A 144179-nucleotide genomic window follows, 5' to 3' on the forward strand; every position below is an offset into this window, starting at 1 on the left:
TTGGCTGCTCCCATGTTAGGGGCATCGATATTTAAGATTGTTAGGTCTTCTTGTTGGACAGACCCTTTGAGTATGATATAGTGTCTTTCTTCATCTCTTATTATAGTCTTTGGCTTAAAATCGAATTGGTCTGATATAAAGATTGCCACCCCAGCTTTCTTCTGATATCCATTAGCATGGTACATTGTTTTCTACTCCCTCACTGTAAATCTGGAGGTGTCTTCGGGTCTAAAATGAGTTTCTTGTAGGCAGCATATAGATGTTTTTTTTTTGTTTGTTTGTTTGTTTGTTTTTTTATCCATTCTGATACCTTGTGTCTTTTGATTGGGGCATTTAGCCCATTAACATTCAAGTTAACTATTGAGAGATATGAATTCAGTGCCAATTTTTGCCTGTAAGGTGACTGTTACTGTATATTGTCTCTGATTCTTTCTGATCTACTACTTTTAGGGTCTCTCTTTGCTTAGAGGACCCCTTTCAATATTTCCTTTAGAGCTGGTTTGGTGTTCGCAAGTTCTTTCAGCTTTTGTTTGTCCTGGAAGCTCTTTATCTCTCCTTCTATTTTCAATGATAGCCTAGCTGGATATAGTATTCTTAGCTGCATGTTTTCCTCGTTTAGTGCTCTGAATATATCATGCCAGTTCTTTCTGGCCTGCCAGGTCTATGTGGATAGGTCCGTTGCCAATCTAATGTTTTTACCCTTGTATGTTACAGACTTCTTTTCCCGGGCTGCTTTCAGGATTTTCTCTTTGTCGCTAAGACTTGTAAATTTTAGTATCAGGTGATGAGGTGTGGACCTATTTTTATTGATTTTGAGGGGCGTTCTTAGCATCTCCTGGATTTTGATGTTTGTTCTCTTTGCCATATTAGGAAAATTCTCTCCAATAATTGTCTCCAATATACCTTCTGCTCCACTCTCTCTTTCTTCTTCTTCCAGAATCCCAATTATTCTAATGTTGTGCTGTCTTATGTTGTCGCTTATCTCTCGAATTGTCTCCTCACGGTCCAGTATTTGTTTGTCTCTCTTTTGCTCAGCTTCTTTATTCTCTGTCATTTGGTCTTCTATGTCACTAATTCTTTCTTCTGCCTCATTTATCCTAGCAGTAAGAGCCTCCATTTTTAATTGCACCTCATTAATAGCTTTTTTAATTTCAACTTGGTTAGATTTTAGTTCTTTTATTTCTCCAGAAAGGGCTTTTATCTCTCCGGAGAGGGTTTCTCTAATATCTTCTATGCCTTTTTTGAGCCCGGCTAGAACCTTGAGAATTGTCATTCTGAACTCTAGATCTGTCATGTTGCCAATGTCCGTACTGATTAGGTCTCCAGCCTTCGGTACGGCCTCTTGTTCTTTCTTTTGAGGTGAGTTTTTTCGCCTTGTCATTTTGTCCAGATAAGATTTGCTTTCTCCTCCTCTAGAATTCTGCTGTTCTTGGTGAGTGAAGTTGGTCTTGCCTGGATTTCTTGTTGATCTTCTGGGGGAGGGGCCTGTTGTGATTCTCAAGTGTCTTTGCCGCAGGCGGAATTGCACTGCCCTTGCCAGGGGCCGGGCTAAGTAATCCGCTCGGGTTTGCTTTCGGGAGCTTTTGTTCCCTGAGCACTTTCTGTAGAGTTTTGGAGGACGGGAATGAAGATGGCGGCCTCCCAGTCTCTGGGCTAGGGGGAGCCGAGAGGTTGGGGTTCCGCTCCTCAGTGTGCCCTCAGAGAAAAGCGCCCAAGTGCCCTGCCTCCTTGGCCTGCAGTCACACCTTGAAGAAAGCAGTCAATCGCTGGAACCTGGAGAAAAGCGCCCAGTCGCTTCCGTCTCTGTGGCCTCTGGCCACGCTCCGAGCCCACCCAGCCTGCAACCGGCACAAGGTAACCCCGGGCTGAGAGCTCACTCCTCAGCTTTGTCGCTATAGCCGGCTTCCCTGCTCTAATACCTGCGAGCTCTGCGGCACTCAGACACCCCCGGTCCTTCTGTGACCCTGCGGGACCTGGGGTTATGCTGACCCTGCCTGGGTTTCCCCCCAGTTTAGCCTCTGGAGTGATGTCTCCCAGTGGAGCAGACTTTTAAAAGTCCCAATTTTGTGCTCCGTTGCTCCACCGCTAGCTGGGAGCCGGCCCCTCCCCCCGGGGTCTATCTTCCCATCACTTTGGATTCACTTCTCCCCAGGTCCTACCTTTCAGAAAGTGATCGATTTTCTGTTTCTAGAATTGTTGCTCTTCTTCTCTTCGATTTCCTGTTGGATTTGTAGGTGTTCACAATGGTTAGATAAGCTATCTAGCTGATGTCCTGCTACCTGATGTCATCTCAGCCTGTTACTTCTCTACCATCTTGACTCCTCCCTATTACTGTGTTTCTTTAAAAAATTTAAAATATCCCACAGTGGCCCTCTGAATTCACTATGGTGTGTTGGGCCACTTAAATACTTGGTTTGAGAACACGGGCATGTATCAACTACTAACCCACAAAGTCTGAGCTGAATTTCCAGTTGTGTCATATCCTAGGTGTGCACCTGAGAAATCAATCTGTGTTTGCATGTGTGTGGTTTCATTTAAAAATTTTATAAAGATAGTATTTATTTGTAGGTCTTTTTAAAAAATTTAAATTAAAATTTTAATTAACAAAATAAATGAAATTAAAGCAATTCCAAAAACAGGGTACACCTTATATAAATAGACATTAAATGTTCATTTATACACTAGCAGGGCCCTCATTTTCCAAAATTTTGACCTCTTTATCAATTATATCTTTTCCATAAGGTGTAATATATGCTACATGCTCCTATCATTCTAAAAATAACAATTTAAAAACAACACCCACACATAAAAGGAGAGAGAGAGATCATTTCCTTGGTCTTATTTATTTATTTATTTTTTTAGATTTCATTTATTTATTTGACAGACAGAGATCACAAGCAAGCAGAGAGGCAGGCAGAGAGAAGCAGGATCCCTGCTGAGCAGAGAGCCCTATGTGGGGCTTGATTCCACGACCCTGGGCTTATGACCTGAGCCAAAGGCAGAGGCTTTAACACCCTGAGCCACCCAGGCACCCTAAATGCCTTTTCTGTATCTATTGAAGTGATCATATGGGTCTAAACTTATTCAATAGTGCACAGTGGTAGAAACCATGATTGTGGCAACAGTGCAGAAGCCAAAATAATTTATTGTAGTACTTGGTACAAAAGGGAATCAAAATGAGCTCAGAGGCTGACAATTCTGGGTTTCATTCACACTATGCCACTAAGTCTCAGACCACAGGCAGATCATTGAAGGTCCCCTGGCCTCTGCTTCCTCATCTCTAGAGGACCAGTGTCTTACAGAGATCATATCTTATTATGGTGAAATAATCATAGTTACAGTCCCTCCATAGGCTTTTTGTCATCCTGTCCAATCCTGGGGCTTCTCATCCTCCTTCCAAGTCACTCCAGGAGACAGCAGGACTGTCATAATTTTGATGATTTTTTTCATTATTATTATTATTCTATGATGATCGAGAGCCATTTCCTTCTATGCTTACAGAACTAGCATCTTTTGCCATTGTGTAAAACTTGGGGCCTGTTCAGGCCTTTCTTGGCCTCCTCAAAGGTGTTATTTCATATTGTGGAGTGCCACATTAGACCCAATATCACCTTAGTGCTTCTCATTTTCCTTTCCTCAGTGAAGTTTTTCTTTCATTCACAACATTCTTACTGTGCTTGATGCACTGCATTGGATTCCTTTGTGTGTGTGACTCATTCCTCAACAATTTCCAAAGGATTCACTGGATAAATGAAGGTATGAAAATGAACAACAATAAGGCCTATAGGGCCAGAAAAAAACATGTAATAGAGAGTAAATTTTGATTTAATTCTTTTGGGGGAGCTAACAGCTTTCCTTACCCAAAACCCACCTGCCACAATTTCAAAGCAATCAGTACCATTTATTTCTTGGCTGGAAAACCCAAGATTGCTCTCAGTCAGACCTGTGTAAGAACCAGCTCTTTGGCAGTTGATTTTTGTAAAGATAACCTAAGAAGAGAGTTTAGTTGGCTTGGTATTCAATCCTTCCAGACTTAAGGAGAAATTGTATGGCCAGAATCAGACAGAGAAAGGACTTTGTCTTGTTTTGGTCTTCATCTTCATGGCCTAGAATAAAAGGAGACATAACATATCATTAATACATGAATATTGAATGAGTGAATGGATGAATTGATAGACACAAGTAGACATTTTAGATGTTAAAAGACATTACAACACTCTTTATTATCTCTGATAATGACATTTAATTCCATTTGTTTTTCTTTCTGTACATGCCAAATAGTTGTACTAAGAAAATATTGCTTTTCTTTTGGTTTGTAAGCATTTACATTGTCGACAATTTTTCAGTGGAAGAGACAAAACTCAACTTGTAATTGGCTGAAGTGGTCAGAGTTTGATTTGAATAGTAGATAGAAGGTGAATCCTCCAATGCTGAAAACACACACACACAGACACACAGACACACACACACACACACAAACCCTTTACATCTTATTAACCTGTTAGTAGCAAAGTTTACCATTAAAGATCCAGTTATTTGCCTTTAGGGTCTTTATTTTGTGACATAAATTGCTTGATAGGTTCTTAGGAAAGATAAATATCAGAGTTTTGGTTAAGGATGAGGAGGACAGAGATCTTCTGAGTAGGTGTCTTTGGAGAGGGGGCGTGTGCACAGCTCACACACACCCTAAATTCAATGGAGGAATAATATCTCCAGATACTGCACTAAACTTATATGTTGATATATTTACTCCCCCAGTAGCACTGTAAAGATGTTACTGCTATGCACACTATGTAAAGGAAAAAACAAAATAAACAAAAAACCACAAACAACAACAAACAAACAAATAAACAAAAACAGAGACCAAAAGAAGTAGATTCAATTGATCACTGCTAAGTGGTGGATCTGGTAATTGAACCCAGTAAATCAGTACTCATACTTTCCCAGAAAAAAGGCTGAGATAGGAACATTTGCCTCACCCCTGTCATCAATGAAATAGTCCAGCCCCCTGAGCCAAAGAAATGTTTCATTAGCTCAACCCATAATAAGTAAATACATAAACAAAATAATTATAAATAAATATACACGCACATGTGGATATATGCATCTTTTCCTCCAATATCCTCTCCTTCAAATATATTTTTCTCTTTTAGTTCCCTCTTCAACCCCATAGTCTATTCATCAGTTTGAAGGCTTAGATTCCTGAAATACAAATGGGGATACAAAATAATCTTATTGAATATGTTTGCAATGGAGAATAACGGGGACCCCAGAGCTATAGAACACTGGTTTTCAGAGATCTTGGATGCTTTATCTAGTCAGAAAATCATTGGGTCATCTTTTGGGAGATGTAACATCGAGCTAAAACTCTGTCACTCACTAGATATGGCTAGTCCCATGGAGGCTTTATTTTCCTTATTCATAAAATGAATTATTGAGTTCTATAATGTGTAAGTTTCTTAATTTTTCTAAAATCCTCACACATTCTTTTTGTTTTTTTTTTTTACCAGTCTTAAATTAAGATAAGATGAAATGCTGAATGACAAAATGTTATCAGCTTAATATATTTTAATAGGTATTAAATTAGATGAGTTATCAAAAGTCTCACTGGTCAAAATTTTTAGTGTTGTTTTAAATAAAGTCACATCATGAAAACTTTGCTTCTTCATCTTTCCTTAAAAGTTCTATGAATCCTTGATATGACCAACATTCTGTATTGACTTGGAAGATCCAACCAAGTCTCAGTTCTTTTTTACCATACCTCAGATGCCCCTGGCTTCCTTAGGACCCAGCCGAAATCACAAAGCTTATCTCTTTAGTCTATTGTAGACTACACAGCTCATCAAACATTAGCAGATACATGGAAGCAATTAGTCCATAAACTATATTATGTCAAATAGAGCATTGTGTTCATTGTGAGATAAGTAAAATGTCTTTCATTCTAGAAATATTAATTTATTGGTCCTAGGTGGAGTTCAAGGTATTGAAAATTGAAGTAGACACATTCTTTGTTCTCAGAGTTTATATTTCAGTGAGGGGAGCAGAAAATAAACACAAATATAAACAGGATAATTTTGGGGGGAGTAAAGAAAGCCATACAGCATTAAAGTAGGGTGATTTCTTAGATAATATGGAACATTATTTTAGATGGGGGATTTTAAAAGTTTTCGCAGTGGAGCTGAGCTGACACTTACATGATAAAAAAGAAAGGTGAGCAGATGAAGACAGGATGCAGTCAGGTCTGTAGGGATTTTGGGCCATGCAGGGCCAGGTAAGACATTTTAAATCCAAAAAGAAGTCTTCTGAGAGTTTGTAGCTGAAGTGGTATGATCTGAGTACTGTCATTAAACACAACATTTCCCCTCTCACAATATATGAAAGTCTGTTTTCACACCGCAAAACTCACCTGAATTCCAGGCTCAGTTTTGTCATGTTTTCCATACCTTAGAATTCTATTTCTTACCTGAAATCTCATTGCCCCATGAAGGTTCCTCCAGTGATTTACTCCAAATAATAAATTTGAAGAAATTACTAAATAAGAATGAGTCCACTGAAGATTTTTGAGGGAAACGAAAGAAAAAAAATTACATCACAGCAATGTAGGAAACTTCAAATTAACTCCCCACCTTAGTTCTTAAAATGTGTTTCAGCCATGCCAGCACCAGCATATTCTCTGATTCCATCTGGTCCTTCCATTCTGTGAGATTTTTGTTTTTAATCATACTTCTTTCATTTCTGAAGATTGAAAAAGCAGCTCCAAATTGCCTTCTTTGACATCATGTAACATTTCAGCATCACCTAATTTATCCCCTTTCTACAAATTAGATACTCAAATTTCTAATGATTAATCGCCTAAGGGATACTTCTAATTTTTCCCTAAGATAGGTTTATTTATTTATTTGAAAGTGAGAGAGAGACCTTGTGAATGTGTATGGGGTGTGGGGGAGTTGAGAGCAGAGGGAGAAGGGAGGAGCAGAGTGAGGGAGCAGAAAAGAGAGAGAAAGAATCTCAAGCAGACTTCACCCTGAGCTGAGGGCCCTATGCAGGACTCCATCTCAGTGCCCTGAGATGACCTGAGCCAAAACCAAGAGATCATGACTGATCTCAAGGTGAGAGCTGGACACTTAACCAACTGAGCCACCCAGATGCCTAAGAGACACTTCTTATTAACATGGCTCATCATTGATAGAAGTAAGAATTTTTTTTTTCTGCAAAGAAAGTTTATTAAGGGGTTTGCCTTTGTATTTAAAGTTTCTGGATGAAGTTATTTTGTGATCTTTTATTTAGATGAAATTAGTTGGAACCAAACTATGACTAGCTTGGTTTTTCATACTTCTTTGCTAAGACTTTCTCTTTAGGATCACCTAAAATAAAACAGCAATAGAAAATTGAGTGAATGGATCTTACAAAATCAGCTGAATGTAATGTTACATAGTCAAATCTAGGTACTTTGCTAAAATTTTCCACTTTACTCCAGAGAACAGACACCCTCTCCCCAACCTTTACTCAGGGGACATGCTGCTCTTCATTTTGTCCTAGTTTTAGTGGGTAAACAAAGGTTACACTCAAATTATGCTCTTCAAAACAATAATACATGCTCTGCCTGAATCCCAGTAGAATGTAGGGTTCACATTTCATGAATTTTAGCTTTAACAAATTACCATTTACTTTGTGCATCATTTATAATAAGTGAAGGAACAAACAAAAAAACAAACAAACAAAAAAACACCTTTGGGGGCATTTTTAAGGGACTAATTGTAATGTATTGCATTCAAATCCAACAGAGCAAAAGAAGTGATACCCATTTTGTTCTTCACTCAATTATTTAATTCCTTAACTGGACACAGAGTATTTGGAAATATATAAAGATATAAAAACTTAACCCATTTTTAATGAAGTTTTATTACCTGAAGTCTACACTTTCACAGAAATAGTGAAGAGAGTGCTATATTTTTCACATGCATGGGTCATGATTCCACACCTTAGGTGGACTTTGGGGAATTTCCCATTTCCAGCATCCTCCATTTGCTGTCCTTCCCATCTTCTACCTTCTCAGTTTACTGTCTGCAAACTTCCAGACATGGAACTCAGCTATTTTGTTCCATCTAGTTTTCTCTTCCATGGAACAGGAGGAAAATATATATATATATATATATATATATATATATATATATATATTTAACCATGATGGCATGACTTCTCCAAAGGTACAGACTTCTTCTCTAGAAAAAACAACAATTATCTTCATTTTGTAGAATACTACATAGGATTCTATAGAACACCATAAATTAATCTAGGAAGAGTTCATACTTAGGACATAGTGGGGGATAAGAGGAGAACTTGATGAAATTCTCAGAAACATCAATAAATGATGTATGGAGCCCTTGACTTCATTCCTATTGACTTTGTGTGCTTACAATGAAAACAACAACAACAAAAAAGTTTTACTGCCTTTTCTGTTGGAGGCAGAAAATTCAGGCATGATCATCCAAATTCTATTAAATCTCTCTGACTTGTATGTCCATAAAAAGAAGAGTAGACCTTTGGATCACTATTGATTTAAGTTCTTCAGTGGATTTCTTTAATCTTTCACTGGGTTAACTTTTCCTAATGCCCTCATATCATGGTATCAACTTTCTGGTCCTCAGTGTCTTGTGCACCTGGCTCCATGTGGATGTCTGTGAGTTCCTAGATTTAGAAAGTCAGTAGAATTACAAATTCCACAAGTTGGCTACCAAGATGGATTATAAACAGGCAATGTTAAAGGGCAAAGTGATCCTTGGATAGAAGGGGCATCCTCTATTTGGGCTTACAGGCAGGGATTTAGGGTCATGCCATGTAAGGCGCTATGGGTGCAGTGTTTGGCTGCCCTCTGATCTCACCATGTCCTCACCTCCTTCCTCAAGGTAATATCAGTAGTCTGAGGTGGGCCTATAGGACAGAGCATCACATTCTACAGCACAGTCTGGGCCAGAAATCAATGCCATTTCAGCTGCTTCTAATCTGACTCCCCTCTGTCTAGTTTCTAAGCCTGCTCCATTCCCTGCCCATGAAGTTCTCAGAGGCTCCTGGTTTCCCTGCTTCAGAACCAGTTATCTGCAGCAGATTTGATTGCACTCCCCGTTCTGCTTCATTTTCCTTCTAACCTTACTGGACACAAGCACCATGCTGAATTGTTCCTCAAACCTTAGTTCCTTCCTTTAGCCTGGACCTGGGACTGTTTTAGGAAAAGAAGAACCTGGAGGAAGGTGACTATAAGGATAGAGTGCTCTCAGAAAATACTGAATTGTCAGTGCTCCCAATACTAGCATCTCCATTGAATTAATCATAATATTATGATTCAGATTAGATCAATGATTATTGCAAAAATACAAGCAGATTTTCTGACCCACTTGCTTTTGTTACTCTGATACAAGGATATTAGGCAGAAAACTGAGAGTTTAAAATAACACAATTTCAAATAATGGGTATGTATGTGTATAATGCACACACATTTAATTGAAACATTACCCTGACAACCTACAGGTTTTTTAAGAAAGAGAATAGTTTTTTATTTGAAGACAAGTGTTAATGTCTTCTCCTATGCTCATATTCTAATATATTTCACAGACTTGAAGTATTACAGTAAAACAATACTTGAATATTCATTTTATATTAATATGATGTTAATACCCACCAAAATTATGAACTCTAAAAACCAAGAATAATTAATTTTGTAGCTCCAATATTTGAAACTAAAATGTGATTCATTGAAATTGTCCAGTCTACTTTTACCTAGCTGTCTAGAGTTTATTATGAATATCTTTTATTTTCTCTAGGACACTAACTTCTTTAGGGTAGAGAACATGTAAAGTAGCAATATATACTGTCCACTATATGCTATGTCTTACATAGAGTACTTTTTTTTTTTCATTGCCAGTTAATCCACTACTATGCATCTGGCACTGGTCCTGTCACTAGAGTGATAGCAACAGAAAAAGTAAACCATCCCCATCTTGAGGAACTGACGATCTGGTCAGGGAATAGACATAACAAGTAAATAACATTTGGTGAAGTGCTAAGAGTGATGAACTTCAGACTTCAAAACCACCATGTCTGTCTCTATGCTTTCTCTAAATCTAAAGACCCACATTTTAAATGCTCTTCAAGTCTTTCTCCCTGCCTTCCCCTGTCCCAGATGTTTTGTCATCATCTTAAACACAGTGTGCCGCATCTGAATTTAGTAACTTCTCCTGGCATCATCCCTACTCTCAATTTTCCTATTCCTATTGCCAGAAGTATTTTGGACCAGTGATAAAAGGTTTTCAGCTTTTGTTTTTGTTTTGTCTTTTACTCTCTATATTCTAACTGTAATAAGACCAAGTCCTTACCAGCACTATCTTCATATTTCCTGTTTTTATTTCCACTCATGGCTGTCTGGTCAATGCTCTAATCACCAGCTCTTCCTCTGTTTTCTCTACTTCTACTTGATCTGCACAAATTCACAAACTCTGTTCTAACTCTAAATTGTGGGTTGTGTTAAATACCTTTAACACATACAGTGTCAATACGGACTCCTGTAATCTGTAGCTCTCCTGTTGGAGAAGGCTGTTGAAAAAAGTCATATCTCCTCAGTCTACAAGGCCAATAAGAATGAACAACTAGGGAACACATGGGTAGCTCAACCAGTTAAGCATTACCTTAGGCTCAGGTCATGATCCTGGGGTCCTGGGATCAAGCCCTGCATCAAGATCCCTGCTCAGTGGAGAGCCTGCTTCTCTTCTCTCTCTGCCTCTCTCTCTGTCCAATAAATACGATAATTAAAAAAAAAAAAAAAAAGGAATGAACAACTAGATAGATGCTGAGTTGTTGTGGGGACCTGGGGAATGCTATGTTTACTGAGGGGTGTGGAGTTTCCAGGAAGGGAAGAGTATATTTCTGAATACCAAGATGTCAATGATATTGAAGTTAAGGATGATTTTGAGAAGAACAGGAATAATTAGCATTGGACAAAGGCAGGATGAGTTAAGGTTGGACAGGATATTTCCTATTAAAGAATGTGGCTTTATTTTCCAGGCACTAGAAAGTCAAAGATATGTCTTTAGAAAGGTAATCATGTGATTGGTTTGGGAACCTTAAAAAGAAAATCATATGGCAACTCTCTCTGAGTTCTTCAGTTCACATTGTTTATTCATTTTCTGTTAGACAAAGATCTGCTCAAGGATGAGCACTAGGTCATGTCCAATTTTTAATCTCTAGTGCAAGCCAAAGTGCCTATAGCTGACACACAGACTGTATTAATTGACAACGGATTATAACAGAAAATTTCTTCTATCTTTTGCCATTTAATGAGAGGTTTTTTGGTGTTATTTTATTTTATTTTATTTTATTTTATTTTGAGTATAGTTGACATGCAATGTTACATTTAATTATGTTTTAAGGTTATCATCAAATTTCTCAACAGTGTGGATCTTCTCTCCAGCTAAACAAAGTGCTACTTTTTTTTTAAATTTAAATATTTTATTTATTTATTTATTTGTCAGAGAGAGAGAGAGAGAGTGCACTAGCAGGCAGTGTGGCAGGCAGAGGCAGAGAGAGAAGCAAGTTGCTCACTGAGCAAGGAGCCCAGTGTGGTACTGAATCCCAGGACCCTGGGATCATGACCTAAGTCAAAGGCAGTGGCTTAACTGATTAAGTCACCCAGCTGTACCCAAAGTGCTACTTTTTAAAGCATAACTATCATACCATTTTTATTATTAAATCACAATACACTTAATGAGCCTTCTTGACACCAGAAACTACTAGAAGCTAGAGGCACAGAAGGTGAGGGACATGAGACACTTTTACTTTTGTTGGAGATTACATACAATGTCATTCATAAAGTATTAATAAGTTAGAGACATTGATAGATTCTATAATTATTTTTAAAAATAATTAAGCAGCAGCTGTCTACATACAAAATATGGATAGACTTTCTACATAAAATACCTCCACTGTTAGTGTTCAGTCCAAACCATCTTTGCCTGATGTGTTCTTCTAAATGCCAGGAATGCCTTTTTTCCCCGGCTCAAGCACATCCTCTAAATTAGTTTGTCACTGGATGTGCTAATTTTGATATATTTTGAAATAACATGATGGATCTCGAAAAGTAACACTCTGAATTGTTTACATAATTAAATTTGTGGCATCTGTTTCTTCTGCAAATATTGTGCTAACCTAAAACCCAAGCAGAAAGTGGAAATAAAGCAACTTCTGTTTGGAACTATTTTCCTTAAAAGCATCAATTAATAATTCATTTATTATATCAGAGTGAAACTTGTTCCAATAAATTATTAATGAATAACTATATTTTGTCTTGATATGCAAAACCTGTCTCCAGCAATTATAAAATGTCACAGCCTGATTATAAGTTATAGTAAAAAGCCACATGGGGCTAAGGCTCCTAGTAATATATATTTAGCTTTGCCATCTTTGGAAAACTTTTATTAAGCAGTTAATTTTGTATGACAATATAAGAAAAATACATAAGCTTGATGTCTGTGCTCTCAAGTGTTGTGTCCTAAAATAGTCCCTGGGATTTGCTGTTACTTAGTAAACACTTTTTGAGCATCATGACACACACTGTACTAGAACTTCTATAAGAAACACAGATCTGATATTATGCCTCCATCAGAAAGAATGAACACCCAACTTTTGTATCAACATAGATGGAACAGGAGGAGATTATGCTGAGTGAACTAAGTCAAGCAGAGAGAGTCAATTATCATATGGTTTCACTTACTTTTGGTGCATAAGGAATAACATGGAGGACATTAGCAGAAGGAAAAGAAAAGTGAATTGGGGGAAATTGGAAGGGGAGACAAAGCATGAAGAGACTGTGGACTCTGGGAAACAAACTGAGGGTTTTGGAAGGGAGGTGGGTGGGGTGTTGGGTGAGCCTGGTGGTGGGTATTATGGAGGGCACGTATTGTATGGAGCACTGGGTGTGGTGCATAAACAATGAATGCTGGAAAACTGAAAAGAAATACAATAAAATGAAAAAAAAAAAAAAAAGAAGGAAAGAAAGAAAAAGAAACACAGATCTGTCTTTGAGTTCCCTCAATCCACTAGAGGGAAATGAAGGATGCTTAGTATACAACAGGATCATGTGACCACAGTTGATCTCACTGCCTTCCTAGCCCTGCCTATTTGGGTATTTGTTCCTCTCCCGGGGAGCAGGAAAAGCCCAGATGAGCCCTCTGTGCTGAGACTGTGATACTTGCCACACCTCATTCATTTCATAGGCTTTCCCTCTTAGCTGTGGTTTTCCATAAGGAAACAATAGTCACTAAGTAGAACAAGTCAGGAAATAAAACCATTCCATTTATTTTCATCGGCCTGCCAACTCATTGGCAGGCACCGCAAGGGTCTTCTAACTATTCAGAACCATCTAGATCTATTGAACTAACCCCTCCAAACTCAACTCTTGACCCTCTCACCACCCCAAAGGAAGAAAACTAGCTGGAACTTCACACCACAGGCTGTTCCCTTTGTTTGCATGTGGCTTTACATTCTATACTCTCTTCCCTCTCCATCCCCCCACCCCGAGGATTAAATGTATAAATACTGTGAAGTAAAAGTGATGAAATCTAACTTTTAAGAAGTAGAGCTTAAGATTTCCATGCTTCTATCAGATGATATCTGGGAAGAAATCCAGGTAAAGTTCTGATACACAAGGGCTCAGGGTAAAGTGAAGTAGTAATTTGTGGGCCAGCAGCAGCATGGGGGGAAGGCATGGGGCCAAGTAAGCCCAGAATGTGTGCAAAAGGAAGACTGTGGCTTGTTTGACTGGGGCACAGAGCATGTGGAGGGCAGTACAAGGTGTCAAGATCAAAAGCTGATCGGAGGCCAGAGGAAAGAGAGAGACAGACTGAAAGGCAGAGAGAAGATAGATAAATATAGAACGAATTTCACTAGTGAGGGGAAGGAGTAAAGATTTGCCTAAGATTAGAAGGTGCAAGGAAGTATCTTGAATAAGACTGCAGGGGGCAGATCAGAACAGAAAGAGGCATCAGAACAGGTGAAAAAGGCTCTGGAGAGGTCCCAAGGGAAGGGAAAGTGTGTGTTATAGTGACACATGCAGGATTTTCAGGGGCAAGTTTGTTCATTGTGCCAGGAAATTGGAATAAGCAAAACATAAAAACATACTTAAAAAAAAAAAGTTTTAGTTTAGAGATTAGCATTTGTTAATGTTGGCTCCTTGACTCCTCACAGCCAAACAAAGATAATTAGACTTACATCCCTAAGAAAGAACATTACTTTCTCAGCATCTTCTCTCATGTCCAAGAGAGAAGTCAGGGGGAGATAGGCAAATCCTGTTTTAATAAGGGCTTTGCAAAACTGGGGACTGATTGGGACCAATCAGTTAGATAACAGCTTTGGATTTCTGGGCACAAGAAAAGGTGTTAAAGCAAGTATTAATAAGCAAGCTGTTAGCCTTAAAGAATTAACTAAGGTATTGATTAACACAGAAGCAGGAAAAATATTCTTTATCCCATGATTCTTGGTTCTAATTCTCACTGAACTTTAAATGGATGGTAGTCAAGTCAAGTCAATGCATGGTACCCTGAGGAGTTAGGGTTACACAGATTTAAAAAGTAAACAGGCTGAACTTCTGTATGTTGAAGGGACATTGAGATAGAAGAGTTGAGAAAGCATGTTCTCCATGGCTGATTTTATTTCTAGTCCCCATCTGTTAATTTTGGATGCTCCCTCATGTGTCTCTTTTCCTCTGGAGTGATGCAAAGATGGTTTCCAATGTATTGATGGTAGGAGTGGTTTCACTCCTAGTAAGGACCTAGTCTGCCTTCCCTATGATGGAAAAGAGCCACAGGAAGCAAATTCCATGTCTACTGCCTCATCAATATCAGCCTCAGGGCTCCCCAAAGCCCCAGCCTTTACACATTTATCTCTTCCTGTTCTGTGTCAATTTCAACAGTGGGGAATGCCCTGGGGCTGGAATAGACACAAGATCCAAATGAATCAATGTCCTATAAACCAAGTGCTATGCCTTCAAGCAAGGCAGAGCAATTATTACCCAACACGGGTGCCCCTGCTGGTTCTCAAGGACAAGCAGGAGAAGTGAATCCATCACAGCCCTGCCATTTAAGATTCATTTTAAACTGCAGTGGCTATTCTGCACAGGCATCATTCATTTGTGCTTGGTGTCATTCTTCAGCATTCGTTCCAGACTGGCAATTTGCACAAGGGAAACGAAGAAAAGACACTGGGCTAGCGAGTTTAAAATTGAAACATATAGGGATGAGATTGCTCTTCAGGGGGGAAAGAAAAGCTTTGGTGTGAGAGCATCAAATGGGCATTTTTTTTTTTTTAATTATAAATCTTCACCCCACCCTAGGATTGTTAATTACAATGTGTGTATGTGTTAATACATGTCCTTGCATGTGTGCATTTCCACAGTAGATATAAAGAATTCTAAGTTTGGTACCCTGTTAGACATTTAATTAGTCTCTGTTAAGGAATATGGAGGACAAATGTAGGTATATCCTCAAGATCCCATTCTGATGGGGGAGACAGAGAAATAAACAACAGTTATAATATTAGTGATCAAGTTAGCAGGAAAGATGGACAAAGGGAGTGCAGGAGCATAAAGAAGGATGTTTGACACATCTGGCAGGAGTGCTCAGGGAAGGTTTCCTGTCTGCTAGATATGCCTGAACTAAGTTTAAAAGAACAAGAGTGCAAAGCAGGGCCAGGGAAGAGCATTCAGAACACAAAGAATCATGAGTTTAGAGATAGTGTCGCATTTGGTGAGGTGTAATGGCTCATCTTGTGTTAAACACAAGGTCTGAGGAGGACAAGAAAGGAGAGATGAAAACAGAGATGGAGGAAGGGCCAGATGCTAGTGGACCTTTGGTCAAGCTATGACAAAGGGTTGGACCCCATGCTGGTTCCAGGAGAACCATAAAGGAGTTTTGTGGAGTAGGGTCTGCTATCATTCAACTATAGCTCCATTGAAGTGAAGTTCTAGACAGAGTTGATTCTTTTTTTTTTTTTTTAAAGATTTTGTTTATTTATTCGACAGACAGAGATCACAAGTAGGCAGAGAGGCAGGCAGAGAGAGGAGGAAGCAGGCTCCCTGCTGAGCAGAGAGCCCGATGCGGGGCTCGATCCCAGGACCCTGGGATCATGACCTGAGCCGAAGGCAGAGGCCCTAACCCACTGAGCCACCCAGGCACCCCCAGAGTTGATTCTTTTAGTACTGAAAAGCATTTTATGGAAAGGTTTCTTTAAAAAAAAAAAAATCTTCTTAACAATTTGGCACCAAAATATTTGATCTCCTTTTTATCTGAACTCTAACTATTCTAAGTTGGTGCTTTTCCTATGTTGTCTACTTACTATTTTGTGTGGTATTTTTCTTTTTCCCCACTAGAATATAAACTTTTTGAAGGTATAATTCCTTGATTTTTATTTTTGTTTCATCTCTTTCTTCATTTGTTTTTGCTTTTTTCATCACAGGTTACAGTTGAGATTTTTCACATAGGAAGTGCTGATGATCATATATTCCAGAAATGACAGCTGCAAAAATCTGAAAATATGGCCAACACACCTGGCTTGATGACTGATTTCCTTAATCTACTCCCCAACAAGTGGAGCTCTGGAAGCCAGTTTCAAGGAACCTGGGTTTTCAGTGAGGAGGAATGTTGCAAGGTCTCAGAATGTGGAGCAGGAGGGTGAGGAAGACCTGAAGAGTGCTCAGAGGTGTATTGAATTGAGCTCTAAAGAGATAGTCCTTGTGAAGCATCCATTTGAAGAGTTGGTTAAAAAGAACTAGAATGACACCCAGGATAACAAGATAGAAATAATATATAAAGGAGATCATCTGGTTGAAAATATAAAGTTAAAGTCATAGCACAAAGGTGCTAGAAGTTAACAGAATTTAATGTTTCTATTTTGGTCTGAACTGAAAGATGATTCAGACATCAAAGACTCACAGAGATTAAGAAATTAAGACCACAAAAATCTAGATGGAAGTTTAGGTGTACTTATGCGTCATGCCACAAAGGGATGGTGAAAAGACTGTGATTATGTTTTACAAGACCACCTTCAGACCATCATGGGTCACAGAGAGGGGTAAAGGCCATATTTTGCACCAAAATATCCAAGACTAAAGGTGTTGGGATGGGCAATGCCTATCACCTACCTACAAAAGGCCTAAATTCTCTCTTTTTTTTTCCCCAAAATATAACTTAGACAGTATCCTTAGATTTAGAAACTTGATTAAATAGTATATAGAGCAAAAGCAAATAAGCTTTGATTGAGATTATGAGGACAAGACACCATATATATATATATATATATATATATATATATATATATATATATTTGTATTTTTGGGATAAGCAATAGAATCACCAGTCAAAGATTCATGATATTAAGAATGATGAACAAGGCAGTGTCATAGAAATGTCTCCTGGATCATTTTCCATGATGGATAGCAGGGATGTAGAACCATGGTATTTGGACTCAGGACTCACTTAGTCATAAAAGTTGTGGCAGGGAATTTTCACCACTGTTAACTCAGTTGTGTTGGCAGAATGGCATGAGGAAATTCTTTGCTATGGGCTGAAGTTGCTCTGGTGGCTGCCAGAGGGATTTTGGCTTATTAACCAAAAGCAAGTCAGACTTCTATGCAGCCATGTTCTGTGCATATGAGGATCCTCTGTGAACCTTAATTTGTCTCCTCTTGACAGTAGTACATTTCCAAGGTAGACCAATAAAGTGTAGACACATATGAATGTTCCAAGGCTTATACTCCAGGTCCTCAAATTTTCTGAAGAAAATAAAATATTAAAAACCATGGAATCACACTTAGAAAATACAGGAAAGTATAAAGCAGGAAAAATCACAATCACCAATCAGACAATGTTCTTTGAATGTTAGGAAAATTTTCTTTCAACCTATGCACGTTTCTGTATGTGTGTGAAGATATATATATACTTAAGTATGTATGTATTAAGTTACGATTTTGCCACTGTTTTGATCAAAAATTATTTTAGTGAATGGCCTTTGTATTTATGGAGAAAAATATATATGATAGTATTTGATTGGTGTTGTAATAGAGGTAAACAGTGTGCTAGCACAGTAGGTGAGATATTATCAAATCTGTCTGGTTGAAAGGGTCAGTGGAAGAAGAGATAATGCCTACTTAGAACTCCAATGGATTATGCTGGGAGAAAGATGGTAGAGGAGTAGGAGACCTAAATTTTTTCAGGTCCCAGGAATTCAGCTAGATAGTTATCAAACCATTCTGAACAGCTACAAACTCAACAAGAGATCAAAGAAAAGAATAGCAACAATTCTATGAACAGAAAGCAACCACTTTCTGGAAGGTAGGACACGAGGAGAAGTGAGCCGAGGTGATATATGGGAAGATAAACCATGGGGGGCAGGGAGGTTCTGTCAGCCAGCTCTCAGCAAGTGATAGAGCAGTGGAGCACAAAATCAGAATTTTTAAAAGTCTACTCCATGGAGGGATGTCACTCCCTCCTAAGGGATGTCACACACCTCCTAAGCAGTGGTGGAACCCTCACTGGGACAATGTGTTCTCAGGAACCTCGGGGCCACAGAAAGACCAGGGGTCCCTGAGAGCAGCAGAGCTCCCAGGTATTGGAGCAGAGAAGCCAGGTAAAAAGACAGAGACAAGGAGTCGGCTCTCAGCTCAAGGTTTCCATAAATCCTGATCTGAGGCTCAGTTAAACCACTATTCTTTGAGCAGGGACCCCACAAGTGGCATATCCAGGGAGATTTGACCCTTCCTCCACAGGTAGGAGTGGCACAGAAGCCTGCTGCAGGAATCTGCTGGGTTTAGAGACTCAAAACAGGCCATGTGCCAGAAAGAGAAATGCTCAGTCACAGGCCAAGTGCGCTTAGAGTGTGGTCAGAGACGAGGGAGACAGGAGTGATTGACAGCTTTTCTCTGAGGACTCTCTGAAGAGGGAGCCCCCAAGTTCTTGGCTTCTCAAGGGCTGGAGAGTGGGAGGCCTCCATGTTCATTCTCATCCTCCAAAGCTGTATGGAAGGATTTCAGGGAACAAAAGCTATCAAGAGCAAATGAGAGTTAGAACCCAAACTCTTCTACCAAGAGAAAACCCAAAAGCTTTCAAGGAACAAAAGCTACCAAGAGCAAAACTGAGCCCTGGAAATGGCAGTGAAGTTCTGCCTCAGGCAAAGACCTTTAAGAATCACTGCAACAGGCCCCTTCCCCAGAATATCAGCAAGAATATACAACCAAAACCAGCTTTAGCAATCAATGTGAACTACAAAACTCTAGGGCTAGGGAAATACAACACATAGAAATCATGGCTTTTTTCCCATGATTCTTTAGTCATTCAGAGTTTTTTTTTTTTTTTTTAATCTTCTTTATTTAAAAAAATTCTTTCCTATTTTAACCATAATCTTATCAATACCATTTAAAACTTTTTTTTAATTTTTATTTTTATAGTCCTATACTATCCCTTCATTGTATTAAACCTTAATTTTGATATACATATAAGTTTTTCTTTCCTTAAAGTTTTGGTATACATATTTTTCTAACAGACCAAAGTATACTCTAAATCTAGTATATAGTTTGTTCTAATCTGCAAGACTATGCTCTCTCCTTTCTTTTTAATATTCTTTCTTTTTTCAACCAACTTCTTATCAACTTCTTTTTTAAAAATCATTTTTAATTTTCATCTTCACAGTCATATCCCATCCCTTCATTGTATCTACCCTTATTTTTGTATGTATATGTAAGTTTTTATTTCTTTAAAATTTTGGGAGGCAGTTTCTTCTAATAGACCAAAATATATCCAAAATCAGGTGTGCCTGTTCTGTTCACCAACCATATCATTCATATATATATGTATATGTATATGTGTGTGTGTGTGTGTGTGTATATATATATATATATATATATATATATGTATTTTTTCCCCCTTTCTTTCCCCTTTTGGTTTTAGGTCTCTTCTGATTTGTTTAGTGTATATTTTTCTGGGATTGTTGTTAACCTTTTAACATTTTATTCTCTCATTAATTTATTTTTCTCTGGACAAAATAACAAGATGGAAAAACTCATCCCAAAAAAAAGAACAAAAGGCAGTACCCACTGCCAGGGACCTAATCAATAGGGACATTAGTAAGATGTTGGAACTAAAGTTCAGTTCAAAATGACAATTATAAAGATACTAGCTTGGCTTGAAAAAAGCATAGAAGATTCTAGAGAATCCCTTTCTAGAAAAATAAAAGAACTTAAATCTAACCAAGTTGAAATAAAGAAAGCTATTAATGAGGTCCAATAAAAAATGGAGGCTCTTACTGCTAGGATAAATGAGGAAGAAGAGAGAATTAGTGATATAGAAGACCAAATGATAGAGAACAAAGAAGCTGAGAAAAAGAGAGATAAACAACTACTGAATAATGAGGGGAGAGTTCCAGATATAAGTGATACCATAGGTGAAACAATTAGAATAATTGGGATCACAGAAGAAGAAGAAAGAGAGAGAGAGAGGTGGAAGGTATATTGGAGCAAATTATAGTGGAGAACTTCCCAATCTGGAGAAGGAAACAGGCAACAAAATGCAAATAAGTAAAACAGAGAGAGTCAAGTACTATATGGTTTCACTTATTTGTGGAGCCTAACAAATAATATAGTGGACAAGTGTAGATGGAGAGGAGAAGGGAGTTGAGGGAAATTGGAAGGGGAGGTGAACCATGAGAGACTATGGACTCTGAAAAACAACCTGAGGGTTTTGAAGGGGCAGGGGGTGGGAGGTTGGGGGAACCAGGTGATGGGTATTAAAGAGGGCACAGATTGCATAGAGCACTGGGTGTGGTGAAAAAACAATGAATACTGTTATGCTGAAAATAAATAAAAAAATTTAAAAAAAATGCAGGAGGCACAGAGAAGCCACCTCGAAATCAATAAAAATAGGTCCACACCCGGTCATCTAATAGTAAAATTTACAAGTCTCAGAGACAAAGAGAAAATCCTGAAAGCAGCTTGGGACAAGAGGTCTGTAACTTACAACAGTAGGAATATTAGATTGGCAGTAGACCTATACACAGAGACCTGACAGGCCAGAAAGGAGTAGCATGATATATTCAGAGCACTAAATGAGAAAAATATGCAGCCAAGAAAACTATATCCAGCTAAGCTGTTCTAGGAGAAAAAGAAAGAGAGAGAGAGAAATAAAAAGTTTCCAGAACAAACAAAAACTAAAAGAATTTGCAAACACCAAACCAGCCCTACAGGAAATATTGAAAGGGGTCCTCTAAGCAAAGAGAGGGCCTAAAAGTAGTAGAAAGGAACAGAGACAATATACAGTAACAGTCACCTAATAGACAATACAATGGCACTTCATATATTTCAATAACAACCTTAAATGTAAATGAGTCAAATGTCCCAATCAAATGACACAGGGTATCAGAATGGATTAAAACCAAAACCAAAACAAAACAAACAAAAAAACAAACACCCATCGATATGCTTTCTGCAAGAGACTCATTTTAGACTGAAAGACACCTCTAGATTTAAAGTGAAGGGATAGAAAACCATTTTCCATTCTAATAAACATCAAAAGAAAGCTGGGATGGCAATTCTTATATCAGAAAATTTAGATTTTAAACCAAGGACTATAATAAGAGTTGAGGAAGGACACTATATCATACTCAAAGGATCTGTATGGCAAGAAGATCTAATAATTTTAAATATATACTCCTAACTTGGGAACAGCCAATATATAAATCAATTAATAACAAAATCAAAGAAACACATTGACAATAATACAGAATAGTAGGGAACTTGAATCCCCCTCGCTGAAATGGACAAATCATCTAAGCAAAAGATCAAGAAGGAAATAAAGGCTTTAAATGACACACTGGACCAGATGGACATCACATATATTCAGAACATTCCATCCCAAAGCAACAAAATACACATTCTTCTCTAGTGCACATGGAACATTTTCCAGAACAGATCATATCCTGGGTCACAAATCAGGTCTCATCTGGTACCAAAAGACTGGGATCATCCCCTGCATATTTTCAGACCACAATGTCCTGAAACTAGAACTCATCCACAAGAGGAAAGTTAGAAAAAACTCAAATACATGGAGGCTAAAGAGTATCCTACTAAAGAATGAATGGGTCAAGCAGGAAATTAGAGAAGAATTTAAAAATTCATGGAAACAAGTGAAAATGAAAAGACAATTGTTCAGAATCTTTGGGCAGCAAAGGTGGTCCTAAGAGGAAAGTATATAGCAATACACGCCTTTCTCAAAAAAAAAACAAGAAAGGTCTCAAATATACAACTTAACCCTACACCTAAAGGAACTGGAGAAAGAACTGCAAAGGTAGCCTAAACCCAGCAGGGGACGAGAAACAGTAAAGATCAGAGCAGAAATCAATGAAATAGAAACCAAAAGATCAGTAGAACAGATCAATGAAACTAGGCTCTGGTTCTTCGAAATAATTAATAAGATTGATAAATACCTGGCCAGACTTATTAAAAAGAGAAGAGAAAGGACCCATATTAATAAAATCATGAATGAAAGAGGAAAGATCACAACCAACAACAAAAAAATGCAACAATTATAAGAAACATATTATGAGCAAATAAGCACCAGCAAATTGACAATTTGGAAGAAATGGATGCATTCCTAGAGAGGTGTGAACTACCAAAATTGAACCAGGTAGAAATAGAAAACCTGAAGAGACCCATAACCAGTTAGGAAATTGAAGAAGTAATCAAAAATCTCCCCCCAAAAACAAAACAAACAAACAAAACAAAACAAAACAAAAAACAAACAAACAAACAAACAAAAAACACACACACACAAAATCCCAGGGTCAGATGACTTCCCAGGGGAATCCTACCAAACATTTAAAGAATTAATACCTATTGTCCTGAAACTGTCCCCAAAAATAGAAATGGAAGGAAAACTTCCAAACTCATTTTTGAGGCTGGCATTACCTTGATCCCAAAACCAGAAAAAGATCCCATCAAAAAGGAGAATTACAGATCAATAACCCTGATGAACATGGATGCAAAAACTCTCACTAAAATACTAACCAACAAGATCCAACAGTACATTAAAATGATTACTCACCACAACCAAGTGGGATTTATTCCTGGGCTGCAAGATTGGTTCAACATCCACAAATCAATCAATGTGATATAATATGTTAGTAAAAGAAAGGAAAAGAACCATATTATAATCTTAATAAATGCTGAAAAAGTATTTGACAAAGTACAGCATCCTTTCTTGATCAAGACTCTTCAAAGTGTAGGAAAAGAGGGTACATACCTCAATATAATCAAAGCCATCTATGAAAAACCCACAGTGAATATAATTCTCAGGGGGAAAAAACTGAGAAAATATCCCCTAAGGTCAGGAACACAGCTGGGCTGTCCACTATCACCACTGCTATTCAACATAGTACCAGAAGTCCTAGCCTCAGCAATCAGACAACAAAAAAGAAATAAAAGACATCTGAATTGTCAAAGAAGACATCAAACTCTCATTCTTTGCAGATGATGTGATACTTTATCTGGAAATCCCAAAAGACTGCACTCTAAAACTGCTGGAACTCATACATGAATTCAGTAAGGTATCAGGATATAAAATCAATGCACAGAAATCAGTTGCATTTCTATACACCAACAACAAGACAGAAGAAAGAAAAAATTAAGGAGTTGATCCCATTTACAATTGCACTCAAATCCTTTTGATACCTAAGAATAAATCTAACCAAAGAGGCAAAGAATCTGTACTCAGAAAACTATAGGATACTTAAGAAAGAAATTGAGGAAGACACAAAGAAGTGTAAAAACATTCCATGCTTATGGAAGAAATATTGTGAAAATGTTTATGCTACCTAGAGCAGTCTACATATTTAAGGCAATCCCTATCAAAATACCATCAACTTTTTCAAAGAAAGGGAATAAATAAGCCTAAAATTTACATGGAACCCAAAAGGACCCAGAATAGCCAGAGGAATGCTGAAAAATAAAACCAAAGCTGGCGGCATCACAATTCCAGACTTCAAGCTCTATTACAAAGCTGTAATCATCAAGACAGTATGGTACTGGCACAAAAACAATCACATAGATCATTGGAACAGAATAGAGCGCCCAGAAATGGACCCTCAACTCTATGGTCAACTAATCTTGACAAAGCAAGAAAGAATTTCCAATGGAAAAAAAAAAAAAAAAAAAAACCAGTCTCTTCAAAAAATGGTTTTGGGAAAATTGGACAGCCACATGCAGAAAAATGAAACTGGACCATTTCCTTACACTACACATAAAAATAGACTCAAAGTGGATGAAAGACCTAAATGTGAGGCAGGAATCCATCAAAACCCTTGAGGAGAACACAGGCAGCAACCTCTTGAACCTTAGCTGCAGCAACTTCTTCCTAGAAACATCTCCAAAGGCAAGGGAAGCAAGGGCAAAAATGAGGTATTCAGACTTCATCAAGATAAAAATCTTTGGCACAGCGAAGGAAATAGTCAACAAAATCGAAAGACAACCGACAGAATGGGAGAAGATATTTGCAAATGACATATCAGAAAAAGGGCTATTACCCAAAATCTATAAAGAACTTATCAAACTCAACATCCAAAGAACAAATAATCCAAACAAGAAAGGGGCAGACAACATGAACAGACATTTTGGCAAAGAAGACATCCAAATGGCCAACAGACATATTAAAAAAGTGTTCAACATCTCTTGGCATCAGGGAAATCAAAACCACAGTGAGATACTATCTCACAGCAGTCAGAATGGCTAAAATTAACAAATCAGGAAATGACAGGTGTTGGCGAGGATGCAGAGAACAAGAAACCCTCCTAGACTGTTGGTGGGAATGCAAGCTGGTGCAGCCATTCTAGAAAATAATATGGAGGTTCCTCAAAAAGTTGAAGATAGAGCTACTCTACTACCCAGCAATTGCACTACTTGGTATTTAACCTAAAGATACAAATGCAGTGATCTGAAGGGGCACAGGCACCCCAAATTTTATAGATACAATGTCCACAATAGCCAAACTACAGAAAGAGCCTAGATGTCCATCAACTTTTGAACAGATAAAGAAGATGTAGTACATACATATAATGGAATATTATGCAGCCATCAAAAACCTCACAAAATCTTGCCATTTACAATGACGTGGATGGAACTAGAGGTTGTTATGCTAAGTGAAATAAGTCAGAGAATGTCAGTTATCTATGATCTCATTAATATGAGGAATTTGAGAAACAAGGCAGAGGATCATAGGGGAAGGGAGGAAAAAATGAAATAAGAGGAAACCAGAGAGGGAGACAAACCATAAGAGATTCTTAATCTCAGGAAATAAACTGAGGGTTGCTGGAGGGGAGAGAGGGGGTGGGGAGGGATGCAGTGGCTGGGTGGCGGACATTGGGGTGGGTATGTGCTATGGTGAGTGCTGTGAATTGTATAAGACTGATGAATCACAGACCTGTACCCTTGAAACAAATAATACATTATATGTTAATTTAAAAATTAAAAAAAATAAAGACAATTATTGAGAATATTAAGAATAATTTTAATAGATTACTGAGAATTGTTTAGGTATAAAGTAGGGGGAGTACAGAGAATATGAACTGAGAGACTAAGCTGCCCAGAATTACAAAGCTTATAGCATGTTAGAGAAACTGCAAATGGTTTAGCATGGCTGGAGGCTAGTATTTGCAGTGGACATTAAGAACTGGTATGTAAATTAAAGAGAAATCTGTTTAGTGGAGTTCAGATATCCCTGTTTATTCAATATTTTGTGAAATCTGTAGAGAATCAACATCAACAATCCTTAAAATTCAAAATTAGGGAAGAAAGGGTTGTCAGTGGAAATAGAACCCCAAGAACTTCCAAAAAAAAAAACCCTTGTTCCATAAAATCAATAAGAAACTAGCAAAACAATTGTCAGAATAGTTTTTTTTAAAGATTTTATTTATTTTTTTTTTTTTTTGAGAGAAAAAGAAGAGAGAGAGAGAACAAGTGAGGGGGCAAGATGCAGCAGGAGAAGGTGAAACATACTCTCCACTGAGCAAGGAGCCTGATGCAGGCTGATCCCAGGACCCTGAGATCATGACCTGAGATGAAGGAAGATACTTAACTGACTGAACCACCCAGGCTCCCCTTGTCAGAATAATTTTTAAGAGGTCTGAAAATTAATCAATATCTTTCAGTAATCTGGAGCATATTTATTTAAAAAAAAAAGGGCTGAGTCTCAGGAATAACAGTAAGCTATATGGAATTTTAACTTGTGCTATTTCTAGCCCTCATATCCTGTCCTACAGTAGCCCTAAAAGCTAACAGTCAACAATCATGGCAAAAGCAGCAGAAGGGCACCCACTGAAAGGGGCAGAATGGAACTGGTGTTCCTTCCGTGCTCCAAGAATTGCCATTATTGCCCTATATGACAGTCCAGTGAAAAGCCTCATTCTCAAGGCTATTTTCATTCATCCTAACTTGGAGCTCTCCCAGTGTGAACAGCCTTTTTCCTAAGGAATTTGTTTTAAAAAATAAGTAGCAATTGTTTAACATTATAGCTGCCTTAGGCAGTGGATGACAGTTTGAACAAACAATAGCTACCCAAAAAGCTTAAAAAGAAAAGCTGAGGAATGAGATATGCATGGAGAGCTTTGAAAATGTTTGACATGTTCCTCAGAATAGATAAGGACAGTGTAGGCATAGGATTATACACCTGCCCAGGGCTATGAACATGATCAGAAGACACCTGATGATGCTATAAGCTCCCACTTTTTGCTGACCTTGAGGTTCTGCACAAATAAGAAGTAAAGGATAAGGCAGAATTGTCAAATGCCCGGCTTACTATTTAAGGGGTGCCACCACCCTCACACATACAGCCTGTGGACAAAGACTGGGAGACTTGTTAGCTCCAGGCATTTAAGGAAATTTTTGTATAATCTTTAGCTAACACTAAGATAACCAGGCAGAAACTTCACAGAATTTGTTCAGAAAAGCCACTAAACAAGGGGTGCCTTGGTGGCTCAGTCAGTTAAGAGTCCAGACTCTTGATTTCAGCTCAGGTCATGATCCCAGGGTCCTGAGATTTATCTCTGCATTCTGCTCCAACCTGGGCACGGAAACTGTTTGGGATTCTCTCTCTTCCTTTCTGTCTGTCTCTCCCCAAGTTCACGCGTGCTCTCTCTCAAATAAATTAAGTCTTAGAAAAGAAGAAGAAGAAAAAAAGAAAAGTCACGAAATAAGCAATAATACCACTAGCAGCAACAATAAAACCTGAGTGGGGAAGAGAATTTGATTTCCAAAGTTGCCACAATATATTATTTGAAATGTCCTATATTCAACAAAAGAAATAAAGAAAAAAAGAAGTATGCTGTGTACTAAAAAATAATAATAATAATAAATAAAAAAAGAAAGAAAGGAAGAAAGAAAGAAACTTTTGCATTGTACATTTTAAATTGGTGATTTGTATGGTCCATGTAAAGGAAAAATAAAATAATTATCAATGAAAACTATTCTTTAGGAAGTCCGGACATTGGAATTACAAGAAAAAGATTTGAAGTCATAATTTTAAATATATGCAAATAAAGGAGTCTATGTAAAAACAATAATTGTATATATATATGATATATGCATATGTGAATATACATGGTCAATTACATGAATTATAATCTTAAATCCTACAAATAACACCTCTTGGCAGATTCCATTTTCCTCATTTTACTAAAGAAAAAATATTAAGTGACATGCCTGCACCTCTCCCTACAGGTGCCAGAGTAAGGATTCAAATCCCGTTCAACAGGCCCTATAGTCAGATCTTTTTGCACTGCTCTGTGCTACCTGGACCCTTTTGTCATTTCTCTATGAGAGCTGAAACAAGAAGGCGGAGCATTGCTTTGTTTGCTCCCAGCAGGGAACATATAGATTGGGTGACTCAAACTTTTTGCCATTATGTTCATGAACACAAATGGCCATAAAGGTGCCACTCATATTAATTTTGGCATTAGAACTGTTTTTGCAAGTGGATACTTTAAAAATATGGAATCTATGAATAATGAAGACTGATTGTAATTTGTGTGATAATAGTACAAAAAAGCTGGAAGAAATATAACTATACAGGAGCAAAACATTTATATATGATTGAAATTATGTTGGTGTTCACTCAAACTAGATTATTCTAAATTAAGATGTTAATTTTAACCCCCAGGGCAACCACTAAGAAAATAATTAAACAACAACATCAAATTAAAGAATGACAGGGTAATTAAAATAACACAATAGGTACTGTTATTTAACATGAGAAAAGACAGCAATACAAGAGAAATAACAACAGACAAGACATAAGACATACAGAAAACAAATAGCCAGCCAAGTGGCAGATGTAAATCTTACCTAGTCAGTAAATGCAAATACGTTAATCATCCCAAAAATAGATTAAAAAAGAAAACAAAACTTGATCTAAACAATATGCTGTCTACAGATAAATGCACTGTAGATTCAAAAACAAATAGAAGGAAAATGAAATGAGGGAAGCATTATATTCCATAAACTATAAACAAAGGAGTGTAAAATGACTATAAAAATAAAAAAAAATCACCTCAAGATGAAACTTACTATTAGAGACAAAGAATAATATTTATAGTGATACACCTGTAAATATTCAAAAAGATATAACAATGTAAATACATATGTACCTAAAAGGAAAGCCCAAAAAGACTTGAAAGAAAAACAGACAGAATTGGAGAACTAGACAATTCAAAAATTATAGTTGCAGACTTCAATACCCCACTTTCAGTAATAATAATGTTTTAGGAGAACAAAGATGAATGAGTTATAAATACTCTTTTCATCCCTTGAGCTTCTTCTCATCCATCCAGGCCCTGCTGCAGGCAGCACTTGGACAAGGTTTGGCCTGACTCTGGCATTAGACTTCCCAATGCAACCACTCAATTTTTCTCTTAGCTCATAGTAATTTTGGCTCTCTCATAATCAGGCATGTTTTTTTCTTTGTCTCTCAATCAAGAGAATGAACTGCACGGATAAGGAAAGGTTGTTTTTGAGCATATGCTCTGATATAAGTGTATGTGCTCAAAACTGTTTGAAGAATGTAATGAATATTCATTAATTATTATGCAATTGGCATCAAAAGGTGAGATTGGCTGAGTTACATAAAGATAAACACAAATTTGAAGGGATTATACTGCTAAAAAGTTTGAAAACAACTCAGGAAATATTCATTAACTTCTAGGGCTTTCCTGTTAATGATATGACCTTTATAAATACAACAGGCTGATTAATAAAAGGTAAACAAACTTTCTATTTTCCAGAAATTGTTGGTATGAACTTTATTGCAATTTCCCTCATCTGAGATTAGAATTTTGTTTTACTATTCCATGTGAGGTTTCTACTGCTGTGACATCAGAAATTAATAATTAAGGATGTAGGAAAAAGGTAGTTATCCTTTCCTTCCTGGATGAAAATTTGCAAAGTTTTGGTTTCAAAAGTAACAAAGACTACAATGTCAGATAGATACAAGAAATATCACAGAGAAACAAGTAGAAAGATTGATAGAAAATTTCTGTTGTCTTCTTCATCAAATATCCTGATGTGTGTGTGTGTGTGTGTAAAACCCAGTGACAGAAAAAATTTTCTATCTAACGGGATTTAAGTTATACAATTATAATAAATTCTGTGCATTTGAAACAGCCACAAAGAGATTAAAAACATTATGTCTTCTCAAGTAATAGTAAGTTGAATATAGATGAATAAAATTCCTTTTTCCCCCCAAGACATATTTTCTCCTTTCTGTTGTTTATGAGAACTGTCATTCTTCTGTTGGACCAGTTATTCCAGACATTTTCAGTAGAATCTAGTTTGTGGAAGGGAACTCGAGTGCTTTCTATACAGGGAAGAGCTTCAGTTACATTGTAGATGGATGGGGAGAAGGGAAGGTGAGGTAGTTAACATTGTATTCATCTGCCAATCATATTTAATCATTGTGGTTTGGGTGTAGTATTAGAACTCTGAACTGCTTTTCAATGAAGACTCCTAGGACATCATCCTTATTCTTTGTAGACAGGTTTCATTTTGGGGTGTATGTATGTGTACATACATGTTTGCATGCACACATTGCATGTATTCTATACCATACCATGATTGTTTTAGAATGTTTGGGACTATGTGGGTAAGAGATATAATAGGTGGAGTTTCTGAATATTTGATAATTGCAGTGTTTCAATGAAAAACAAGACAAATTTTATTCATTCATTCATTCATTTGTAATTTATTGGGCAATTATTTTTATGGCAGACACTCTCTTACAAGAAAAGATTTTGGTAAAAGAGTGTTATACAAAATGATACATTCCACTTAGTAGATATTTAAAAAATAAATGGCCAAATAATCTATTTCTCATATATACCTACCTTTCAGAGAGCCTAAATAGTAGGATATTTGGTGAACTACCAACTATTTTTGTACTTTTTACCATATATACTAAAGAGAGATATTTATAGCTGGCTTGGCAATTAAGGAAAAGGATCTTTCTCATTTGTGTGCTGATATAAATCTAAAGTAAGTTAAAGTTTCTGGCATTAGGAAAATAGTTTGTAAAATTGTGAATTTTATGTTGACTATCCAAAAGTTGAAGCAGCAGACTATATCCCAAACTCCCAAGATAGATAATCTCTTCATTAGATCCCCAGGAAGAGAAATAAAGCACTATTTAAAGCCAATTTATTCATATTAATTTTGTTTTATATATTTTCTTTTCTTTTTTTTTCTTTTTTGTATTTTCTTAATAAACAAATAATAAAAGGAATTTGGGCAACACAATTTATATGCTAAAAAAAAACCCATAAATTTTCATATTTGCAAAGACTAGGGAGCCCATTTTTTTCTGTTCATTTACTAGAGGCATAACCTACTCAAGAAAAGTACAGAGGAGGGGAATAAAATGAAAACGAAGAAGTTCCAGGGGCTGGCCACTGGATCCAGACAGGGGAAACATGTCCATCCAGTTAGGCTGTGTTTTGATGCTGAGTCCACTTTATGCAAGTAAATGAGGGTTGCCAGAAGAAACCAACTAATGCATGAATAAGACTAATTATTTATTTAGGTAACTTCAAACTGAGGCAAGAAAAATGAAATCAGTGAAATGTGGTATCAAACTGTACTCTCTTATACGAAGGACGGTGCAGCATTGAACACAAAACCAGTATTGCTAGAAGAGGGAAGTGGTTTATAAACAATTTATGGATATTTCTTTTTTTAAGATTTTATTTATTTATTTGACACACACACAGAGACAGAGAGAGAGGGAACACAAGCTGGGGTAGTGGGAGAGGGAGAAGCAGGCTCCCCACTGAGCAGGAAGCCAGATATGGAGCTTCAGAGCCAAAGGCAGAAGTTTAACGACTGAGCCTCACAGGCGTCCCAATTTATGGATATTTCTGAATACTGTTTTGGTAATTTGGGCATGGGTCTAATCCCTTGCATTACAGAGAAGAAAAATACACTGTGATGCTGACATGTGGCATGGGATGAGGCAAGGCATTAGGCACATTCAAGTACACATTCCTTATTGGGTTGAATATTAGCATTTTCACTATCATCATTAGGTACAATCAAACATCTATTAAAGTTGTTTGTACTGGGCATTATATAGAAGGACCTTATTCCCTGTTCTAGAAATACTGTTGTAAAGAAACTAGTTGACCTTTGTTATAACCTGTCCACCAAATATTTTGTAATGAAGAGTTTTTTTTTGTTCTTGTTTTGTTTTGTTTTGTTTTTTAAGTATGACCTGCCTTGACATCACAGAATATACCTGAAAGTGCTTTGATTGGAATGTACAGTCCAAGACTGGTGTCCAGTAGTATTGACTATGGAGCCTAAGTGAGGCTGGTAGATATGCCTTCTAAGTCGGGGGGGAGGCTGGTGAGTAGGGTCAGATACTAGACTGAACAGGTCAGGGCCTGTACTTAACAATGTCACCCAGAACCAACAGATCTAGAAAAAGGAATGAGATTCATTGTCAAGAGAAAGCCATGAAAATAATGTTGGAATATACTTAAAATAATATTTATACTGAATCTGTAGCATAAAGGGAGCACAAATATGAGAGTAGAAAATGCAGTACAGGTCAACATTATTGAGCAAAAGGGAAAGATGGGAACCAGATGTTTTGGGGAATAAGGCAAAATTAGAGAATGACTGAAAACAAAGGTAAAGAACCTTGGATTAGGCTGCCTATCTGAGTTGAGATTGGGGTTTGGCCAAGTTAGTGAAGCCAAGAAACCTGAACACAGTCTGCATCCTATCTATCTTGTTTCATTATATTTTCCATCTTTCTAGACACTGTTTTCTGGGTGTGCCAAGCAACCAGTGCCACTGTCTACTCATTCTTTGGTATACTCCATATCCTACTCACCACCCCATTCTGCACTGAGGCATTCTAGAATGCCCCAGAGTCAGAGTCAGCCTATCTCCCAGTTCTCAAGTGGAAGTTTATTTGTTTTTAAGATTCATTTCCTCATTTGAGAGAGAGAGAGAGAGAGAGAGAGAGAGAATACAAGCAAGAAGGGCAGAGGGAGAGGGAGAAAGAATCTCAAGTGGTCTCCAAGCTAAATGTGGAGCCTGATGTGGGACTCCATCTCACCACTCTGAGATCGGGGCCTTGAGATCATGACCTAAGCCAAAACCAAGTCTTGGATGCTTAACCAACTGCACCACCCAGGTGCCCCCTCCAAGTAGAAGTTTGAATAACTGTCCCTGACAGCTGCATAAGTGGGATTGCATACCTTAGGGGAAGGGAAGGAAGCAAAAACAAATCTATTTATGGAATAAAAGTTAAATTGTATTAAAGGAAGAAAAATGACCCATGTTATCATGGAGATGTCACTTTATTCCCTAGGTAGAGGAAATTAAGGATCTTTAATGCAAAAGCAAAGAGTAAAAGCAGTTATAATGAGAAACAGTTTGTATACTGATCATGCTTTTGGAGTCCATTTCCTAGGCTTCTCATACATTTTTGTGCACTCGAATCACCTGGGCTCTGTGACAATCCATATATATACATATATATTTTTTAAGTAGGTCTGGGATGCAGAATGTGTTTCCAGCACATTCCCAGAACGTAGTAAAGCTGCTGATCTCCACACCACATTGAGAATAGAGGGACCCTTCACTTGTATCTACAAGGCAGGGACTGATCTATTCAATTCTGTCTCCATGATGCTGAGCTCAGTGCCTACAACCTAGTAAGTACTCAGTGAATGTTGTTGAGTGGTAGTATTACTTAAGCTTATCTGATTTTTTTTTTTTTATATACTGCAAAGATAATAAAGAATGTGAGTGCAGGGATTAAAGAAGGCAGAAAAGAAGAGAAATAAGAAGTGAAGGAAGAAAGAGATCCAGGGTAAATCTGTAGAAACATGGGAATGTCATCATTTAATTTGGAAAAGGGGGATAATATGAGGGCCAGACGAGGAGACAAAGGGAAGACAAACACACACACACACACACACACACACACACACGTGTGTGTGTGTGAGGAAAGTGGGAAGAGGAAAAAGATAAGGCAGCATTTGTAGCATTATCTTAATTAGTAGGAATTATCTTAATTAGCAGAGTCTTAAACATCATGTATCGGGTATAAGAAGGGTACACAAAAGTACACGTGTATAATGAGTAAATGTTGTTTGGGTAACGGGGTATTGTGCTGAACCTTTACACATACAATGTCACATTTAAACCGTAACTGGTTCAAATCAAAACACAAGAGTTTTGTGATGAAATTGTGAAATTTGATTCAACACCTGAAAATCACTTGACATTTTATATCAGTGAATAACAAAGGCCACATGATAACCTCAAAAGATGCAAAATGTTTGACAAAATCCAACACATATTGATGATAAAATACTCAACAATCTGTGAAGAGAAGGGAATGTCTTCAACATGAAAAAGTGCACCAGGGGCGCCTGGGTGGCTCAGTGGGTTGAGCCTCTGCCTTCGCCTCGGGTCATGATCTCAGGGTCCTGGGATCGAGCCCCGCATCAGGCTCTCTGTTCAGCGGGCAGCCTGCTTCTCCCTCTCTCTTTGCCTGCCTCTCTGCCTACTTGTGATTTCTCTCTGTCAAATAAATAAATAAAATCTTAAAAAAAAAAAAGTGCACCAATGAACAACCCACAGCTAACATCATACTTAATGGTGAAAACCTAGATTCATTCCTCCTAAGATTATAAAAAATAAATAAATAAATAAATAAATAATTAAAACAACACAGATGTCTACATTTCTATTTAACGTTATAGTGGAAGCTCTAGTCAAGATAATCAGGCAAAAACAAGGAACAATAACAATAACAACAAAACCAGAAGACATCCAGATTGAAAAGGAAGAAATAAAACTATTCACAGATGAAATGATCTTGAGTATATATATATACACATATACACACACACACACACACACACACACATATATATATATATCTCCCTAAAGAACACCCTAAAATCTGTTGAATTAATGAGTTATTAGTATAGTATAGAATATAGTAGAGAAATTAATGTATATATTCACACAAAAACTTGTAAATGGATATCTCAAATGCCCATAACTAATGAATGGGCAAAATAAGATGTGGGATATCCATCCCATGGAGTATTATTCAGCCATAAAAGGAATGAAGTGCTAATGCATACTACCTAGAAAAACCTTGAAAATGTACTATGTGAAAGAAGCCCATCACAAAAGGACACATATATAATATTATTCCATTTATATGAAATTTTTAGAGCAGATAAATCTATAGAGATGGGAAGCAGATTAGTGGTACTTATAGCTGGAGGATGAAGATGGGGAAAGAGTGATAGCTGAAAGGACAGAAAATCTTTTGGAGGTGATAAAATATTCTGAAATTGACTGTGGTGATGACAGCTGGACATATCTGTGGATAAATGATAAAAATACTGAAGCTAAGTAGATAACTTATATGGTATATCTACTATATATTAATAAAGCTGTTAAACAAATTTTAAAGAAGCTGCTTCTAGGGGTGCCTGAGTGGCTCAGTCAGGTTAAGCATCTGCCTTCAGCTCAGGTCATGATCCTAGGGTCCTGGGATGGAGCCCCACATCAGGCTCCTTTCTCAACAGGGAGCCTGCTTCTCCCCTGCCTGCCATTCCCCCTGCTTTTGCTTACTCTCTCCCTCTCTCTCTGTGTCAAACAAACAAAAAATCTTTAAGGAAGCTGCTTCTGATGAAATTTTGGTTTTGTGTTTTCATTTACATATTCAAAAGATATGAATCACCTACTATATTCCATGCACTTTCTCAACATTGGAAATTAATTAGAGTGAGTGGCTTTAACAGAACCATGCTCTGCAGTATGCACACATTTCTGCTTCTGCCAGTAGAGAGTAACCCAGTCATACAACAGGTGTTTGTCCAATACTAGCCACACATGTGGTCCTGAGATGACAGAGACCAAGGCCATGGTCATGGTCCTCAAAGAAGCTCATCTTCTAAAGTGAACGCAAACAAATGTCAAGCAGATGACACATAGGAGGCATTTAATTCACTCAGAAAGTGTCAGGTCACAAGGTTTCTGAAAACTTCCTGAGAGAGCATACCTGAGCTATCTCTGGAAGGGTGGCTGGGTGCTGGCCATTTGAATAAAGCAGCAACACTACTGGTCTGGCAGAGAAAACACGGGGACAGAACAGAGACCCAGAAGTCTCACTGCCCTGCCTTCAAAGGAAGCTGATAGAGGATTAGTAGGTAAGCTTCTTTTTTTTTTTTTTTTTTCTCAGTTTCACAGTCCTCCCACCCTCTTGTAGGCTAGGAACCCCACTAGGAGAAGAGAGCATGCTCTAGACTCAGGGAATGGGGAGCTCCTAAATGATGAGGAGAGGTAAAAATGGGGATAGCCTGGGGCAGAGGAAACACCAGAAACAGAAGAATTCCTCAGTGTGTCAATCAAGTATCCAGTACTAAGAGTCTTGCAGGATTGACTGTTTACAAGACTGAGTAGTCATCAAAAGCTTAGCCACTGGTTTAAAAATAATACCTGGGATTCTTGGAGGACATTGCCTTCCAAAGTAGCTTCCCATCTATTCTCTACTCTCCTCCTGGCTGTGGGCAAGTGCTGGCTATTGCGCCTGCTGAGGGGAGAATTTCAAGAGCCTCTCTGAGTTTGTGCCATTCCCTATTCTCTGCAGCCTGGAGGGTCCTCCTGTTATCCATGCAATAGGGAAAGTCATTTTCTGAACCACTGCTGTAATCTAGACACTGTGCTAGAAGCTGAAGAAGCATTTCATTCTCACAAGAACCTCCTGAGATGTGAATTTTTATCCTGGTTCCTACTGAGGAAGTTGAGGATCAGGAGAGTTAAGTAACACACTCAAGACAACACAGCCAGTAACATGCAGAATTGAGTCTTACATCCAGATAAGTGCTGTGTACTTTCTGCTGTAGCTGATGCTTTGGAAAAGCAAAGCCTGGGTTTCTTCTGAAGACCACTGAATTTACAAAATTATTAAAATATAAATGAAGGCTATAGAAATTTTGGAGAAGTGGTAATTCTTCCCCAAAGCACATGAACATTTCCAACTTTAGAGAGTCTTTGAGGCCATCAATATGTAATAGGTACATACATATATTTACACATAGTATATTTGCATATAATATAAAATTAAGCTATATAATCTACATACACATGTAATGTGTATAAACCAATGTAAATCTGCACACACACCTACACATACATATGGACGCAGAAATCACAGAATCACTGCTGACCCACTGACTCATCCTCTTGCTGATCAATGAAAGTCTACAGATAAAAAGTCATTTTGGAAGGTCTGAGCAGCAGCAGTTAATAGAAGATGTCCACCTTGGTAGGACCATAACTAGTAGTCTTTCTGTAACCTACCGTGTCAGAAGTAGTATGTGTGTGTCTGTTTCTGTGTATCTTGGAAGGTTATAGGAAGAAGTAGAGTAACTTCAGATTCTGAAGACCTCCAGAAATGCCTATGATAATGCCTAAGGTTCATTTGTTAGGGAGTTTGCATGTTGGAATGCATGAAATTAGAAAGGTGACTACAGAAATGAAGCCATTAAACTTATTATTACATGTGAATTGCTCTGAGAGTTAAATCAGCACTTTTCTTGCCTTCAGCATATATTTAAAAGGAGCTTATGCCCTTTTGGAGCAACCCAGTAAATTTAAGCAATAAAACAAAAGTTCCCTTCCAAGAAGACATAATATATAAAGACAAAAATATCAGCTATAAATCAATGCATATTGATTTAAATAAATAGCATCATTGCTCTCCAGTAAACCTAGTTCAGAGGCTAAGCACAGCTCTGTCTTTATTCACAAACCCATCGGTTTTGCTTTTCTAAGCAGAAACTCAAAAGGACCTCCCAGGCAAGACCTAAATTACCTGTATTATCATATAGTTTCAGATTTTATCCAGATGTTATGCACATCAAAGCAAAGCCAGACAGAGGCATTGGATGACAGTTGTGAAAATCTTTGCTGGAAGGCATCCATGTCTGCTGTAAATCAAACTGTGGCAGTGGTGAGACACTTTCATAAAGAGAGATTAAGGCCACAGCCCCAGGAAGTACAAACTCAGATCACTTCTGTGCTGTTGTCCTGCTGATCCTCCACCAGATGCTCCCAGTGTGGTCCCAGATATTGTGATAGAGCTTCACCTACATTAATTTTTAATTTAATGTAATGGCCAAGTTTTTGCGTCTGAGAGACCACCAAGGAGCCAACACCAATGCAATCACATGAGGGTTTATTCGACAAGCTTAAGCTTGGGCCCAAGTATACCAGACACAGCGGAGTAGGTACTTGGACCCCGAGCCTAGTTAAGGCAGGGGTTTTTATGGGTCATTACAAGAGACTTGGGGTGGGGGGTGGAGAGGAAGAGAAGTTTCAGACTTTTCTGCAGTAAGCTGATTAGCTGTTGGCCAAGGTGTTGCAGGATGGGGTACTTTCTTGGAACTAAAGCAGGATGGGGGTTCCTGGAACTAAAGTAAAGTAGGAGAAAGTTCAGCCCTTGGGCCTGAGATGGCTGCCAAAGCTAAGATGGCTGTACTTGGGCTAATGCTAAACCTGAGGTGGGATGGCCTTAATTTTCTAAGCCTCCACATTAATCATTGTAATAATGACCTGATGAGCAGGTATTATCTATCTCATACACCTTGCTTCTGGCCAACAAAGTCAAAGCAGTATGTTACAACATAGAGCCACCTCATTCACAACCCATTCACCAATTCACGTAGCTTGTAATAGAAGCAGCAGCCATGGACAAGCGTGGGATTCTGGGAATCTACTGCTGATCTTCAGTCTCATTAGCTGTGATCTATCATTAATTAGCTGTATGCTTTTTGGCAAGTCCATGTTTGCTTCTAGGCCACGGACTCCTTAACTGAAATGTAAAGATGGAACTTTCTGGCTGAAGAGTTCCCAGGATGCCATTTTCCTTTGATTTGGGAAAAAGCACAAAATCCAGTATTAGAGAAAATTTTGAATCTCGTACTTAAATTCAGATCTGGCCTCCCTTTTCCCGGACAGTATAAAATAAAGCCCCTTTTGTAAACCTCATGCTCCTGCCTTGTAAAATGGGAGCATTTTAACGGTGCACTTAACCACAGTCTCCAAATGCTGGAAGAGAACTCATGAACAGTCACCAGATCTTCTAAGGAAAGTTCAAGTGAAAAGTCTCTGGCCTTGTAAAAAGCACATATTTGAGCAATAAGAAATGTCATACTATGGCCACCATCGTAAGTGCTATCAGGGCATTTAGTCACCAAAAAATAAATAAATAAATAAATAAATAAAAATAAAATTCTTCCTTTAACCCTACTTGTTCTAGGAAATGGCCACACAGAATCCTCTGTCCATAACATTTAATAAGCCCTCCTCTGTTGAAATATTCCCTTTACTGGATTGAGTGTTCCCTTGTGGTCATCCAAGGACTGCAAAATGTACCCAAAGACCAATTAGAAAATCTCTCTGTTTCTTAAAAACTCACCTTAAATAGAATTCTTGCCAATCAGTGTTTCTTCTTTTTACCCTATGAAACGTACTCTCTTCCAAACACTGAAACAAAAGGACAGTAAATGGGTTTCCTTACCACAAGTTTATGGATATTTTTCAATTTATTTTGTCTTGAACTTTGTTTTGACTGCAAAAAGGGTTGAAGTGAAGAAATCCCTGCATAAGGATGCTGACTCTTTCCCACAGTCTAAATTAATAAGCAAATCGAAAGAACAATATATAAGTCTGAATACCATCAATTAAAGTTTTCAGTATACTACAACTCATTATATATTACCTAAATATGGATTATTTTGTTCTTTAGAGTTTTCAAAATGACTTGCACATTTTGAATGATGGGTTATTAGACCAGTGTCTTGTCTCAGAATAATGGTGGTATAATCCATGGACAGAGGTTTAAGGCTGTGCCAGGTACTGAACAGTACATCTGTCTCTTATCCAGCTGAGATTTGTAGGTCCTTATTCATAGAATTGACTTGTAGGTCTCCAATGTTTCCAAATTTTCTAAAGCATTCTCAGTGTCTTTGTTTAGCAGAAAACTCACCTTTTATGCAAATCCCATTCCGTAATGAATTCCACCCAGCCATTCATTTTTACGGACTTTTTTATACAAACATACTGCTGAGGTGTTTCTGATTGCACTACATAAATCATAAAGGTGGGTTGATGGGTTTTTTTCTAGACACTTTGTCTTTTCTCATACCTTCCCTATTGTTATTAAATCAAGCAAATGTTTACACATTTTGATGGAAATAACACAAGACAAGACAAGATACCCTTGTGTATGCTAAGGGGCTGGCTAAATGAATCATTAAGATCCAGCCTTGTAGACACATTCACACTACAGACAGATACTAGAGGAAGATAAAGTTCAGAATATACATATGTAGATTATGCAAATAAACCTCCACCATTGAAATAATATTGCTGAAGTCATAAAAGGTTAAATACTATTTGTTTAATTTTATTTTTGAAAAGGAGATTTCATTGGTTTTGTGGAAAGCTTCTGTCTGTTATAAAATTTTGGAACCTCACAGCCTATATTCATAAAGGGCACACATACTGATAAGATAAAGAAAAGTCTTTAAATTGGACTAGCCCTTTTCAAAACAGTAGGGCCAATTAAATTTTCTCTTAAAATCTACCAACTCATTTTTCCTTGGTTCTTTTCCTTCCCCAGCAGAGTAAGGTGATCAAGAAGGCTACTTTTAATAGATAATATGGGAATCATGATTTTAAAGACCAGATGGATACAGACATTTAATGAAGAGCACCATTGCTGACATCAGACAGAGAAAAGTAATAAGGCACTATTAAACTTGGCAGGTTAAAGAAACAGGAAGAAGCTATAGAAGTGAGGGGGGCAGTACAAAAGAAAGAAGTGGAAGCAGTAAGCAGGGCCATAGGTGTAGGGATTTCAAGGGCAAGATCAAGGTTTGTAGTTTATTCTTAATGCAATGGGAAGCCACCAGAGATTTTATCAGGAAGATTTTCAGTAGGAAATATATAGTGCCTGAAAAGTGTTCAATTCAAAGGAATTCGATGAAGGGATTTTTTTTTAGAGGTATGAAAAGTGTGAGACAGGAAATGACAAAACATGCTGGGGATTTCAGAAATTAGCACCTACTGGAAGATCTTACCCCTCGGCTGGATGGTGAAAATAGAGTAATCAGTGTTACCACAGTAAATTAGAATCAGAGATATGGAATAAAGGCTGCCAACCAGAGCTATTGGCCTAATGAAATACAGCCACTGTTAGAATGAACAAAGGAGAGCAATAGAATAAAATAGAATAAATACCTCAACCTTCTCAAACTCTCTCTCTCTCTCTTTTTTTTTTTTTTTTTTTTGCTTTCTGGTGCCAGAGAGCAAGGCAGCCTCAATGATGCCCTCTGTTCAGGTCAGGTATAGTGTTCTGACCATGGCAGAGAAGGATGAGTGACAGATGGGGGCAGGGTGGCAAACACAGAGGAACCGAACAGGAGTTTTATATGGGACTTATAAAAGAAAATGTTTTGGGGGCACCTGGGTGGCTCAGTCATTAAGCATCGGCCTTCCGCTCGGGTCATGATCCCAGGGTCCTGGGATCCAGCCCTGTATCCGGTTCTCTGCTCGGCGGGAAGCTTGCTCCTCCCTCTCCTACTCCCCCTGCTCCTGTTTCCTCTCTCGCTTTCTCTGTCAAATAAATAAATAAAAAGAATTTAGGAAAAAAAAAAAAAGAAAGAAAGAAAATGTTTTGGACTTAAAAAAAAAAAAAAAGTTTAACCTGAAATTAACAATGATTTTTTGGAAAAATAAAATGGCTCATAGTTTTGTTTGGAACACAGCAAACTGAAGAAGTGTCAGAACAATGGAGGCTGGCAAGTCATGGTCCCTGGCTTTGGTTCTGAGTTTGACCAAGACAGAATTCAGAGCCAAACTCTTAAGAAAGCAAGAATTTAATAATGCTCCGAGCAAAAGTGCACTCACTAAGCCGGACAGCCTGCAGACCCACAGGTGGCAACTGTATAGGTACTGACAGGTAGTTTTTTGTCTTATTTTTTATACTTGCATGGCTATGGCTCATAACTAGGGAGGTCTGGAAGAAGTTGCCTTCGGTCATCTAAGGAACTCCTCCTACCAGTGGGAAGGGGGAGTTTTTGACCCTATATGGTCCTTTTTGAAACTGTCATGGTAGCCATCCCCTGCAAGGGGTGTGAAAACAACAGTATAAATGTACTCTGCTGAAACTATATGACGCTATAGGTTATTGGAGGGCAGTGGCTATATGGAAGGTTGCATGCATGAGCCCTAAGGCTTTCCCTGCTTATTTGCATTCTGGATATAGTTGGTGGTTTTCATCTTTTTGTTCAGACAGTCTCATTCCATGCTCATATCTAGCTAACTCCCTACTCTACTAGCCTGGCACCATTATGAGAAGCCAGTGGAACAAGTCCTGAATCAGGCCATTTTAATCCTGATCAAGAAGTATTATCTTTGGATGAAAAGGCATCAAAGACAGATCCTAAATGCATCTAATCTCCTCTTGTAGACTGTTTGTAAAGCATGTGTTCATTTCAAAACCTGACAGCATTGAATTATTTGGTCAGGATATTTTGTTCTTTTTTTTTTTTTTTAAATGCAGGTTCCTTGAGTCCCTCAGGCACATTGAACCTTCTTATCACTTTCAAAAGTCTGATGCAGAGTCATATTTAGGAACCACTAGTGTAGCACATTGACTACAGGTTTTGCCAGCACAAATAGATTCCATGGTGGGCTGTACTAATTCTATAGTTTTTATTCAGTTTAATTCTTTGAGTTTTATTTCCACGTTCTTAAATTAAGATAATGGTATTCTTTTCATGGTTGTTACAAAGAATTGAAATATTAAATCAAATATAAGTATTAGTGAAATTGTGAAATTTCTTAATGTGTGAGCAGCATATAAAGGCATTTTTTGAAGGAAAATCATAGTCTTAAGTGTATACACTAAAAAATAAGACTGAAAACCAATTGACTAAAATTTACTCCAACCCATTAACGAAAGAACAGTAAATGAAACCCCATAAGTAGAATGATAGAAAAAGATAATGAAAACAATGGAAACAAAATAAAACACACTTGCATAATATAAAGAATTAACAAATGAGTTTGTTCTTCAAAAGGAAGAATAGAGGATACAAATCTTTATAAAACTAATCAAGTAATAAAGAGCAAAACACCAAGTGGCTAATGTCAAAGGGAAAAGTAGATTTCATTACAAATCCTACAGATAATAAAAAAGATCTGAAAATATTGTGAAAACCTCATGCTTACTAAAAAAGCAGAAACAAGGGGTGCCTGGGTGGCTCAGTGGGTTAAAGCCTCTGCCTTCAGCCCAGGTCATGATCCCAGGGTCCTGGGATAGAGCCCTGCATTGGGCTCTCTGCTCCACAGGGAGTGTGCTTCCTCCTCTCTCTGCCTGTCTCTCTGCCTACCTGTGATCTCTGTCAAGTAAATAAATAAAGAAAAAAAAAAAAAACAGAAACAAAATACACAAGCCCTCCAGATGCAGATAGCTTCAAAATATTTAACTCTCCCAAACTCTTAGTTTTTTTTTAATCAATAGTATATATATATTCACTATGTACTCTCTTAGACACACACACACACACACACATACATTCACTATGTACTATATATATATATTCACTATGTACTATATATATTTTATACACACACACACACACACACATTCACTATGTTCTCTCTCTCTCTCTATATATATATATATGTGTATATATATATAAATTTATATATAAATTTCCCTAATCTGGGGGAACAAAACAGACATCTAGATCTAGGAATTGAAGAGAATCCTGAATAAAAGAAACCTACAGAGCTCCATGCCAAGGCACAATATAATTAAAACAGCAAAAGTTCATGTTAAAGAGAAAATGTAAAAAGCAGCAAAAGAAAAACAGTTTGTTATGTACAAGGGAAACCCTTTGTACAAGGCTATCAGCAGATTTATCAGCAGAAATTTTAAAAATGGGAAGAGAGTGTCATGATATAATTAAAGTACTGAAGAAAAAAACAAACAAACAAACAAACAAACAAAAAAGCCCTTCCAGACAAGAATTCTCTATCTGGGGCACCTGGGTGGCTCAGTTGTTAAGCATCTGCCTTTCGCTCTGGTCTTGATTCCAGGGTCCTAGTATTGAGCCCTGCATCAGACTCCCAGCTCTGTGGGAAGCCTACTTCTCCCTCTCCCACTCCCCCTGCTTGCATTCCCTCTCTCATGGTCTATCTCTGTCAAATAAAGAAAACTAAAAAAAAAAAAAAAGAAAAAGATTTCTCTATCTGGCAAGATTTTCATTCAGAATTGAAGGACAGATAAAGAATTTTCCAGATAAGCACAAGCTAAAGGAGTCCATCACCACTAAAACAATCCTAAAAGAATTGTTATTGGGACTTCTTTGAGATGAAAAGACATGACACTAATTAATAGCAACAACAATTAAAAAAATACAAAAGTTTTTTTAAAAAGTCACTGAAAAAGGTAAATATATAGTGAAAATAATGGATCAAACACTTAAAAAGCCAGTATAAAGGCTAAAAGGAAAAGGTAGTGAAATGAACTGAGGCTACAGTTATTTGCTAAGGGATGCATAAAGTAAAAGGATGTGACCAAAAAATATAAAACATGGGAGAGAAGTGAAAATGTAAGATTTTGAATGTATTCAAATTTCAGTCAACTATCAGCATAAAATAGATTATTAAATATATAGATGCTATATATGAACCTCATGGTAACCACAATGCAATAACTCATAGCAATAACAGAGAAATCTCAACATAACACTAAAGAAAACCATTCAAACCAGAAGGAAAGAGAAAAGGAAAAGAAGAAAAGAACAGAGAAGAACTACACAGTCAGAAAACAATTAACAAGATGACAGTAAGTACATACTTATCAATAACAGCTTAAACATAAATGTACATTATTCTCTATTCAAAATAAACAGTGGCTGAGTGAGTAAAAAAATAAGAGCTATTGATATATTGCCTAAAAGATACTCACTTCAAGAAGTAAGAACACCCAGACACTAAAAGTAAAGGGTTGGAAAAATGTTTCATGAAAATGGAAATGGAAAGAAAGCTGTTGTAGTATAGTCATAGCAAACAAAATAGACTTTAAAACAAAGACAGCAATAAAAGACAAGGGAAGGAATTACATAATATAAAGGATTCAATACAGCAAGAAGATTTAACATTTATAAATACATATGCACCCAATACAGGAGCACCTAAATATATAAAGCAAATATTAGTGTACTCAAAGGGAGAAATAGACAACAATATATTAATAGTAAGGGACTTTAACATCCCATTTATATTGATGGATAGATTAATCAGACAGAACTTCAGTAAGGAAGCATCAACCTTAAAACAGTACATTAAGACCAGATGGACTTGAGAAACATATACAGAACATCCATCCAAAAGCAGCAGATTATCCCTTTTTCTCAAGTGCACATGGCTCGTTTTCCAGGATAAATCACATGTTAACCACAAAACAAGTCTCAATAAAATCAGGAAGCGTCTTCACCAACCACGTGGTATGAAACCAGAAGTCAAGTAGGAAAAGAAGCAAACAAAAACACAAACAAACAAACAAAAATAATGAAAAAAACACACAAAAATGTGGAGATTAAGTAGCATGCTATTGAATAACTATTGGATCATAGAATAAATCAGGAATAACAAAAATATACAAAGACAAGTTATAGCAGAAATAAAACATACCAGAAGTCTGTCTAAGAGAGAAATTCAGAGTAATATGGGCTTACTAAAACACAAACAAACAAAAACTCAGATAATCTAACTTTACACCTAAAGGAAGTAGAAAAAGTGCAAACAAAGCCCAGAGTTGGTAGAATCAAAGAAATAATACAGATCAGAGTGGGAACCAATGCAATAGAGACTAAAAAAAGCAGTAAAACATAAAGCTGGTCCTTTAAAAAGATAAACAAAATTGCTAAACCCTTGGGTAAACTCCAGGTGGGAGTGAGAGAAGGCTCAAATAAATAGAATCAGAAATGAAGAAGTCACAACTGAAATAACAAAAATACAAAGTATCATAAGAAATGACTGTGAACAATTATATGCCAAAAAATTGAACAACCTAGAATAGATAAATTCCTAGAAATACAAATCTTCTGAGACTGAATTATGAAGAAATAGAAAATCTAAACAGACTAATTACTACTTAGTAGATAGAATCAGTAATTAAAACCTCCCAACAAATAAAAGTCCAGGACCAGACACCTTCACTGGTGAATTCAATCAAACGTTAAAAATTTGATACATGTACCTCTTTTAAAAAACAACAACAATTAAACAACTACAACAACACCAACAACGAAACACTAAAGGGGAGGAAATGCTTCAAAACTCATGAGACCAGCATTGCCCCAACCCCAATACCAAAACCAGAAAAGGACACCACACAAGAAAAGAAAATTATAGGCTATTATCATTAATGAACATAGACACAAAAATACTCAAAAATATTAACACATCAAACTCATCACTAAATTAAAAAGATGATAAATTAATATGATAAATGATAAATTAAAAAATGACCAAGTGGAATTTATTCTAGAGATGCAAGGATGCAAATCAAACAACATAATATACCACATTAACAAAATGAAAGATATAAGACATATAGTCATATCAGCAGATGCAGGAAAAGCATGTGACAATATTCAACATCTATTTATGATAAAAACTCTCAACAAGTTGTCACAGAGAGAATATACCACAATATAATAAAGCTTATTAATGACAAACTCACAATTAACATCATACTCAGCTGTGAAAAGTGAAGATTATTCCTCTAATATCAGGAACAGGGGAAGGATGCCCATCCACTCTTGCCACTTTTATTCAACATAGTTTCAGAAGTTTTAGCCAGGGAAACTAAACAAAAAAAGAAATAAAGATACTCAAACTGGAAAGGAAGAAGTTGAAACTGTCACTATTTGCAAATGATATGATACTTTATATAGAACCCTAAAGACCACCAAAAAACTGTAGGACTAACAGATGAATTCAGTGAAATTTCAAGAAACAAAATCAATCTACAGAAACCAGTGATGTTTTTATACACTGTAACTATCAGAAAGAAAACACAAGAAACAATTCCATTCACAAATGCATCAAAAGGAAAACAAAACAAAACAAAACAAAACAAAACCTAGGAATAAATTTAACCAAGAAGGTAAAAGACATATAAACTGAAAATTATAAGACATTGATAAAGAAAATTGAAGAAGATATAAATGAAAAGACATTCAGTGGTCATTTAATGGAATTATCAATATTGTTAAAATGTCTATGTGAACATTAATGTATTATTATCAATATGTCTCTTTATTTTGGTTAAAAGTTGGCTTATGTATTTGGCTGCTCCCATATTGGGGGCATAGATATTTACAATTTTTAGATCTTCTTGTTGGGTAGACCCTTTAAGAATGATACAGTGTCCTTCTGTATCTCTAACTACAGTCTTTTAGCTCAAAATCTAATTTGTCTGATATAAGAATTGCTACCCCAGCTTTCTTTTGAGGTCTGTTGGCATGAAATGTAGGAGACCTTAACAATCCACTCTCAGCAATAGACAGATAAACTAAGAAGGAAATCAACAAAGAAACAAAGGCTTTGAATGACACACTGGACCAGATGGACCTCATGGATATATACAGAACATTCAACCCTAAAACAATGGAATACTCATTCTCCTCAAGCGCACATGGAAATTTCTCCAGAACAGACCACATATTGGGTCATGAATCAGATTTCAATTGATACCAAAAGATTGAGGTTATTCCCTGCTTATTCTCAGTCCACAATGCTGTGAAATGGGAACTCAATCACAAAAAAGAAGTTTGGAAGAAATTCAAACATTTGGAAGCTAAAGACCATCCTGCCCAAGAATGTTTGGGTCAATTAGGAAATCAAAGAACTTAATCAATTAATGGAAACCAATGAGAATGAAGACACATCGATCCAAAACCTATGGGATATGGCAAAGGCAGTTCTAAGGGGGAAATATATAGCCATCCAAGCCTCACTCAAAAGGAAAAAAAAAACCCCAAATACACAAATTACCTTTACACCTTAAAGATCTGGAGAATCAACAACAAATTAAACCTAACCTACACACAAGAAGGGAAATAATTAATATTAGAGCAGAGATCAATGAATTAGAAATCAGAAATACACTAGAACACATTAACAAAACTAGAAGCATGTTCTTTGAAAGAATTAATAAGATCAATAAACCACTGACCAGACTTTTCCAAAAGAAAAAAAGAAAGGAACCAAATTAATAAAATTATAAATGAAAAGGGGGTGATCATGACTAATACCAAGGAAATAGAAACAACCATCAGAAATTATTACCAACAACTATATGGCGATAAGTTAAGCAACCTAGAAGAAATGGATGCAATCTTGGAAACCTATAAACTTCCAAGCCTGAAACAGGAAGAAACAAACAACCTGAATAGACCAATAACTGGTAATGAGGTAGAAGCAGTGATCAAAACCTCCCAAAATACAAGAGTCCAGGGACTGATGAATTCCCCGGGGAATTCTATCAAACATTCAAAGAAGAAAAAATACCTACTCTCCTGAAGCTGTTTCAAAAAATAGAAACAGAAGGATAACTTCCAGACTCTTTCTATGAGGCCAACATTACCTTGATCCCCAAACCAGGCAAAGACCCCATCAAAAAGGTGAATTTCAGACCAATATCCCTGATGAATACAGATGCCAAAATTCTCAACAAGATCCTAGCTAATAGGATCCAACAGTACATTAAAAGGATTATCCATCATGACAAGATAGGATTTATCCCTGTGATGCAAGGGTGGTTTAACATTCACAAATCAATCAATATGATAGAACACATAAATAAGAGAAGAGACAAGAACCACATGGTCTTCTCAATTGATGCAGGAAAAGCATTTGACAAAATACAGCATCCTTTCCTGATTAAAACTCTTCAGAGTATAGGAATAAAGGGAACATTCCTCAACTTCATAAAATCCATCTATGAAAAACCCACAGGGAATATCATTCTCAATGGGGAAAAGCTGCGAGCCTTCCCACTGAGATCAGGAGCACAACTCTCCACACTATTGTTCAACATAGAAGTCCTAGCAACAGCAATCTGACAACAAAAAGAAATAAAAGGTATTCAAATTGGCAAGGAAGAAGTCAAACTCTCTCTCTTCGCAGATGACATGATAGTCTATGTGGAAAATCCCAAAGTCTCCACCCCCAAATTGTTAGAACTCATACAGCAGTTCAGCAATGTGGCAAGATACAAATCAATGCACGCAAGTCAGCTGCTTTCTTATACACTAATAATGAAACCATAGAAAGAGAAATTAGAGAATTGATTCCATTTATAAAAGCACCAAAACCCATAAGATACCTTGGAATGAACCTAACCAAAGAGGTGAAGGATTTCTACTCTAGGAACTACAAAACACTCATGAAAGAAGTGAAAGACACAAAATGATGGAAAAAGATTCCATGCTCATGGATCAGAAGAATAAACATTGTTAAGATGACTATACTGCCCAGAGAAATCTATACTTTCAATGCCATCCAAATCAAAATACCAATGGCATTTTTCAAAATGCTGGAACAAACAATCCTAAAATTTGTATGGGACCAGAAAAGACTGTGAATTGCCAAGGAAACATTGAAAAAGAAAAACAAAGCTAGGAGCATCATATTGCCTGATTTTAACCTATATTACAAAGCTGTGATCACCAAGACAGGAAGGTACTGACACAAAAACAGGCACATAGACAAATGAAACAGAATAGAGATCTAGATATGGACTCTTAACTCTATGGTCAACTAATCTTCGACAAAGCAGGGAAAAAAAATATCCAGTGGAAAAAAGGCAGTCTCTTCAATAAATGGTGCTGGGAAAATTGGAGAGGTATATACAGAAAAATGAAACTCAACCATTCTCTTACACCATACACAAAGATAAACTCAAAATGGATGAAAGACCTAAATGTGAGACAGGAATCCATCAAAATCCTAGAAGAAAGCATAGGCAGTAACCTCTTCGACATTGGCCACACAGCAACTTCTTTCAAGACACGTCTCTAAAGGAAAAGGAAACAAAAGGGAAAATGAACTTTTGGGACTTCATCAAGATCAAAAGCTTCTGGATAGCAAAGGATATAGTCAACAAAACAAAGAGGCAACCCACGGAATGGGAGAAGATATTTTCAAATGACACTACAAAGGGCTGATGTCCAAGATCTATAAAGAACTTCTCAAACTCAACACCCAAAAAATAGATAATCAATAAAACAAAACCAAAAAAAAAAAAATGGCCAGAAGACATGAACAGACACTTCTCCAATGAAGACATGCAAATGGCTAGCAGACACATGGCAAAAGTGTTCATAATCATCAGCCATCAGGGAAATTCAAATCAAACCACACTGAGATTCCACTTTAGCCCAGTTAGAATAGCAAAAATTAAGAAGGCAAGAAAAACTAATGTTGGAGAGGATGTGGAGAAAGGGGACCCCTCTTACACTGTGGTGGGAATGGAAGTTGGTGCAGCCACTTTGGAAAACAGTGTGGAGATTCCTCAAAAATTAAAAGTAGAGTTACCAAATGACCCTGCAATTGCACTACTGGATATTTACCCCAAAGATACAGATGTAGTGAAAAGAAAGGCCATCTGTACCCCAATGTTCATAGCAGCAATGTCTGCAATAGCCAAACTGTGGAAAGAGCCAAGATGTCCTTCAACAGAAAAATGGATAAAGAAGATGTGGTCCATACATGCAATGGAATATTACTCAGCCACAGAAAGGATGAATACCCAACTTTTGCATCAACATGGATGAGACTGAAGGAGATTTTGCCAAGTGAAATATGTCAAAGAGAGAAAGTCAATTATCATATGGTTTCAGTTATTTGTAGAACATAAGGAATAGCATAGAGGACATTATGAGAAGGGAAAAATGAAGGAGGAGAAATCAGAATGGGAGACGAACCATGACAATGGACTCCAGGAAACAAACTGAGGGTTTTAGAAAGAAGGGGGGTGGGGTGATGCATGAGCTTGGTGATGAGTATTAAGGAGGGCACAGATTATATGGAGCACTGGGTATTATGCATAAACAATGAATCACGGAACACTACATCAAAAACTAATGATGTACTGTATGGCAACTAACATAACACAATTAAAAAAAAATGTCTATGCTACCAAAAGCAATCTAGGTCTGGTGAAATTCCTATCAATATTCCAAAGGCATTTTTTACAGAACTAGAATGAATAAGTGAAAAATTTGTATAGAACCACGAACAATCCTAAATAACAAAAGTAATCTTATGAAGAAAAACTGGAGGAATCATGTTTCCTGCCTTAAAATTTTATTAAAAGTTATAGTAATCAAAACAGTATGGTATTGACATAAAAATAGGCACAGAGATTAATGGGACAGAATTGAGAACCCAACAATAGACATGCACATATATGGACAATCAGTTTCTAAGAAAGGAACCAAGAACACACAGGAAATTGGGGCACCTGAGTCTCAGGCAGTTAAGTGTCTGCCTTTGGCTCAGGTTGTGATCTCAAGGTCCTGGAATGGAGTCCCATGTTGGGCTCCCTCGTCAGCAGAAAGCCCGCTTCTTCTCCCTCTCCCTCTGCCTGCTGCTCTGCCTACTTGTGCTCTTCATCTCTCTGTCAAATAAGCAAACAAACAAAAAAATCTTAAAAAAAAAAAAAAAAGAACATACAAGGGATAAAAGAAGAGTATCTTTAATAAATGGTGGTGGGACAACTGGACAAACACATGAAAAATAATGAAACTGGACCACAATGTTATGCCAGACACAAAAATTAACTCCAAATGTATTAAAGACTAAAACGTAAGACCTGAAACCATAGGACTTCTAAAAGAAAGCACAGATGCTAAGTTCCTTGACATTGGTCTTAGATGTGTTTTTGTGGATTTGATTCTAAAGGCAAGTGAGCAAAAATAAACAAATGGCACTATGTCAAACTAAAAAGCTTCTACATTGCAAAGGAAACCATCAACCAAATGAAAACTCAACCTACTGAATGGGAAAAGATATTTGCAAATTACATATCTGACAGGGGGTAAATAAATAAAATATGTAAAGAACACATACATCTTAACAACAATTAATCAAACTACTTGATTTAAAAAAATGGGCAAATGATTTGAGTAGACATTTTTCAAAGAAGATAAACAGCTACCATGTAAAGATGTTCAACATCATTAATTATTAGGAAAATGCAAATCAAAACCATACTGAAATATTACCACACATTGCCTAGTTTGGCTATCATCATGAAGATAAAAGGTAATACACATTGGAGAGAATGTGGAGAAAAGGGAACATTCATGCACTGTTAGTGGGAATGTAAATTGGTGCAGCCACTATCAAAAACTGTATGGAGATTCCTTAAAAAGTTAAGATTAGAACTACCACACAATCCAGGTATTTCTCTTCTGGGCATTTTCTAAAGAATACAAAAAATTGTATTTCACCAATTTGAAAAGATAAATGTACCCCAATATTTTTAGCTGCATTGTATACAATGACCAAGATATGGCAACACCCTAAATGTCCATCAATGGATGAATGGAGAAAAAGTGAATGTTATATATGCACAGTGAAATACCACTCAGCTATAAAAATGAATGAAATCTTGCCATCTGTGACAACACGGGTGGGCCTCATGGGTATTATGTTAAATGAAATAAGTCAGAAGAAAAAAGCAAAAGCAGTAGGATTTCTCTCATATGTGGAATCTAAAAGAAAAGGAAAGAAAACAACAACAACAACAAAACAAAACAGAAACAGACCCATAAATATGGAGAACAAACTGTTACTATGGGAGAAGAGCATGGGGGACGGGAAAAGTGGATGAAGATGAGTGGGGATACAGGTTTCCAGTTATTAAATGGTTAAGTCATGGGAGTAAGAGGTACAGGATAGGGAATACCTTCTATGGTATTGTAATAACATTGTATGGTGACTGATAGTAACTGCACTTGGGGTGAGCATAACATGATGATAGAATTGTTAAATCACAGGTTGTGCACCTGGAACTAATATACACTGTGTGTCAACTATATTTTAATGGAAAAAAAAGGCATAAAAAAGCAAAGCAAACAAAATGAAACAAAACAAACTCATAGATACAAAGAACAGATTAGCCCTTAGCAGAAGGGTAGTGGGTGAAATGGATGAAGGAGATCAAAAGCATGTTGATGGACAGTAACTAGACTTTTGGAGGTAATCACAGTAATGAATACAGATGTCAACTTATAATGTTGTATGCCTGAAATTTATATAATGTTACATGCTATAATGTACAGATGTCAACTTATAATGCTATATGCCTGAAATTTATATAATGTTACATGCTAATATAATGTTACAGCTAATAAAGCTGATAAACATGATTTATCCATGTTGTAGCACACATCAGAAAAAAAAAGAAAAGAAAAAAAACCCAAAATATTGAATGTGACAATGCTTTATGTCTTCCGGACAACACATACATAGGAAACCTGTGTCCTTATCAACCTATTAATGGAGAATGTCCATATAGCTAGATAAAAATAGTCAAGAATTGTTTAAAAATATGCTAAAAATTACCTGTTAGAAAGTGTGTCTTCTCTGCATTTCAACTTTTGCATCTTGGTGCATTTTAAAAATTATTCTGTCTTGGTTCATATCTCAGTTGAAAATTTGCCTCATACCAGAGAGAGGGAGGAAAAAAATCCCATGTTTACTTTCTTCAAATCAACATAAGTTACTGAGTAATAGGAACATATATTAGAAATAAGTGAGAATTTGGTATTTTATGAGCTTTTCCCAAAAGATTATCACAGTCTCTAAATTTATACTCATTTTTACTTATTATCAAATCTCTTACCACTCTATTGTTACTCAAACTTTTATCTGCTCATTTATTCATTTCTGGCATAGACTAATTAAATCTGGAATAATTAATGAGAACATGTATTCATTTTACTGTAAATAATACATCAGCAACAATTATTAATTCATCTTTTTAGGACTTCGAGTTAATATGGTCTAAATTTTTCTTTCTCCTGTTAATTTTCACTGAACTCTGTCTCATTCGAGCAATTAGTAATGTTTCTGGATACATAAATTAATTGAAAAAATACATCTCATTAAGAGATAGGTTTCATTTGAAAGTTTACTTTTTATGTTTAATAATTATTAATCCAAATTTGTATCATAATGTTTTAATCAGTTATGTGCTACTAATAATTGTAATGACAGCTTTATCCAGAAAGAAAAAAAAAAAACCTACTTCCATGCTTTTTTGATTACAAGATATACCAGCATCTGAATTTATACATGTAGACATATTTTATGGCAGAGATTCATAAAGATGTGATAAGTAAAAGATTTTCAGTGATAAAATATGCTACATTAGGATTAAATTCTGTGAGAAAATATGGAAGGGAAGTACAAGATAAGGGGGAAAGTGAAATACTATAAAATTTATGACTCTTAGAGAAGCTTTCATTTTTAAATGAATAGTTGCAGGTATCTAATTGTTATTTTTTTAAAGATTTTATTTATTTACTTCACAGAAAGAGAGAGAGACTGTGAGAAGGGAACACAAGCACAGGGAGTGGGGGAGGGAGAGAACAGGGAGCCTGATGCAGGGGCTAGATTTCAGTAACCTGGGATCATGACCAGAGCTGAAGGCACAGGCATAAGGACTGAGCCACCCATGTGCCACGGTATCTAATTGTTATGGTATTACTATTCCATTGTATATATTTAAAAGTCATATGACAACTTTGTTTAAAATATTAGTATTTTAAAACATTAACATATACATCATTTGTAACTATAGTATTTAAACTGAAGAGGAAAATGTTTGAAATCAACTTAAAATTGCAAAAAATATTTTTCATATTTCTTTAGAGGATATTAGAGCAAAAACATTAAAGCTCATTGGGCTGGATCACTTATCAGGTCCATTGAAAACTGACTCTTGATTTTCCACAAAACATTCTAGCTCAATTTTTTTTTTTAAGATTTTATTTATTTATTTTGAGAGAAAGAGAGAGTGCAAGTGGGGAAAGGGGCAGAGGAGAGAGGGAATCTCAAGCCAACTCCACATGGATCATAGACCACTAGGCAGGCTGATCTCACCACGAGAGATGATGATCTGAGGCAAAAATCAAGACTTGGTTGCCTAACTGACTGAGCCACCCAGGAACCCCCATTCTACCTCAATTTTAAGATCAAGTCTATAAAATCTAGAAAGAAGGAAAGGAAGGAGGAATCAGTGCAAATCTGAAGAGCAAATGCTCAGTTAATAGGCAAATCTCCAGAAATACAATACAACATTTAACCCTGAGTCAGAGAACTCTAGGCAGCAGATTTCCTTTCCTACCTCTATCAGAAGGTGGCTGGTCACAGAGGAGACTGGTGCACAGCCAAAGCTGGGTGGAGTTTGAAATGGGCTCCGTCACTTGGGATTCATCCAAACACAGCAGCCATGGAGTTCCTGAATAGCTTCTCAATATTCAACCAGTTCCTCCAGGTTCCTGGGCTCACTTTTCTTTCTCTGGAGTTTAAGACTCTCACCCTACTCTTCTTACCTCTAGTGATATCCTAGCCCTCTCAACCCTTAAGCTTGTCCAACTCTAAAAAGGAAAAATGTGATGGATATAGGCATGCCACCTTTGCCCTTCCCAGCTCACCAGAAGTATGGCCTTAAAAGGGCAACCATAACTCCTTTGTTGGCCCACAGGTCTTTGGGGTACAGCATAATTTTCCACAGATAGGACATATCTACTTATGTGTGTGTGTAACATGCCAACATTCAAGTATGCCCTTGTCACAAGTGGAAGGTTTTCCCTTAGAATTTTCAAGATTAGTTGATGCCCATCTCAAAGGATCCTGGAAAATAGCATGCCTCAAGATGTTCTCACCCAGATTATGTAAATGAAGGAGGTTGCATTTTAATGGCAGTTTTGTCCCATGCTTGCAGTACCATAATGCTCCCAGATACCTCTCTACATCTGAGCATTAGTAAAAGTGCCTCTCACCTTCTAAACCCAGCTCATGGAAAGCTTTCAACCACAGAAGCTAAGCTTGCTACTACTTGGAATAGCCAACCTATGCAACCATTCTGGTAATTATCATCTTTCAAAATACTCTGTTCTTATCCATCTCCTTTATCTTTAGTCTTCCTTTATAATAGGAGAGGAAAAGAAAGTACTCATTCTAAAAGGGATTTATCAATTCTCGTTTCTCTACAAAATGCTGAAATTTTCTGAACCTGTCTCAAAGGGTATATGCAATAAAAATATTTGAAGAACAAGAGCTAGTTCATCCACTTGACTCAAAATTAATCTAACTGGTCATCTAATTCAAAGCTTGGAGGTCATAGAAAGAAGGAGTTGGGACCAATTCATGGAAGTTCAGGTGAATGCCTAAGTTTGTACATCGTGCTCTCCATTGGTCAGCCCATTCAACTCTCATACCAAACTATCAGGTAGGTATTATAAAGATCATCAGATAGAGTTATGTAACTGAAGTTCATAGGACAACATGAACATGAAGTATATAGGATGATACAAACACTGTGTAGATAGTATATCAGGACTTTAATACAACTCTTCATTATACCATAAGAGGTACATAGGATTCCTACTTTGGGAGGAAAAAAATTTTTTTTGAAAAAAGTTTAGACATGCTCAGTGCCCAGGCATGCTAAGTGACACCAACTCAGGGACTCCAACTCTATATTTGATTTGGCATTTCACAAAGTCTTTAGTTCATTTTAAGGAAAATAATCTTGTTAGCAATGAGAAGAACTGGAAAATAATAAATAAAACATTTTTCCTCAGAGTATTGTTTTATTTTACATAACAAAGATCTTTAAAATGATTTTAGAATATTTCTTCCTAAAATTTTCACTCTTTGATACACTAAGATTTCCATTTCTTTCCATAAAGCCACTGCCCATAATTTAACACATTGTCAACACCTCATAGAAACAGTTCTTTAAGCTGTCACAGAAGATATCAGCACACAAATGATTTTCTTTGAGGACTTCACAAAGTCCAATTTAGTGTTTTATCAATTCTTTCTTAAATTATTCCCTATTCTCTATGTAGTGACCATTGATACAAAACTATTTCAAGTTTTATCAATACTAATACAGCCATCCTGTATTTGCAGGTATACTCTATAAGTACTTTAAACATGGTAGAGCAGGAATGGGTTGATCCATCACCATAGTGTCTTTCAAATAAGCCATGTGGGCATTGCAGGTGGAAAGTTTTACCTCTATGTTGCCCCATTCTCCAGGTAAATTGCTACTTGAAACACTCAGCTTTCAATGTTTGTCCCTTCGAAATAATTTATATTGTACAGTCTTTTGTTTAGAATCTATCATAGCACTTTTGCAACATAATTCATCACTTGTGTTCTGTCTTCTCCATTAAAAAAAGAAATTTTGAGGAAAAAAGTATAGTGTTTGATTTATTTTAATGTTCTAATATATTGGATGATTATAGGTGCGTAGATGAGTCCCATTAAATTCTGAATGAATGAATAGTAGCTCAGGGTTTTCTGTCTCACTAACCATGTTTATTCTCCTTCTCCTTCATATTCCTTTTGAAAAGGGAGCGCTTTAACGTAATAGCCCTTTGAAATTAGGCTATGAGAAGTGATGCCTTTTGGCAAGTAGAGAGTTTGTGTTACTGAGGATCTCTACTAGCCAGTCTAGAATAGCTAATACTTCTTCCATGGAGAACTATGGGCTCACACATACTATGAAGAACTTTCAGGCCGTGAGAAGGAAGAATGAAGCATTAACAGTCAGGATCACAGCATTTGACCAGAAAGGGACTGGGCAGGAGTGTGCAGCAGGAAGCCTGGGTAAAGATGCACAAATAGGAAGAGGGGGATAGACACAGAGAGAGGAGAAAGTTCATCTGGGACTGACTCCAGGGGAGCCGAATGATCATGCTTCTGGAAAATTAAACACTTAGTATGCTCTCTAGACTCCATATGTACGTGATGAGTTAGCTGGTGCTCTGTTCATGGTGTGAAAGGAGATTCCAAAAATGAAGTAATCTTTGCTAAAGGGCCATTTAAAATCGGTTTGGTGGGATATTGAGGAAGTAGAGCCTGTGCCTGCCTCCTGTTTCAATTCTGGGAACATCATGAGACTCCTGACATCTGTCAATTGCAACTTGTCAATTGCAACCAAGCCCTTGAAAAAATCCTTCTACTTCGGACTGAAACAGAGATGATATAACATTTGTTAGCTAAAAGTCAATCGTGTATTCGATTGTTTAACTCTGTCAGCCCTGAACAAATTATGTAACCTTGTAGTTTTTGCCTTTATACACGTCCAGTCCCTACTCACAATTCTGAACATACTTTGGAACTCTATGGATTCTGTGTATCCCGGTTGCAGTCCCAAAGACTCTAAATAAATATTTTTTGTTGTTGTTTTGCTGGGTTTTTTTTTTGTTTGTTTATTTGTTTGTTTTTGTTTTGCAGCTTCTTTTTTTTTTAAGATTTTATTTATTTGTTTGACAGAGAGAGAGAGATCAGAAGTAGGCAGAGAGGCAGACGGAGAAGGAGGGGGAATCAGGCTCCTCACTGAGCAGAGAGCCCAATGCAGGGCTTGATCCCAGGACCCTGAGATCATGACCTGAGCCAAAGGCAGAGGCTTAACCCACTGAGCCACCCAGGCGCCCCATGCTTTTCAGCCTCTTTTCTTGGTCAGCAACAGATGATGTCAACTTGCCTTTCCAGATATTTTGGGTATAACGGTGAGATCACAGAAAGAAATAAATAAAAAATGAGACCTGGAAAAGACTTTAAAGGTATTCTTACTATTTTACAAAAAATATTTAGACCAACTATGCATTTCACTAATTCACTAAATCCCCACATGATACTTCAGTTCTCCAGCAAACAATAATGTGTAAAACATTCTGCCTTTGTATTTCTCTAGCTTAAAAGGCCCATAAACCACCCATGTTTACCAACCATATCTCCCAACTCCCACCTGGCTCACTGACCTCAAGCACTGACCAGAAATAATTGACTTCAATTATTTGGAGGCTACTCAAGTGTGATTGTGAAATGCAGTCTTAGAATGTTTTATTTTCTGTAAGTCTTCTAATGGGATTTGGTTTCCTTCCTCCAACTCCAAATAGCATTCCTTTCACATAAGAAAGTTATTTTGTGTCGGGAATATGAAGTTAATATAAACAGAATGGAAAAAGAATATAAGATGGCAAAGAAGCAAGGAAAAAAGACTGTTTCAACAGACCAATTAAATAACTAATAATAACTAACTAATAATAATGATAATAATCACAATTTGTCAAATGTGCAATGTTTCTATCTAACTATACAGAAAGCTCTGTTAGACATACTAACTTTGCTAATATGAAAGTGGAATAGGATGTAACTACTTTAAGAGAGAGAAATATAGCAAAATAAAACAAATATATTACACTGACCAGAAGATGAAAACAACAGTGAAAGTAGAAATTTTTTTTTTAAGTTGGCAAAAAATGCAACAAGAAAGATAATTATCATGGATGTATTGGAGAAAGTGTGGACCGAACAAAGAACATCATACTTTAAACTTTTAACTTCGATCAGGAGATTGACTCCCATGTTTTGTTTCTCTTTCTGATTTTGCTCCTAAGAGATGTGAAGCCACATGAATGAGAATGGATCATGGAAGAATACTGACCCTTTGGGCAGAGGTGGTTCTCCAGCTTGAAAGCAAGATAGACACTAAATGCTGGAGTACAGTCATCCTCAAGGTAAACAATACTGAATTTCCTCAAGTGATGTGGCACTTCTAGAGCTCTCTATAAAATCCAGAGGGACTTTTCACAACTGATGCTCATACTGGTTCAGTTATAAAGTACCCTTAGTCATTGCACTATTTGTAGACTGCACCATGAAGTATTTCATTTATAGGAATTATTTTGTGACCAGAAAATATGACGTTTAAAAATTCATTTGGCTAATAAATATTTAATTACTCTCCAAATGTATGTCATACACTCTAGGAGACCTTGGGGGTACTACAGAAAAAAGGAAAGAAAAAAAAAATCCTATAGTCTGGGGCTTATATGTTAATAAACCAACATGGGTTGGCAAAGGCCAAAATACACTATAAAGAAATTGCAAATAATATTTCCAAAAGATTAAAAAAATTTCCAAAAGATGCTTTTTAGTGTTTGCTGTCAACAATATTTTCTCTATATTAAATTTATTTCACCATCTGTGAGAACTCACTGGTGAGAACTATTAGCAGGAAACAAAATTTTTAGAAATGCTATTAGGGCAAACATTTTAAAGGCACATAGGGAAAATTAATTATTTCTATTGGATTTTTTTTTTTTTATTTTCTGTGAATTAGAAAACACCCGTTATTGTTGTATTCAAGTAAAGGAAAACCTTAATCCTGCTTGGAGAAGCATAGTTTGAGAACTAAGGAGTTAGGGAAAGTTGCATCAGCTGGGTTTGCTGATTGAGCAAGAATACCAGTATTCAGAAATGATCCTTGTCACAGGAACCGACAGCTAAGGTGTTCCCTGGAGGTAGCTGGGGACAGTCCTCAAAATCCAAATGGGCAGCACAGCAAGGGCATGGGAGGAGCACAGAACAGGAGGGACTATGCTAAGTGAAGTAAGTCAAGCAGAGAAAGGCAATTATCATATGGTTTCACTCGTGAGTGGAACATAAGGAATAGCATGGAGGACCACAGGGAAGGAGGGAAAACTGAATGGGAAGAAATCCGAGAGGGAGACAAACCATGAGATACTCTGGACTCTGGGAAACAAACTGAGGGTTTCAGAAGGGAGGGGGATGGGGGAATAGGGTAACCTAGTAATGGGCATTAAGGAGGACATGTGTTGTGTTGAGCACTGGGTGTTATATGCAACAAATGAATCACTGAACACCACATCAAAAACTAATGATGTAGGGTGCGTGGGTAGCTCAGTTGGTTAAGCAACTGCCTTTGGCTCACATCCTGATCCTGGAGTCCCAGGATGGAGTCCTACATTGGGATCCCAGCTCCATGGGGAGTCTGCTTCTCCCTCTGACCTTCTCCCCTTTCATGTTCTCTCTCTCTCTCTCAAATAAATAAAAAAATCTTTTAAAAAAATAGGAAGCAGATTTAAAAAAAAAAAAACTAATGATATTATACAGCAGCTAACGGAACATAATAAAATAAAATAAAAATAATATCCACAATTAAAAAAAAAGAAGCTAAATATTTTATGTGCAGCCGAAATCAGAGGTACAGGGCCATATATGGGAATAGGACTACCATATGACATTCTAGGGATAGGAAAAAAAAAAATAGCAAGAGGGAGCATTAAGAACAAACCAACTGGAGGAAGAACTTCCTTGTGTTGTTATGAAAACTGAGTTGTGTAGGATGATACCCACTTGACACATGTAGCTAATGAGTACTTGGAATGTGACAGGTCCAAATAGAGATGTGTCCTAAGTGTAAGGATTTCCAAGATAGAGTAAAAAGTATAAAAAAGAATGCAAAATCTATCATTAACATATTTATGTTTTTATATGTTAAAATGATAATATTTTCGATATGTTGGATATATGGTTTACTTCTTTCTTTTAATGTGACTTCTAGGAAATTTAAAATTATACATGTTGCTTATATTTCTACTACACAGCAAGGGCTTGGGATGTATCCTCCCATCTTTTTTAACATGTATCCCTTATTGGTAAACACACTTTAAATATATCTTCAAAAAATATATATCTTCAAAATTTATTTTTAAATAATAAATATGTCAAGTTGTATAAAAAGATAGTATACTTTATAAAACATATGGAGAAAAAATTTGAAAAGGGAAAGAAAATTAGAAATATAAAATGAGATAGAAATTCAAATTCTTTCTTCCAGATCTCAGTGGATCATATGATGGAAATTTTAAAAGCTAAAAAAATTGGGGCACCTGGGTGGCTCAGTTGGTTAAGCGTCTGCCTTCACCTTGGGTCCATGATCCTGGGGTCCTGGGATAGAACCTAGTGTCAGGATCCCTGCTCTGAGAGGAGTCTGCTTGTCCCTCTCCCTCTGCTCCTTCTCTCTTCTCCTGCTTTCTCTCTCTCAAATAAATAAATAAAACATTTAAAAAATAAAAGCTAAAAAATTGTGTTTTCTAGAATTTAGGAGCACGCTAAAAAGTCTTTTTTTTTTTTTTTTCCAAGGTGGTTAAGAGGTTTATTTTTTCAGAGTAATTGGAACTACATAGTTTTGCATTCTAATCAGTATAGCAATTTTGTGATTTTCTATTAACCTTTTGCATGGTGGTTTACATTGAATTTATTGATATAATTTTCTGCTTTTTTTTTTTTTTTAATTTTTTATTTATTTTCAGCGTAACAGTATTCATTGTTTTTTCACCACACCCAGTGCTCCATGCAATCTGTGCCCTCCCTAATACCCACCACCTGGTTCCCTCCCACCCCGCCCCTTCAAAACCCTCAGGTTGTTTTTCAGAGTCCATAGTCTCTCATGGTTCACCTCCCCTTCCAATTTCCCTCAACTCCCTTCTCCTCTCCATCTACCCTTGTCCTCTATATTATTTGATATGCTCCACCAATAAGTGAAACCATATGATACTTGACTTTCTCTGTTTGACTTATTTCACTCAGCATAATCTCTTCCAGTCCTGTCCATGTTGCTACAAAAGTTGGGTATTCGTCCTTTCTGATGGAGGCATAATACTCCATAGTGTATATGGACCACATCTTCCTTATCCATTCATCCGTTGAAGGGCATCTTGGTTCTTTCCACAGTTTGGCGACTGTGGCCATTGCTGCTATAAACATTGGGGTACAGATGGCCCTTCTTTTCACTACATCTGTATCTTTGGGGTAAATACCCAGCAGTGCAATTGCAGGGTCATAGGGAAGATCTATTTTTAATTTCCTGAGGAATCTCCACACTGTTCTCCAAAGTGGCTGCACCAGTTTGCATTCCCACCAACAGTGTAAGAGGGTTCCCCTTTCTCCACATCCTCTCCAACACACGTTGTTTCCTGTCTTGCTAATTTTGGCCATTCTAACTGGTGTAAGGTGGTATCTCAATGTGGTTTTGATTTGAATCTCCCTGATGGCTAGTGATGATGAACATTTTTTCATGTGTCTGGTAGCCATTTGTATGTCTTCCTTGGAGAAGTGTCTGTTCATATCTTCTGCCATCGTTAAAATGTCTATACTGCCCAGAGCAATCTATACTTTTAATGCCATTCCAATCAAAATTCCACCAGTATTTTTCAAAGAGCTGGAGCAAATAATACTAAAATTTGTATGGAATCAGAAGAGACCCCGAATTGCTAAGGAAATGTTGAAAAACAAAAATAAAACTGGTGGCATCACGTTACCTGATTTCAAGCTTTACTACAAAGCTGTGATCACCAAGACAGCATGGTACTGGCATAAAAACAGACACATGGACCAGTGGAACAGAGTAGAGAGCCCAGATATGGACCCTCAACTCTATGGTCAAATAATCTTTGACAAAACAGGAAAAAATATCCAGTGGAAAAAAGACAGTCTCTTCAATAAATGGTGCTGGGAAAACTGGACAGCTATATGTAGAAGAATGAAACTTGACCATTCTCTTACACCGTACACAAAGATAAACTCGAAATGGATAAAAGACCTCAACGTGAGACAGGAATCCATCAGAATCCTCGAGGAGAACATAGGGAGCACGCTAAAAAGTCTTATGTGGGTGATTCAGCCAGGCTTAAAAGACCAGATAGTTAAAAAAAAAAAAAAAAAAAAATTCAAGAAAAGTATTTACATGTAAATACATTTGAAAACATATTTAAATACTGCATTGAGTTTAAATATAATGTTATGTTAAATCTATTTAATATTTATGCATAAAAATCACTTAAAATATTTAATATAAAATAAAATATGGTCTTTGATTTTACTGAGCGAAGTAGTGAGATGGACAAAATTATAATCTGAGACTAATGTCTACCTGCTGGCTGATTTCTGTAATTATGAAGGAGAAAAATGAGAAAATAGGAAAAAGCAAACAAACAAATGCCTTAGAATATAGAGGATATGCTGCATAAGCCCTAATTTATTAAATAAGAATGAATGCTCAATTCTCTCAATTACATGGTAATATATGCTAGGCACATATATCATTTAACTCATATAAATTAGAATCACAAACACTTAAAGCTGGCAGGAAAATTAATAACCATCTGTTTTACCCTTTTTCATTAAAGGTGAGATTGTGAAAGCACAGGATTCCAGTGATGGCCAGAGGACACAGGCTGGGGAGTAGGGAGGGCTGAGACCAGCCCTGGTATCTGCCCTGGAGGCCTTGGTCCCTGCCCAGCCAACATTACCTCCTGAATTCAGAATTACAGCATAGATTTTTTTTTTTTTTGAGACTTGTTTTGATTATTCCACATTCCCCTTTCTCAAGAGCAATAGTTTTATACCTCATAAATAAATACATTACTCCCAAATTTTTACTAATCTGGAATCAAATGTATCATGTCTAAATAATCTTAATTTGCAAACTGCATAGGGTCTGAGTTAATAGAATTCCACTGAAGATCACAGCGAGGAAAATAGTTCCCACATCAGCAAGCCCATTCTCTGTATATTTCATGCCCCTTACTTTTTGTTGTGATTAAATGAAACATTATGAATTCCCCAAATAATCTCAATATGTTTTTATGATAAAGTACACCATTATGTTAAAATATTTATCTTATTCATTTTAACAGTAATGATGTGGGCAACACTTAATATTCGATCATACTTTCCCTGTTGATATTCTGAATAGAGGAGAGCAGATGCTCATACATTATAAACCATTTTTAAAGTGCCCATGTGTAAGCATCAACTTTCCTGGGTGTTAAAAAGGAAAACAGCTTCTTCTTTAATACAAGAATTTCAAATAAAAGAGAAGAAAATGATGTGGGTGATTATAGCTTTTATTGCTTGCAGGCAATATTTTGTAAGTCTACCTTTGTTATAAAAGGACTGAAATTATAAAAGTAAGAAATTATTAATTTTTAAAAATATTTAATCAAATCAATTGTAATCACTTCTGTGAAATACTAGAATAACCAAAGGATGCCAAGTGTTACTATTTTGGTATAAAGTTTTTTGTTTTTGTTTTGTTTTGTTTCTTATTTATTTGAGAGAGGGAGTGAGCACATGTGTAAGCACAAGGGTGAGGGGCAGAGAGAGAGAGAGAATTTCAAGCAGCTTCCTCACTGAGTAAGGAGCCCTATGCTCCTTACTTGGAGACCAAGTCTCACAACCCTGAGGTTTTAATTTGGGCTTATATCAAGAGTCTGATGCTTAACTGACTGAGACACCCAGGTACCCATTGATATAGAGTTTTCTGGTCAAATATTATAAGAAAAGAACATGTTACTGAAACTTTTGTTTAATACACAACCAGTAAAGTATGAACACTTTTTGGATTTTTCAAGTTCCATAAATATCTATTAATTCCTTGATAGTTAAATAATTGTCCTTTGAGTCTCCTCTATTTATTTTTATATTTATACACACATATAAATATATATTTATATATTTATATTTATTTTAATTTCTTAAATGTTGCACGCTTCAGCTTCTCTGTGAATTTTCTACTTGAACTTTGATATAGTTTTCTCTGAATCTACATTGTGTTACCTGGTTTTCATAGTATTTAATAAATACTACATTCTGACAAATTAACTGATGTGGTGGACAGGAGAGATGTGGATGATGTGAGATTGAATGGGACTGTTTTTATGATTAGTATATTTACTTAATGAATATCTTTCTGCTATAAAAATGTGTTTCTTTTTATAACCTCTCAACTGCTGGAATTCTGATGGAGCTGTTCTACTCAGAGTGGTCTGCATCAAATTGAGTCCCAGAACTGCTCCTTACTGATCAATTAGGAGACCAACGCTAGGACTGAGAGGCTCCATGTAGGAAGATTTTGAACACCTAGGCACAGCACAGCATCTACGCCCCACCTTGCTGAACACAGTGGAGGTAATGAACTGGTCCAAACACCAGTTCAAGTAGTTGTCAATCTTGATGTGCTATGTATGCACATAAGACCACGTATTAGGATCTGCAATGGACTGGGAAAAATTATTCAGAAAAAGGACCCTTCTTTACTTGTGTGTTAGCAAGAGAGAGAATTCCTGTGAGTCATCTTGAAGAGGAGTAATGTTTATCCCCAAGAGTTGTGCTGTCCAATATGGTAGTCACCTATCACATGTGGTTGTGGAGCATCTGAGATGTGGCTCATCCAAATTGAGATGTACTGTAAAATTAAATTACATAACACACTCTGAAGACTTTATATACATACATATATAAATATATACATATATAAAGTTTTACATATATATATGGTAAAGTTACTATTTTTATATTGAGTTCATGTTGAAATAACAATTTTTTTGATATTTCAAGTAGAATAAAAATAATACCATGAGTTTAGTCTGTCTCAGTTTATTTTTTATATGACTGTAAGAACATCTTAAATTGAACATGTGGCTTGCATTTTATTTTTATTGGATGATACTGCTCTAGAGTATATTGAGTGGACATGCATATAAGGATATCAAAGCTTTGTAATGAATGTTAGATTAAAAATTACTCTAATTCATTATATTATTTAACTTCTGAGTCTTCTTTAATATCAAAAAATTATTAGAATGAGGGGTACCTGGATGGTTTAGTTGGTTAAGCATTCAACTCTTGATTTTGGCTCATGTCATAATCTCAGAGTCATGAAATCGAGCCCTATGGGGCTCTGAGCTTAGTGTGGAGTCTGCTGGACATTCTCTCTTTCCCCCTCTTCCCCTTCCCCCTGTTCTCTCTTTTTCTGTCTCTAAAATAAATAAATAAACCTTAATAAAAAATAAGTTACCAGAATTAAAAAAAAAAAAAAAGTTACCAGAATGTAGCAATGCAGTTTAATTGCATACACATTTGATTTCAACTGGTTATTGCAACAGTTGAATGTGTGGGAGGGGTTATTTTTAATTTGGTAAATGATTTTAGTTATAATTCATAGCTACTTCTAACAATTCATATCAAATACCTACAAAAAAGTAAAAGCAAATAAAACACATTTTCTAGGCACCAGATTGCATTTAAACATTGAAAATTACTTTTTTTTTTTTAAGTTAGAAATAATAAATAAAAGTCGGGAAAGATGGGGCACCTGGGTGGCTCAGTTGGTTGAACATCTGCCTTCAGCTAGGTCACCATCCCGGGGTCCTTGGATACAGTCCCATAATAGGGCTTCTCACTCAGTGAGAAGCCCCTCCCTCTGCTTGTACTCCCTCTCTGTCTCTCTCTCTTTTTGTCTGTCTCTGTATCTCTGTCAAGTGGAGAAAGAAAGAAAAAAGAAAGAAAATAAACATTCATTGAACTATGGTCTTAATCACTATATTGCATTAATGTAAGTTATAAAATAGTCATGTCAAAAATACAGACTTCAATTTATTACTTCAAGAAAGTTGTGATAATTATTAAAAAAAAATCCAATATATCATGTGTGTGTTGAGAATTTTCTCAAGTCTTAGTCCTAGGGACAGTGTGCTTTATATTATTTTAGGACCCCTGAATGCTTGAAAATTGATCAGTTTCCTCTTGTTTTCATTGCTGGGAAGTTGCAATGCATTTTGATGTCCCATCTTGAGCATCTCTCTGAGGACAAAGGCCCTGACTCTGTAATTTTAATCTCATGCTAAATGTAACTAATTCTTCTTCAACTGTAGCTGTCTTACTCCAAACCCTTGTTTAAAAATCGAAAGGAGGGGCCCCTGGTTTAATCCATAGATCATGAGACCCTTGATCTCTGGGTTTTGAGTTTGAACCCCACATTGGGTATAGAGTTTTCTTAAAAATAAAATCTTAAAAAAAATGAAAGGAAAGAAAATAAAAGGAAAGAACAAGGAAAGAAGTATTTAAAGTCTTAAAAGATGGTACTATCCATTATCTTTAAAATATTTGTTGAACCACTCATGCCTGTAGTGGCTCTTCTATGCTTTGTCTGCATAGATGCAAACAGCCCTGACCTGAGAACCCCCTTCAGCTTTAGCACATACTCAAGGCACCACTAAGGAAATGCACACAAGAGAAATGGGTTGCCATATCTGGGCAGCAGAAGGATAGGGGACTAAATGTTCTTGTGTGTTTAGGAGTACAGGGAATATCCTACCTAACAATCAAGACTAAGATTATTTCAACATGTAGATGAAGATTTGGTTTCACACTCAAATATAAGAAACTATTCCCTTTGAGAGAGTAATCACCAGAGAGGGCCACGCAGGCTATGGTAATAGTTGTGTAGCTGAGGGCCACCCCACTCGATGCTTTGTGCCTCTTACCCTGTGAGTTAAAAATTAACAAAATAGTGCCTACCTTTCAGAATCCTTGTAAATAAATCTTATGCAACCAATAAGCAACACTTATTATTATTAACATAATAAATGCGTGCTTATATAACTGTAGGTTACAAAAAAATACTGAGCCCCAGAAGAAAAACCATCACAGAGTAAGAGAGCTTGACTGTGCCAAAGATAAACTCTACTGCTTTCTCATTTTGACTCATTTCATGTGGTGAAACTTCCAATGTGTCTGCATCCTCTGATCTCCTTTGTTCAGGGAACTTGGATTTGCAGGAAAGGCAATTAGAATACCTGGCAACAATGTATAATACTCAAAATATAAGGTTGTCTATTTAAATGCCGACTTTTTTTTTCCCCCCCATTTAGCTCCTGAAATCTACAATGCTAATTTACCAAGTCTTGGAAACCTGCTCTAGTTATCTGCGGCTGCAGCTTTACTTTAGACGTGAGAAAGAAGTTTCTCAATTACATACAACTATAATTTCTTACTCTGGGAGATATAGTATGACCTATAGTACCTATGAACTCTCATAAATTGTTTTATGCTGGTCCCAAGATTCTAGCAACTTGCTGCGGCAGCTAAGCATACATTCAAGTGATGAAAATCCATGGAGCAGCAAATGGTGGGTTGAAATGGTAAGATATTATGAAACACAGGGAGACCTTTCTTAGCCAAAGGGAAAGCAAGCCAGGGAAAATGTTGAGAAGAAAAGTGGTATCAATCAATTGATTGGGTAGGAAAAATTATTAGTTATTAGTTTTCATGTCACCTCACTAAGTAGCTAACCTGCAAACAGCCTTATGGTGTGGTTAAAAGTGAAAACAAGGGGTTTGTTCCAGATAAGAAAGGATATAGAGTTATTTATAGGTTGGTTCTTGAAAGTATGTATCTAAGGGCTTTTATTTATTTATTTGTTTGTTTGTTTATTTATTTGGTCCCCTGATAATACTCTATAATACATTAGAGGGATTGTGAACATTATAATCCCATCATAGCTAGAGAGGTCTAGGAACTACTAGGAAAAAGGAGTTAATCCGTTTCCTTGCCGCTTTGGCAGATGATTTAACCCAACCATTTTTGTTCAGTCACCCTTTAATTCTAAAAAATTTAAAAACTGTATAACAGGTTCATTGCTAGGGATAAAATAGTGGAGGAAAAAAGGGTTTTCCTTATAGAACTTACAGACCACAAAGTAAACTTTCTCTTCTTTTTGTAAAGAAAAACAAAGGAAAGTAAAAGAAAAAAAAGGAAGTTCAACAGCCCCATGGAAATCAGTTCTCGATCCAGTTTTTCTTGTTCAGTTTACATTCTCTTTTTAAACATTTTAAAATTCATTTTTGAGAAGGAACATTAAATTTTAGAAATAAATTACTTTCTAGAAGGCAAGAAGTTTATATGCCGCTTTCTATTTAACTTGAATTACAGTACTAGCCTTGAATTACAGGACCTTGACTGGTCTTAAAGAAATATTTTTCTTGTTTCAGGAACACTGTGGTTTGTAATACAACCTTGTACCCATATAATGTTATTAACCATTGGACTATAACGTTGGAGAAATTGTCCTGGAGTTGACATCCCCCAATCTTTCCCATGACCAAACACAGAAAGTATCAAAAATTGTTCTTTTCTTGTTGACTATCTGGGACTCAGACAAGAAGGAAGAATAATAAACATTATAAAATAATCTGTTATCTTTAAATAAATCTAACAATTTGGGGGGAAAGGATTCTTACAAATTCTTTGATTGATTAATTGATTTTCTTTTATATAATCCAAATAACCCTACATTAATTAACTTATTAGATAAAAAATGGGCATTGAGAAGAGTCATAGCCAAAAGGATAAGAATGATTCTACTAACGCTGAAAATAAGCTTAATCACAGTAAATATTTGCATCCTTCAATAGAAAGTATCTACATTTCAAACATAGATGGAACATTCACACACAGAAACACATCAATAACAAATTTGTTGAAATATCTGCAAATTACAAAAAAAATGCAAATCCACAACCACAAATCAAATGCATCAAGATTAGAAATAAACAGCAAAAAGATCTAAACAAATTCTCTAATATCCTCCTAAAGAACTCTTAGTTTAAAGGAAAAAATGTGGATGGACAGTACTAACCATTTAGAAATAATTAATAATGAAAAATACTAAATACAAAACTTCCATATGCAACTAAACATATCAGAGAAAAGTGATAGCCTAAAATATTTTCAATAAAAATCAAGAAAAACTGGAAAAAAAGTGAACTAAGCTTCAATCCAAGGAGCTTTATTATTTTTAAATAATAAAAGCAACTAAAAGGGTAAGAAAAACTATTCTTAGAATTCTTTCTTAAAGAAAAAAAGCAAAGATTAGGAAAATGGTAGATTTGATAAGTATGACATGATCGTATATTTTAGAAATTCAGAAAAAGACAAAAACAGAAGACACAATTAAAATGTTACAAATAAATAGGAGCGATAGATTAAAGATATAAATAATTTCTTAAATTATGAAAAATGGATGATATTTAAGCTATCATTTTAAAAAATGTTATGGTAACAAATGACTTTCCAAAAAATAAACAAATTAGACAATTCACAACACTTTTTTTTTCCTGAGGAAATATAAAATCGGGTCAGGCAGATAAAATAAATTTCAGTGAAAGTTTTGTACTTCTATTTTATACACACAGAAGCACAAGAGTGCATACCAGCTTGCCCAGTACATTTTACTTAACATGTTTCACTTTGGCATTAAGAAACAGGTAAGATGCATGTTACATATCTTGTTTCAGAGGCTAGAGATGAAGGCACAGCTAATTAAGTCATTTATAAGGCTAACATAGTACCAATTCCCAATATAGAAAGGGAAAATACAAGAAAACTCTGGACTAAGATGATTGTGAATAAAAAGGCAAAATTTCCTAATAAAAACCTTGGCAAATTTAGCATAGTGAAAGAAGTCCCCAGAAAGCCAGTTCTAGGTTTCCCAGAATCACAGAACTATTTTAATGTTAGAGGAAAAAAAAATGGAAACTTCTATATTAATAAATTATGGGAAAATATTATTACCTGAATATGACAAAAGTAGTACTTAAACCATACAGAAATATAATACATGATTCCATACTAAGCAGCAAATCTCAACATTCATAGCAAGTAATGAATAAAAGGGACTTTTCAGAATCTGTTAAGGAGTGTCCAACAGAAGAGAACATTCTTGGTGATAAAATATTAAAAAAAAAAAATTCTTATTAAGGGAAGATGTTGCTGTCTGCTCTTACTTTCTTGATTCAACATTTTTGGTAAGTCCTAATGACAACATACAAGGAAGTAAAAAAAAAAAAAAATCATGGGATATACTTACTGAAAATTAAAAGTTAGATGTGTCCTATTTCCAGACGTCAAAACTGCCTACTAGGAAATCTAAGTGAATCAATGGACAGCATATTAGAAACAGAGAGTTAATGTTAAGAAATTTAAGTAGAAACATCTTCAGAATACCAAAATCAAAATTTTCTTCATATTGAATACTTTTTTCTTTTAAGATTTTGTTTATTTATTTGAAAGTAAGAGAGAGACTGAGCAGGGGGAGGAGTAAAGGGAGAAGAGAGAGAGAAGCAGATCCCTGCTGACCTGGAGATCATGACCTGAGCCTAGGGCAGACGCTTAACCTACTGAGCAACCCAGGCACCCCTGAATACTATTTTATATACCAAAATACTACTAAAATGTCACACCCCAAACATAGCAAATTATATTGCCTTCCTCTTGACACTCACATCTGAAATGCTTCTTCAGGACTGCTTGGGTAGTCAGTCAAACCTGAGCCATTAGGGAAACTTTCTGTGTTTCAGCCTACCTTTGGTTTTTTCCATGTGCTTTCTCAGCCCGGTTTGTAGTTCCCGCTGGAATACTACCTGGGTATATTTTTTGCTTCCTCTTTTTCCCTCTCTACATGATTTTCCATGATTGAACCCCCCTCCCCTTTTTTTTTTCCATCTTTTTCCTCAAACCAGTCTTGGGACATATAAAAAATATTAGGAGATGTTGTCGTCACCAGAATGTGGAAAGGAAGTTAACAGTGTTAGGCCATTTGTTCATGATGTTTCGTCCATTCCCTACCAAATGGTGGCTCCTCCACTAGATGCTTGCACAGGTATTTCTCCAGCGGAAACAAACCTAAAAGTGTTCTACAATTGGGCACGCTCAGATAAATTTAAAAAAATGCAATCATTAAATTTTCATAGGGAGATTATCTTGAATGTGAATGTATATTTATTTTGTGTTTGTGTTGTGTGTTTGTGTGACAGATAGAGACAAAAATCACAAGGGGCACTTGGGGACTGAGCTGTCAAACAAGTGAACACACTTCCAAACAAGGAGACTTTTAAAAATGAACTCTTATATTTCAACTTAGTTCCTATAAATTATTTCTTTTATTTTGTAGCACCATCTCCATGTACAATCTTTTCACAGAGACCATAAAGCTCATAAATGCTTGATTTTTAACTCATATATTAATAATGTGCTGTATTGCTTTATTATACTTTATTGACTCACAACTTTTTCTAGGAAAAGAACAGGAAATGCCAGTCAAATATATTGCTGCAATATTGACATACATTTGCTTTTTCCTTTTAACTGTTTATCTGTGTTTTAAAATAATTGTGCTGTGCTCAAGAGCATCTGTTCAAACCTTCTGCACATTATACCCTTGAGAGAAGCAGGTCACTCTGTGCACATTCAATTGATTTAACAAATGCTCTTAGTTCCTTGACCTTTTTGCCTTTTCTCCTTCTCAACCTAAACTACTAAAATATAATTTAAGGTCCCCAAGTGATAAATATTCTTTTTACTTAGATTTGCCATGAAAGTCATCATCTCCAACTCAAATTCTCTTTGACATGAGTAGCTTACATATTTAATCTCTAAAAACACTTTCTGTGATATGTGCTGGAATGACCCAGTGCACTCAGATGCTCTTACCTTCAAGGAATAAAATTACACATTAAAATACAAGAATAAATAATCTCGAAATCCTCTATTTAAATTGTGTGTGTGTGTGTGTGAGAGAGAGAGAGAGAGAGAAGGGGAGAAAAACTAGTGTGCTGTTACCAAGAAATGACCTAGATCCCTTCTCAAACTAATGATTTGTCAAGAACACTTACACTGGTATAAGATGCAAAGCATGGCCTAATTCTATTGGATTTGGATATTTTCACTGAATTCTAAACTCACAATGACTTTTCACATATAGCTTACAGGATGAAGAAAATGTAGATGTAGACCAACAAATTATCTCGTGGATGTTGTGTTGTTACAATACTAGTGTTTGAATAGTCAAATTATGATTTAAGATACTATAAAGCAGACAGACAGAGATTTCACTAACTTTTTGTTTTTTTTTCTTCCTAATATTCCACATTTCCTGCTTTTAAAAATATTTTATTTATTTATTTGAGAGATAGAGAGACTGAGAGAGAGAGAGAGAAAGAGAGATCACAAAGGCAGAGGGAGAACCAGACTCCCCACTGAGTAGGGAGCCTGATTGAGGACACAATCCCAGAACCCTGAGATCATGACTTGAGCTGGAGGGAAATGCTTAACTGACTGAGCCACCCAGGCAACACACATTTCCTCCTTTTATCATTTTCTTTCTGTTTATGGAATTTCCTTTAACCATTATTTTAGAGTACATTTACTATCCACAAATTGCCTTAGTTTTCTTTTACCTGAGAGTGTCTGGTGTCATTAGTGTCATTCTTGAAGGTTATTTTCACTTGGGTACAGAATTATAAATGACAGTTCTTTTCTTTCAGTGTTTGAAAAATCAATTTCTTCTGGCCTCCATGGTTTCTGATTAAAAAAAAAAAAATCACTGTAATTTGAATGGAAGTAAAGGTATCTTTTCTCTCTCACTGTTTTTAAGGTTTTTATGTTTTGTTTTGTTTTCTCATTAGCTTCAGAAACTTGGTTATGGTGTGTCTTGGTGTGGTTTCTTTAAGTTCCTGGTGATTGGAATTCACATGTTTTTGTTTTGTTTTGTTTTGTTTTTCCACATGGTTTCTTGAATCTGTAAGTTTATGCCCACTGCTAAATTTGGGGGAAAGTTGGAAATTTTCAGGCATTTTATTTTCCTTTGAGGACTTTTTCAATCTTACTCACTTTCTCCTCAACTTCAGGGATTTCAGTGACATGAATATTAGATCTTTTGTTACACTTATACAAGGCACAAAGCTCTCTTCACTTCTTCTTCTTTTTCTTTTTTTTTTTTTTCTCTTCAATCTATTTTCTCTGGGTTTTTCACATAAATCATGGTTATTTTTCTATCCTCAAATTCACAGAAACTTTCCTTTATCCTTTCTATTCTGCTGTTGAGCTCAACCAGTGAGCATTTTATTTGTTTATTACATTTTTCTCTTCTAAGATTTTCATTTGGGTCTCCTTAATGTCTCCTCTTGCTTTGCTGAGATTTTTTTTTTAATTTTTCATTTGTTTTAAAGATGTGCAGTTGCTCACTGAAACATTTTTTTTTAATTGCTGCTTTAAAATCTTTGCCTGAAATTCTGACATTTCTGTCCTCTGACTATTGGCATCTGTTGTCTTTTCTCGTTCAGTTTGAGATCTCCCTCTTTTTTGGTATAATGGATAATTTTCTACTGGAACATGGACATTGGATCTATTTAAACCTTCTGTGTAGCTGACTTCCTCTGATAATGTTCCTGCAGATGATAGGGAAGAGGAGATGATGTCTTGATTCCATGCATGTGTGAGTGTAGTTTAGAATTCCAGGCTTCCCATTTGGCCTCTGCTAAGTGCTCAGCAGGATTGGGAGTTCCAGTCCAACCAGGCCTCTCATGATACCCCTATAGCCAAGACATGGTCTCCACTGACACCATTTTGGTTAAGGGAAGAACATGGATTAATTCCCCTGGAGATAGGGAAATTCTTGACTCCCCTCTAGGCCTCCTGTGTCATTACCTAGGAAGAGAGGGAGGAGTCACCTTATTATAGCCACCTAGGGATAGAGGTCTGTGCTCCCAACATGGTTTCACTGACACCTTGGGTGAGGCTGCGTGGATGTTGGAAGATTCATTACCCCCTAGTAAGGAAGAAACTCCCATTTCCATAGTTGGTATAGGGGCCAAAATGTACCGCTTTGACCATATAGGCTTCCCAAAATGTACCACTTTGACATATTGATTATTTGGAATAGAAGCCATTTGAGGAAGAGCCAGTGCAAGGACACTTGGACCTTCTTCTGTCTCCCTCAAAGCCGGAAATAAAATCTTTCATATGAAAGTTACCTTTCTCCTACTAAGAAGGAGAAAGAAAGGAAAGAAGAAAGCAAGCAAGCAAGCAAGCAAGCAAGCAAGCTAGCTCTTTATCAATAGAGACAGGAATTTTAAAGCCTAGAAATCTTCAGAAATAAACCTTGTTACTTTTTTACTAATTTACTACCTCAGTCCAAATTCCACTTAGAATTCTTTACTAAATAAGGCTCCCAAACATATGTTTTCTTTATCCTATCAATTCCTCACATTTATTGTCTCTTTGTCATAAAAACATAAAACTGCCAGGTTGGTCATTTTTTGAGAACTCAGTGTCATTATTGGCCCTCTATGTGCATGTAACAATTTTTTCCTCATGTTAATCTGCCACATGTAAATTGAATTCTTTAGCTGGAAGACCTGGGGAGTAGAAGAATTTTTCGTTCCAAATATCAGTCTTCTCTGACACCTCCCCAGGGGACAGGCCTGGGAGTGTTGTCTGCCTCTTACAATCTGGGGAGGGTGGGAGGAGTCAAGCCTCCCCATGAGGCCTTTGGAGGCGTGCGGGAGTCCAGCCCAGCTTTTTCTATGGCCTTCAGCTGGATTTTAGAGGATTGGGTGAAACAGATCAATATTTTTTTTCATATTGATATTCAAAAGAGTTAGTACTACTGGAAAGAATTTTTTCCCCCCCTATGGCAATGCAATAGCAACTTTATCATAAATCAAGTAGTCATATATGTGTGGGTATTTTTTAGTATTCTCTATACTTGTCTTTTAATTTCTTTGTCTGAATTTTTTTTAAAGATTTTATTTATTTATTTGAGAGAAAGAGAAAGCACGAGTGGGGAGAGGGGCAAAAGGAGAGGGACAAGCAGTATTCCTATTAAGCAAGAAGCCTGACTCAACGCCAGCCCAAGACTCTGAGGTCATGACCTGAGCCAAAGTCAGCCGCTTAACTGACTGAGCCACCCAGGTGTCCCCATGTGTCTGAATTTTTGCCAGTAGAATAATCTTTTACTTAGAATGGCTTTGTAATAATTTTGTATCTAGAAGTGCAAATCATCCCATCTTACTGAATTAGAAGAATAGCTTGTCCATTTTCAACACACATCTGTATTCATACACACACACACACACACACACACACAAAAAGAACAGTTAAAATGTTGATCAGAGGGGCGCCTGGGTGGCTCAGTGGGTTAAGACTCTGCTTTTGGCTCAGGTCATGATCTCGGGGTCCTGGGATCGAGCCCTGCATTGGGCTCTCTGGTCAGCAGGGAGCCTGCTTGCCCCTCTCTCTCTGCCTACTTGTGATCTCTCTCTCTGTCAAATAAATAAATAAAATCTTTAAAAAAATAAAATGTTGATCAGAATGGTATTAATGTATAAACCAATTGTAGATTTGACATTGTTAGAATAACCTACTTCCGAACTCATTCCGGCTGTTGATTGTTGTAGAGGTGAGGTCCTCTTTCTTCCCTGCCTCTTAGGGGTCTGCTTCAGCTCATAAGACCACCTCTCCCAAGCCCCATACCAGCTTTTTCTCACATGACCCCTCTTCTTCTTCAAACTAACAACAGTGTGTTCTCATACTTCTTGTGTCTCTGACTTCCATTTCTGCCTTCCTTTTCTGCTACCAGCCTGAAAAATACACCTCCTTTTTATAGGTACTATAATGATATTAGGCTTACTTATATGTCTCCTCTTTCTTCAATAAACTGGGATATGTAACATAAAGCAATCACAGAGGTGATACCCCATCATTTTTACAGGTACTGGGAATAAAGGAGCTTGGAATCTTGAGAAGGGCAAATATTTCTAGAAAGGTTTCATACATAGATAATATTCTCTTTTCTTAGCAAGGGATTTCTGAAAATCTTTGTGCAAAGTTTATGTTCATTCTTCTGTAACTATTCTGATAGTGGTTTTCTTTTTGAGAAGTTGCTGTTATTTTATTTGACCTTCAGTTTCTTTAGTCATTCTTCAGAACTTTTGCTTCTTCTTTTATCAGATTTGTTAAGTGATTTTTAAAGGAATTAATTTATATCATGCAAATTTCCACTTTCATTGGAATAGCAGTTTTAAAAATTTGCTTTCTTATTTACGGTCTCTAGGATCTATAGTGATATTCCATTTTATTCTTAATATTATTAAATTGTCACTTCTCTTTTTCCTTATAATTTTTAGCATATACTTTTTTTTTTAAAGATTTTATTATGAGACTGAATTTGACAGAGAGAGAGAGAAAGAGAGAGAGACCACAAGTAGGCAGAGAGGCAGGCAGAGAGAGAGTGGGGGAAGCAGACTCCCTGCCAAGCAGAGAGCCGACGTGGGGCTCAATCCCAGGACCCCAAGATCATGACCTGAGCTGAAGGCAGAGGCTTAACCCACTGAGCCACCCAGGTGCCCCTAGCATATACTTTTTATTAGACTTTTCAAAAGACTAGCTTTTGAGACAGTTGATATATCTTTTGAATTGGTGTTTCCTATTTTATTTATTTCTCTTTGATCATTTCTTTTCTTCTACTTTTGAAGATTTGTTTTGTTTTCTATTGTTTTCAGATGGATATGTATCATTAATCTTCAGCATTTTTACAGCATATGCATTTAAAACTAGAAATGTCCTCTGACCTAATTTCATCTTTATCCCATTAGTTCTAATAAAACTTAACTCAACTTTTATTCAGCTAAAATATTTGCTGCTATCTACCTTTATAAAAATATATGTTTTAGAATGGTGTTCATTTACAGAAAAAATTTAGTCAATAGTACTGAGTTCCCATATTATCCCAACCTACATATATGCAGTCCCCTACTATTAACATCCCACCTTATGGTGGTACATCTGGTGCAATTAATTAATATTGATATATAATTATTGACTTAATTCCATATTTTCTTTATATTTCCTTAGTTTTTACTGGATCTTTATTCTTTTCCAGGTTATATGATATTTATCATCATGTCTCCTTAGATTTCTCTTGGGTGGGACAATATCTCAGACTTCATTGTTTTGTTTAACGTCAATAGTTTTGAGGAAGGAATACTGGTCAGAAAAAATAAGATGATCCTTTTGGAATTATTCTCATGTTTTTCTCATAATTAAAGCAAGGTCATTTTTTTTGGAGGAAGTTCACAGAGGTAAAGTGACATTTCATGATACATCAGGAGTATGTGTTACCAACATGATTTATGACTACTGAGAGTGACCTTGATCACCCTGGCTGAAGTAGTATTTGTTGGTTTTTTCCACTCCAAAGTTACTACCTCTGCCTTTTACAGAATTAACTCTTTGGGATAAAATTACTACATACAACCTACACTTAAATAATAGATAATTTATTTTTTAAACAATTGTATTTCCGGAAATATTTTGCATAAATTCAAAATAGTAATTTTTCTTGTTATCTGCCTTTTTAAATACTAACAATTTCACACTGTGGTCAGGAAACACACTGGGTTATTTCAGTTTCTTGAGACATCATCCATTCTATAGACAATTTTGGTAAATATTCTAACTACTCTTGAAAACATTCTCTCATTTTTGGGTGCAAAGTCCTACATATGAGAATTAGACAAAATTGTTCATCATGTTGTTCACATTTTCTAAATATTTAGCAATTTTTTATCTGTGTCTATTACCAATAATGACATATTAAAAAAAAAATTCTCCAGATTTTCATGAAAAAATTAAAAAAAAAACACAAAATGAAGTAATATTAGATTATAACCCAAAGTATAAAATATATATCCATGAGTACATACTGATATAAGTTAATGATTGAATAAATAAATGGAAAGGAAGAAACACATTTCTCATGAAGAAGAATTCCAAATAATTTACGTAGCTTTATTGCCTTCAAAGAGGTGGAACATACCCAACAAACATGTACAACTGACAGATAGTACTTCAGCTAGGCAATGAAGGTCAGCATCCACAGTAATAAGCCATATTAACAGTATGCACCCTTAGTAAGATGTGTTGAGAATGGCATTTCACCTCTATACTCTTCTTCACAAAGATCACAGCCTCAATCTAATCATAAGAAAAAGAAATATCAACAAAATCTCAACTGAAGAACATTCTCCAAAATCCCTGATAAGAACATCCAACACTGTCTGGGGCACCTGGGTGGCTCAGTGGGTTAAAGCCTCTGCCTTCGGTTTGGGTCATGGTCTCAGGGTCCTGGGATCAAGCCCCGCATCGGGCTCTCTGCTCAGTGGGGAGCCTGCTTCCTCCTCTCTCTCTCTGCCTGCCTCTCTGACTATTTGTGATCTGTCTGTCAAATAAATAAATATCTTTAGAAAAAAAAAAAAAGAAGAACATCCAACACTGTCAAGGTCATTCAAAACAAGGAAATTCTGACACACTGTCATAGCCAAGAGGAGCCTTAGGAGATGCAGCAACTAAATATAATGCGGTATTCTGGATGGGATTATGGAGCAGAAAAAAAGATAGGGAAAACTAAATAAATCTGAATTCACTATGAAATTCACATATTGATAAGGTATTATTATTGGTTCATTAATTCAAACAATGTAAGAGGTTGGTAATAGTGGAACCTAGGAATCTCCAGAGTATTTGGGAACTTTCTATACTATCTTCACTGTGTTTCTGTAAATCTGACACTGTTCCCTTTTTTTTTTTTTAAGATTTTATTTATGTATGTATGTATGCATGTATTTATTTATTTCTTTTAGACAGACAGAAAGAGAGAGAGAGAATCTCAGGTTGACTATGTTAAGCATGGAGCGCAGATTGGGGCTTGATCACAAATCCCTAAAGATCACAATCTGAGTGGAAATCAAGAGTCTGATGCTTAATAGACTGAGCCACCCAGGCACCACTAACACTGCTCTAAAAAATATGCTCATTTTTTAAAATTAATTATTATTTTTTGTTATGTATTGTTAGTCACCATATAGCATGTCATTAGTTTTTGATGTAGTGTTCCATGATTCGTTGTTTGCATATAATGTTCTTTTTCTATTTGTTCTTATTCTAAAGCATGTCTCTTATAAGCTACTCTTATTTTTTAAAATATGTAACATTATGTTTAATAATTTTATACATGCATATATTGTGAAATGATTGCCACAATAAGTTCAGTTAATGTGCATCACCTCACATACTTATAATTTTTTTTTCTTGTCATGAGAAATTTTAAGATCTATTCTATTACCAACTTTCAAAAATATACAATATGGTGTTGTTAACTCTAGTCACCATGCTGAATATTATATCACCAGGACTTATTTATCTTATAACTGGAAATTTGTACCTTTTGACCCTTTACTCATTTTCCCCACTAACTTGCTCCTGAATTAGGTATTTTTAAAGCATAATTCCAATGAACCAAAAACACAGGATAAAGAATTTACAGAATGAAATAGAAACAAAAATGCAGTTATTATTCTAAGTTCAAAGAAGTTAATTCTATTTTTGACATTATGAATGTTCATATTCAAGACCCTGGTTGGTTAGGTCAAAAGATATGAATCATAAAAACACACTTCTCTCTCTCTCTCTCTTTTTTTTTATACAATAATAATGTGATCTTATAAGTGTCAGTTATTAGAAGCAAACACATTAAAGAGATGGTCTGTTTTTTGGAAAATCTGTCTGTATCTTTGAAATCTCAATAGAAAAATGATTCAAACCTTGTAACATAATATTGCAAACTGGCAATTCAGAGTGCTACATAATGGCACTTCAAGGATTTAAACTCGTGGTGGCCCATCTATCATCAATGATGTGCAATTAGCAAAGAAAGAAAAATATAATACTACAAAATTGAATATATATTTAAAAAATGGGTATATATTATCCCTAAAAATTTTGTTAACATTAATAGTTTGGGTGGCAATATTAAAGAGATTACCTATTGTTTTGTTTAAAGGCAGAGTTCTTAAATGCAAAACATCTTTTTTTGTTGTTACAGTATTTCAAGGTTTTTTTCTTAAGTTTTTATTTAAATTATATTTGGTTAACCTATAGTGGAATATTGATTTCAGGAGTAAGATTTGGTGATTCGTCACTTACATACAACACCCAGTGCTCCTCACAAGTTCCCTTCTTAATAATATCTATCACTGATTTAGCACATCTCCCACCCACCTCCCTCTATCAACCCTCAGTTTGTTCTCTATACTTCAGAGACTAATGACATGCTATATGGTGACTAACAATACATAATAAAAAATAATAATTAATTTTAAAAAATGAGTATATTTTTTAGAGCAATGTTAGTGGTATTTCCTCTCTCTCTCTTTTTTTCTCTTCCTCTATTTTCATCTGCTTTGTTTCTTAGATTCCACATATGAGTGAGATTGTATGGTATTTGTCTTTTCTCTGACTAACTTATTTCACTTAGCATAATACACCTTAACTCTATCCAAGAAATTGCAAATGACAATATTTCATTCTTTTTTGTGGCCAAGTAATATTCCATTGCATACATATACTATATCATCTTTATCCATTTATCAGTTGATGGACATTTGGGTTCTCTCCATAGTTTGGCTATTGTTGATAATGCTGCTATAAACCTCCAGGTACATGTACCTCTTTGAATCAGTATTTTTGTATCCTTTGGGTAAATACCTAGTAGTGCAATTGCTTGAGTGTAGGGTAGTTCTATTTTCAACTTTCTGAGGAGCCTCCACACTGTTTTCCAGAGTGGCTGCACCGGTTTGCATTGCCACCAACAGTGCAAGACAGTTCCCCGTTCTCTGCAACCTTACCAACATCTGTTGTTTCCTGTACTGTTAATTTTAGCCAAATTATGACACTTTTGCCTCTCTCTACCCTTTCTTCAGTGTTGAATGCAAATTCAGAAGTCTAACACCCATCTTGCAATCATGAGCTGGTGATCAAGAAACACACTCTGGAAAAAAAAAAAAAAAGAAAAAAAAAAGAAACACTCTGAATATGTGATAAATAGACCACCAGGACAAAGGCACAGCACACATGGTGACTGCTCATGTCAAGGCTCTCTCTGACTTGAAAAGAATAAACCCCTCATATATAAGCCACTGAGTGTTAGCTTTTCTGTTTTTTTTTTTTTTAAAGCCAAGTTAAGTACTAATATATTCAGATATCCATTAATTATTTGTTGAGTGTATTAATAAATAATATATTTAATATTATTACAAAGATGCCTGGCATTGTGTATATCAATTAAAATTGTGGAATTATCTTCCCATACAGTAGTGGACTGGTTTAGATAATAGAGAGCAGATAATAAAGAATATCTCTATTGTCTAGAAAATACAGGAAGCATATTTGAAAAAAGCATGGATTAGTAATGCCAAACAAACTTGAATTATAATCTTTGCTCATCCATTCAATGTCTCTAGATAATGTAATGAATCTCTTCAGGTCTTTGTTTCCTCATACATCAAATTAGAGTACTCACTCTTTTATGGGAGTTTTTACAAAATAAAAGGATGAAATAATATATGGAAAGCAATTATTGTTTCCTGGTAAATGAGAGCCATCAAACAGATGTTAATTCTCTTTCTCTTTTGTTGTAAATCTTCTGACAAAACTCTACTTTTATCAGGCAACCATAGTATCTCACGTAAGTTGCTGAAAGGTGAAGGGAAAGTTATCTTCTCAGGACTAGAGGCAATTTTAACACTGAGTTCGATGTACCTGTTTCCCTGCTAGGAACATCTTTTCTAGTTATAAAGTGTAACTCATCCACAAACCGTATTTCTCCAATAGATATGATCCTCATTTTATGTTGAGGAACTGGATCTCAGAGAGACTTGGTAACTTTACAAATATCTATAGCTAGTAGAATGGCAAGATGAAACTAAGGTGCAGGGTCCTGTTCTCAAGTCAAGATTTTCATATTTTTTCCACATTATTTCTAATTTATCCCAGTTGGAAAAAATATTAAGTAAGTAAACTGTTAAATTAGAAATTGAGTAGTTAGGTTTTATTGTGACTGATAATAACTTCCATTTGATTAACATTACTGATTCCAAAGCACTTTCAAGGGGCGCCTGGGTGGCTCAGTGGGTTAAGGCCTCTGCCTTCTGCTCAGGTCACGATCCCAGGGTCCTGGGATCGAGCCCCGCATCTGGCTCTCTGCTCAGCGGGGAGCCTGCTTCCCTTCCTCTCTCTCTCTCTCTCTCTTTCTGCCTACTTGTGATCTCTGTCAAATAGATAAATAAAATCTTTTTTTTTTTTAAAAGGCACTTTCAAATGTGTTCTTCATCTCCCTAAAACTCAAAAATATCCTTAACTAAGTAAATATTCTAGTTCAAATTTCGAGGTAGGAAACAACTTATGAAGTATCAGTGTCTCTTCCAAAGTCATGCAGCCCGTATGTGGCAGAACTAGGACTCCAGCCACGTGTGTTAGCCCTTATCTCTGGATCTTCCCACTCTTTTTTCAGGCTCTGTCTATACCTTAGCTGATGTAAGTATTCGATCCTGATACGTGCTTGCAAATGTTACCACAGTTCTTTTGCCCAGAAGTTTTTATGTTCTAACATGGTTAAAATGTAAATGCATTTAAAATAAATTACTGGGGCGCCTGGGTGGTTCAGTGGGTTAAAGCCGCTGCCTTAGGCTCAGGTCATGATCCCAGCGTCCTGGGATCGAGCCCCACATCGGGCTCTCTGCTCGGCGGGGAGCCAGCTCCCTCCTCTCTCTCTGCCTGCTTCTCTGCCTACTTGTGATCTGTCTGTCAAATAAATAAATAAAATCTTTAAAAATAAATAAATAAATAAATAAATAAATAAATTACTAATTGTTTTAGGAAACTTTTTTTTTTTTTTTTAAATCCAGCTTAAGACTAAGCTTTATTTCCTAGTTGTCGGGAGTGTTTTAGGCATAAATTGGTCAATAAAGTCTGAAAAATATCAACATTTTTTAGAATGAACCAGGTATTTTGAGGGGTGGAATATACTGGAGAAAGTGGTGGGTGGTATAATGAGGTGTATTTGTAGAGTGTGCACAGAACACACTGCGTGAAGACACAGACATAGGAGCTTGTTTATCTGACTTGTAGGGAAGTGGTGGGAAGGCTTGGAGAAACAACTGGAGTACAGAAGCAGGAATTACAAAATAAAGAGTTTTAAAACATAAGACAGGTTGGTTGCCTTTGTGGGTTTTGCAAATATTAATATCCCAGCCTCAAAAAGGGCTGGTGTGTGGGAAAAGTATTCTACTCCTTGGAAGACAGCTGACAAGTAAAAAGAAGGAAGGAAACTAGAAAATAAGGAAGGCAATGAAGAAAGAGGCACATTATGTTAGAAAAGAACAAATGGGGCACTTTCAGCTCAGGCCACGATCTTGGAGTCCTGGAATCCAGTTGCACATTGGGCTCCCTGCTCAGTGGGGAACCTGCTTCTCCCTCTTCCTCTCCCTCTGCATGCCGCTCCCCCACCCCCGCTTGTACTATCTCTCTCCCTCTCTCTGTCAAATAAATAAAATATTTTTAAAAAGTAAAATCAATGAAGAATAGAACCTAACTTCTACTGAGTACCTACTATGTGTATAGCCCTGTGTCTGACCATCCTCTGTGCCTTATCTCTTTTATTATCTTCATATAACTGTGGAGTAAGTTGAGGAAGGTGTTAGTTGAATGGAATCTAGAACAGGACAAAAAGCATAAAGGAAGGAGTTCAACTTACTTTTGCAGTCCAGTATGCTTGACTTGTCCAGTTGAAAATAATCTTCCCAAAGATAGGAAAATATAAGATTGCTCTCATTTCCCCCTACCCCCGACTGACTTTTTTCCCTCATTCTTTGAGACTTTGGGAGAAATGCAGGACCCAGAGTCTACTATCCTCTTGAACCTGCACCCTTGGTCTCACTGCCTTCCTCTTACTGTAGAAGATCTCCCCACCTCCTCCACGTCAGAGCTTCTGTTGTGTTCTGAATACAGATCCTGAATTCTTACTTTCTAGGGGGCTCCCAGCTGTCATCATCTCCTCTGTCTTCTTTATTTATACTTTATGAGAGCACTTCCAAACAACATACAGACTTCCTCTAGAAAATCATATAAACCAACAAAAAAACCCATAATTTCCTATCCATGAGCTTGACTCAAATGGGACCAGCCAAAAATGACATGCTATTTCCTCGAGGAAATACATGCCTCCCCAAGATCAGACCATGAGCCAACTGAAATAGTTTACTTTATCAAGACTCACCATTACTCCTCAAAACCTCTTTTAGACAGTTGACCTGCTTCCTTTATTATTTAGCCTCATTATCAACACTTGACACAGGACTGTGTTCTCCATTTACAATAACCTTTTCTTTAAGCTGCCACATGCCACGTTCTTTTTCTTCCCTCTCTATCTTAATTCTCTTTGTTGGCTCTACCTTCCCTTCTTCTACCTGCCTCTAAAGGTTAACATTTAACTCAGGTTAAATATTAGAGTTCCTCAGTTTTTGATTTGGGACTACCTGTTTTTAGTTTTTCTAATCTTCTCTATTTCTAGAATTAGAAATAACATTTTCTTGATGGATGCCAAAGATCAATCTTCTTCCCAGACTTTTTTGAGCTCTAGATTTGAATAAAGTTAAGATTCATTATTTATGGTATCATGCTTATGAATTAACCTACTCACTAGAATCTATTTCTAACCCTGTAATCAGTACTTGTGGCACTTTCATGGTCATTCATGGACACACATTCCCACTTGAGGTCAAACAAAGCAATGCTCAGTCTTCTTGTTTCAACTCTTATAGTGTAAACGATTTTCCCTTGTGCAGTATATTTAGTGCCATGTTTTTGACATTTTTGTGATTTTTGTTTGTGATTTCACTGTTTAAAATTACCCCCCAAGAATAGTGCTGAAGTGCTCTCTAGTACAAGAAAACAATGATGTGCTTTTGAGTAGGAACACATAAAACACATAAAACGTAAGGTCACATACTGATTCATTGATGAAAATATGACTGGAGTCTGGCAAGAAAATAACACTGTATTTCCCCTATGGGCAATGAGGTCTGTATTCACTAATTCAGTCTTTGTGGCAAGATGATAGGGCATACTACCTCAAATAATGAATAATTGACTGTATCTTTCTCATTTGTATGAGTTACAGTCATCTAATATTTTATTATGTAAAATGTTAAATTCTTTCTTGTTATCAACCATTCACCATATCAGTAAGTAGTACCATTATTCTCTTAGTTACTTAAGGCATAACTTTGTTATTCTTACTTAATTTTTCAATGTTTTCTTTCTTCCACATACAATCTGGTACCTAATCCTGTGGTTCTTTCCCCCAAACTTATACAGAATATATCCATTTATCACCAACACCATGACTACTACCTATAAACCAACTTCCCACATCCTCTTCTCTGGACCAATGTAATATAATTCTAACTGGATTGAATTATCAAGTTTGTGAAGCACATCACTAAACTCTTCCACCTAAATTTTTCAATGAATTTTCATTATCTCTGAATAAATTCCAGTCTTTCACATGGTTGATATATCTTGTAAGTTCTTATTACAATCAACCCTTCCAACTACACTTTATTCCACTTTCTTTTTTCATTTCCCATTCTCTGACTATAATAGTTGTGTTATGTTCCTGTTACCTCTTTTGGGTATTTCTCACTGAGATCTCCATGTTTGAATGGTACATTATGCTCACAGCAAATCTTTCAGATAGCACAAGAATTGCTATTGCCATACTGCATTAAAATTATCTGGTATGTACCTTCTTTCCCATTAGACTGCAAACTCCTTGTTGCCAACATGCTAACTATCCTCCATGAATATTGAACAGCTAGCTTAGGACCTATAATAGATTCTCACTAAAAATCTATGGAGGGATTCTTCCAAAACACTGTATACATAGAGTAGACATTTTAGAAGTGGATTGAATAATCAGTTCTTTGAAGGAAAGGAACCATAAGGAGAGCTGAAAATAAAACAAGACCTAACATGATTTTCATGTCCAAACACTCTCCTTGCTTGTTGGTTCTTAAGTAGACTGTGTAATAACCTCCCTGTCCTATTCATCAGTGGCGAGACAGGCATGCCAAAAAGTCTGACAGTATCAATACTCAAGTCCCTAAGGAAATGTTAACAGAAGTGAGGTGGGACTGAAAAAAGTCATTTAGACTCTGATGACTCTTGGAGACATCATCTAGCAACCTCAGGTTTGACCGGAGTAGTACTTGAGATGATTCCCTTTGAAAGCTTGAGAAAGTCAGAGATGTAAAGGACTGAAATATGACAGCTTTTTAAAAATTGATAAGCTCTGTATGGTATGTTCTCATTTTAAAAATATCTCCCAAATTTTTTGGTTGGTTTTCCAAACTCAGTTTCTAAATCCCCTAAGTTTCTGGAAAATGGGCAGGGACATTCTGCTTCTGTGTGATCGAGCATATAAGGAATTATGTCCATGTGCTCAGTTAACTCTTATGATCTACCCAGAGTTATGCTCAAAGAATTAGGCATGGTATTTTTAAATTCAACTCTTTCTTCTTCATTGAAGTCACTATATTTTAACACATGTGAATGATAGTATCACAATAGGAATAACCTCTCACATTCAAAGCAAAATTATTCCCAAGCTTTGGTACTTAAACAATGATTGGTAACAAGTTATTTATGATACAACTCATAATGATTCACCTCAACTGGTGTGTCTAGACACTGTAGTCAAGAAACTGAGCTAAACACAGAAGGCTACCCATCCTGTGCTTCTTTATTTTGTTTTTACACACAGGCACACACACACATAGTTGACAAATCTTATGTAAGGGCATCATGTTAAGCCATATTCAACATAGAGTCTGCCTTTTAGGGGGTAAAAAAGGTACAGAATGAACAATATATATATTGTTGTAGATACATATATATTTATATAGCTTTCATGATAATTGGAGAAGCTGGTTTTGCCAGTAATTTCCTTGACTTTGGCAATTCCATTATTTCATTCAATCATTAAATAAGTCAGTAGAGAGGCATCTGGCTGGTTCAGTTGAAAAATATGTGATTCTTGATCTTGGGTATTTGAGCTCAAGCCCCATGTTAGGTGTAGAGATTATTTAAAAATAAAATCAGTAGAAAAAATTCACACTTAAAAAAAGCCAAAAAAAAAAAAAAAAAAGGCAAGGTGATTTAACTCCATGCTGGGCATCACCTTATCATCTCTTTTCCTGGTTTCTCCAACTCACTTTACCTTGCATTTTAGTCCATCTGCTCTTTCCCTCTGTTCTCTTTTAAATATTCTATCCACAATGAAGTTTTTCTCCAATTATGCTCTCTGCATATTTTATAGAGTTGTCTTCTGGTCATTTACATGATTGCCATAAACATCAGACCCAATACTCTGATTTTTCCAGTTGTCCCCCAGCCCACATCTTTACCTGGACCAGGGGACATGCTGGAAGGGCAAAATACAGTAGCCCAACCTGAAGCACATATCTCCTTAAGCCATGAAGCTTAAACTTCCCGACCCTCATCTGCATAAACTCTTTACTTATCTCTGTATTAACATGGCCATATATCCAATAGAATTTGCAAAAGTAAGATATATTGCCCATAGGAGGTTAAAATGGCTGACATTTGTCTACTTCAACTCTCTATCCATTACACTTTTCCACGTGTCCTGTGCTACTGGAAAGGCTGTGGGTTAAAAATTAAGTTGCTGAGGATTTACGTAATTTAATCTCCTTGAATTACATTATTTTTTATGTTGTGATATTCATGATACACAGCTTTCAAACTTTGTAAATTTGTTTTTCTCATTCTAATTTTGTATGTGATATATAAATCTCACATGTACTGTTTGTTTTTCTTTGAAAGAGCCACCCTTAGAAAAATAAACCTCAAACTGCATAAAACCCGGGTTTTATACTTCCAGAGTTTGCTTAAGTCCCACACGGTTAATCATAATGCACTCTGCCCAAGGTGAGCTATCCTCTTCCGTTTGCCCATGGCCATTAAAATGACAGTTCTCAGGGCAACTGGATGGCTCAGTCCTTAAGTGTTTGCCTTACACTCAGGTCATGATCACAGGGCTCTGGGATCAAACCCAGAGTCTGGCTCCCTACTTGTTGGGGTTCTGCTTCTCCCTCTTCTTCTGTCTGCTGCCCCCGCTGCTGTGCACTCCCTGTCTCTCTCTCTCTCTTTCTCTCACTGTCAAATAAATAAATAAAACATTCAAAAAATAATAAAAATAAAATAAAATGACAGTCCTCCTGGAACTACCGGATTTTTCTTGCCTAACTTCTTTCTCTATTTCCTTCTATTCCTCCAGTTTGGTTAAGAAAGGGTGTCTGGCTGCCCTCAAGTTGTGCTCACCTTTTTCCAAATAGTTCAGTCACTTTCTTCTTTCCTCTGTGTCCTCTGGTTCCTGATGTTCAGTGTGGCCCTATAAGAGTAGAATGGGTGTCCCCTGGGAACTGGTTTGACATGCAGAATCCCAAACTCTACCCACCCCTACAAGGTCAGAATCTGCATTCTAGAAATACCCCGGTGATCCAGGTGCACAGTTAAGCTTAGAAATGCTGCTCTTGCTGAATGTGTTCTTACTATTTGATATAGCTAATACGTATCTCATGTCAGTAAATACTTAAAATATTTAATATCTTTGCCTCTTAGCTTCTGTAAAAATATTGGTTCATATTCTAATTATTTGTTGAAAAAAATCAGTCTTTCTAGGTAGTGTGTTAACATAAACCATCTTAATCATTTCAAATGGTAGTTTAGTGATATTAAATACATTTATAATGTTGTGCAACCATCACCAGCCTCCGTATACAGAACTCTTTTCATCTTGTAAAACTGAAACTCCATAATTGTTAAAAAATATCTTTGCATTTCTTTTCTGTAGTCCCTGGCAACTACAATTATGCTTTCTTTTTCTATAATTTTGACTACTGTAAGAACCTCATACATGTGGACTCCTACACTATGTGTCTTTTTTTGCAACAGGCTTATTTCACTCAGCCTAATATCCTCAAATTTCATCCATGTTGTAAAATATGTCAAAACTTCTTTCCTTTTTTAAAAAGGCTGAATAATAATCCATTGTATGTATTTATCACATTTTGATTATCCATTTATCCTTTGGTTGACACTGGGCTGCTTCCCTGTTTTAGCTCTTTTGAATAATGCTGCTCTGAACAAGGATATACAGATATATTTTTGAGACTCTGTTTTCAGTTCTTTGGGTAAAGACCCAGAAGCGGGATTGCTGCATCATATGGTAATTCCATTTTTAAATTTTTTAAAGATTTATTTATTTATTTGAGAAAGGAAGAGAGAGAGAGAGAGATTGTGGCGGGGGGGAGAAAGGGATAAGGAAAGACAGAATCTCAAGCAGTCTCCGCACTGAGAGTAGAGATTGACACAAGGCTTGATCTCACACCCCTAAGATCATGATATGAGCCACAACCAAGAGCTGGATGCTTAACTGACTGAGCCACCCAGCGGAACCCCATTTTTAATTTTTTGAGGAGCTGACATACTGTGTTCTAGAGAAGCTGTATCAATTTACATTTCTGTCAACAGTACACAAGGGTTCCAATTTCTCTATATCCTTACCATCCTAATGTTGTGAGGAGATATCTCATTGTAGTTTTGATTTGTATTTCCCTAATGATTAGTGATGTTGAACATCTTTTCATGTACTTATTAGCTGTTTGTATATATCCTCTTTGGAGAAATATCTATTCAAGTCCTTTGACCATTTTTGAATTTGGTTGTTTGTGTTTGTTGTTGAGTCTTAATAGTTCTCTTTATTTATGGATAGTAATCTCTTATAAGGTATATGGTTTGCAAATATTTTCTCTTAAATATTTATATCATGCTATATTGTCTTTGCAGTTTCAAGAAATTTAAGAATTAAGCTTTATCCTCTTTGTGTGTTCAACCAAGCCTTGAAGAATACTACCACAAAGTAAGTGTGTAAATAACCTAGTCTGGACATGGGCTGGTACCCAGTACTATGGAGTCATATCAACTGATCAAGGTCCCGCAGTTTCCAGGTTCTTCCCTATTTATGTGAAGCACAGTAAAATGAGTTATTCGGTCAAAATGTCTTTTTCTATGAAGCTATGTCTTTGGCTTTGGCTTTGACATATGAGACACTGAAAAATGTTACTCATTTACATTTTGATTCTTTCAATTTAATTGGCGGTGATAAATTGAAGTCTGATTTTATGTTCTTATTGAGGCTCAAGTGAGTCTTTATATTTGAAATATTAAGTATTCCTAGAAACTTAATGTAGGAAAATTGTCTTTTGGTAAGTTCTCGTGAGAATGGAAATCCGGTAGTTTTGCACAATTCTTAAGTTTTTGGTTTTTAGAATTTCTCTTACTCTCTTCCAACTTCCTTTTATCCCTTATGCCTTATTTCAATTGAAAATGTTCCCTTAATAATAGATAGATGCATATAAATAGATATATAATACAGAATATAAAAATATACAAAATTATATGTAAATACTATATATACAGAATATATTTACATATGTATCTACCTACACACACACACACATATTGCCTATACAGGTAGAAATTCCTTATTTTTGGAAAAGTAACCACTTATTTCTATGACAACTCCTTGAGTTGACAGCAGGAAATATACAAAACTCAACTACAGGATGATTTGGGACATATATATGTAATGATAACTTTGGGGGACTCAGAGGGACATGTTTGATTACAAGTTCCAATTAAAACTCTTCCTCATTTATTTACATATTTATTCCACAAACTTTTCCTAAGAATCTCTTTTCGTCTGACTCTATCTTCCAGCAGCCCAATCTACTGGAAGCAGAGAGATACGCAAACCAAAGAATTACAGTGCCACTTAATAAGGTGTATGAATAGAAAGGACTGTCAAAGAAACAGTTTTTAAGACCTCTGCTTGTACAAGGCATGCTCAGTCTAAGTTCAGTAAAATTTGATATAAGGTCAGTAAAATTATAATATGTCCTTGAATTCCTTTCTTGTCCCTATATCTAAGTTGTCCCTGTATTCAATTTGAGGACTATCTACAGACATCATTTTATCGGAGATTTAATTATCATTTTGGTTGAGCACAACACAAACAAATACTGTGCTTCTGAGCATCAGAATAAATTAAATTTGAGGATAGTCTGAGCTTTATTTTAGCATTTTATATATGAAAGGTTTACTAAGGAAATTAATAAGATAAAAAGGACAGCAAAGGGGTATTTACCCAACCTAGGAAGCAGAGTAAAACAACAGAACTTGAAAAACAATTTGCATATGAATTCATGCTAATTAAAGAAAATAGGTGTGCATATTAAACAATATTTGTGAGGCTTTTGGTCACTAATTTTTTTAATAATACTTGACATTAGTAATATGCCTACAAATAATTTTTACATTTAATTAACAACTTTAATGATTAAAACCAAGATTTCTTCCCGTGCTTATTCTTTATTAAACATTTGTTTATGTTAATACAATCACTCAGAAGTACATTTTCCTTCCAGTAGCATAAGAAGTAAGATATTAAAAAAAAACTGACATGATAGCAAAATATAAGAGAATGCTTGAAAATAATCTTTCATAGAGAAAAAAAATCAGTTAAATCATTAGCTCTGGGTTTTGTATTTATAATATGAAAAAGTCCAGTATAGTCTAGAATTTTACTAATTCCTTGCCTCCTTAGGTGAAAAGTAGCCTTTCCCAGGAAGCAAGTTTTATCAAATATCAAAATCCTCATTGTAGTGCTCAGGGAGTCAAGAGGCAATATATGCAAATCAGGCTGGGAGAGCTTTAGTAAACTGCCAAGGGCTAAGTGTAAGAAGGACAGTGTGGTGAAAGTAATTGGTTAAAAGGTACAGGGAGGTGATGCTGCTGATGCAAATGCCCATCCTTCTGTCTTCTTCACTCTTCTTCCCATGGAAAAGAAGAGGAAGAAGGAGGAGATGGAGGAGGAGGAAGAGAAAGGAAGGAAGAGGAAGAAGAAAAAGACGGCAAATGTGAAGAAGAAGAAGACAACTAAGGAATTCTGAGAAATTACGTAGTTTAGTGAAGTCACAGGAAGGAATAGGTCATAAGGCTTCTCCTAAGAATTGCAAGAGATTTAAATAAGATGTAGTTCTTCATGCAGGGAGCGACATTAAAATTCACCATGCTCACGATAAGGAAGGCAATGGATAGGAGTGTCACTGTCATCTTCTTAACTAGACAGAACAAAGGGAAGTTGCACAAAATAAATTCTGTCTATTTGAATTAGAATATTAGACCTTCAAATAACGTGAACACTGTAGGGGTATTTGGGACAGCCTTTCCCCCTTTAGAGCTTCTTTTGTTGCCTTTTTTTTTTTTTTTTAAGAGAATGATAAATGCTATGAGGTATGCCAAGGGAAGAGAGAATACTGGTCAAATAAGTTTGGAAATTACACTCTTTATGAGGATATGCAATATGCAATACAATAATCAGACTAAAGATCCGATAATATGACAGAAAACAGATATGTTTAAATTTCTCTAATCCAGCATGTCTTAAACTGATTTGGTACTTCTAACTTTGTATATATTTAATAACATCCTGAAGACTTGTGTTCTTGGGAAACCTAGTTTTTTGGGGAACTGCTGAGTGTGAAAATGTGTCTTAGAATCAGCCTGGAAAGGAATCCTGATGCAGAATCATTAAATAGTGATGGATAAACATTGAAGAGTAATGAGGAATTGTTAACTCTGCTAGGTGGTTTGCATTCTTTTAAAATGCATATAATAAATTATCTAAATACTTTACTATCCATTTTGATATATATGTATGTGTATATATGTATAAAATCATATTTCTGTATTTTATTTTTTTATTTTTATTTTTAATTATTTATTATTTTTTTAAATTTATGTATTTGACAGACAGAGATCACAAGTAGGCAGAGAGGCAGAGAGAGAGAGAGGGGGAAGCAGGCTTCCTGCTGAGCAGAGAGCCCGGCGCGGGGCTCGATCCCAGGACCCTGGAATCATGACCCGAGCTTAAGGCAGAGGCTTTAACCCACTGAGCCACCCAGGTGCCCCTATTTTTATTTTTTTTAAAGATTTTATTTATTTATTTGACAGAGAAAGAACACAAGTAGGCAGAGAGGCAGGCAGAGAGAGAGAGAGGAGGAAGCAGGCTCCCTGCCTAGCAGAGAGCCCAATGCGGAACTCGATCCCAGGACCCTGGGATCATGACCTGAGCTGAAGGCAGAGGCCTAACTCACTGAGCCACCCAGGCGCCCGTATTTCTGTATTTTAGTAGATATTTTGGACACTTAGTCAGGGACTGTCTACAGTTAAGGCATTTGGTGACATCAGTTTTATAGAACGTATCTAAGAGAGTGAGTCTGAAAGGCTAGCTTTATAAAAATGAATCACAAGATTAAAATCTTCTTAATGACCTTTTCATATGAAAAGTTCTTTTGAAATAATATGCATAGCCAAGCTAATATAAAGCCAATATGCCCAAAGCAAAAACAAAACAAAACAAAATTCTCATTATTTGTTAAAGTTTAACTAACAGTTATACACTATTAATAGGTTCTAGTTTCTGAATACCACAAGGAAGATTAGATTCAAGAAGTTTATTTGCCATGTAGCCTACTGATTTTCCAGGACTCATGTAACTCATCTGGGCTTATATTTGTCTCATGTTGCAGACAGAAAGATTAAGTGATATCTGTGGGAATTTGGCGCTTGCTGAAGTAAGAACTTTCTAAATCATCCCTTCAATTTCCTCATTCTTCCAAGATGGGAAAGGGACAAGAAGGACATGCCCTAGATTTAAATACCATGGAAACTGAGGGCAAAAAATGATATTCATATTTCCTCAAAGACAGAAATGTAGTTAGACTCTTATTCTTTAGGAGTTTATCCCAAGATGCTTCTCATTCTAATAACCCTAAAATTTTGTTTCATGTCTTGTATTCAGCAGAGAGGAATATTTTGTTTTTGTTCTTTAATCAGTGATTCAAATCAAGTACCTCTTATGGAACATATACCAGTAAATTCACTGGAGATATAATGTTGCAAAAGACATGGCTTTTCCTAGAAATAGCTGGTAGGGTAGAAATATACATTAAAAAAGAAAAAGAAAGTTAATATATCTGTATAAATATATATTACAGTGTATTATAGTATATATATAGAGAGAGGGAGAAAGACAGAGACACATAGAGATTGAGAGAGAGAGAGATTAAAAACAAAACATAAAACCCAAAGGAAGTCTTAAAATATAAATGTGGAAGTTTTAAGAGGAATAATTCCCTTATTCCACTAATTAGATTTCACATTCCTTGAGGGTTGCAGTTCATCCTTAAAATCCTTATATTCCTCCTCCCAGCACCGAGGACCCGGGACCAAGCAAAACTCTTGCAACAGGGTGAACAACACAAAACCAGTATCTTTGAATTGATTACTTCATTTTATGCCATGGCTGTGCATTGTTTTATTCACTCACCTATATTCATTCATTCACTCATTTATCAACTAATTCTTTCATTCATTCAGTTTTCTCTGGTTAGACATTAGCCTGTGGAAAAAAGTTAAAACAATAAGAACATTTAAACTCTTCCCCATCACAAAAGCCTTTCTCTTGATTGCTTTTGTTATCTCAGCCAGCAAGGAGACTGTGAGGAAATTACCATGTGGTTGGCAGGCCTGCGAATCAATATGCTGTGTTATCGTTTATTCTCAGCTGCAGTGCTGCTCTTGCCCAAGCTGCTGGGCACTCTAACCTCCTGGGAGACACCTGGAGAGGTTAATTAGTTTACAGCTGGCCATAATTAGGATCAAAAGGCAGCAAGAAAGAAATTCTTAAGAATCCTGACAGAAACCATATGCAGAGGTGAAGCTGTCAGCTTGAGCAAACTGCAGTGTTTTAACTAGAAATTAAGCATTTAACATTTTGGGAGTTGTTAGGTAGGAATACCAAATGAAGGCCTAATTACAACAGATAAGGGACACCTAGGAATGTGATAATCTCTGGTACCTGCGGCAAGAAGAAGGAGACCTTCAGGTCCTCAACGGGCCATGGCCATCCCCTGTGAACCAGTGTTCTCAAAGGCAAAATAAGGTGGTTGCTCTGGACAGTGTCCAAGGCCTCCAAGCCTATCCTTCACATGACTAAAAAGGAACTCGGGAGGCATTACAATGAGAAATACGGACTTAGGCCAATTTATTCATAGCAACAATAACAGTAGCTAACAATCTTTAATCATTCACCATGTGTTAGCGCTCACTATTTTATTTAATCTCCACGGCAACCGTGAAAAGGGGCAGTTATTGACACCATTCTGTAGATAACAGAAATAATGTTAGGAAAGGAGAGATCACTTTGTCTTGGCCTTACCCTCAGCGGTGAACAAACCCAGTTCCGACCAACAAGCTTTAGACCCTAATTCCACCCTCTGTCCTGCCTTCCGTGTCTGAAGTCCATCGGTCTGTACTGAATGCTGATATCTTACTTTCTAATATATTTTAAAGGAGAATAAGCTGGATTCTCGGTGATTTTCTCCACTTAGCTCATTTACTTTCTTGCTCAGAAACTGGAGGCACCAACAGAGAAAGAAAAATAAATGTCTAGAGAGAAAATTCAGCCAGTTTAAGTTGAGCCTTTCATGAGGCCTGTAGTATTTTTCTCCAAGAGCTTTTTCTTTGGAAACCAAAGCTAAAGCAAAATTGAAATCCAGAAGTGGGCATGTCAGATACTCTGGATAGGCCTATGGCCTCATTTCCTTACCCCAATCATGTAGCTCCTACCCTTCAGAACTACCTTACCTCATGGATAAAAGTACCCTGGGCCTTGTTACCTCCTCACTCTTAAATTTTGCTTCATGGCATACTATTTTTTATTTGTTTATCTTTTTTTGTTTATTCATCCCCATGCAGTGCAACTTCCATGAGTGCAAGGCATTTGAGTGTTTTCTCACTACTACAATAGTGCCGGAAATGTACAAGCCACTTAACACATATTTTTGAATTAATGTTTGAGGGAATGAATGAATCAATGAATGAGGGATGGATGTCTGTTTCATGAATTGGGACTCTAACTGTCCCAGAACTTAAGTTACATCGTTAATAAATATTACATCTATGAGAACTCGGGCCTGTCTGCATCCTTACCACTGCACTGTCTAGTATATCCAGTACCAGTGCTGTCCCCTCAAGAATGATGTGGTCCTTGTAAACCTCTTGAGCCAAGGCTATTGTCAGTAGCTTTCTGATATCCTACAACAGGATTCAAATGAATAAGGGTAAAAAGTGAGTCATGATGCCTTCTTTCTTTTCTTTTCTTTTTTTTTTTTTCTTTAAGATTTTATTTATTTACTTATTTGGTAGAATGAGAGAATACAAGCAGGGGGAACAGCAGAAGGAGAGGGAGTCAGACCAGAGACAGTCATATTAGTTTTTGAAATCCATTTACAAGTGTGTATCAAAAATCTTTAATGTGTTCTTAATCTGTGATGTGCAAATTTCATATCTCAGAATATATACTATGGCATTACTACAAAACAAGATAGATGTGTGTACTTGTTTATTAAAAAAATCTAAATGCCAAATAATGATACTGATGAGGGAACAGAAGGCAAGCTGAGGACAAAGCAGAAGCTGACACCTCACAATTCTCCATGCACCCCATGGGATATATGTGACACTCCTCAGGTATTCCTGGCTGCCCTAAAGGAAAAACAAATAGTTAACTCGTAGAGATCACAATCCTGCAAGACTTGAGTGGCCCTCAGTTTACGAATGTCCTAGTGATTTACAAGGAAGAAGCTTTCTTATCAACAGCCTAACTTCCAAAGACCCATAACTCAGTTCCTGAAACCCTAACACCATCTTCCCCTCCATAAAATTGAGGGAGGCTGAGGCAGAAGGAAGTGAAAATAAAGTTATATTTCTTCTAAACCTAAAGCTCATTGCCAAGGACCTGTGATAGAAGGAATGTGATATTCCTCCAGGAAGCTCCCAACTATCTTTCTGTTCCTTAGGAATCCCATAGGTCCTCTTTAGCATATGAAAGTTCTTTTGAAACCTTCCTTTTTCCTTACCTCCTCCAACCCCATAGTATATTACCAGCCACCCCTCACAACCCCAGCGCAACACCTCTTTCCTCCCAGGGGTCCTGTTGCTGCTTTAATAAACCACCAATTTGCACTGAAGATGTCTCAAGAATTCTTTCTTGGTCATCGGCTCCAGACTCTACCCCACTGAACCTCACTTATACTCTAAAACTTCATCTATACTTCAGTGGAATATTTTAATGACACATAAAAATTCCCAAATTTAATTGATTAAAAAGTAGTTTGTATATATAATGTAATATCATATATATATATGAAATATTCTATAGTTTAGCACAGATAGTGATTATATGTGGCAGATTTATAGATATTTTACAGAAAAAGACATCTTTTTGCCAATTTTAAGTTTTTAATAGATATACTATTTTACATAAAATTTTCAAATAAAGCTGAGTGCGGCAAAAGCAAAACAAAATAAATCAACAAAAATTGCCTTATACCTCATCAATTATTGGTTATTTTCAGTATATAATTTACTGATTGGATGATGACAACCAAGTATGAAACATCTTGCAAAATTAGCAAGTTTGATTCTGGATCAACATATACTCAGTTACCAGTTGCTATAGACTAAATGTTTTTGTTTTCTCCTCAAATTCCTATGTTGAAACCCAATCCCCAAAGTGATAATATTTGGAGGTGAATGCTTTGGACGGTGATTCATTCATGAGAATGGTGCCCTCATGATGAGGTTAGTGCCTTTATAAAAGAAACCTCAGAGAACTCCCTTGTTCCTTAGGCTACGTCTGGTTATGTGGAAAAAGCTGCCATCTACCAATTTAGGAAGCAGGTCTTCACTAAACTCTGAATCTACCTAGGCCTTGATCTTGGATGTCCAGGCTCTCCAGGCTCCAAAACTGTGAGAAACAGGGAGCACCCAGGTGGCTCAGTCAGTTTAGCATCTCTTAGTTTTGCCTCTGGTCATGATCTCAGGGTGTTAAGATGGAGCCCTGCATTAGGCTCCATGCTGGGGAAAGAGCCTGCTTAAGAGTCTCTCCCTCTGCTCCTCCCCTTTCTCCTGCTCTCTCTCTCTCTCTCTCTCTCTCTCTCAAATAAAATAAATAAATAACAAATCTTAAAAAAAAAAAACAAAACTGTGAGAAATAAATCTCCATGGTTTATAAGTCTATGATATTTTTGTTATAGCAATCCCCATGTTTATTTGCATTCATTTCTATTTCTCTTTAACTGGATTTTCTTTTTTTTTTTTTTAAAGATTTTATTTATTTATTTGACAGACAGAGATTACAAGTAGACAGAGAGGCAGGCAGAGAGAGAGGGAAGCAGGCTCCCTGCTGAGCAGAGAGCCCGATGCGGGACTTGATCCCAGGACCCTGAGATCATGACCTGAGCCGAAGGCAGCGGCTTAACCCACTGAGCCACCCAGGCGCCCCCTCTTTAACTGGATTTTCAGTAGGAAGTTCTGCAAGTGAGTCCAGGGGGGGAAACTAAAGAAAGAAGAAAATAAAATCTGTGCGTCCCCATCATAAAATAAAGTTTTATGCAAACAATATTTCCTAAATGTTTATCCTGTGAAGCACATTCAATATTCCTGGCTTTGTCTCTGACAGAGCAAAGTGGCTGGATATAGGGATGGCAAATTCACATCCGGTCAGAAAGCTTAAATATACAAAGAAGAACAAATTAAGAAGAACACATGCATTGAAATGGTACTGGAAGAAATTCAGGTGTCAAGAAGTACAAATCAAACCCTTACCTCTCAGATCTTAGCAGAAGAAATGAGGAAAGACTATTTATGAGCCTTTAAGCAGTATAATCCTTGAAATGAGACAAACGGGAATTTGAAATAAATATAGTGTGGTATTCAGAGTTTTATTTCTTTTTCAATATTTGTAATTACATATTTGAGCATCATAACTAGAAGCAATAGATCATTGCATTACCTGGGATTACATAGGAGGGCTATCTCAAGATATTAAAGCAATCGATGCATTTAAAAATAAGAGTGGAAGCTCAAAAATCATCTACTTTTTATTAGAAAACTTAATTAGAAATGCATATAAATTGACTTATAGGATGACCCTGAAAATCTTACAAGTGAGACAATGCTTTTCCTAGATAGCTCCTTTTTTGGATATGTGTATCATGGCTGTTTTGTAAAATCTTTCTCTGAGTGTTAGGTATGCCAGTGATGACCCAAGCCTGATTAGTATTAAAACTCCCAGAAAGTGTGTGAAAATATTGTTGTAGCAATCAGACAGTCTGTAATCATTATTCTTTCGAACACTAACTTGGTACACAGTTTTATTGAGTCCCTTATGCACCAGGCTCTGTGCTGGGCAATGGAATGCAGAGATGAAGAAGGCAGCATACAGGCTCTGGAGAACTTCATAGTTCAGTGAGGAAGGTAGACAAGGAAGCAATTATTATGGAATGAGATGAGACTCTGATCATAAGGCACAGCTTTGTGACTGTGAAGGGCACCCAATCTAATCTAGAGAAATTAAAATAATAATAATTATTTTAAAAAGCCTCTTTGGAAGAGGAGGCATCTGAGATGAGATTTGGAAAGCAGTTTGACATAGGTAGCAAAGGGTAAAATTTTAGTGAGGGAATTTCTGGCAGGAAAAAAGAATTTCATGCAGCTGAAATGTATCTCATGTCTTAGTACTTTTCTATAATTGCAAATTGAAGAAAAGCCCTATTTCACTGTTTCCCCTCTAACTCTCTGCTCTATACTTCTATCCTGGGAACCAATTTCCAGATGTTTAGAGGGAAATTGAGAAATAAGTAGGCGCTGTTAATTAACAGTGGAATTTTGTTTTATCAGTGGAAACAAAGGCTGGGTTTCATACCGCAAATGTTCAGAACCAAAAAGGTAAAAAGAAAAAGAAAAAGAAAAAAAAGGGAACCAGGCAGGTACAAACTTGAATCTGGTCAGTTTTGTTGCCTGTGTGTGTAACACTAATGTAGTACATGATAGAAGTGATCAGAAGATACAACATCAGAATTCATCTATATCCCAGGATCTGCTTTGTCTGCCAGATAGTTTTACATTGAGGACCCATTTATTAGGTTCTGGGCACTGTGCTGGGGAAACAGAATGAAATTGGCAGGAGATTGGGATAACGCAGATTGGGAGGAGTGAGAAAGTGGGGCAGCACCGAATAGAGCAATAAAATCAAGGAGTTGACTCTAAGTATATACGAGTATACAGTAAAAGAAACGGATGGGGTGGGGTGATTGGAAAGAGAGGCATAAATCCAGATCAAGAAATCCTGTTTCCCACTAATTTGTGATTCATTCTGAAGGCCAGGAGAAGACGTGGGAATGTTCTTGAGAAGATGACTATGGAGGTTAAGTTGGGATAGACTTCAAGTAGGGTTTCTGGTTGTGGAAGTAATAGAAATAAAATTACAAAATAGTCACTGAAATCAAAGTACTAAGTAGAATAATAACTGACCTACCTCAGGAACTCATTATTTCTCACTTTAATTTTTCCTTTTATTGTACTGAGATATCAATTACATATGGTACATTGCGGCCACCTTCAGTGTTCAGTTTCATGAGTTTTGATGATGGATCTTGGGTGGACCTATTTCTGGGCTCTATTCTCTTCTTTTAATCTAGTTGTTCTCTAAAATACTTTGCTGTCTAGACTGTTGTGACTTTAAGGTTAAATTTGAATTCAGGAAGTATAGTCCTCCAAATTTGCTCCTTTCAAGAACATTTTAGCTATTATAGATTCTTTGTAGTTCCATATATATTTTACAACTGAGCCATATTTTCTAGAAAGAATAGGCATTTTAACTATATGTGTATATACATATATGCATATACATACACACACACACATATATATGTCATGTTTCATATATATTGTATATATATGCCATGTTTTAAAAATCAGAAGACTTTCTCTCCTTCTGTGTATATATGTACACATACGTATTCATATATACCTATGAAACGTTGTCAAGAGAAATTTAAGCCCTTTTAAAATTTCTCTCAGCAATCTTTCATAGTTTTTAATGTAGAGGCCTGGTAGAGTTTCATTAGAATTATTCCTCAATACTTAATGTTTCTTATGCTTTTTAAAAACAAATGTAATTTCATTTTCTAAAACATTGTTGCAAATATTTAGAAATGCAGTTGATGTTTTTTTTTATTATCACTGTATCCTCTGATCTTGCTACATTAAATTAGTTCTATTGGTTATTTGCCAACTTCTTTTGGATTTTTATGAGCACAGTCAAGTCATATGAAAATAAAGATAATTTTTCTTCTTTGACCTTTATGCTTTTATTTCTACTGTGTACCTTATTACAGTAGAACCTTTAGCAAAACTGTGAAATAAAAGCGGTAATAGCAGATATTCTTACTCTTATTTGGTCTTTAAGGCAAGATGTTTAATGTTTCACTTACTGAGTATGAAGTCAGATGGAAGATTCTGTACATGCCTTTTATCCCATTAAGGAAATTGTCTTCTATTCCTAACTTGCTGAAGATTTTTGTCATGTTGTGGTTCTGGTATTTTTTTATACCTATTGAGATACTTATGATTTTTTTTAAGGTTTGTTTATATTAAATTATTCTATTTTTGAAATGTGAACTCTTACTTTCTTGGGGTAAATTCAGCATGGTTATTATGCATTACCACTTTTGTAAATGTTTTCAATATTAAGATATTGAAAATATTTTCAATATTAAGATAATTCTGCATCCATATTAATGAAGAATATTGGCCTGAAGTTTTCTTATTATTTTCTGATTTTAGTATTCTATTTATATTGGCCTCATAAAATGTTGGAAAATGTTATCTTTTTCTGTATTTTCTGAAAAAAATTGTTTAAGATGAGTATTATTTCTTTCTTAAATATTTGGTAGTATTCTCAGTGATTCTATTTGGTCCTAGAGTTTTCTTTGGGGGAAAGATTTAATTATAAATTCAATGACTTTAATAGATGCAAGGCTGCTCAGTTTATTCATATCTTTTTAGCTTATTTTGTAAGTTGCAATTTTAAAGGTTCTTGAGATTGTGTGTGTGTGTGTGTTCAGAACAGCTACAGCTTTAATGGATACTGAGTAACCACTTCTCAGCTGAAGACAGTTTTCCAAGTGGTCCAAGCTAGAGGCATTTGTCACCCTCCAGATACAGAGTGACGAAGGTGGATGGGGAAGTAAAGAGTACGGAGCCTTCCAAATAGACAGTGACTTAGAACACTGTTGAATGGTGATTGATGCGCCATTTACTCTGAGTCAGGGCTGGCAGTGCTAGACCTGTGGCATAGGCACCGTCCTCCACCATTTAAAGGTAAAGGGTACCGGGCAGGTATTTGTACAGGCACATAAATCACCAATTTCAGTCAGGTAGCAGTCAAAGTCATTAATGAAGGTGTACTCGAAGTCCAGGAGCTTTAGCAACTAGCAGATCTTTTCTTTCAGGCAGGAGGTGCCCTTCATCTGGGCCCAAAAGGCTTGGGGACACCCAGATTCTTACTCATCGCCATCATCTGTAGTAGGTCAGGAGAGATTCTTGAGAAGACAAAGATTCAAAGAAGATGTTGCATATTTCAAGAAATTAGTTCCTTTCATAAGTTGTCATCTTAAAGATTCTTGAGTTGACTTCATTTTCTGACATGGGTGGGACCTATGACTTGCTTTTAAACAATAGGGTATGGCAAAAATGATGGGTGTCACTCCCGTGATTATGTTTATTATTTAAGGTTATTTTTTGCCAGCTGACTCACCTTAGTCTCTCTCTCCTTTCCTAGTTTTGAAGAAGAAAGCTACCACAAATCTTTCAACTGACAGGAATGGAATGTGAACAATCACACAAACAGGGAAATGGATATTTCCCTAGTTGAGAATCCAGCACTGATGGCTCTTTGCTTCCTTGTGAAACCCTACACAGAAAACCCCATTAAACCATCCCTGTGTTCCTGATCTAAAGTAAATTGTGGTGCAATAAATGTTTATTTTTTAAGCTACTAACTTTGAGATAATTTGTTATGCAACACAGGAAATTCATGCATCTGCTAATCTCAATTTTTTTTTTTTTTAAAGATTTATTTATTTATTTATTTCAGTCAGAGAGAGAGAGAGAGAGACAGAGAGACAGAGAATAAAAGAGAGCACAAGCCATGGGGAGGGGCAGAGGGAACAGCAGATTCCTTGCTGAGCAGGGAGCCCAGTGCAGGCTCCATCCCAGGACCCTGGGATCATGACCTGAGGCAAACATCAGACACTTAACCAACTGAGCCACCCAGGTACACATAAACTTACTTATTATATCTAGTAGTTTTTTGATAAATTCCTTGGTATTTTCTACTTGGACAATCTGTCATCTGTGAATAGAGTTTCAGTTCTTGTTTTTCTATCTGAATGTTTTTTCTCTTTTGTCACACCTTATTAAGCTGACTAGAACTGCTAATGTTGAAATAAAGAGGCAAAAATACAGATTCTTGCCTTATCCCTGACCTGAGTAGAAAATCATGATTTTACTTGACACTTAAAAAAAATCAGGTTGAGAAAGATCCTTGCTATTCATAGTTTGTTTTTTTTTTGGGGGGGGGGGTGTCTTAGATGTCTGTTGAATTTTGTCAAAAGGTATTTTCTACTTATATGAAGATAATATGATTTTTTTTCTTTAAGTCTCTTAATTTGGTAACTTGTAAATTATTTGAGTAGTTAATATTAAACTAATATTGAATCCCCCAGGTTAACTCTATTTAATAATAATAAATGTGTGTATGTGTGTGTGTGTGTGTAAGTATTTATATATATTGACAACTTCAAATTGATAAAATTCGGTGATTTTGTTTTCTTCTGTTTTTAAGAGTCTTCTGCTTATCTTGTATTTTGCCACCATTCTGAACTCATTTGTTGGTTCTATTAGATTTTTAAAAGATTTTTAGAAAGAATTTTCTTTATACATATCATGCCATTTGAGAATAGAGAATTTGCTTGTTTATTTCTAATCTGAATTTTTTTTTTCTCGCCTAATTGCTCTGGATAGAACCTCCAGTATGATGTTGAATAAAAGTATTGAGAATGGACGACTATAGAGAAAATCCTCATACTTCAACCACTAAGTATAATATTATCTGTATATTTTCCAAAAATGCCTTTATCACGTAGAGACAGTTTTCAGTTTGTTGAGTGTCAAATTTTGTCAAATGCTTTTCCTTCTTTATTGATTGTGGTTCTAAACTTGTTCTTACAATATTAATATAGTTTGTGATAATGATTGATTTTTAGATGTTAAATCAAGCTTACATACTTGGAATAAATCTTATTTGATTACTTGCATATTTTAATATGTTGCCTGAATTATGGTTGTTAATTTTATAGAGGATTTTTGCATTTCTATTCATAAGAAATATCTGTTGATAGTTTTTTTTTTCTTGTTATAGCTTTCTCTGGTATTGATATCAGAATAATACTAATACTCATTCATAGACTGAGTTGGGAAGTAAGACCTCTTTTTCTATTCTTTGGAAGCATTTCTGAAGAACTGGCATTAATTCACCTGGCAATTTGCTAGAAATTGCCAATAAAGCCACGCAGTTCTGAGAGATTTGAAAATTACCAATTTGATATTACTTGTATTTCAATTTAGATTTTCTATATCTTCATGTGTCAGTTTTGGTAGTTTTGACTTTCTAGGAATTTGTATATTTAATTCAAGGTACTGTAGGATGATTTCTTAAACTAGGATTATGTGTCTTATAGTAGGTATTATGAGATTCTGTCTCTGGTAACTTGAAAAATATTGCCTTGTAATATTTTAAAAAATCAAAATACATATATATTATTTCTGTTTAGTAAGATTCCTAAATTCCATAAGGGAAAATAATGTTATTTTTGTAATTCTTTTGGCTTATCTTAATACCTATTATAAAACAGATATTGAATGAATTGTGCTGTTATCATCAGCAGCAGGATCATTGTCATGATCATCACCACTATCACTGCTGGTAAGCTTAACATAAGTCTTGAAGACAACAGTGCTTGACCTCAAGGAGTCATTACTGTAGGCTCAAAGTAGCAAAAACAGTTTATCTCACTACCATATCCAATCAGTTGGTAGTATCTGCCCTGTTATCAAAACTTGAAGGGTTGAATTTGATTCAGAGAAAAGAGTGATGTGCCTAATTCATGATGTCTGTGATGCCTAATGAGCAACAGTGAGGATTTTGATGCCTTTGATGTGGTCTAAATGTGAAGACATGAGTGTGTGAAATAGTACCTATGGTCTAGAATCTCACCACCACTGCAGAGTTACTATAGTAAGAGCAAGAACATCAAATTCCCTTGTGCAATACTGGCTGATACAGTATTTGTAATGCCATGTTTTTTTTTTTTTTTTTAATAGAGAAATTTTGTCTCCATATATGCCAAGCTTCATTAACAACACTTGTTGTAGAGGTGATATGAAAACTCCATGTCAATTTTTGGCAAATAACTCCAATATCAACAATATCTGTATCAGTTTTTTACAATTCTCTCTCTTCAAATAAGTGCAACATGAGTTTTGATTATTTAAATGTACTAAGAGTGCTATTAAGTCTAACGTGGGAGAACATTATTGGATTCTGTGATTAAGGGGGACAGGAATGTGTGGTTGCATTTTAGCAGTAGGGATCATGGTCTATTTCAAGCTTCATTGTGTTTAACTGTCCCTGTGACAAGCATACTAATTCACTTCTTTGAACCAACATCAAATGACTGCCTTCTCTTCTCTCTCTATTTTTTCCTTCCCATATTTTTATATTTCTTTAGTTCTATCTTTTTCATTTTAGAAAACCACTTCTTGCTTGACACAGACAAGAGTATTTAATTTTCCTCTTTAATTTATCCTGTTTCATTCTCCCTAATTTGATTTTTGTCCTATCAAATAAGAAGTACCAGTAACTAAAACATCATATTATAATGAGAAGCACATTGTATAAGAATTCTGCATGTAGTCAACATGAATAGAAAGAAAAATAATGAAGGGTTAAAAAAAAAAGAGTGTGGCATTAAAATATGATAAATTCACCAGTTACCACATCATCATCATAAGCTAGCATGAAGGGAAAAATGCTTTCTGATTAATACCCTGTTCAGCTGAGTCTATGACTACTTCCTGTTTGATTGACTCCACTCATTTACTTTCTCTCTTGTCACTGAGAGCCAAATCACTTCCCCAGGAGACTACCATGTGGAGATCTCTCATTATTTCCAAAAAGGACCCAGTATTGGCAAAAACCACTGAGATAAAGGTATGTTGTCAAATTAAACTTAATCTGAAAACATGAGTCCTTTATTAATGAAAGTTATGGATTTAATTTTGATGTTTAGGACCCATGGACTCAACTAGGAAACCAGGAATGAATCAGCAGATGAAAAAGTATTTATTAATATGCATGTATATGTATATTTATTAACATGTATGCATTTCTGTTTAGCACAGAAATTATTTTGGAGGAAAATAAAGTCAATTTTCTTAAACACTTTATTTAAGTTTATTCTCCTAATTCAACCTGCATCCATAGAGATTAGTTCTTGCTCTTGGTATTTGATCTGCTCAGTTCAGTAGCCTCTAGACAAGGAAGATTGACCTACTTTTGTTGAGAAAAAAGAAACACTTAATTCACTTTATTCCTTGCAGACTGGATATATTGATTTTTAACTATGTGGATGAAATGCTTAGAAGGTCCACAATGTATACTAGGTGAAGGTAAAGTCCAGTGAGGGCAAAGTGGCAGATTCCAGGGTCTGTCAAACAATTTACATTAAAAAAAAAAGAGAAGTAAGAACTATTCTTAGAAGGTTTTTTATTTGTTTGTTTGTTTGTTTTAGGATTTTATTTTAAAAATAATCTCTAAACCCAATGTGGGTCTTGAACTCAGAACCCCAAGATCAAGAGCCACATGCTCTTTCAACTGAGCCAGCCAGGTGCCCCTAGAAGTTTTAAGAAGTGGCCCACAGTATCAGATTCAGATGCTGCTATAAGAGTTCCCTCCCCAGAATTTCCAAGTTCTAAGCTTTCCCTTCTCCAAAACCTACTTCCATAAATTACTTGATAATCACTATTACTAATTTCATATTTTTCATCTATGTTTATGAATATACTTCATACTAAGATTTCCTTTAGTTACAGTCCAGTTTATAGTTCAGTTTATAGTTATAATGTTTATTTTTTATTTTTCTAAGGATTTTTATTTATTTGGAAGAGAGTGAAAATGAGAGAGATCACAGAGAGGGAGAAGCAAATCTCACTGCTAAACTGAGAGCCTTATGCAGGGCTTGATCCCAAGACCAGGAGATCTTGACCTGAGCCAAAAGCAGATGCTTAACTGACTGAGCCACCCAGGTGCCCTGGTTATAGTGTTTAGTTATAAATACAGCTCACAGAAGGATTTCTTAAACTAGGAATTTGTAGAACCATTTTTAATTAATTGCTTTATAATATCTGGAGAAACTTACAATATAATAATTAGTCATCTATGCAATGAAGCTATGAATTAAAATTATATTACAACTGTAACAAAATAATGCCTGTTCTTATTGAATTACTTTATATTATCTTTAGATTACTTTTTTGTAAGTTGCATTTCTCAATTAGAAATTCCAAGAAAACAGAGACACGATTTCATATTTTGTTAGAAATCTGAGTAAATCTCAGTAGAACTCTAAGCCTAGTTTATTTTTCTGCAGTTTTCATGTATTCATATGTTGATTCCTAATCACACCTTTATTGAGATACTCTCAAGTTTGGTTACTTTTCTAGTCTTTGTGGTCACAAAGCACAAAGTTTCATTGGGGGGCAAAGACATAAACTCACAATTGTAGTGTGAGTTAGAACAATTGTGGGTTCTATATATACAACATATGTGATATACCTAGCCAGAAAGAATAACTCTGTGTGATTTCAGGGAAACTTCCAAGGAGTGCATAAGTGGGGGAGGTGCAGAGGGAGAGGGAGAAGCAGACTCCCCACTGAGCAGGAAGCCGGATGCAGGACTCAGTCCCAGGACCCCTACATCATGACCTGAGCCAAAGGCAGACATTTATTGACTGAGCCATCGAGTCACCCAAAGCTGGATCTTAACAGAATAAATAGGTGGTATTTATGTAAAAGGGTTGGAAGGACATGGTTACAGGAAAAGCAGCATTTGCAAGAGCACAGACACCCTTGAACTTATCCCAGGGCCCTAAGTGGCTAGAAAGGGTGATAATTATAAAGTGAGGTCAGAGCAAGAGATACTGTCTACATTTTTCTAAGGAATTTAAGCTTTATTCTGTAATCACTAAATTCTACATTTTTATTATCTCACTTCTCCCATTCTTGTGGTAATTTGTGCTTAATTTATCTAAATTTTGGTATCTTCATCTCTCAGTACAAGCATAATTTTTTTTTTTTTTCTCTCTAGGCTGGTAAAGGACTATTATGTGGCTATGTTGAGCACACTTTATGAGTACTGGTGCTCAGGGTAGTTGAGTGACACACTGATAACTCCCTTCCTTAAGCACAGAACTATCATGATCAGATTTATGTTTTAAAATAGTCTACCAGGGGAGACAAGATGGTGGGGAAGTTGGAGGAGGTGCCGTTTCAACCTGTACCCTAAAGTGAGCTGATTACCTACCAAACAACTCCAATCACCCATGAAATCAGCCTGAGATCAGAATTATACACGTCTGGATCTCTACAGGGGCAGAAGACGCCAGTGGGCAGGTAAAGCAGAGTGGGAACGTCGGACTGATATCGGAAGATAAACAAAAGGGGGAGGGAGCCACCAGAGGCAACCTATTGGAAAGTAATACCCCAATACGAGAGTGCCCTGCATCTGGGGACCAGCATTAACTTGGAGTCTGGTTGAAAGCACTCAAAAAGAGCAAAGGATTGTGGGGGGAAATTGTGGGAATCGGGGAGGTTAAGGACAGGAGCTTAAGTCCCCGGACCCAGGACAGTCTCCCCTGGCGCTGAGCCAGAGAGTGCAGCGGAGATACCAGGTCTTGGTCCCTGAGCCACCAGCATACCCGAGAATGCATGGGGTCCAGCTCCTGTGAGGGGCTGGGAGCCTCGCCAGATGGCAGAATGCCGAGCCATGCTATCAGAGCCTGAGACGCACGCACCCCACACACTCCCCTGGGAGAGGTGCACACAAGCCTGGCTCTCTTAGACCCGGAAAGACGAGGCACTCCCAGCCAGGGCCAGTGGGAAAATTTCAGTGTGCGATCGCTGCTTGGAACCTCTCTGGTGGTCTGGAGCTGCCCAGACAGCTGCTGCTGCCATGGTTTTAGATACAAGCAAGAGATCCTGCATCCCCAGGGACCGTGACTCAGAACCTGCTCTGCCAGCAGCCAAGGGGGAATTTATATGGGCTCTGCAGCACCCACAGGGGAGCAGCCTGAGGCTTCTCTCTGAGAGGGAGTTCGGGGTGCAGTTCGCTTTCCTCTAAACCTCCAAAAACCATCAAAAGCTGTCAAGGTGAGAGAAAAGAAGAGAACAAACATAAAAACCTCCAGAGAACAAAAGCCTGAAAAAACCGGTTTCTTCAGAGCCCACCCCCTTGAGGGGGGCGGGAGGACTTAATTCAGGGAACATCATTGACTGAAAACCCACGTAGCAGGGCCCTCCCCCAGAAAACAAACCAGGAAAGGAAAAAAAAAAAAAAAAAAAAACACTACAAGAGAATAACCACCACTACTTCATAGATACAACTTTGATTTTTTAACTCGTTCCCACTATTCTGGTTCATTTTTTTTTAATATAGATAATTTTTTAACCTATTTACCATCACAGTGAGATGTCCAGTACATCAAATTCAATAATAACCTTCTAACCTGAACTTTTTGATACATACACCTGTGTTTTTCTTTTGCTTTTCTATTTTTTTAATTTTTTTAAAATTTTAGTTTAGTTTAGTCTAGTTTATTCCTTTTTTATTTTTATTTTCTAATATTTATATAGAGTTAAACTTGAAGGTAACCCCCTTTCCCCAATCAATGCTACTCCTATAGATAAACCAATTTTTAATCCCCCTTTATCTTAGGAAAGTTGAGTCCTTTAACAAAGATATCAAGATACATCCAGGAAGAATCAAAATAACCTTCCTCGCCCACACTGAGAATTTATAACCACTCTCCCATCTTTTTTTTCTGCCAGTGTTTCTGTGTATTTGTGTTTGTCCTGGTAGTATATAAATCTTATACTTGGGGTTCTTTTTCACGAGGTTCTTTTTTTTTTTTTTTGCATATATATATATATATATATATATATATATTTTTTTTTTTTTGGTCTTGTCATATACCTTGATCAGTCTTTTTGTTTGTCTGTTTTTGTTTGTATACTTCATAAATCTTACCTTGGGGCCCATTTGGGCTGAACTTTCTCTTTGATCTTCCCTTTTTTTCCTCTCTCTCTCTCTCTCTCTTTTTTTTTTTCTTTTTCTTTTCTTTTTTCTCTCATTTGGGTGGGGAATCCTGATTGCTCAGAAGCATTCCAGGATGCACCTATACTGCACCATGGTCGATACATCCAGCTACATCCGTTCAGTCATCTCTCACCAAAAAGACTAGGAGGAGGAATGCCCAACAGAAGAAAAATACAGAGGATGGGCCTTCTGCAATAGAGCTAACAGCTATCAACATAGACAATATGTCAGAAAGAGAATTCAGGCTAATAATTATCCAGGCAATAGCTAGGTTGGAGAAAGCCATGGATGACCAAACAGAATTGATTAGGGCAGAACTGAAAGCCACCAGGGATGATGTTCACAATGCTCTCAATGAGTTCCAATCAAATCTAAATTCTCTAAAAGCTAGGGTAACTGAGACAGAAGATAGAATTAGTGATCTGGAGGACAAACAGATAGAGAGAAAGGATCAGGAGGAAGCCTGGAACAAACAGCTTAGAAGCCACGAAAACAGAATCAGGGAAATAAATGATGCCATGAAACATTCCAACATCAGAATTATTGGAATCCCTGAAGGGGAGGAGAAAGAAAGAAATCTAGAAGATATAGTGGAACAAGTTTTCCATGAAAATTTTCCAAATCTCACGAATGGAACCGGCGTTCATGTACTAGAGGCAGAACAGTTTCCCCCCAAGATTATAGATTCCAAAAAAACATCAAGGCACCTGATAGTAAAATTGAGAAATCATAATTGTAGATACAATCTCTTGAAAGCTGGTAGGACAAAGAGGCTCCTTACGTACAGAGGAAAGTCCATCAGAATAATGTCAGACCTGTCCACAGAGACCTGGCAAGCCAGAAAGGGCTGGCAAGATATATTCAGGGCACTAAATGAGAAGAACATGCAGCCAAGAATACTTTATCCATCAAGACTGACATTCAAAATGGATGGAGAGATAAAGAGTTTCCAAGACCGGCAAGGCTTAAAAGACTATGCAACCACCAAGTCAACAATGCAGGAAATATTAAGGGGGGTTCCATAAAAGAGGAAAAAATCCTAAGAATAGCATTGAACAGAAATATAGAGACAATCTACAGAAAGAAAGACTTCAAAGGTAACACGATGTCAATAAAAACGTATCTATCAATAATCACCCTCAATGTGTATGGCCTAAATGCACCCATCAAATGACACAGGGTTGCAGATTGGATAAAACGACAGGACCCATCCATATGCTGTCTACAAGAGACCCATTTTGAACCTAAAAATATACCCAGACTGAAAGTGAAGGGATGGAGAAGCATCTTTCATGCCAATGGGCCTCAAAAGAAGGCCAGGGTAGCAATTCTCATTTCAGATAAATTAGATTTTCAACTAAAGGCTGTAGTCAGAGATACAGAAGGACACTGCATCATTCTTAAAGGGACTATCTACCAAGATGATCTAACAATTGTAAATATCTACATCCCCAATATGGGAGCAGCCAATTAGATAAGAAAACTATTAATCAAGATAAAGAGTCATATTGAGATGAATACATTAATAGTAGGGGATCTTAACACACCGCTCTCAGAAATAGACAGATCATTGAAGCAGAAAATCAATAAAGAAACAAGAGCATTGAATGACACATTGGACCAGATGGACCTCATAGATATATACGAACATTCTACCCTAAAACAACAGAATACTCATTCTTCTCAAGTGCACATGGAACCTTCTCCAGAATAGACCACATACTGGGTCACAAATCAGGACTCAACCGATACCAAAAGACTGAGATTATTCCCTGCATATTCTCAGATCACAATGCTTTGAAACTGGAGCTCAATCACAAGGAAAATTTCAGAAGGAACTCAATCACCTGGAAGCTAAAGACCACCTTGCTTAAGAATGCTTGGATCAACCAGGAGATCAAAGAAGAACTTAAACAATTCATGGAAACCAATGAGAATGAAGATACTTCAGTCCAAAACCTATGGGTTACAGCAAAGACGGTCCTAAGGGGGAAATATATAGCCATCCAAGCCTCCCTCAAAAAAATTGAAAAATCCAGAATACACCAGCTGTCTCTACACCTTAAAGAACTGGAGAATCAACAACAAATCAAACAACTCCACACGTAAGAAGGGAAACAATCAAGATTAGAGCAGAGATCAATGAGGTAGAAACCAGAGATACAGTAGAATGTATCAATGAAACAAGAAGCTAGTTTTTTGAAAGAATCAATAAGATCGATAAACCATTGGCCACACTAATCCAAAAGAAAAGAGAGAAAGCCCAAATTAATAAAATTATGAATGAAAAGGGAGAGATCACAACTAACACCAAGGAAGTAGAAACAATCATCAGAAGTTATTATCAACAGTTATATGCCAATAAGCTAAGCAACCTAGATGAAATGGATGCATTCCTGGAAAACTATAAACTCCCAAAATTGAGCCAGGAAGAAGTTGACACCCTGAATAGACCAATATCTAGTAAAGAGATTGAAGCAGTGATCAAAAACCTCCCAAAAAACAAGAGCCCAGGACCTGATGGATTCTCTGGGGAATTCTACCAAACTTTCAAAGAAGAAATAACACCTATTGTCCTGAAGCTGTTTCAAAAAATTGAAGCAGAAGGAAAACTTCCAGACTCTTTTTATGAAGCCAGCATTACCCTGATCTCCAAACCAGGCAAAGACCCTACCAAAAAGGAGAATTTCAGATCAATAACCCTGATGAATATGGATGCTAAGATTCTTAACAAGATCCTAGATAATAGGATCCAACAGTATGTTAAAAAGATTATCCACCATGACCAGGTGCGATTTATCCCTGGGATGCAAGGGCGGTACAATATTTGCAAATCAATCAATGTGATAGAACTAATCAATAAAAGAAGATAGAGGAACAACATGGTCCGCTCAATTGATGCAGAAAAAGCATTTGACAAAATCCAGCATCCGTTCCTGATTAAAACTCTTCAAAGTATAGGGATAGAGGGAACATTCCTCAACTTCATAAAATCTATCTTTGAAAAACCCACAGCGAATATCATCCTCAATGGGGAAAAGCTGACAGCCTTCCCTTTGAGATCAGGAATGTGACAAGGATGCCCACTCTCACCAGTGTTGTTCAACATAGTATTAGAAGTCCTAGCAACAGCAATCAGACAACAAAGAGAAATAAAAGGTATCCAAATTGGCAAGGAAGAAGTCAAACTCTCTCTCTTCACAGATGACATGATTCTTTATATGGAAAACCCCAAAGACTCCACCCCCAAACTACTAGAACTCATACAACAATTCAGTAATGTGGCAGGATACAAAGTCAATGTACAGAAATCAGTGGCTTTCTTATACACTAACAATGAAAATACAGAAAGGGAAATTAGAGAATCAATTCCATTTACTATAGCACCAAGAACCATAAGATACCTGGAAATAAACCTAACCAAAGACATAAAGGATCTGTACTTGAGGAACTACAGAACACTCATGAAAGAAATTGAAGAAGACACAAAAAGATGGAAGATCATTCATGCTCTTGGATCAGAAGAATAAACATTGTCCAAATGTCTATACTGCCTAGAGCAATCTATACTTTTAATGCCATTCTGATCAAAATTCCACCAGTATTTTTCAAAGAGCTGGAGCAAATAATCCTAAAATTTGTATGGAATCAGAAGAGACCCCGAATCGCTAAGGAAATGTTGAAAAACAAAAATAAAACTGGCAGCATCACATTACCTGATTTCAAGCTTTACTACAAAGCTGTGGTCACCAAGACAGCATGGTACTGGCATAAAAACAAACACACGGACCAGTGGAACAGAGTAGAGAGCCCAGATATGGACCCTCAACTCTATGGTCAAATAATCTTCGACAAAGCAGGAAAAATATACAGTGGAAAAAAGACAGTCTCTTCAATAAATGGTGCTGGGAAAACTGGACAGCTATATGCAGAAGAATGAAACTCGACCATTCTCTTACATCATACACAAAGATAAACTCAAAATGGATAAAAGACCTCAACGTGAGACAGGAATCCATCAGAATCCTAGAGGAGAACATAGGCAGTAACCTCTTCAATATCAGCCACAGCAACTTCTCTCAAGATATGTCTCCAAAGGCAAAGGAAACAAAAGTGAAAATTAACTTTTGGGACTTCATCAAGATCAGAAGCTTCTGCACAGCAAAGGAAACAGTCAACAAAACAAAGAGGCAACCCACAGAATGGGAGAAGATATTTGCAAATGACAGTACAGACAAAAGGTTGATATCCAGGATCTATAAAGAACTCCTCAACTCAACACACACAAAACAGACAATCATATCAAAAAAATGGGCAGAAGATATGAACAAACACTTCTCCAATGAAGACATACAAATGGCTATCAGACACATGAAAAAATGTTCATCATCACTAGCCATCAGGGAGATTCAAATTAAAACCACATTGAGATACCACCTTACACCAGTTAGAATGGCCAAAATTAGCGAGACAGGAAACAACGTGTGTTGGAGAGGATGTGGAGAAAGGGGAACCCTCTTCCACTGTTGGTGGGAATGCAAGTTGGTGCAGCCACTTTGGAGAACAGTGTGGAGATTCCTCAAGAAATTAAAAATAGAGCTTCCCTATGAGCCTGCAATTGCACTACTGGGTATTTACCCCAAAGATACAGATGTAGTGAAAAGAAGGGCTGCCTGTACCCCAATGTTTATAGCAGCAATGGCCACGGTCGCCAAACTGTGGAAAGAACCAAGATGCCCTTCAACGGACAAATGGATAAGGAAGATGTGGTCCATATACACTATGGAGTATTATGCCTCCATCAGAAAGGATGAATACCCAACTTTTTGGACAGGACTGGAAGAGATTATGCTGAGTGAAATAAGTCAAACACAGAGAGTCAATTATCATATGGTTTCACTTATTTGTGGAGCATAACAAATAACATGGAGGACAAGGGGAGATGGAGAGGAGAAGGGAGTTGAGGGAAATTGGAAGGGGAAGTGAACCATGAGAGAGTATGGACTTTGAAAAACAACCTGAGGGTTTTGAAGGGGCGGGGGGTGGGAGGTTGGGGGAACCAGGTGGTGGGTATTGGGGAGGGCATGGATTGCATGGGGCACTGGGTATGGTGCAAAAACAATGAATATTGTTATGCTGAAAAGAAATAAAAAATTAAAAAAAAACAAGAAATCAGGTATGATATCCATAAGGTAATTTGGGATTAGGGGTTGGATCAAGATAAATATTTTATTTAATTCAGGAGATAATCCTGTTTAAGAGCCAATGAGAAAGATCCATTGAAAGAGATTTTGAATATTCAAGAGGAGTAAGAGATAGTGTTAATTTAAGTTTCTGACAAGCCATGAAAAAAATTAAAGGAGATAGACATCAAGTTATTGCCATTATGGGAGATGGCAAGATGGTCTTAATATAGGCAGGTTAATATGTAGCCAAATGAAAGAGAAAATATTTGATTTTGTGGTCACCTAAATCCACCTCAGCATGGGTTTTATTTTACTAATATATTTTACTAATATATCTTCTGAACCAATTTGTTGTTTATTCTCATTGGAATATTTTCCCATCTTAAAAAAAGAAGGTTGAGGGGATGAATAATAGAAATGTTACATAACTCAGTAGGGATATTTTAAGACATACTTATTTTTCATATTTTATTTTGCATCATGCATATGCAATATGTGCACAAATATGAATTTTGGAAAGTTCTGAAAATATAAAGAAACAAATATTAATCAATCCTGTTCTTTAATTTGAGTGATGGTTAAACGGATGTATTCAGTTTGTGAATTTATTAAGCTAGGTACTTAAGATAAGTGCACATATTAAAATGTGTATTACATGCCAGTAAAATGTTTAAATATTCAATGCTAACTTCCCAGCTCAGAGCAGTCATGTATACCATAATTAATGTTTAGTATTTTTTCTACGAATGTTTTATAGTATAAATAGTAATCTCTATTAGAGGCTAGAAAACTATGGACTGGAGCCAAATCCAGTGACTGATTTTTTTCTGTTAATATATAACTTTTATTGGAAACGAGACATGCCATTTGTTTATGTATTGTTTTGGGCTACTTTTGCCATACAGCAACAGAGTTGAATAACTGTAAGAGACATTTTAAGGCCCATGAAGCATAAAATATTTACTATCTCACCCTTTACAGAAAATGTTTGCCAATTCCTACTATACACTCAGTTCTTTCTTTTTTTTTTAATTAAATGGAATACATCCTGTATGTATATAAATAAATATATTTAATTTAGCTGCATCATACTTTACCAAACATAATCTTTAAATTTTATTTTATTTTTCTGTGTTCCAAGATTCATTGTTTGTACACCACACCCAGTAGTCCATGCAATGCGTGCCCTCCTTAATACCCACCAAATATAATTTATTTAGTTATTTCCCAAATTATGGAATTTTTTTTAATGTTTTATCTCTTTGCTCCTGATATTTTGTCTAAATTTCATAATATTTTCCTAGGAATATATTCTGAGAAGGATAGACATTAAAACAAAAGGCACAACTTCATAAACCTTCTGAGTATATATTAGTAAATTGATTTCCATATATATTCTACTTGTGTACTTCCCATCAGCAATCATACAAATATTCAGGAACCATTTACATTGTTTTCTGCAATGAGTATTACTATAATAAAAATAGCTTTATTAAACATGATGTGGTTTGTTGGTTAACTTAAAAATAATTTAAACTAGAAAATCATAGAAATGCATTATGTACATAACTTGAAATGTCTATTTTTACAGAAATTGAGTAACCATGTATCATTCACCAATATTTTAATTTTGGTCTAGGCACTTACCTGGCCTTGATCATAATTTGCTTTTCTTTAACCTTCCATAAAAATATCACAACTATATTATCCACAAGTTATTTATGTTCTTCTCCAGTTCAGTTAAAACTTGAATATATGTTTGAAGCAATCCTGGTTTTAGAATAATTTGGATATTTACAATTTTACTGTAAATTTTCCACAATACTTTTGACCAAACCTTATTCAACACCTTTTAAAAAAATGAATGAGAAATTGAGTCTTTCCAAAATGTTTAACTCATTTTCCACAGAAACAAAGCTCTCTTATCTCAGCCATAGATCATGGTTTATATAATAGTTAATCAACATATATAATTTGCATATGTATTTGAAATAAGAGGCGCCTGTGTGGCTCTGTGGATTAAACCACTCTTGATTTCTTTTGGTAGACTCTTGGTTTCAGCTCAGGTCATGATTTCAATCATGCTATGATTGAGACATATGGTGGGCACTGTGCTCAGTGAAATCTGTTTGAGATTGTCTCTCCAGCTCTCTCTGCCCCTTCCACTTGTGCTCTCTACCACTCTCTCTAAAACCAATAAATAAATCTTAAAAAAAAAAAAAAGAAAAGAAAAAAGTTAAAATCTACCAACTATTGATAAGTATACCACTTAGTGCAACATTCTAGTACTTAACCTATTAACCATGATAATTCTTTCAGTGGGTATCAATGACTGTATTTTACAATGGACATAGTAAGCTTTACATTGACTCATTTTTTTTTGTTAACTAAGTCATTTTATGAGTTTTTAATAGGTTTTGAGTAATATGTATATGTGTTTGTGTGTGTGTAATACTAATCAACCTTTTTTAGAAATATATTTCTCCCTTTGCTCTATTCATTTTCATTTTGAGATCGTCTAGAATTTTTATTTCCAAATTATTGCTTTTTAAAAAATTTTCATCAGTTAGACTGAAGAAATTTTAGTTTATTTTCCAATATCATTTCTTGTATCTCATGTTGTTTTTAGATTTTTTAAAATTTGTATTTTTAGTTGTAATATGGTGAAAATATTAAGCAATGTCATTTTAGTACATGAAAATAAATGAACGACTTTTTGTTCAACAGAACTAATGAAAAAAATAAAATAAAATAAAATAAAATAGTCCACCAGGAATTGAAAACAGATGAGATTAGAAGTAGGAGGTTAGCCAGGAGAGTCTTGTTCAAGAATACATATGGACAGAGTTAGAGAGCCCAAGATCTACAGGATGAGAATAGGGATGAGTATAAAGCTGACTACTTCAAAATAATAACAAGAATTAATCATCATCATCATCAGACAGGTACCAAGCTTGCAAACTTTCCCAGGTACTGTAGTAATTATCTCATTATCCTTCACAACAATCTACGTGAGAGTAATATTTCCATATTTTTTATAAAAATAATGAAATTGAAGATGTCTGAAAACCTAAGATAGTTGCCCAAGGTAAACACTCAAGATTGAGTTGCGTTTTAGACTCATTATCTTAACTCAAAACTCATTTTGTGGAGTGATGTCATCGACATGACAACATAGGGTCCCAGTTATCATCCCTCCAAAAGATAAACAAATACATTTGTGAGAAATGTGAAGTCCACTCAAGAAACTTAGGCACAGTGGAACAAAAAACTAGGGGATAACCACATTAGAAGAAAAGAAGACAGCTTCATCCCCATGCATCATCCCTAAAGCTGACACTGACAGGTAGGGCCCCTGCATCAGCCAGTAAGCATGTAAGTGGCCCTGGTTCTTCACTGCAGTCTGTATGGATACCTCCATTACATATGTGTCTGTACCTGGCTTCTGCCACCACATAGGAACCTGTAACTGGACCCTATAGTTAAACTCCTCCACATTGCTGATTCCAGCCACCACCGTTGACTGACCTGGTCCTTAGCTCCGGACCTGGAGGTGCCATTGAGATCCCCAACAGCCTTTGTAGCTACTACAGAAATTCTACAGTGCTCAACAGATGTCAGGCTGTGGACCCCAGGAGACTGAGTTGAAGAGACATAAAGCCCCATCAGACCCAGTACCTGCCTACATTTGGATGTCCTGCACCACGAGACCCAGAGTCAAAGCATTCTCTAGCATGCCCCACCTGTAGGAGAAATTAAAGTCTTCCATTTACTGAAGTCAGTCCATAAAGTCTGAAAGAGTTAGCTCTTTTTACCTAGATGTTCTACTCTTACCTTCAGAATAACTTATTTTGAATTATTTATTGGGCAATAGCTGGCTCTCCATTTCTTTGGGACTAGATACTAGAGGTTTGCTATATTCCTTTGGTGGAGTCATGTTTCCTTATTCTTATTATCCCTGTAGACCTGCATTGGTGCCTGCCCAATTGAATAGAATAGCCATTCTAATAGATAGGAGGTGATATCTTGTTGTTTTGCAAACAATATATCTGATAAAGTGTTAATATCCAAAATGCATAAAGAACTTATATAAATCAAAGGCAAAAAACCCAAATAATTGATTAAAACATGGACAGAGGGACCAAATAAGCATTTTTCCAGAGAAGACATACCAGCTGGTACATGAAATGACCAACTGGTACGTGAGAAGGTACTTGAGGTCATGAATCATCAGGAAAATGTAAATTAAAACCACAATGAGATACCATCTCATACCTATTAGACAATAAGACAGGAGATAAGTCCTATGGAGGATTTGTATAAAAGAGAACTCTTGTGTGTTGTTTTAGGGATTGTACAGAGACTATGGAAAACAGTATGGAGGTTCCTCACAAAATTAAAAATAGAAACCTTAGGATCCAGCAATCCCACTTTTTTGGGAGCTATAGACAAAGGAAACAAAATCATTATCTTGAAGAAGTATCTGCATTTCTGTGTTCATTGCAGCATTATTCATAGTGGCCATGGTATGAAGACAACTTAAATGTGCATTGATGGATGAATGGATGAATATGATTATTTTATATATGGGTAATATATGGAATATTATATTATTCAGCCTTTAAAATAAAGGAATTCTGTAATTTGCAACAGTATAGATTAACCTGAAGGACATTACACTAAGTGAAATAAGTTGGATAGAGAAAGACTAGTACAATGTGATCTCATTTATATTTGAACCTAAAAAAGCAAAACTGTTAGAAAAAGAGAGTAGAATGGTGGTTTCCAGGAGTGGGGGTTGGAGGAAATGGGGAGATACTCATCATGGGGCACAAAATTCCAGTTATAAGATGAGTAAATTCTGGGGATATAATGTACAGAATGGTGATCATAGTTAATAATATTGTATTATATACTTCAAAGTTACTAATAGAGTAGATCTTAAATGTTCTCACCACAAAAAAGAAATAGTAATTGTGTTATGTGATGGAAATGTTAGCTGATGTTATGGTGGTAATCATTTTGCAATATCTAAGGGCATTAAATCAACACATTCTATACTTTAAATTTATACAGTGATACATGTCAATTATATTTCAATAAAGCTAGGAAGAAGAAGGTTGTAGTACTATGTCTATCCTCAAAAAAAAGTCATTTTGCGTAGCACTGTACCATGTTTCACTTTTAATATGCTTTTATTTTATAGGTTCCTACTAATTATAACAAGTTTTTTTTTTAAAGATTTTATTTATTTATTTGACAAACAGAGATCACAAGTAGGCAGAGGCAGGCAGAGAGAGAGGAGGAAGCAGGCTCCCTGCTGAGCAGAGAGCCCAATGCGGGGCTCGATCCCAGGACCCTGAGATCATGACCTGAGCCGAAGGCAGAGGCTTTAACCCACAGAGCCACCCAGACGCCCCTATAACAAGTGTTGTAATATGAATTCTCTTTTCCCTGTTTTCTTCTCTTTTTTATCTCCTTACTTACCTCCTTCTTCTCTCTTTTTTTTTTTTTTTGTACATGTAATAACACTTTTATTTTTTTTTCTTTTTTTGAGCTAGAGTGAGAGAGAGAGAGAGAGTTGGGGGTAGCTGCAGAGGGAGAGGGAGAGAGAATCTTAAGCAAGCTCCATGCTCAGTGTAGGGCTGGATCTTACCACCCTGAGATCATGACCAGAGTTGAAATTGAGAGTTGAACACTTAACTGACTAGCCACCCAGGTACCCCATGGAGATTTTCAACAAAAGTATAAAGTAGGCCTTGAATTTTTGTTTGTTTGTTTTATAAAGAAATAACTAATCTAATTTCATTCATTTTAAACATTAGCAGTGCTAACACAGTTATTTGTCTACTCAGTCAAAAGTTAAGTCACTTTTATATGCTGGCCACTATCCTGAAAAAAATAGTTATAGACATGGCACCTGTATTTAAATAGAAATCTAAAGGAATTTAGGCATGGGGGGGAAGCACAATTTTATGACTTAACTCTCTCAAAACTTCTAGAGGAAAAGTTGAAAAACAGAAATGTTCATGGGTCTTTCTACACACTGTTAAATACACATATATTTGTTTGATTTTAAACAACTGAAGAAAATACCTTACGAATTTTTAATACCTTACCTAGAAAAGTTGTACAGACACACATACACATGTACATACAAACCATACATCCAGAAGCAAATAGATGTGGAAGAGCTGTATTTTATAAAGTGTCCAGTGCCAAACACACACACACACACACACACACACACACATCAGAAAAGTGAGTTGTGTCCCTTCTGCAGGTTATGACATCTATTCATGGGATTTTGGGATAAACAAGAATGTCTGTGAAGGGCAGATACTGGAAACTTTAGTGAGATGTGGTGTACCACCCTGACTCTTTAATGTTTCATTTCCTCCATCCTAACCTCATGTGTAGTATGACCAGCTTATAACTACTCAGTTTGGAAAGGGTAAGTTTTAATATCAGAAAAGCATGAATCTGAATCCTGGCTCCACTGTTTATTTGCTGTGTAACTTTGAACAAATTACTGAAACTGTCTACATCTCAATATTTGCCCTTCAAAAAGCGTTCCTTAATACCTTCTTTAGAGACTTGTCGTATAAGATTTCATGTATAAAAAGAGGCTGGCACAAAACGAGTAATAGCTATTGCTTGTATGCTTGTGGTTACCCTAAAATATTTCTCTAAATAGGAGTATTTGTTTTTCTAATTTACTTTTCTTAATTAATATCATGGCTGATATATTACATAGAAGCATTGGTAGACTATTTAAACAGAAAGGGTGGAGAATGGGTCATTCTGGAGCGGGTCAGTCTGGGTGGTCATTTTTCCTTCAGTTAGTGGTTCTCAAAGACTGTTCACCAACCCTGGTTCGCAAATGCAAATTTATGGGTGTTAGCCCATGCATCAGGGTCTCTTGGGATCGGGCACTGAAAATCCTTAAATTAAACTCTTCTGGAGATTCTTATGCACATTAAAGTTTGGGAACCTCTGTTCTATACTCCCCTTATAATTTTTACCTGTATTCATTCAGACCTGTTTCTGGGCACCATTTTTGTCCTGGAAAAGTGATGTCAAAGCCGAATCACAACTGAATTTAACAACTCTCTCCACCCAGTGCTGGATGCATTCTAACTACAAGGCATTTATTCAAAGTGTAAACCAGTCCCATTTTACCCCCTGACCTCAGAAGGAAGAATTCTTGTAAGATGAAGGGCTTTGGGATACTCAGTGGTCACTCCTCAAAGAATTCTCACTGTATGGAATTAGGTTTAGACAGAATAGAGTTCTCTTTTTTTCTTGAAAGGAATATTTATTCATTTTTTCTTTCCATCCTTTTAGAGTTGGCAGGTCAGGAATGCAAAGAGAACCTTTGCTGGAGACGAGAAATAATGGGATAAGAACAGTTAGGCCTACACCTTGGTTGGCAGAAATCTCTTATGCAGCCATAAGAGTAACAAAAATACATCTTTAAAATAATACTAATGCTAATATTTCTAAGTTCTGGGCTTTGATAAGTACACTATTGGCTGGAACAAAAACGCTCTAACACTCTGGCACTATTATTGGCTCCAATATGCAAATGAGAAAAAATGAGGTTTAAGTGATTTTCTCAAAGTCATTCAAGAAATTAATGGTGAGAGGGGCGCCTGGGTGGCTCAGTGGGTTAAAGCCTCTGCCTTCGGCTCAGGTCATGATCCCAGGGTCCTGGGATCGAGCCCCACATCGGGCTCTCTGCTCAGCAGGGAGCCTGTGTCCCTTCCTCTCTCTGCCTGTCTCTCTGTCTACTTGTAATCTCTGTCAAATAAATAAATAAAAAATCTTTAAAAAAAAAAAAAAAAGAAATTAATGGTGAGATCACAATTCTCTCCTGTATGTCCTAATTCCATGGCTCATGCTTTTAGCAACCACATTCAAGCGCCTCAAGAAGAGGTCTTGGGTACCTTCTCGTTGCTTAGGTCATGGAGAAGCACTGGAGGTAGCATTAGCAAACTGTTCAGAAAAAAGGGTATCAAGTCTGACTGCCAACTATACGTTAGAGTTAAAGGGGTACAAGATTGAGAACAGAATTGTTCTCTATAGTGTCAGATTTGGAGTTTAAATACAGATTTAAACCAAATTCCTAATAAATAATGAAGAATGTACCTCTGTTTTGTATCTTTAAGATGCATGCAGTAATTAGAGAAAGGTAATTATTGAGAAATAAGTATTTGGGCCCTGATTTTTTTTTTTAAGTCTAACTATGGCTTGCTGTTTCTTTGACAACTGCTTTCACCCATAAGAAAGTGAATGTTTTACATTAGTTGCTTTGTTAATGTTGCTTTTACATTTTTAATGTAATCTTCTAGAGGATATAAAACACAGTTTGGTCATTTTATGAATATTAAGAAAATCAGTCAGTCATAATCTCCTATGATTTTCCAAATATCTTTAACCGGCATAAGAATAGAAATTTTTTTTTCAGATGCTCACTTAGCTTCAATATGAATTTCGAATTCAATGATGAATAAATAACAGCCATCAATTATTTATAAGAAATGTATTTAAAATTGTAGTAATAATGATACCGATATCTTGTATATAGCCTTTGTTCCAAAAGTCAAGTTATTTTGTAATACTTAATCAGTGGTTCAGAATATGGCACTTATGATCAAAAGGAATTTCAGGAATTAAGAGAAAATGTCCCAATATATATGAAAGACTGGATTCCTTCACAAGAATGACTGGCTAATGCTGACTTACTGCTTCTCTGCATCTGGTCATGGAAAAAATAATTAATTTTCTTTATATGTGTGCAGACAACCTTTTCAGACACTTTTCCATTAGTGACCACATTGTTCTATCAGAATGCTAAGCTCCTACTCTCAGAAAGGACTTTCACTTAACCTTCTCTTTCTCCTAATGACCAATCAGTCTTCAGGTCCCATGTATCCCTCAAATTTCACTTTTTCCTTTATTCTTGTCCTTAAATAAGCCTCATTTTAGCGCTTGCCTCAAAAGACTGAACTCTCCAGTACTTGTAGCTTTCTCATCCAAACAGTTATGTGGGCATTCTCCCAATGCATTTTTGCAGTTCACACCTTTATTTTGTTATAATGATGGTGAAAAGAGTAAAACCGGGGTGCTTGGGTGCCTCAGTCCTTTAGCATCTGCCTTCGGCTCAGGTCATGTTCCCAGGATCCTGGTCTTGAGCCCCATGTCAGGCTTCTCACTCCATGGGAAGGCTGCTTCTCCCTCTTCCACTCTCCCTGCTTGTGTTCCCTCTCTTGCTGTCTCTCACTGTGTCAAATAAATAAAATCCTTATTTAAAAAAAAATTAAAAGAGTAAAACCTTTTATGTTTTTGCTTTTCCTTATCAGAACAAATCCAGTCCTATTCCAAATATCCAAAATGTCAGGGTGCTCCACTGATGAGATTAATCCAACTTATATCTTCTTCTCTTCCTTCCCATGACTTGCTACTGTACTCAAATATATCTTCCCGTCTCTCCTGTCATGGCCATTTCTACCTCAGAAGTATTGCTTATATACCATTTCATGAATGGTTCTTCGTCTTTTCTCAGCCTATCCATATCCTACCCTTCTGTTGGTGGGGAAATGGTACTATGAAGTGTGTATACTGGAATGTACACAATATTGGTCAGATGTGGATTCAAGTATTTCCTCTACCATTAGTATAACTATGACCTCCACCAAGTTATTCAACAGAGCTGATCCTCAGTTCTTAATAGTTACATTTGACAGTGATCTATTACTTACATTGAAGGTGTGTTTGTTTTTTAAGGAGATAAAAATACTATGTCAACAATTCTCACCCTTTCATGAAAATAATTTTAGCTAAAAATTTGGCTCTCACCACAATGGATACAAAAGTCGACCTACTTCTGAGGGAGATATTTACATATTGAAGGCATTCTGAGGCTACATTTAAACATTATAAGTTTTAAGAACATAACAATTTTGATTTGAAGAGTAGTTGTTTTGATACAGCATATTAACTATACGTTCTGGTAGACATAGCTTATAGAAGAGTCAACAAGCCATATAAAAGATGAAATATGTGTGTGTTGATTAAATAGTGATTTATTTCTATTAGGAACACTGTTTTATAACACAAACTACTAGCTGAGATTGAACTCTCAATTACCTACCTCAAAGTCTTCTGGTATATCCTTAACTCTTTCATTTATGTACATTGCCTCTGTCACCTAATTTCAAATGTTTAGTGAGATAAGACTCATCTTTAACTAATTTTGTATCCGTCAGTTTAAGAAAAATAATGCTGGGTATAAGTTTATAATGGATAAATAGAATTGTTTAGGATTTCAAAGTGGATTTAATTGTACTGAGTTAATAATCCTGAGACAAATGCTTTTTAGTTTCCATAATTGATAAATCATATTCAGAATCAAGGTTTGGGAGCTCCATGCTCAGGTATTTTTAAAACCTGCCATGTCCTCTTCCCTAAGCCCTCATTAGAGTCGCTGCTCCCTTTTTCCTAATATCTCATCTGAAATGGAAAGCTAAACATCATCCTGACTAATATTTTTAACATTAACTTGAAAATATTCATTTGAAGTTTTAATTTTCTTCTGTCTGCGCTCATTACAACATGACTTAGTTTTGATCTCCTGTGAGCATAAGTTTGAAAAGAAAGAAAATATTGTGAGTATGTCCCATACTATATGGTAAGGATTGAAATGGATCCATCCAACAGACATTTATCAAAATGTTATTTTTATAAATTATAGAAAACAGTGAATTTTAGAGTCTTAAGTAGCTCAACACTCACTGAAGAGCTTTGGCAAATTCTTTTCATGTTGTAGCACATTCTCAGCAGCTTCATCCTTCTATTCTCTTCTTTAAAAAGGAAAAAAAAAAATCTATTTATTTATTTCAGAGAGAGAAGCACAGTGGGGAGGGGCCAAGAGAGTCTCAAGCAGACTGCACTAAGCATGTAGCTTGATGTAGGACTTGGTGCAGGGCTTGATGTGGTGCTTGATCCCATGACCCTAATATTGCCACCTGAGCTGAAACCAAGAATCAGATGCTCAACTGGTTGCACCTCTAAGGTGCCCCCTTCTATTCTCTTTTTATCGCACTAACTAATGCCACATTCCTGATCTGAACCATTTCATGTGATTTAATAAATCCATTCTATTTACTGGAGACCTGAATGCAGGAAGCACTGAAAACTAGACTTACATGGAGGTGACCAAAATTGGATAAAGAGCTCTTGGTCACTGTCATGGTATGTTTATAGAAGGGACAGCAAGTCTTTGAGGCAATATGCTCTAGTCCTTTTTTTTCACATGGATCTGGGATCTCTGTGACCTTGGACAAGGTACTAAAGACTGCAAAACCTTAATTTTCTCAGGAGAGTAGTATAACATATTTCCTGTGGTCATCATAAGGATTAAATTAAATCACACATGTGTAATCCTTAGCATAGTGCCAGGTTCATAATAATAAATGGCAGTGATTGCAGTTTGCTATCAATGATGCAATTTGCAAGCAAGACTGGGTTGAGTTACTAGCTACCACACTTGCTGACTGTCTGATAAATAAAATAATACCTCAAATGGTCATTTTTCTAAAATTTGGCACGTAAGAGGTACTCAATAAATGTGCTTCCTTCTTTCCCAGAAAATAATAATGATCAAATGATGTGTTTCATTTTCAGATAGGTAAAAAAGAGCAACACTTCAAGAGAATGTATTTATGTTTTTATTTTCTTTTAACCTTTTGTCGTTCATAAGCTTGTCAGTGATGGCAACTTTGTTTATTCTTATTTTCACGTGCAGACACACAGAATCTAATGGACACAGCACCTCCATGCATATTAAATAATTTTATGATAATAAGCCAATCAAGGCATCTTTCTCCCCTGCTGATTTGATTGGCATGCTAATCACCACAGTACACCACTTCCAAAACACATTGGTCTTTTGGCCAATTTACAACTTCACACTTTGTGAGATTACAGTCAACAATGAGGATTTTTGCTGAGCCAAATACCGTTTTCTTAAATTCTGGCTCATTTTTAAAAATTTCAAAGCTATGCATTACCACCAAGAAAGTGCAATTTGTTAATACACAGAATGTTATTATTTTTTAGAAAAAAATAAATGTTTATCCAATAATGCATACGAATTACATCATTGCAGTGCCATGAGATGTTATTACAATCGTAAATTTGCTTAAGATGGCAGCATAGCTAAGACTTACTTGGAAAAGAGAAAAGTTAGTTGTCTCCATTCTTTTGCTTTGAGACTGTAGCCAGTTCAGCTGCCATTCTCATATAGGGTGAAGGTTTTAAAAATAGCAACACAAATTCTCATTTGGTTTGTTCAATAGCTATTTTCCACCTATAATTTTCTAGATTCTGATTTAAGTACTGGGAGTAGAGAAGGTGGCAGTAAAATAAAATATTCCATGCCATCATCAAGCTTATAATATGGTGAAGAAAGGTAGGTGATCAACAACTAAACAAATAAATAAAAATGTCAGATGGAAAATATATAGGAGTTCAAATAAGGTATGGATGAGGAATTAACCAGTTAATTTAGTCATTTGGGTTTTTTGAAAAAGATTTTTATTTATTTATTTGACAGAGAGAAAGAGAGAGAGAACAAGCAGGTGGAACAATAGGCAGAGGAAAGGAGAAGCAGACTCCCTAAGCAAGGAGCTTGATGCGGGGACTTAATCCCAGGACCCTAGGATCGTGACATGAGCCGAAGGCAGATACTTAACTGACTGATCCACCCAGGCATCTGTCATTTGGGGTTTTATGGATGACCTTGATGATACTCTTGGGTCATTTTGTTCAGCCTGTCAACATGCTGTTTACATTACATTACATTACCTAGAAGAAATCGAATTATTATTTCCAATTCTACATTTCTTCCTATAATTAGATAATACATTTATATCTTTGGTAATATGACTTTGTTGTGCTTCCTCTAGAGTAGGTAAAGTACATATCCCTATATTTTTACCTGGGGTTTGGACATCTAGCTCGTCATACAGGAGAAACGTATCTAAAAATTTAAATCTTTTATTAGTCAAGCATCTAACATGGGGTCCAGAGGATTACCAAATAGATAATAAAAAGAAGCTTAGAAAAAGCAAGCATATTCCTTCCATTGCAATAGGAGAAAATGTAGAATATATGGGGAAGGATGAAGGCAGGTTAGTGGATAGAAAAATTATCATCTGAACCTTTCTGGCAAGCTTTCTATAAACTCAGCTAAAATCTACACAGAGTTTTTTGTTCAGTCACTAAAATAAATGCTTACCAAGAAAAGTAGTCTCAGTCCCACAGGCTGAGATTTAGAGTCTGCTCTTGCAGTATTGGCTGGTGATAGGGATTCTCAGTGTCTAGAAGTCAGAGAGTAAATCCTAAATAAAACAAAGAAGACCTTTGCCTCCCTCTTGATTATTTAGCTTGGGAGTAGATTCTGAAAACTATAGATATCAAAGTATGCAATGGCTCAACACAGTACTTTACAGGATTATTTAAGAAGGAGGATCCTTGGCTGATGATTTATCTTCCTTCAGAACCGTTTCAACAAGCGGCTCCAACTTTTCTAGAGTAGTAGGTCTCAAATTTTAGGCTGCTTTGGGGTCTTCTATAGAGCTTGCTTATTTTATTTATTTTTTATTTTTATTTTTTTGTAGGGCATGTTTATTTTAATTTTAATTTTTTATGATTTATTTATTTTAGATAGAGAGAGAGCATGAGCAGGAGGAGGGGCAGAAGGAAAGAGAGAGAAGCAGAGTTCCCACTGAGAACAGAGCCCAAAGTGGGGCTCAACGTGGGGCTTGATATCAAGACCATGACATCATGACCTGAGCTGAAATCAAGACTCAGTCACCTAACTGACTGAGCCCCCAAACACTCCTTTGTCTGGCTTGTTTAAATGCAAAATTCTGGATCCCATCCCCAGAATTTCGTATTAAGTAGTTCTGTGGTGGGGCTGGAGAATTTACATTTCTAACAATTTCCCCAACTGACAAGGCTGCTATTATGGAAACACCAGTTTTAGAACTACTACCCCAGAGCAACCATTATTTATTCCAGCCAACTAGGTAGAGAGGAAGGAGGGCTTGGAAGGATGTGTTGGATATCTTTTTTTTTTTTTTTTTCTCCTTTATCTACTATTTGTCCTTCTCCATGCTTCTTTGTCCTCTAAGAGACTGAACTGCACCAATAGGCCTCTCCAACCACTGGATTTCAAATGGGATTAGCCAGTTAGAAACATGAACAAGCAATGCAAAGGTGAGTGGAGAGACTGGATTGTTTATTCCTATCCCAATGGGATTGCTGTCAGCTGACTGTGTCTGCAACTCAACTTATATCTTCTGGCAGGCATCCCCTTTTATACAGCTCTGTCTAGACATGTTTCTTGTACATATATCCTCTTCATACCCTTCTGGGCCTAGAGAGACCAATGACCTCCCTGCTACCAACCGTGGGCATTGCATCATCCATTATGGCATCTCATATCCTTGATTTCAGTTATACAATGACATTATTAAACTCCTTAATCTACTTATTTTGAACATACCATCTATTTCTTACAGGAAACATGACTGATACAAAAGACAGAGTAAGCTTTCTTAAAAGACTTAATTAAAAATAGCACACCTCATTTCTGCTTTTTTCCTTTGGCCAGATTGCACATGAAATTAAGGAACAGATCTAACTGTGTTCCCCAATAGAAGAAATAACTTTAAAAAATGAATATCTAACAGTCTTTCCACAGACACAACTTCTTCTATATCCTCCTGGAAATTTATGTACATGAAAGCCAGGTTGTAATTATTTGAACTTAAAACCTTACACTATATCACGTACATACACAAAATTGTTTTGATAACTGGCCTAGATTTTTAGGGACTAGACACTCTGTAAATTGAGAAAAAGATATCCATTATTTTATTTATAACTTTACCAATAGATGTCCATTATTTCTGGAAATTCCATCACCAGCAGTGATTATCTAAGTGACCAGTAAAAGATAAAAGAATCATGGTATTTGATTGGTTTATCATGCCTTTTAGTGTAGTTTTGCCTAAGTATTTACATATTGAAATATATATTTAATCATATTCCTATCAAAGATAAGGGATTATATTGATTTTAATTTTAAGATTATGCATATATATAGGCAAGTTATATTATGGTTCTATTATAGTTTAAATTATCAATTAAAGTGTGTTATAAAAGAAAGTGTTCACCTGGTGTGGTGCATAAACAATGAACTTTGGAACACTGAAAAAAATAAAATTAAATTAAAAAAAGAAATTATTGGTTTTTGTAGGGTTGAGAATCATAATTTTAAAATAAAGAAAATTTGAAAAAAAAAAATCTGTGGTCATTCTCAGGTGGGAAACCAGAGGCATGAACTAATGAATCAACATAATAAGCAAATAGAGGAAAGAAAAAACATGTCAGTGATGTACATGTGACAGTTGAATAGAAGCCACCAAGCATTCCGGGCCCAGATGCCTTGGAGAATGGCAACTCTGCAGAAATTCTCCCCAAGGTGAGTGCTGAACTTGTTACCATTTTCCCAGGTTTCCCTAATTTGGGGAAGTTTCAGTCTTGAGAACACTTGGGGAAAGGTCCAGAAGCATTTATTTGTTTCATTTATTTGTTGATTAGACTAGCATAATTTTAGTAACAGCTGAAGTATTATAAATATAACCCAGGACTATGGCGTATTTTCCTTCCTTTTATCATGTGGGTATTTGCTTAAAAATTAGGAACCCGAATATAAATAAAATATTAATATTTACACCTCCATTGAAATAACAGAAAACAAAGAACTACGGCAAAGAGATTTTTTAAAGACTTTTTTAAAGGCCAAACAAAACAAACAAAGCATTCTGTATGATAAATGATATCATCCACATGTTACTGGCAATATTAAATTTGCATGCTATTTAGAGCTCTTTGGAGCACATAAGTGCTAATATGTATTAATTCATCTCTTCCTCACAACAGCCCTGTGAAATAGCCATTGTATTTAATTCTCTGATGAAGAGGACATGGAACTCAGACGGGCTACTAATTAAGTAACCCAACATCGCTAAGTTAGTAACGTGTGGAGTTAGGCATCAAGATTTAAAATTCCAGGGCCACTTGGGTGGCTCAGTGGGTTAAAGCCTCTGCCTTCAGCTCAGGTCATGGTCTCAGGATCCTGGGATTGAGCTCCACATCGGGCTCTCTGCTCAGCGGGGGGCCTGCTTCCCCCTTTCTCTCTGCCTGCTTCTCTGCTTACTTGTGATCTCAATCTCTCTCTCTCTCTCTCTCTTCCACTCTCTCTGTGTCAAATAAATAAATAAAATCTTAAAAAAAAAAGATTTAAAATTCCAGCAGCTATTCTTGTACCATAAGTGATATCAATACCTCCTTGCATGCTGAGCTTTATGTCAGAAACTTTTGAGGCAATGAGCGAAAGAGGTGGCCTTGAATTTGATCAAGAAAGCCAGGCACATCACATAAAATATGTAAAACACACCCTCATCTCCAGCTGTCCTTCAACTCTCTGTATTTGATTTTTGACATCAGTGTACCATTGAAATTGTTTACCAATATCATTCTTTTTAGATAAATGACAGAACAATTGTTCTTCCTCATTTTATCTTGTTTTCTGAAATCTTTACTATGCAAATTTCAAAACATGTATATGCATTACTCTGGGTTAGTTCTTAGCATTCATTAGAATATAATTAAACCACTCATACAGATACTCTCCTAAGATGACCTGAACTACCCTGGTGGCTTTAAGCTAAATACTGGTGGTATTCACACCTTTCTCCTGAGTTTGTGACTTTAATCACCAATTGGTGACTCAAAACCGCCTCTTAAATGTGTCATGGGCACTTTAGGCTCAATGTGCTTAAAAATGAACTCTCAATTGTCTTCCTCCCACCCATTCCTCAGCATGGATACATATTCTACAAAAACCCCCATTCTTTTTACTCATCATCATGAGTTCATTCCACAATCTGGAAACTGGTATCTAGTCTAGTCTTGCCTGATCTTTTATTCAAATCATCACTACCCTTAGTTCACTTGCCATCATTTCCTAAGCAAATTACCTCAAGTCCTAATTTTCATGCAGTCCTAGTATTTCCATGCTCTGATCCATTATCCATGCTTTACCCAGAATGATCAGTCTCAAATAAATGTCTGATTTTATCACCCCCCGCCCCCATTCTCACCTCTAACTACAATCAGGTATATAGCAAAAGTATAGAGAGCAGACTGTATCATATTCTCTCTTCCCATTGGCTGCTGCACACTGTTCTGTCTACATCTAGAAGCTTTTCACAACATCAGTCTTCCTTCATTATACAGCCTAGACAAAACTGAACTGAGGACATCTCATCAGTTTGGGGGATTTTACTCTTAATCGTGGGCTTATTATTACCAGGGTGTTTTGTTCACTACTTTAATTATATGCATGTTTTTCTCTCTCACTCTCTCAACTTTAATCAACCTGAGATAAGGGTTTGCATCGTATACATCACCATAGCCCCAGAAGCTAACAGTGTCAGACATATTGAAGGCATTCTGTCAATATTAATCAAAAGAATGGAAGAGTTTGTGAATGAATGGATGAGTGTGAGTAGAATACAAAAAGCATGTGTAGTCATATGTAGAAGTGCCTCATTCTTTCCTGAGTTGGCTGGAGCTGACTACCCCACACCGGTGCTGCTTACCTCACACCTGAGTGATACCAGCCTAAGAAAAATTGTTATCCATGACTTTGAAAGAATCCAGTGTAGGAGTTTAGTGGAAGGACAGACTTTCATGCATGAGTTACATCACTTCTCTGAGACTGTCTCAGACAGACAGAAACACACACACACACACACACACACTCACACACAGACTACTATTTACCTCATGGATTTGTTATGAAGAGTAAATTAGGTGGTAGATAAAACTTACTCAATAAGAGCAACTGAATAAAAGCATTTTTGACGTTGTCATTACAAGGCTACTGGTTAACCATTTTTTAAAGAGTTTTTTTTATTTATTTGACAAAGATCATAAGTAGGCAGAGAGGCAGGCAGAGAGAGAGGAGGAAGCAGGCTCCCTGCCAAGCAGAAAGCCCCAGCTAGGCTCGACCCCAGGACCCTGGGACCATGACCTGAGCCGAAGGCAGAGGCTTTAACACACTGAGCCACCCAGGCGCCCCTGGTTAACCATTTTGATGAAAATCAATTTTGATCATGTAAGTGACAAATTCAATCATTTAATCACTTCAAATGCATCCACCAAATTAACTACAGGGCATCAGCTCAGCTGTGTAAGACTATGTTTCTACTGGGACAGTCATAAATTTCAACCATTTATGATTTCAATAATTTACAATGTGTGTATGAACTTTGGGAATTTTACTTGCACACAGCACTTGGTTCAAAATAAATGTTCAATAACTAAAGTTTACTGTTATTATTATTTATTATTAGGAAAATATCAACAATAGAAGAATATTCAGGTAATATTTTATAATAATTCAACATTCCAGAAATATTTTTACTTTTATTAAGGTATCATTTCAAGGAATATCTGACACTTACATTTCCCAAATGATAGTGACAATGTTAGTAATTTTAGATTTCTTTTTTTTTTTATAGCATTTATTTATTTTTGAGAGAGAGAGAAAGTGGAGAAACGGGGAGGATAGGAGATTGGGGGGAAGACTCTTAAGCAGACTCTGCTCAATCTCATGACCCTGAGATTGTGACCTGAGCTGAAACCAGGAGTTGGTTGATTAATGGACTAAGCCACCCAGGTTCCCCTGAAAATTCTTAAAATTAGGAAATAAGGTATACTGCTATACTTTATCTTCAAGCCACAGGGTCTTGAAGACCTTAGAAAATGTCTTTCTGTGTGTATGTGTAAGAGAAAGAGAGTGGAAAGAGGGAAATAATAAAAAAAAATTCTAGTTTTCGTTATCAGAGGTTAACAGTTTGGGGATGTTTTCTGGGTCAGAGAGTTATGAGATAGTTGCAGTTTCAGGCTCACATTGTAATTTGCTGTTTTTATTTACCCAAGATTTGGTTTGATGAACTCTAAGGGCAAAGCCAGGAATTAGCACTGGTTTTCCCAACAACTTTCAGAAATGGGCACACATGCTTGATATAGGAGTCATTGCTCCTTGATAAGGGAAGGTCAGTAGCATATTTGCTCAGATTCTCATTTTCTGTTGCATTATAAAAAAAGATTTGGACCTATAAAGAATAAATAGGTAAAGATTTAAAATAGGCAACTTCTGAAAATTAAATTATACGCTATTTGTGGCTACATCATCCTCTGAGGTTGTTTTTAGCCAGGTGTTCCCACTCTCCTCAAACTGAAAACCAGATTCAGATAGAAGGTGACACTGAAGATATAGTTACAGGGTAAGGACTTCAGAAATTCCTCTTTCAGGTCATTAAGAAAAGTGCCGTGTTGCAGAATTCATGTGTCAGGTCAGATTCTCTCACTCAATCCCAAGGAAGTCTGAGAACACTACGTTTAGTATGAGGGAGAAAGAGACCTAATAAAATGTAAAAATGATGGAGAAAGGGAAGACAATGAAAGAAAGTCAAGTCCATAAGTTGCCACATTGATGGGCCCCAGAGAATTAACTGTGCTTCAGGGGAAGAGAAAATACACCTTGTCAAACACATAAACAAACATATTTAGAGATACAAATCTCTTGGGAAATATAATGTATTAGCAGTACAATTTTAGAATTCTTTGCTTACTTTTTTAGAAAGTAAAGTAAAGTAGAAAAAGGTAGAAATGCAACAACTAGGAGAATAATAAAATCTGTAAAAATCAATTCTTTATTCATAAAAACAATAGAAATATATTTATATTATCTGTTCTTTTGATTAATGTAGGTTATTAGTATTATAATTCATTTAGACCTCAGGACCCAGTAAAATTTTCAGTCTCTTCATGTCTAATGGAGAACATTCCCATTCACTAAATTGTTTTAATTACTTCAACCCTAACATTTTACAAGTCATTATTCTTTTTCGTACATTAATTTCTGTGATTCCACAGAGTGAAAACAACATTTGTAAGGTGCTTATCTTAGGTAGTATTTATGAATGACCATCAAACCATACCAAAGCAAACCAAAACAAACCAAACCAAAATGATGGATGCTAGGTCATGAAAGTGTTGGATTCAGTCACTCAACCGAGATAATGAATTTCTACCAAACAGATCATATGGCCTCAGCTTAATTGAATAAGAGTATCAGCCCCACCACAGACAATCTAGCTCTCAGTTAGAAAGCAGTCTTATCTGATTCAGTCTTGCTTGGCAAACTTGATTTCCAATTACAGTGACTGCTGACAAACATAGGCTTCTGGCATCAGAGAGTGTAAAGCTTTAAGAAAAGTATCATTAGGCAGATCTTGATTTGAATCCCAGCTCGATTTCTTGCCAGCTGTGTTACTAAAATACTTGCATCATTTTCTCACCTATGACTTGACATTAAAAAGTATCAGTATCAATTGCTGAGCCCTATTATAAAGATTTTTTATACATGTATAAAAACTTGAATCTGTTGGGGCATGCAAATGACTTGTATACTTGCTCATTTTCTCCTCTTGACCACTTAAATTTGTTTATTCTTTATTTAGCTATTACTTCAAGATAATGCACAAAACAGTACACTTAACTTTTCTTGTATCCTGTGTTCCTCTGATACAGCACATGTAACATGTCTGGCAAGTTTTTACTTGCCTGCATCTCCCACTAACCTGAACTTTTCAGCACTGAGAATCCTCTCTCATAGCTAGTCCTTAGAACATACCCCAAAACGGATCAAAGGGTCTACAACTCACCACAGCCCTGTGAAACTTTCTAAAGCACAGTTTAATTTTATGAATCTCTTGCTAAAAAAACAAAATATAATTAGCTCAAATCTGAATTAAGACTTACTTTAAAGTGGCAGTGATCAAGATAGGATGGATTGCCAGAGAATAGATAAATAAATCAATGAAACTCCCCATTTCCTGGCTATTAAACACACTCCAGTTCTTAAACTGTTCAGTAGATGAAAGGGTGTTTTTCATCATCTAGCTCCTTCCAGGTACCCAGAACCCAGGTATTTAGAGAACTACTGGATACTCAGGAATATACTTCTTCTGCCTTTGTACCTTCAAGTCCACTTTCCTCAATTCCTAAAACTTCTTCACTGACAAGCCATTATCCAAGCTGAAATCATTCTTTTAAAACCATTTCTAAAGCTCACCATCTCTGTGACAGTGCATTTCATTTCCTTAACATTTTCACACAGAGACTATATCATATATCTCTGAATCTTATTTTTCTTAAGTGTGTGTTTGTCTGTCTTAGTTTTCTGTTATTGCATACCACATAAACACAAAACTCAGCAGCTTAAAACAAACATTCATTACTTCACACAGATTATTCCAAGAGTCAGCAATCCTCAGGTGGTTTAGCTCAGGGATTAAAGCTCAGCTGCTTCTTCTTCTTCTTCTTCTTCTTCTTCTTCTTCTTCTTCTTCCTCTTCTTCTTCTTCTTCTTTTAAGGATTTTATTTATTTATCTGAGAGAGAGAGAGAATAAGAGAGAGCATGAGAGGAGGAAGGTCAGAGGGAGAAGCAGACACTCTGCTGAGCAGGAGCCTGATGTGGGACTTGATCTCAGGACTCCATGATCATGACTTGAGCTGAAGGCAGTCACTCAACCAACTGAGCCATCCAGGTGACCTGTAGCTCAGCTTCTTTCATAAGTTCGCCATTTAGGCATCAACTAGGGCTGCAGTCATCTGAAGGGATAGATACTCTTTTCCTAGAACAAGTTTGTGAAGACCAAGGGGCAGGGAAAGTGGGTGTCATCTTGGAGGCTAGCTACCATCTTCTCATGGTTCTTACTCTTTTATTCATGCACTATAATTGCTAATTGTTCGCCTTTCCATGTGACATCCTTGATGGTTCATGCCTTGTATTTTTTTCAATCTTTATATCTCCTTCTACACTTAGAATTGTGTCTAGAATGGTGTGAATGGATGGCTATTGATTCAGTTGAATTAAGTCAATGCTTCAAGAAACTAAATAAAACTTTCTAGCTTTTCAGATTAGGCCATTGAACTGTACTAAGTTTTAAATAGAAGCATAAAAAGCAGTAGCTGTATTGGGAAAAAATGCAGAGGACTTCTGATAAATTAATAGAGAGATTTGTGGGTAGGAGTAGAAAAAGTTTTCATTTTCCAGTTTTCAAAATAAATGAGACAAAAAGGGATAGTAAATATTAATATTACATATTAATATCAGAAAATGAGAGAAGAAATATCCCTGTGGTTCCTATGGACATTAAAAAGATAGTCAAGGAATACTATGAACAACTTTATGTCTACAAACTTGATAACAAAGACGAAATAGCCAATTCCTTGAAAGACACAATCTACAGAAATCCCACAAGAAGAAATAGACAATGCGAATAGGCTTATGCTTATTAAAGAAATTGAATCTATAATTTAAAATCTTCCACAACAGAAAATATTGGGCTTAGATGCATTCACTAGTGAATTCTACCAAATAGTATATCAATTTTCTATCATCTCTTCCAGAAAATAGAAGCAGAGGGAATAGTTCTTAACTCATTCTTTGAGGGCAGGATATCCTATTACTAGTAGCAAGGCAAAGATATTATGAGAAAAGAGTACTACAGACCAATATCTGTCATAGTCATAGGTGCAAAAGTCCTCAAAAGAGTATTAGCAAGCTGAATCTGACGCTAAATATAAAGATTTATACACCACTACCAAGTGAGATTTAGCTTAGGTATGCAAGACTGGTTCAATATTTGAAAATCAATTGATGTAAACTATGACATTAACTGACTAAAGAAGAAAAACCACATGGCCATATTAATGGATGCAGAAAAGGCATTTGATAAATTCCAATAGCCATTCATGATAAAAACTCTCATTAAACTGGGAATAAGGACCTTCTCAATTTGATAAATACTTTCTACAGAAAATCTATAGCTGGAATGCTTGAGTGGCTCAGTTAGTTAAATGTCTGCCTTCAGCTGAGGTCATGATCTCAGGGTCCTTGGATCAAGCCCTGTGTCTGATTCCCTGTTCAGTGGGGAGTCTGCTTTCCCTCTCCTTCTGTCTCTCCTCCAACTGGTGCTCACTCTCTCTCTTGTGTTCACTCTCCCACTCTCTTTCAAATAAATAAATAAAAATCTTAAAAAAAAAAACACAACAAACTATAGCTAATGTTCTGCTTAATGATGAGAAACTTAAGTATTTCTACTAAGATCAAATATAAGTCAAGGATATCCCCTCTCAGTAGTGCTTTTCAACATTGTACTGGAATTACTAGCTAATCTGATAAGAAAAGGAGATAAAAGTATACATATCAGAAAGGAAGAAATACAACTGTGTGTCTTTGTAGATGACATGATCATTAATGTAGAAAATCTAAATCAACCAAAAAACTCTAGAACTAACAGGTGATTACAGCAAAGTTGCCATACATGAGGTTATTATACAAAAATCAACTGCTTTCCTTTATACCTACAATGAACAAGTGAAATTTGAATAAACATAGTACCACTTATGTTATTACCCAGAAAAATGAAATATGTAGATATATATCTATCAAAATATGTATAAGGTATAGAACCTATAGATAAAGAAAACCACAAAATGGTGAACAAAATCAAAGAACTAAATAAATGGAGAGATTTCCATGTTCATGAACAGAAAGACACATCTCATTGTCAGTTCTTTCCAAGTAGATCTATAGATTCTATGTAAGACCAACCAAAATATCAGCAACTATTTTTGTGGATATTGACAAACTGATTCTAAAGCTTATATGGAGATGCAAAATTCCAGAAGAGTCAACACAATATTGAAGAGAACAAAGTTAGAGAATGGACATTAAATGACTTGAAGGCTTACCTTGACATTATAGTTATCAACACAGGGTGATATTGCCAGAGAATAGGTAAACAAACCAATGAAACAAAATAAAGAGATCAGAAAGAGACTTTACATCAATAGAGGCAACTGATCTTTGACAAAGGAGAAAATAAAATGGGGCCAAGATAGTCTCTTCAACAAATTTTACTGGTACACAGGACAGACTCATGTAAAAAATAAATCTAGACAGGTTTTAGAAACTTTACAAAAATTAAATCAAAGTGGACTGCAGAACTGAATGTAAAATGTAAAACTATAAAATTCTTAGAAGATAACATTGGAGAAAACCTAGATTATCAAAATAAAGTAGCTAATTTAAACTAAGTGTACATTTCCCACTGTAAAAGTAACAGGTATAAATGAAACTCTGTCCTTTCACCAAAACACACACCAGAAACTTATATTCAAAGTATATGCAAATTAAAGAGTGGATGCAAACAAAAATGTCTTAAATTTTTTTTAAAAGATCTTATTTATTTATTAGAGAGATGGAGAGAGAGGACAAGTAGGCAGAGCAGCAGGCAGAGGGAGAGGGAGAAGCAGGCTCTCTGCTGAGCAGGGAAGCTGATGTGGGGATCGATCCCAGGACCCTGGGAGCAAGACCAGAACCAAAGGCAGCTGCTTAATCGACTGAACCACCTAGGTGGCCCAAACAGAAAGGTATTTAACACAAGTTGTTTTTTTTTTTGTTTGTTTTGTTTTGTTTTTTCCTCTTATGTTAAGGTCACAAATTGTTAAGGTCACTTGACAAATTATCCTGGAGCCATTGTGAAGATAAAGGCTGTACACCAGCATGCTTACATCTTTATCTCTGGATTTCGTTTTCATTTTTCACAGTTATTTTTCCCCCCTTGTTGTTTTGTTTGCTTTTTTAAGAAGTTCCTGAAGAAAATTCTGATTTTTCACTTTTTTTCCCACTACTTCACAGAACCTAATTTGATTATCTTTATATAGACTATCTTTTACAATCCTTTGGCAGAAAAATAATGGAATTATTTACAAATAATTAAATAATGGGAGTTAAATAACCTGTGCTATGCTGGGAAGGTTACTTATTCTTTCTGGGTTTCAGTTCTCTGAATTTTAGAATAACTATACAGATTTTCATTGTATAAAATTATTGGATTGAAATAATAAGGTAATGGATACATTTAACTCTCTGAGCTATACATCTAGCACAAAGCCTTGTTTTATATGACAACTTGCAATAAATATTTACTGAACTCACAGTGTTGAATAGGTTTGTTTTCTTGTTTGTTTAAAAAGCAAAAATAAAAAGTCATATATTAAGAGTCAACTATAATAGTTGTTTAAAATATATGTCTAAGGCACTCACTGATGTGATCTTTTTTCTTTTTACTTTTCAACCAAAATTTTAAGCAACAACTGTGTGAATCATTGGTATGAACTATGACAAGGACTCTTCCCCTAATCAAATTGTAGTCAGACTTCTTTACAAGAAAGCTTCATCTTCAGCTCATTCCTTGGCTGGCTTTAGGAAGAAGCCTGTGAGAATCTTGTGAGGTCCATTGAGCAAGAATTTCCCCACCCCTGATGTCTAATTAAGTTCCTCCTTGTAATTTCCCATCCACTGACTCCCTCATTTTGCTTGCTGTCATCTGTCTTTGCTGCATTCAGAATTGAGTTCATTTCTATACTGAAGTTTCTCTCCCCTACTACAGTAGCTTGAATGAAATTTGTCTTGCCATTTTTAGCATGTGCCCGGTGCAAAATTTTTTGTTTATACTTCTGGAGAAAGTAAGATTGCTTGTATTTGCTTGAAGAGCTTTGGCAAGACTCTTCCAACTTCAAAGCCTATATTGTTGAACTGGATTCTGTCTATCCCCACTTAGAACCCAATGTTCACATGACTGTACAATATTCAAAGAGAGAAAATAATCAACTAAGATTTTGTCTTGTCCCAAGATGTTTGAAATCATGAGCTTAAGAGGGTTGTCATGCAGACACTCAAGAGGATGAAGAGAGTCAATTTATTGAAGAAATATAATTAAAACCAAAATTTTCTCCCAATCAAGAAAACCCTTCACAAAGGTAGAAGATAAAAAGATTTTATTATTGAATAAACATTAAACCAGAATGCTAAGAAGCACATTAATGGATAAGCAATCCGCTAAAGAGATTGCAAAGACAAAAAGAAATCTCACTCTTATATAAATAAATGGACACAATCCATTCAATAAATAAAGTAGGTTTTGCAATTTGGAGTCAAGTGACAGCTGAAATTAGGTCCATCTCTTCTCAGGAAACCAGGAGATACAGCATTACTTTTCTTGGTGATTACATTTCAAAGAGAAGGCTCTCAACTCCTTGAGGAAACATTCCAGAGTTTTGAGACTGGCCAGAGGCTTATTTAGCCATTAAAAATATTTACATGCATTTGAAAAGGACAAAGAAAGAAATTCTAAAAGAAGTAAGAGAAGATGAATCTTTCATTTTCAACAGCTGGAAACAAGCCTATTTTTAGCTTGTATTTCCTACTATACAATACCATAAAGTATCCTACAACACTATAGCCAATATCGTATGAGAAACTCACATCTAGCAATTTTATTTTCCCAAAGGAATGAAAAAAATTTAAAGTCATTTGTAGATATTACTAGTAAAGTAGTAATAATGATAATTTATTAAAATTTATTACATTTTAGGAAGTCTAATAACTGTTTTACAAGATATTGTCTCATTACCCAAACTTCACAATAACATGACTTTGATAAGCAAACCAAGTTTCTGATTATTGGCTCAAATGTTTCTGCTCCTTACAATGAGATTTCATTTGTCAAAATGTGGTGGTGGTTGTGTGTGTATGTGGTGTGTGTGTGTATGTGTGTGTAAGGGAGCCTGTGATAAAGGTTGGGAGAATGTGTTTTTACTTCCAAATGTAAATTTTGAATTTGTTTGCTGGTTCAGACTTTGGATGGAGCCTTCTCTGGGAAACATGAGTCCAACCCATTTATTTAAAAAAGGTTGGAGGGTGATCTATTGTTCTTCATCTTTAAAATATTTTCAATCAACCAATCCCACTCTAAACAATTTTAGTTTGAAGCAAATTAAATCAAGTGCATTTTAAATTATAGAAAATCTCCCAGTAAAATAGTGGTAA

This window comes from Martes martes, assembly GCF_963455335.1.
Source record: "Martes martes genome assembly, chromosome: 3".
NCBI lineage: Eukaryota > Metazoa > Chordata > Mammalia > Carnivora > Mustelidae > Martes > Martes martes.